Raw genomic sequence first — 144,179 nt, 5'->3', positions numbered from 1 at the left:
ATGTCTAATGATTATCTTCAGCTTTTGGACTGTTGTTCAAATACAGAAAAAATGCTAAAAATCACAAGTTCTGTTAATGTTTTAAAGAAATCAGTGGCGTTAAAACAAATTTGCATTAATGCATTATTATCGCGTTAACTTTGACAGCCCTAGATACAATATTATATTGATTCGTTGGACAAAGTCTGTCACGATAAGATATCGATTCAATTCAGGGGCCTGCGATCGACATGAGATGATATCATATGTCCATTTAACACAATCAGTTACGTTTATATCAACTAACAAAAAGCAAATATATGATTTGACAATTAAATTACCCGGCTCAGTAGGGAGGAGGTGCGCTTGGACGGAAATGGTGACACAGATGTGCCATGGGAATTTCTAAATAAAGGGGTATCTTGAAGATGACGATAAGTGTCAATGTTTTCACTCTGCATCGATGATATTGGATTGTTGATCATTGAATCGATATCTATACAAATTGATGAATCGTTAAACCCCTAGTAGGCACTTTGCGTCCGGGATAACACCCTGGTTGGGGACGGCTTCATCAGCTGTAACTCTCGTATGAAGGCAGTGCAGAGTGGCGGCCAAGAGCTAGCCAGTGGAGCACGCTCACATGCTCTAACATGCACTAAAAAGCATGTGCGGCCGGCCATGTAAACAAAGCACAGAGAAGCTCTGATTACAACACACACAGAGGGAGAGTGACTTCATTACTCCTCTATATCTTTACGTAGCAAATAGTTGTTTGCTGTGATATTAATGCTCTGGATATTGATTAGGGAACCTTTAAAGACCTCTCCTTAAGCTCTGGGAAATTGTGATGGGCATTTATCACTATTTTTGACATTGTATAGACTTAGCAATTAATCAACAAATTGAAAGTAACTTACTAATCAATAATGAAAATAATCGTTACATAATTGGCTACATATTTGACCAACAAATGATGTGTTATGACCTACACAATGACTATGGATAAATGAAGCAGCTTGTCATGAGAGAACCAATGCATAGATTCAATCTTTGGTCTGAAATTGTAGCAACGTGTACGCCTACTGATCTCATAAACAATGCTCGCTCTTATGTTTCCTGAGACAAACAGAAGCTCTTTGAACACGATGCTTCAGGAAGCGCGTGTGCCTTTGTGTGTGTCTCTTCCAAATATCAAGAAGTACCCTCGGGTTAATATGGAGATGAGATCAAAGCTGAACGAGAGCCATTCACACAGAGAGGCCACCGAGAATGGCCCTCCTTCAGCACCTGTCCTGAGGCTGGAGCTCAGCTGACATTTAAAAAGATGGACCTGGATTGCGGTTTCCTTTCTCCTCTCATAGCTCTGCAGAAACTCCACTTGACAGACACAACTCTCAGACTAGCTCTCACTTAGTTTCATGTCGGAGCACTTTATGTCGTTTTTTTTTGCTTCTGTGTAACATTGCTCACGGCCTTCTGCAGACTTGGATGACTTCACCGTGTGCTCGCTGTATGTGAAGGGAGAGGTTGCTAAAATATGTATGCATACAGACAGCCTATTCACGAGTCGCTCTAATACGGCGTATGTACACATGTCTGCATCAGGTCAAGCTGAATGACATTTCAGACGCCGAAAACACCCACCAGCCTCATTTGTGTCAAGAGAGGAATGTGGAAAAAGAGGGGGAGGGGGGTCAAGATGACTTCAGCCTCCTATTCAGAGCTGAGAACCATCGCGGCGAACGGAAAAGGGCTGAGGAAAAGGAGCGAAGAAGTGGGAGTGTGGAGAGAAAAGGGAGCGGGAGGTGAGGAGGGTGTTGGTGGGGCTGGTGTGAGGATGAAAATTGATTTATTGCACCGCTGATGAGGAGCGGCATGCCAGGAGACAGTGGGTGCTCTCCAAGCCCTTGCTGCGGCAACATAAAACGAAACAGGCCCTCCCTCCCGTTATAATTGCTGCAGAGATCTTAGCAAAGGCTCGAGGTCTCTGTGTAGAAATTTATGCAACCCTGACTGTTGGTACCCCGCCTGTTATTTCCAATCTCCATGTCTCGATGCCGCAAGTAGAGATAGGACATGCTTTTTGCTCTGCACTATTGGCAGCTTTAACTTACAGTGTAAACATTGACCTCACCCACACAGATCAAAGGCATACTGTAAACATAAACACACATTCATATAGGACACACATCGGTTGGTTTATCTCGCCACCCCTTGAGTAAAAGTGCTCTATATATCTAAAAGAAAAATAAACACCACTATGTGTGGTCAACAACCTAATCAGCAAAAAGGAAGTTTGATTTTTTAAACTCCAGCAGTGGGTTTGTCGGCACTGGTCAAGTGCAAAGCTTATACGCCAAAGGGGCATCAATCACAGCAATTTGAAATCAAATCAGTCACCGAGCCATGATTCATTCTACTTCAGAGTTTAGCTAACATGCCCATAAGAACAGACTCCTGGCAGCTATTGTTTAAGTGCAGACAGATCTTTTGAAAAAAGGGAAAAAGGCATAACATGACGTTCTGACCTTTTCACTGAACCATTTAGCACTCCCACTGCGTGGCATTTAATCAGAAAAAAAAGGAATTATTTCACAATTTTAAAGATATGTTTAAGTATTCACTTGTGGCTCATATGTATGAGGCACAGCAGTCGACTTCAGCTTAAAGGGGCTCTATGTAAGAATCAGCAATTGCTTGTAAAGAGTGACACCTGTGGCCATTAAGTCAACGATAGTCAGCGTTGCTCGCTCTTGAGGGAGTTAATTATGTTTGCCTCAGTAGTCGGTTTTACCGGCACACACCGATTACATTATTTGCCCACTGCCGTTTTGCTTTTTTTACAGAAATAAAACCCATTCAGTTCATTTTCACGTATCAGCGCTGTGTAATCAATACATAGTCGGACGACGGACACTACAAACTGAAAGTGAATGTGTCTACTCCATACGTAGTCTCAACTCAGAGTAGCAGGAGTCAGATTTCGCACACATGGGACGAGAGAGAGTTGACAGACAAGACGACGGCGGAGGATTTTGTGTCGAAGTGAAAAGCAAAAGCACCTATTTGGCTATATTTCAGATTTAAACCCAATGCTGTAAGGGAAACATAACTTTAATGGGACGGAGCGTTCACAGCCGGTGTGCACGGCAGGGACCGCCGGGTGGAAACCTGCGGCTCCGCAGCAAAAGCTCTACCGGAGAGGCCAGACACAACCATCCGACGGTAAAGATCAAAGTAAGCGGGCTACACATATTGACCGTTGTCTTTTCTTGTAAAATGTCCGGTGTAATCGGTAACCGGTGTTGTCACACGTTTATTAAGCGATGGGAACATTTTCTCACCGTCACATCCTAGAGTTAACATCTGTCACTTCACTCGGCCGCCGAGAAACAAGACACGGGAAACCTCCGTTGGTCTTGAGGAGCTGCAGCATTTATTTCTAAACAAACTGCAACTTCCACTGTACATTCACTTGATATTCTCAGAGTTAAACTAACCCTCTTCTGCTCCGCTGCTCGCTAGTTTTTTTCGCACACTCGCCGCCTCTCTCTCTCTCTTGCCTCACCACTCTCACATGCACACACACTCTTCGCACTGGGTCTGCTATTCTCCAAAATGACCTACGCCATTCCCACAACACTAACCGACGTCAGTCACATTCCTGTTTTGACAGGCTTCACTAGATATAACTTTGTTTGAACGTTAGCTATGGTTGCACACTGTTAGCCCTGTAGCAGAGCTGAAATTAAAGGCACTCACGAGCGCGCATAACGTCACATCTGTTGGATTTTCCCAGAAAAAACAGCCCACATTCTTCACATTAAAAGCAGTCTACAGGCTGATAGAGGAAACCCAGAAAGTCGCGGAAGGGCTCATTTTTTAGGTTAGGTTACAACCTGTTCACACATAAAAAAACATTTATATGTGTAAAAACTTACATACAGTCCCTTTAAATGTACAGGAGAGGTCATGCTTGGTAAATATGCCTGCTTAACACACAAATAACACAGAATGATCCAGCAGTGCTTGGCTATTGTCTCTCCACATGCTGAAGTACCATATAAACAATCCGTGGATTTACACTGGCCATTTTTATGGGTCCTGAAGCTTTGACGACGGAGGAAATTACTCGAGCACCCCAAAGAGCTTTGGAGCATGCTGCAGTGGTACAGACACAAGACACAGCATGAGGGCGGGGGGATGCGGTGAGGAGTTAGCCAATACTGCTGACAAAGGTGGTGGTAAGCTTGTTTGTCTGTGTGTAGACCTGTGTGTGTGTGTGTGTGTGTCTATGTGAGAACTGCCTACACATGTGGACGTGTTACTGAAACTGACTAACACAGGCTGTGAATTCAGCGGTGTGAGAGGCTGCTTTTCTTCCCTCGCATTCAAATGCCACTTTCTGTAATCATGGGTAATCTTCCATCAAAATGTCTCAAGCTAATCAAAGCAAACCAAGCAATAATCTATGCTCATGCTATCGCTGCGCCATCCCTAATGATACCTTGAATGACAATTACAAATAGCATACAGTGATGACTGGCGCAGAGAGGAAACTGACTGATGCAGCTGCACACAAAGTGCATCATCAGTACACGCTCAGGTCAGCAGAGGGTCGGCTGCAGGTCAGCAGCTGTTTTGTTAGTATGTCGTGCAAGAGGATGCACGCTAATCCACAGACAGTTGGTGGTAATGCACTAAGAAACGTAGTAATGTGCCAACTAAGGTGATGAAGAAAAAGACTGCAAGAAAATAAACATAGATGTATACAAGGAAGGTCAAATTATTAAAAAACTTGCAAATGTTTCATGAGGAACGGACATTTGTTAGCCCTTAAGAATCCACATGTGAAACTCCCCATGGCGCATTTACACTTTGGGTTTCACACATTGCCAGGAAAAGCAGAGCTAGACATCATGGCTAAAGCTGCATGCTAACTCTGTCATGGACAGGAAACGTTATCTAATTGCTGCAACGTGCGGTCAAGACAGCCGTCGCTCTCATCTCCATGGTCAAATCAGCCGACGCTACAACTGTAGAGCACCCATATACTGACATTTATGTTAAATGCATTCAAACTGCCCTGATGGAGCTGACCATGGATGTATAAAGAGAACGGAGCTGACGGGAGAGCTAGCGACGGACTTGGCAAAGTTAACGGAAGAATACATGTGTGACTATGTCCAGTTTTCAAAATAAGGTGTTAATAAAGATGCATATATGGAAATTAAAATTATTGGATTATATTCACCAGAAGTATAAATTAAATATAAAATATCACTAATTTGTGAAGGAAATATCGGCCCGATACTGACTCAAATAGCTGTATAGGGTATTGGTGACAATGGGGCCAATCTATTCAATACATTATATACTGGAATTTTAATTCCTGTTTAAGTTTTGACCAATTTGTTGCTGTATTAAATAGGTTTAAACCTGAATTGTAATTCCTGTTAATTTTGAAGATTTTTTTTGCAGTTGCTGGTGTACAATTTATTATTTCAATAACAAACAACAATTCAATAAATGTATATCTATGTATTTATTTGTTACATTTTGTTTAACAAAGTTAGGAAATCAATGTTTAAGTCAAGCCTGATTTTTCCTTACACATAAAAGAATGATCCCAGTCACTTCCACACAGTGAGGCATACATCTTATTAATTAAACACTAGTATCGGATCAGTGCTCGGTATCAGCCGATACTCACAGCCCAGGTATCGCTATCGGTATCGGGACTAAAAAAGGCAGGTCTGTGCATCCCTATAAATAATAACAAACTCAATATTGATCAAAAATAATCGGGAATAGAATTTTTACCATAATCATGCAGCCCTATCTCCCTTATCATCGAACCAGTTCACTTAGGCGTTTCTAAAAACAGCACAGATCTGTGTAACAAAACAAGTGCAATAAAAATCAGACTTCAGCCAGGGTGGCTAGCATGACATGCATTATGATAACTCGCACCAACCCCGTGCTCTAAATAATTGATGCTCCTTTTCCTGCTCATCGGCCAACTTCTGAAACCCAATTCCCACCAAGATGAAGGAAACAAAAAAAGAACGAAGAGGATGGATGGAGGGATGGTGAAATAAAAGAAAAAGGAACTGAGGCTGCACAGCTTTCTGCTGCAGAGGAATTCAAGAGCTTCCTGTGATGGCTGAGACTCAGAGGAACAGCAAACCCAGGAGGCCTGCAGCAGCACACAGTGATAGGAATGTAAAATGAGATGAGGAGCTACCTCAATGAGCCCTTATCAAAAGCAAACACAAGCTTCCAGGGAGGGTGGGGGGATGCAAGTTTCATCAGGGCAGATTTAACCTCCTCTTAACCTTTTTTAACAAATGCCACCAAACTGATGAGACGCACGGAAATTGTAGCCCAACAGCCCGCCATCTAACACAATAAACTGAGGTAGGCGGAAGTCATTTTGGTTGTAGCAGGCAAAGCAGGAGAGGCTCGTGCTGGTAATTAACCTCAAAGCTGAGGCAAAAAAGAGGACAAAAATCCTGCCAGGCTTTAATCTGCTCGTCCGTGGTCGGTCAATAAGAAGCCCTGGGTAGACTGCTTTATTGAAACACTCTCACAGGTTGGCCTGCCAGGTAGCCGGGCATTAATATTGGCTCCGGCGAGAAGCTGTCAGGATTTATTAGTCAGTATCACTGGTACTCAGCCAGCAGGTGTCAGCTCTGCAGAGAAGGAGAGGCAGGGATAGATTCATAGATACAGAGAGAGAGAGAGAGAGACGGAGCAGACAGTCAGACAGATATATAGGCAAAGAGACTGGAAAACATAAAAACAAGCTTTTCTCTGCCCCCTCTTTTATTGGTGGTCGACAACAAGCCTGTAATTATGTGTGTGGAAGTGAAAAAGTGTGTTCGTTGTATTAATAACACTTAGTCAACTCTCCATTGTAATATTGCTCCTCTCTTGTGATGAAAAGGAAGGGCAAGCAATTAGATGCTTGTGTTAAGAGATATTAATTTCCTGATTGCTGAGAGATGCTCTCTATCTAGGCTACCTGAGAGTGAAAACACCCGCAACCAACGTGTATCCATGCAGGCATGAATACAATATTCACTCTGCGTCCAACATGCGGTCTTTTTTCCTCTTTGATCTGTGTTTTGGCCTTCAAAAGTTAACTCAATTGTTTACCGTTTTGCTCCTCTTTGGACTACCTTAACATCTCCAAGCACTCCAGAAGGGGGGCATTTTCCTCTGTTGCCAAGCAACAGGCACAGCGTAACTACCCTGCCAAAGAATACACAGGCGAGCAGTTAATGAGGATACAAAAGAGTCAACTTCAAATGCCTGATGTTGCCATAGACCAAAATCTGTGCTCATGATTTGGGTTGGAGGGTGATGTAATTCCAAATGAGGTAGCGCTGGACAACACAGCTCATACGCTGTGATCCGGAGCAGAGAGACTCCATGTGTGTCTTTTAGATTAATGTCTCCATCTAGTGACAAGTCCCTGAGGCAATGCACACTGTATGACCAGGAGAGATAACAGCCAGAAGCATCAGGCCACAGATGATAAAGATTGCAATTGTGATAAACTACGGTGACATACAGTAGTTACATACTGGAACATGATACAGAGATACAACAAGTTTAAAGGACAGGTACAATCTCAAATAATTGATTCAGAGCTGAAACAGCTGTTAATTTAAATCAGTTATCATTTAGTCTATAAAATGTTATTTTTTTTTAAATGGTGACAAATCCAAGATCCAAGATGATGGTTTAATTTCATTTGTTCTATAAACACTACAAAGCCTACAGAAGCTAAATCCCTCTCCGGGAACCATCACCTTAACGTGACGGAGAGGTTTGTGTGTCCCTATGACCCTGAGGGCTGTGTTGTCTGGAGCCTGGTGCTCCTGGTAGGGTCTCCCATGGCAAATTTGTCTCAGGCGAGGGGCCGGACTAAGAATGGTTCATAAAACCCTGACAAAAAGAGGCAGAGGAGGAGTTACCTGGCCCGGAGGATCCCGTGGCACGTCAGCAAGCGCCTGGTGCCTGGCCAGGGACACCTCGAAGAAGCAACGTGGCACGCCTCTCCTCTCCATCCTGTGGGCTCACCACTTGCGGGAGGAACCGCTGGGGTGGGGTGCGCTGCCACACTGGTGGCAGTGAAGGCCAGGGACCTTGACGGGCAAGACCCGGGCGGCAGAGGCTGGCTCTGGGAACGTGGAACGTCACCTCTCTGTGGGGGAAGGAGCCGGAGCTTGTGGGGGAGGTGGAGCGCTATCAGTTGGATCTGGGGATACTCACAAATCCCCTGTTGAGTGCCGATACGTTTATTAATATTACTTTTAACGGTTTAACTGATGGCGTTAATCGGTTAAGATGCTTAGTGTCGGTTAATGGTTAATTATTAACATCCCTACTACTAACCCATCTTTTAAGTGGTTACGGGTTATGCCTCCAGTCTGATATGGAGCACACAGCTGATACGTACCTGGTTTGTTTACATGACGTAACAGAAGTGCAGATTTAACGTATTCAGTGTGGACAGAGAGCGTCTAATGCCATGCGATGCGGCGCGATAGTCGGACGCTCGCATCCAGTTAGCACACGGTGTTAAATGATAGTTTTCTCGACGGATCAATTATTTGACTAATCGTTTCTGCTATAACTGGCACTAAAATGAAGTACAAAATCATTGGGTTTTAAATGACCCAGCTAAAGCAGTTGTATTCTAATTAAAGAAGGGGAGGCTGGTGCCAAAGACACTGATTTATAATGAAAGATATCCTTGTTGTTGGGCACGTCTATCTGTGTGTAATCAGCCTGAAACTCATAGGAAAAGAAGTGCTTGAATATTTATTGTAGTAAGAGCGTTATTCCTGAGGCAATATGTATTGTTGCACAGTGAATTCTGCAGAGGTCCCCTGGTCTCTAATGAAATTTAAATAGCTGCATGTCCCAGAGTTAATCCCTCTTTGTTTTCCATTCTTGGCAGGTGTACTCATTAGTTATGTTATTTCATTGTACATTCATTCACGAAAAAACACTTGCATAGAGCCAGAAGTTTATTTAAGTTTGCCTACTCTGGAGAGTTGACCCTCCTCATACTATTCCTCTGACAAGACTTAGGTTTATTGCTCAAGGCGAAGCAGTATGATTTAACACTAATGCATGTGAGAATGTGTTGACAAAATGTCCTTGCAAACCAATTGTGCTGCAGGAATGTAATGAACTACGAGGACTTCAAGGAGAGGGAGAGGGAGAGGGAGTGAGATGTCGCCTGGACGCAGTCAAGACAGGACCAGATTATTATAGTTTATGAAAATGCAGCGCAGTGAGGACACAGACATTTCATACACCAGACGCAAGCTATAGAACGCAGACCTGCATCCAACCCACGCTGGACCCGTTCATATGAAACAGCCGTCTCTCTGTTTGTCACCGTTAGAGAATCCAGTCTACGGTGTAGTTCGTACACTTGGGCTTCATGATCAAGGTTATCGGTATCGGGCCTGAAACAAAACATTCGTCGACCACTAAACTGTACATCAGAAAAATAAATCCATCTGCCATAGGTTCAGCTTATCAACAATAGCCAGTGTATTTGTCATATCATCCAACTCTAATCTGAACAAATCATTAAAGCTGTAGTGGGTAGATTTGGAGCAAATATGATTTAAAAAAGATATTTTTCTAAAACTGTCTCTATATCCTGCCTAGTGCCACTTTAATGGCGTCACAAACTTTTTTTAATTTTATAGCTAAACCGTGCACTACAAGATGTTTCTGAAAACATTTGAGGCGAAAAATAGGCATTAACATAACATAATATTGATACGTATTTGATCAGCGCAGCCTAGTTTGAACATTTGGTCGGAGTTCGCGAGTGATTAACAGCCGGCTCTCATAGACGGCAGCTGGACAGCGGACCTCAAATCAGCTCTTACTGCTCGTTTTCCTCCGGTATATGAAATCGTGCAGATGCCGTTAGGAGCACCTGAGGACACCGGAAGACAACGGAGGACACCGGAGGACACAGATGCACATGATTTTTTTCAGGTTACCTGTTTCATGCACTACTACCGTTTTATAAAAATAACTTTTTTTAATCATATTTCCTCCAATCTCGCCTACTTCAGCTTTAATGGCGATTAAATATTTGAATCGATTGACAGCCCTAGTAGGAACCAAAAATAAACTAACAATGTGAGGCAGTTATAGGTCTGGTCATCCTTTAGGGCCCTTGATTTCAGAATCAGTTCAGAATTCAGTCGCAGAATTAGATAATAAAAATGAAATCAACTGTAAAATATCCACGTTTTATTGTGGATTTAGCCAAAATGTGGATGGAATTTACAAAAATCTGGGTTTTCACTAGCCATTTCTTTAACCAACATGACAAACATTACCTGCTCCTTGCAACTGCTACCACAGCTTCTGTGTCGACTTAAGATGATGGATATGATTGTTTAGGATGAAAGAGCCGCTCTCCTCAGAAATCAGCTAACATGAATAAAACTGAATACTGATGTCTGAAGAAAACTGTAATTCATTCTTACGAGACTGAAGGACTGCAACTGTAAAAATGTTGAAAATCATGTGCTATGCCTTCCTCGCCCTCTATTATGTGTCCACTGTCTTTATCAAGACCATCACTTTTTACTCAGCCTTGAAAGAAGGCCAGGAGTCTGTGACAATGAAGAGGAGAATCCTTCAATTGATCTCTCTCCTCGGAGCTGCCATTACTCTTCAAGGTTGCATGCCACCTCTTTGTGGTCTAACTATTGACTAAAAATCCACTTGAAGAAAAAGTAATACACATGAGTACTTGGCTTAACTTTGACTTTGTTGGATTAAAAATCTGAAAAAAAATATATACAAAGTCTGGTAAAATTGTAGTCGCAAATCATCCATCTTACAAATGTTACGTCCAAACAACAACAAACTCCAACCCAGCATTGATCGTAGATCAATAGAGGCAAGCGTGTGACTCACAAGTCAGCTACTTCAATACAGCACCATCAGCCAGCAGAAGAGTCGGGAAAGGCACAGTCTGTGTCATATTGACCTTGCGGTAACGCACTGTGACTGCAATCGTTAACAAGCTCTACAGAAAAGAAATTCAATGAAATCTCTAATTTCCAAAACAGGCAGTAACATGACAGTTGTGTGGGTGTGCACGAGTGCAAGAAGGGGGTGTGTAGAAGGGGTTACGTGTTTAACACATCTGCCCGCATCTATGCACAGTTTGTACCTGTGGGGCTAATTAAAGGAATGATTGGACTTTGATCAAGAGAGATAAGACCGTGTATCAGCTACAATGAACTATGAGAGATTGCGAAATGCCTAATTGCCATCATAATTTGGCTCTTGTCAAAGTCGCTCACATCCTTACACTCGCCTATTTTTTCTGCTTCAGACACAAAGTTCAAAGTTCAAAATGTTCACTTGCTGTCTGAAATATCCCGACCACTGCCTGGTGCCATTGTAACGAGATAATCAATGTTATTCACTTCACCTGCCAGTGGTCTTAATGTTATGGCTGATTGGTGTATGTATATAAATTATATAAAGCATTCCCTCTTAGTTTGAGAATGCATTCATTCTAAACTGCTTTGTATTATCTTTACATTGTATTTGCATGATAATAACTATAACATACATGATAATACTTACCACTTACTCAATAGAGAGGCGAAGTGTCGCCCCTTCCAGTGGACCTTATTTCGCAAAAAAAATGAATGGTAGTCAACGATTCATGCCAAAGTGGCATGTGCCTGACGATTTTATTCGCCACTGCCAGCAATTTACCCACATTTGGCGGGTGGTGGGTGCTAATTTCAGACCCTGGTTCAAAACAAATGAAAATAAACGTATCCTGATGCATTTGGGAGTCACTCTATGTTTACTGTAAAAAAAAGGCACAAAACTACTAAACTTTAAAATGTCATACTCTACATTAGCGTAATGAGCCACCATGTCGGCTGGCACTGTTTAATATAAACACATGCTTTAATGTCCCTAGTCCAGATGGTGCCTACAAATATCTGTTGCTACATTACAGCAAGAATCCATTGATATTGCAGGGTGTCTCAGCATTTAGTAATGAATGATTGCCACAAATCGGATATTCTTGATGTGATATTAGTTTAATCAGGATGGTGAGAGAGTGGATAAGAGATCACTTGGTCCACAACATATCAATCACTCAGCCTTGGGTACTTGGGTAACAAAGCAAAGTGCTATATTTTCTCTATTGTTTGATGACCCCAATTTACCCCGGTCACCTCTTGTCCCTGCTGACTCAAACAAGGCTAAAGAGAAAGCCATGTTTTCAGGTTTTCATTTTGTCCATCAGCACTATTCTATTGCTACGGGGGATGGAGGAGGGGCTCCTGTTTACGGCTACCTCTTCCATCTTGATGTTCTATCCAGCACAGCAGGTTTGGCAGCACTACAGTGAGCACATTAGCGCACGGTTGTGAAGAAAACCACATGTTATCTCCTCTTTGCTGACAAACGCAGAGAGAGAGAGAGCAGCGGAATACGTACTGGACCATTTTTACAGCACACCTATCATCAAGAAGCTTTTTGTTAGATTATAAAAAATGTACAATACATTGCACCATCTCTGAGTTGTAAAAGTTTAACAGCACTCATTCCTCCTACAAAAGACCACCGCAATGAGAGGGGCTGGTCTGGAGACAGCTATGTAGTTATACCTGCCCTTTTGACAAGGCTGCTGTCCAGCGGCGAATATCAATTTTCTTTTGTCCATTTATTTGCAGCAGTGTTGAGGTTCTGTATTTAAGATACAGCTAGTAGAAGAGCCAAAGGCGATATTGGTAAAAGCATTAAACAGAAGTGCATTACCCATTCTAGTCATACATGCTTAGATACTAAACATTATGAGCTTCTGTAGGAGCAGACAGGACAGTAAATAATTTAGATTAAAAGGCTTGCTTAATAAAATGCGGGTTGTTGAAAACCACTGCAATCGTAGAAAAGAGTACTGATCCTACAAAGAAGGCAGATGTTTGGGGGGTCCTTGAAGGCCCGAGATATGTTGGTGTGTATTTATCAGGTGAGGATGTGCCCAAAGAGGATCATCTCGGATCCTTTGCAAACACAGTACAGCGGTACATGCTGTTCAATGGGGCACTCAGTGGATTTCATTTTCCTCCAGGGTGCCCCAGCAGGCCCTGTTTGGCCCTGGATCAGGACTCTATGTTAATTTTTAATACTTGATGGTGACTTGCATTCCCTGTAATATGTTTTTTATCCTAGGGGGGTTTGACAGAAGAAAAAGAATTACTTGATTAATTAAAACACAAGGGATCTGCTGCTTTTTTGTGGACTTGGGAACCTCGCCTACGTCTGTGGAAAGGAATTAAAAGTAGGTAAAAGAAATCAGTGTCAAAACACAAAGTCAGTACATTTTTCACACTGTAACTTTTGATCACAGTTGCTGTTAATGTTCTTGCTTTTGATGATTTATCTATGTAATGGAAATTCAAGTGGATGTCTTGGTCATGTTTTGATTTTGGTTTTGCTACACAATACTTTTTTCAAAATGTTCATTGTCCCATTACAATTACTGAAAAAATACAATCCACATAAAGTAGGAAGAATCAAGTTGTCTCTGTCAATTTCTCTGATATAACTAGAATTTCCTCTTTAGACTTGTAATCATAATGAAATATTTAAAGTGGCAGAAGGCAGTATATTTTTGGCATCATTGGGCAAAAATCCCATAATAACCTTTCAGCATATTGTAATTCAAGTGTTGTGAGAGATAACTAGACTTCTGCACCTCCTCATGGCTCTGTTTTCAGGCTTAAGAAAATCTAGCCCGTGACGGGAGACTTTGACCAATCACAGGTCATTTCAGAAAGAGAGAGCGTTCCTATTGGCTGTGCTCGGTCATGTGACCGGTACTTGCCATTCCTTCAAGCCATCTCAACCTGATCTCAACATGGCTGCCGGGTCACAAACTTTCTAATTTTACAGCTAAACCGTGCACCACAAGATGATTCTGAAAACATTTGAGGCGAAAAATAGGCATTAACATAATGTAATATTGCTTCATATTTGATGAGGGCTGCCTAGTTTGACCGTTTGGTCGGAGTTCGCAAGTGATTTTTCTGAGTGTATGACCAAATAATACCATAATTGTTAACATCTTGCATGAAAAAAGTCAGACAACTGTATTACCATTGTATTTAAAGTAATAAATCTTGAATATTTTAATTTAGATAAATGTCTGTTAAGTCACTATCTATTGCCAAATGAGGGACACACAATGGTTATTGAGCCTATGGCCCACTGATGAAAGTATTGCAATATTCATATATTTGCAGTATTACGAACTGAGTGTCTGTGGCGGCATTCCTGGGAAAATGCTGTATGAAGTTACTGCTAATGCAAACCAAACATTTCCTACTGCTTCCCCTTAAAAGCATGCAAAATGTGAGTTGACTTTTCTTATGAAGTAGTCACAGGAAATGTGTTCGTCAGTGAGCTTGACACTGACGGCTATCGTTCATCAAAAATGTGTTACGTCATTTTCGTCATTTTTTGACAGCGGATCAGTTTGAAATAGTGCATGAGTAATGGAAGAAGAAGTAGCAGACACTGAGCTGTTAGATGAAGAGCTGCAGGCGACAAACCTCCAACTTCTCTGCAAGGTAACCAACTACTTTCACTTTCGCTGTTCGCAGCATAAAATCAGATCACAGTTGCTCACAGGCTGATGGAAAAAGGCCAATTATTTCCTGACTTCTTTATTAAAACGTCAATAGTTTGTTTTGCTGTCCCCAGTATTCTGGGACCTGTAATATTAAACCACATTTTCTATTACCACCAGTAAACAGGGTGTCACCAAATCAACCATAAGGATTGCCACTTTAACACGAGAGATGTTTCGTTAGGTTGTGGTTTCATGTTTCCCTTGACTTAGCTTTAAGCTGAGCTGCATTTTTGAGACTTATTTGTTATTGTAATGTATCGTTTTGTCCTCAGTTCAATGTTATAATATACAATACATCAATTTTTTTCTCTTTTTCTGTACCCATGTATCTGTAATGTCAAGTGGTTTTGTTTTATAGCAAAACAGTATTCATCTTAAAACAATATTGGTACTAGGGATGTTAATAATTAACCGTTTAACCGTTAACCGACATTAAGCATTTTAACCGATTAACGCTAACGGTTAAAAGAAATATTAAAAATGAATTCAAAAGCTGAGCGGCTCCTCACTTTAAGGAGAAAAGCTGGTCCACCTTAACAGCCCACCTTAAGAGGCAGAGCCGAAGTTGCAGGAAGAGCGCCGGTTGTCGATCCCAACTTTTGTAGTGGCCAAACTTATATTGGGAAAGAGACGTCTGTAACTCAGCGGATACTTTTTTTTTAGGTTAATCAACTTCCCAGTACGAACACCTAAATAGCCCTTATTTAAAAAAAAAATCTGTTTTTAAAGTTGTAACATTAACTAATAGCTGAATCCAGAGTTATTTCCCCTTGCTCCATTCAAAGTATCGTTACGCTGGGCAGACACACAGCTGACAACCTGCTAAACTAAACTAAATGTGCGGTGGAGACTTTTACTGGGAAAGTGACTGCATGTCCGCGACACTACACGCAACACCGTGGCTGCAAAGTTAACGCACCTGGACGGGTGAACTGGGGACTCAGTTGTCTGTTGTGCTCATACACTGCAGCTGGCGCACCGCTGCATGCGAGGCACAAATCTCGTCGGTTAATGGTTAATAATCAGTTAATGAGGGTCGGATATCGGATTAAGAAAAATTTTCAAAATTAGCCTCCCTAATTGGTACCAACCTTGTCATGTTAGCTTGTCGGGAAGAACACTCCAACACAAAATGTTGGCGAGGAAAAACTCCCATGGCTATTTTCAAAGGAGCCCCTTGACCTCTGAACTCATGATATGTGAATAAAAACTCTGAGATGAACAGAGCGAAAACTGTATATTATTAGATAAAACAGATGTTGTCAAACTGCATAATTTGCAGTTGAAAAAGGTAATAAATCACAATATATCTTATCACAATACTCAGCATATCGAAAAATGTTTAAAATCACAATAAAATTGTATCGTGACTTAAGTATTGTGATAATATTGTATGGTGGGCCTTCTGGTGATGCCCACTCCTAAAAAATAAACAAACCCAACAGTAGTACACAAAGAAAATTAGTGAGCTAAAAGAGAGGATTTAACAGATTTTACCTGCCAAAATCCCTCCCCGTATTTTACAAACAAGGACTGTAGGCTTTGCTTGGTTAACCTTAGTATCAAATGCTGATAATCTATGAAATGGATTCCAGGCTTAGAAATGGTTGTTCATGGCAGCTCTGTGATGCAGTGATATGGTTGTGTTTTAGGTGAGTGTGTTTCCAGTCTGCACTCTTATTTCCTCCCGTCTCTGTTCTGATTGTGTATACATTTCCCAAATCTCACCTAGCACAGCTTTTCACAGAGGGCACTCTACCATGCTGCACACTGTATTGGGCTTTAAATAAAATTATGGAGGGTATGTCACTGAAATGACTGAACTGATGGGTGGTTTGGAGGAGGATGGAGGAGGAGGAGGGCGTCTGAGGCTGGTGGCTGATGTGGTGTGCATTCATAAAATACACCTAATGGCTTGTTTTATGAACAGCAGTGATTCATTCTTTTCTTTTTTTCTGTTCTTTTCTTGAGACTGATTGGTTTTGAAAGATTGAGACGATAATGCTGTGAGATACAAATGAGGAAGCTGTGAAAAATCTCATTTGAAAAAGCAAGGGGAAGCGTAGCCTTGTAAACAAAATTCTATTTCACATTGTTAAAAGGTAATTTGTCTCCATCGTGCCTGGCAGAGCCTTCATAAATAAAACAGTTCACATTGCAGGTGAGCACTCCTTCTCCTTTCTTTTGTTTTTTCTCCACTATTTGTTTTGGTTGCTCTACCGCTTGCATGCAAATTAGACCCATATAGCAAAATGGAAGATAAGAATATTTTTTGCATACAGTAATAATAAGTGTGGTTCTCTATAAACTTGAGAATGTTGTAATTTTACTGTTCAATGACGGTGACAACATTTAATTTAACTTTTGTCTACCATAAAATTATGTAAAGCCCATATGATATAAGAAATGGCATGAAAGTTGAATTAAGCAATTTTGCAACCACTAGCAATACAAAAAAAGATGAATAACTCTGCAAATAGCATTTAACTAATAAAGTTATTCTAGGTAACGTGTGTATTTACACTTGTTGAGCACACAAAAAGCAACATGGGCATCCCATTGGACTTCTCTTTCTCGCCACTACAGCTGCAACAATTAATCGATTAGTCGTCAACTACTAAATTAATCGCCAACTATTATATATATATATATATATATATATATATATGACTGTACAAAATATTTTGTAAAAGCATCAATGGTCAACTATACAATATCGACATTAAGGTATTTGGTTAAAAAGATTGTCCATATCGCCCAGCCCTACTTTGTTCACAATTTGGACAGCTTCTCTTCTGAACAAAGTAAACATTAAAATAAGAGTTTGAATGTTTACCCAACAAAAGGATGCTGCTCCGCTTGCATTGCTCAATGATACACTGTCATTGTGGTTATCTCATAAAAACAGCTTTCTCCTTTTTTTTGGTGCTTCTTTCATGCACAAAAAAAAATTATTCTTGCGGCAAAAAATTATGTTATTGTTTTTTTCAATATATACAAAACAATAATAAAATACAAGAAAGTAATATTTGTCTATAAAATATATCTTACAGCTCCTGGTAGTTTTTGCACCTAATGGTTTCAACATAGATAATTCAGAGAGTTTTACATTCATTTATTTTGTAATGGATGTGTATGGTATTAAGTATGCCCGGTTTGCACTTCCAACCGCGGCCACTCTCCCAAAATCACCACACATCCCAACATTATTCCTAAAGCTTGTCTTTACCCAAACTCTCAGCTACTGGTTAGGTGTGAATCCGACCTCTCTATTATGTACAAGCTTTGACACATGCTGTCAGGCTGGAGAACAAGTCCTTCTCAGGAAAAAGAAATGCACTTAGAGATAACCAACTGGCTGCATAGCAACTGATATTGAGAGTAAATGGTCAGAAATAAACTTATTGTCGAAAGAGGATTAAGTCTGGAACTGTTGGAAAAAAAGATGAGGCAAAGCCATTTTGGATAGGACCAGCAAATGATAGTGGATTTAGGGGAAAGTGACTTGAAACCATGGGTGATTTATGCTTGAACACTGGATAAAATATTATTTTATCAAAGTTGAACCCTTCCCCACCATTTAATTAAGTACCTATGTTATCCTTTGCTATAAGGTAGTACAGGCCTCTGGTGCACACCTGCTCACAGACCAGCTACATGCAGCAACAACAGCAGCAGCAGGAGACACCACCCTAACCCTTCATTCAACAACACTCAACAAGTCATATCCAACAGCACCCAACACTCTAATTAAGCAATTAACTCCATAATATACAAGCAACAAAACAACAGTAGCAAAGTGAACGAAAATAAAAAAGTTCTTACCTTCTGAAGTTATTCCATCTTGTGCAGGAGATTGTTGTAATGTAGGCCTACATAAAGATCCTCTGGACTTGAAACATCTTGCCATCTTAACAAGTACCTCTGTCGTGGCGAGAGAACGTGCCCAAACTCTCGCGAGACTCGCTGCCCCCAACGACCTATCCCATAGATTCATGAACATCTCGCGAGCGTAGCTTGGGGGTTACCTTCTAGACACGACCTGCTGCAGGTGGAGGGTAGGGTGGAAGCCGGGGCGGGGCTACTTATGCAGTCGCACCCAATTAAGTTAATTAAGTTAGCTTTGCTGCCCCCTTCTGCTAAAACTGTAACATTACAGCTCCCAAAGACCTCTGGTCATTGTTTATGGACTAAATCTATTATAAATCGACATACATTATGGTATATTATAAATTGTATATTATAAATAATAATTTGCGCATATAAGAAAGGATAACAAATAGTCAATATTTATTAATAATGTAACTTAATCACAATACCAATTCATTACCGGTATCTTGTCAAATGAAACCCCTTAACACTAGCCTTTGTGTCTGACTGTATACTATATATACTACGACTCGGTTTTTGAACCTTATCCACTGCAGTGTTATCTTTTGACACTTGGAGTTAACAGCCAGCGGATGGCACTTTTACACTTCACCCTCCAAAAATGTCCGACTTGCTGACGTCACATTCCCTATATGGCAGAACAACAATATATACTGATATCTGAAACAATGCGCTCCAATACAATAACATCACAAACTACAGCCTTGTAAATTACAATGAAGTGATACAGTGTCAATAATACAAAATGTATGTATATATTTACGTTTCACAAATGTGGTATTTACTGTAGGAGTGTTGTACTGAACTGTATTGCATATAAAATAATAATAATAATAAATTCAACTTATATAGCGCTTTTAAAGAACTCAAAGACGCTTAAAAAGGGGGGTTTCTATTTTTCTAGTCACTATTGGTACAAACTAGTAATTTGCTGTTGTCACATGTTATACCAACATTCATTCATCTAGGCTACAGTAGCACATGTTCAATTGACTCAAACACTTCATCACAACAACAACAGGAACTCTAGTCGTAGCCTCCGCAATGGCAGCAGGACAGTCCATACACGATGAACAGCCATGAAAAGCAGGAGCATTTTCATTGTGTCACCTTTGTGACTGAGGATGGAGTCAGTGATTGAACTGATAACAGCACCACAACAAGATAAGGAACGGCTATCTGAACTCAAGTTATTGTTGGCTCCTGCCCTGATCAATTGTGATGCAGTTAGCCAGCTGGAGCTAGTCTGATGTTTCTCATGAGAGTGATGCAATGCCATCATAAAAGACTAATGTTTCTGTTGATCGTCTCAGATTTCATCTTTTTATCCACCGCGGAAGCAACACAACAGGAGAGGTCAGCAGGGAAACACTCAAAGATACTGTTTGAAGAAGGAGCTGCACCGCCTTCACAAGGGCTGTCTAGAGGAGATGCCATTCATTGATACATTTATTCATTCCAATTTCTCAACTCTTATTCAGTAATAATGTATTCAGCATTATTTGTGTCAACACTCAATGGTCAGCGCTGTCAGCTCACAGCAGGAAGCAGTGATGGAAAGTTAATCTCAAGTACTGTAGTAAAGTACTTCTACTTTACTTGAATATTTACATTTGATGCAACTTTATACTTCTACTCCACACTGCATTTCAGAGAGAAATATTGTACTTTTTACTTCACTACAGTTATCTGAGAGCTCTAGTTACGAGTTACTTTTCAGATTAAGATTTAATATAAAAAGCACATGATGAGGTCATAAGATACAACGCATTGTTAAAGGTAAAACCAGTGGTTTTGGTTTGACCCCTGTCTTGTTGGGGCCCTTTGTCATGTCAAGTGATGATTGAGAGGGATTATTTTTAAGTATGTTTTCATTGTTGTATTGGTACTTTAAAGCAGTCATTCCCAAAGACTGAGGAGATTATATTAAGGTCACCAAATAAATTTGCAGAATTTCTTCCATAGTCTTTTATTTAACATTTATATCTGCAGTACACCTTTGAGCCACACGAGGGAGCCTGAATGTTCGTAATGTTCTGATAATTGTAGACGACTGATAACGTTGAATCTAATATGAAAGACTAGCATACATTCTGTTTGTTTAACTGATGAGAAGAAAAATAAATGAGAGCCTGTTAACTCAACATAAATGCATTTGGTCTCATTTATAAAGTATTTAATATGTGTATATGTTTTCATTAACATATGTAAATAGCGTGCAAATTTCCCCACTGCGGGACTAATAAAGGAATATATTATCTTATCTTATCTTGTGTATAAAATGAGTGATTTATCCAACGTTTGTCTCTTTGAAGTGGCTGGTTTACCTATTCAAGATAATATAAGTCGATGCGGAAATGGCAGTAAAAATGGTCCGGGACGTTCATTTACATACAAATTTGCTCACAATTTATAGATAATGGTTATTGTGAAATGGGTCATGATGGTTTTTCATTTTTAAAAATTGGGTCCTCAGAAAAAAACGTTTGGGAAACAATGGTTTAACAACGCGTTCTCATCCCAACTGGTGCTTTGTCAGAGCCCTCAGCATCATTCTTCTTGGTCGCAGTAAACACATGTTGTGAAAAAACACGTGCTTAAGTTCAGGCAATAGATTTTTAAATTTAGATTTTATTTGTTTACACATGTAAAAAAGGTACAAGCTGATATTACATTAACAACAACAAATGTGATGGAGAGGTGCAAAAAACCCTCAGAGGGGTTTGATCAAGGCACTCTCCAGTGCATACCTTAAATCAATTATAAAAAGAGAATAAATTATTAAAAAGGATAGTAAAGAGAGAGAAGAAAAAAAAAGAGAAAGATAAGTTTACGCACACTAGCAGACATCCATATATGCAAATAGACAAAATGAAATAGAATTTTTCGGAGTCTCTATTTCCAACTATTTATTCCAACTTTTGTTTTTAGACATTTTTCAGTCTTTTTTTAAATTTTTTTTTACCTTTTTCAGACATTATTTCGACTTTTTCCAACATTTTTCAAACTATTTACCGACTTTTTTTTCCGACTTTATTTTTCCAAAATTTTTCTGACATTTTTCCGAGTCATTTTTTCCAGCATTTTTCAAACTTTTTTTTTTAGACTTTTTTTTCAGACATTTTTCAGACTTTTTTTTTATTTATTTTTTTTTACCTTTTTTAGACATTTAGACTTTTTTTTTTTCCAACATTTTTCAAACTATTTTTTCAGTCAGTTCTATCAGACATTTTTTGGGGGACATTTTTCCGACTTTTTTTTTTTTTTTTTTTTTTTTACCTGTTTCAGACATTATTTCGACTTTTTCCAACATTTTTCAAACTATTTACCGACTTTTTTTTTTCCAACTTTTTTCCGACTTTATTTTTCTGACATTTTTCCGACTCATTTTTTCCAGCATTTTTCAAACTTTTTTTTTTAGACTTTTTTTTCAGACATTTTTCAGACTTTTTTTTAATTTATTTTTTTTTACCTTTTTTAGATATTTAGACTTTTTTTTTTTCCAACATTTTTCAAACTATTTTTTACCGACTTTTTTTTTTTCGAAATTTTTCCGACTTTTTTTCCGACTCATTTTTCCGACTCATTTTTTCAAACTTTTTTTTTTTAGACTTTTTTTTCAGACTTTTTTTTATTTATTTTTTTTACCTTTTTTAGACATTTAGACTTTTTTTTTTTCCAAAATTTTTCAAACTATTTTTTTCAGACATTTTTCAGAGTCTTTTTTTCCAGCATTTTTCTAACTTTTTATTCAAACATTTTTCAGACTTTATTTTTCCAACATTTTTGAAAATTTTTTTTGCGACAGTCTTTATTTCCAACTATTTATTCCAACTTTTTTTTTAGACATTTTTCAGTCTTTTTTTCGACTTTTTCCAACATATTTCAAACTATTTACCGACTTTTTTTTTTTCCAACATTTTTCCGACTCATTTTTTCCAGCATTTTTCAAACTTTTTTTTTTTGACTTTTTTTTCAGACATTTTTCAGACTATTTTTTCAGTCAGTTTTATCAGACATTTTTTGGGGGACATTTTTCCGACTTTTTTTCTTTCTTTTTCTTTTTACCTGTTCCAGACATTATTTAGACTTTTTCCAACATTTTTCAAACTATTTTTTACCGACTTTTTTTTTTAGACTTTTTTTTCAGACTTTTTTTAATTTATTTATTTTTTTAACTTTTTTAGACTTTTTTTTTTTCCAAAATTTTTCAAACTATTTTTTTCAGACATTTTTCAGAATCTTTTTTTCCAACTATTTATTCCAACTTTTGTTTTTAGACATTTTTCAGTCTTTTTTTTTTTTTTTTTTTACCTTTTTCAGACATTATTTCGACTTTTTCCAACATTTTTCAAACTATTTACCGACTTTTTTTTTTTCCAACTTTTTTCCGACTTTATTTTTCCAGCATTTTTCAAACTTTTTTTTTTTTTTTTTTAGACATTTAGACTTTTTCCAACAACTTTTTTTTCAGTCAGTTTTAACAGACATTTTTTGGGGGACATTTTTCCGACTTTTTTTTTTTTTTTTACCTGTTCCAGACATTATTTAGACTTTTTCCAACATTTTTCAAACTATTTTTTACCGACTTTTTTTTTTAGACTTTTTTTTCAGACTTTTTTTAATTTTTTTCTTTTTTTAACTTTTTTAGACTTTTTTTTTTCCAAAATTTTTCAAACTATTTTTTTCCAGCATTTTTCTAACTTTTTTTTCAAACATTTTTCAGACTTTTTTTCAGACTTTATTTTTCCAACATTTTTGAAACTTTTGTTTTTAGACATTTTTCAGTCTTTTTTTTTTTTTTTTTTACCTTTTTCAGACATTATTTCGACTTTTTCCAACATTTTTCAAACTATTTACCGACTTTTTTTTCCAACTTTTTTCCGACTTTATTTTTCCAAAATTTTTCTGACATTTTTCCGACTCATTTTTTCCAGCATTTTTCAAACTTTTTTTTTTAGACTTTTTTTTCAGACATTTTTCAGACTTTTTTTTTATTTATTTTTTTTTACCTTTTTTAGACATTTAGACTCTTTTTTTTCTCCAACATTTTTCAAACTATTTTTTCATCAGACATTTTTTGGGGGACATTTTTTTTTTTTTTTTTTACCTGTTTCAGACATTGTTTCAACTTTTTTTTCCAACATCTTTCCAACTTTTGTTTTTAGACATTTTTCAGAGTCTTTTTTTCTGGGACATTTTTCAGACTTTTTTTTTTTTTTTTTACCTTTTTCAGACAATGTTTCAACTTTTTTTCCCAACATCTTTCAAACCATTTTTTTTAGACTTTTTTCACATTCTTTTTCAGATATTTTTCTTACTTTGTTGTTAGACATTTTTCAGTCTTTTTTTCCAGCATTTTTCAAACTTTTTTTTCAGACATTTTTCTCAGACATTTTTCAGACTTTTTTTGGGACATTTTTCAGAATCCTTTTTTTTTTTTACCTTTTTCAGACATTGTTTAGACTTTTTTTTCCAACATTCCAACAACGCTCCTGACGTTGGTAGTGTGTCCACCACTTTAAGGCACCTGTATCTAACGGGTTGGTATTTGACGCCCTGGGAATGAGAACAGGCTGGCTGTAAAGGAGGTGGATACATTCTCCTCCAATGGCAAGAAGGGAGGTCCAGGGTTGAATCAGCTGTCTGACTTCAGCCTTTTATATGTGGAGCATGTTCTCCACAGAGGTATTATCATGGTGTCCCCACAGAGGTATTATCATGGTGTCTGTGATGGACACGGCTGTTAAATACTCTTCATAGAGGTCTCTTAGAAAACACTCACCCCTCCACGGGAATCCAGAGATGCTGCAGATAATGTAATTGACTACCCACTTCAACAAATCATAAAAATAAATTATAATGAGGCAATGCGCTACTCATTTACTGTGGAGGAGATGAAGAAATGGGCAAAAGCAGCTTCTCTCACCATAACATTCAATCAAGACCACATGAGTCTTATGCACAGCTCATCTCACCTCCATTTTAACCATGTGGAATAAATCAGACATTAGTCCTCTTGGCATTCATTCATAAAAGGCAGCAAATATTGGGAGTAGGATAATGTTATTAAATCTGGAAGCATGGATGCTGTGTTGTTCTTGTTCTAGTCCCATATTTCCCTCTGCTACTATACAGTATTTTCTGTAGTAGTAAGACAGCAGTTGTATCTGGTAAAACAAGAAAGCAGGATTTTCAGATCCGTTGGGTCAGTCCTTGTGGGATCTGCTTGTCTCAAAGCAACAAGGTGCACCGGTCTTTGCTGCTCTGAGACAAGCAATAAAAAACTGCTTAATAAGGAAATGATACACAAACCACCACAATATGCTTTTTTTGTTTGTTTGTTTGTTTGTTTGTTTGAGAAAGCTCATCAATGTCAGAAGCCAGATATTGAACGATATGAATGTTAATGTGGCAACATTCCCTACTGCTCTCATTGTTATTAATATTCTTGGCTATGAATGCTGTCTTAAAAATATCATTAGAACGTTGAAATTATGCTTTATCTGATCTTTCTGTTTTCAAAGGTTTCTTGGGTCTAAAGTAAAACTCGTTAAACAAAACAACAAAGCTAGTTAGTTGAAGTGTGTCATTCTTCACATACTGGAGAGCTGCCGTAGGCTCACATTCAGAATATAAATGTTTGTGGGCTTTTAACAAGCCGTGGGAGGTGATTTAGCACTATATATATATGTACTCGTGGTTGGCAGCTATAATCAATATTTTTATAATTACAATGTATCAAATGAGAATGTGAAAACAATGTAAAAGGGGTCACTCTTAGTGATGAACCTGCAGATAATAACCACCAGTATCTCCCCTCAGCTTTATGGAGCTTTATCGCAAGTTTCAGCTCATTGTTTAGCCAGAAACAACTTTTCAATATAGTTTGGATTGAGATAGTAAAACTACTTCAGATTTTACATTGTCATAGTTAAGGCCATTGGCCATTACATTGAAAATTTCAGCAAACCTCCGAAGGAAAACATTTATTTATTTTATTTTATTTAAAAATGAGGACATTTTCAATGTGTTACAATATAATTTGAGCTGACTTTCCCTGTAGTGAAACTACTTCTGTGCTTTTGCGCTTCTCAGCAAACCTATTATGGAAACTGTTTCATCAAATTAGGACTTGATTGCTGATGATATTTGATATATAAAATTTGAGAAATTATTGCTGTAAGGCAAGTGTTTCTTCATCCTTTTTGGCTGCTCCAAGTATCACCATAAGAGCACGAATAGACGCTCAATATCCAAGCTGCGACTGGCTTGACCGCTTGTATAAGATACTTATATTAAACTCAGTGTATTAATTACAGAGGGTAACGTCATGGGAGCAAGCACCATACTGCTGTGGCCGGAAGGGTAAGAAAAGGGCTGTCTGATGGCAAGATATTGCGGTGTAAATATTCTTAATACAGCGTACACTTAAACTGATATGAATTTTTTTTAGGTGAGTCTTTCTTTTAGGTGGCTAAAATACATTTTGCTGCCAGCACCGTCCACAATACTGTATTGCTTTACTCCAGTGTCGGTGCTTCTGTACTTCATACAACCCCACTTCTAAACGCCCAGACTATCCCTTTAAGAAAGGTCATATTTATTCTGCAATATCATTTAAAACTTCACCAATGCAGTCTGCGGTAGCTGCTGCTGCAGTACTCTCTTACAAGTGCGAATACTTCAATCCTGCAGGCTCGGATTTTTTCGTTCTTGCAGTCATACAATATTGCAAAGCTTTTACGGTGCAGAAGAGAATTCAGTGTGATTCTTATGTCAGACTGGTTGACACAAGACCACCCACTGCAGCACAAGCAGCTCTCCAGCCAGGAGCACAGGAGTCATTAGAAATGCTGTGTATTATTTATGCACATACACTCGCAGCATCTGCCCAAATACACAATTTCCGGCGGGTGTGTGGAAAAAAAACTGTCCGGCCACTAGACGCCTGGCATGGAGCCTGATTTAAGATAGCATGGAGACTTCATTTAACATTCACACTGGGACACACAGCCTCATACAGAAACACTTACTGTAGGATTAAATCATCATTTGCAGGCTTTGTATGCACATTCACTTACAGGATTTACATTGATAATACAGCAGTAGAGGCCATAGATGACAAAGAATGTTTCTGTCCCAAGTCAAGCAAACCTTAAGTAAACGTGCCCCGAGACTGTAAACATTGCCCCGAGATCCCATTATGTCATGTTGATTCACATATAACTCCTAGCTAGAAAAAAAAGTATGCAGACACTGGTGGCCTATCTAACACATGTTGCATAATCAAAGATGTACTACAACGTCATTGTTGGAGTACTTTCAAATAAAACCACCAAATTAGCGAGAAAATTATCAGTAAGACTGAAAGATGCAACAAAAACCCAACAAAGGGAGAAAGCACTGGAATAAAAGTAGTGATTACTCCACATGTTCCTTGCCGTTCCTTAACAGCTGTGGGAGTCTTTACAGATGCTGTTTCTAGGCAACTCATCAAGTTGAGTGACAATGTACTGATGCCTTACCAGCTTTAGGGTACAGGAGGGAACAACTAGTGACTCACAATGGAAAAATGCATATTGTAGCTTTAAATGTTCAATCTGTAACTTGTTAAAGAAGACATCTGTTGGAGAGTTGAATACAGAAGTTGAACTTGTTTGCTACATACTATATTTGCTAAATCACATTTTATTTCCAAGTTATAAAAGCAATTGCAAGAGGCAAACAAGAAAAGGATGTTTACAGTGGAAATAAGGGAAGAAAGCATCAGAATGGAGCCAGTACTGACAGAAAAAAAACAAATCTCCGAAAAGTAAGTTTTGACTTCTGTGTGCAGATAGTCCAATAAAATCCTCTCGAGGCTGCTATTGTGGAGGTTCTTGTGAACCCTACCAGCACCTTTGGGCTGTTATCAGTGCAGCCACGTGTTTTTACTGCAGCCTCTCTCTGTTGTGTTCTCGCTCAGGCGGGCTGGAGGTACATTTTCTCCTGCCGTAGCAGCCACATACACATCCTCCTTTTAAATAAATAGGAAGTAGTTATGCACCAGTTAAACACATGTAAGTTGAGGGTGCGTTGTAGTTGTGTAATTAGTTTTTTTTTCTAGGATCATCATACATACAGAAACAAATTTCAATCACTAATTGAGACAAATTTCCCTATGAGGGATTAATAAAGTACTTCTTCGTCTTCTTCTAAATTTGGAGCACAACCACTATAAGATAAAATGAAAAGATTACAGTGAAGGTAACAGAAAAATGAATTCACAATATCATTTTATTGCAAAGTAATAATTAACAACAGTGTCCTATACGATAAAAGATGAAAAGGTGTCCCCTAGAGTGTCCTTCCAGTGGAGAAATCTAGATAAAGTGCCCTCAAGATGGATTTTCACGTGATCTTGTGACATTGCGAGAATCCAGCTGCCGTGCAAGGTAAACCATACACTGCAAAAGGAAATAAGCTGGGACACACTGGGAATGTTTACATTTACAACTGTGCAGATGGTATATAGACACAGTCACAGAAACATTCCAAATGTGTCACAGCATATTTCCTGTTGTAGTGGATCCTCATACAACGATGAATTAGTATACGAAAAAGTATTCCTCATTTTTCATGCAATTATTCTTCATTTTTTGTACGTTTTCCTATGAAAGTCCAGCGACACATGACGCATGTGGCAATTTCCGCTCCAGTCTTCAAAATAAAGTTTGTCTTTACAGGAAACAATTACATTAGGTTTAGGCAACAAAACTTCTTATTTAGGTTTAGGAAAAGATCGTAGTTTGGGTTAAAATAAACTGGGAAAAAAAAGTTTGGAAACTTGTGTTTGGTGGATTATTTCTCTGTTGTTACAATGCTAACTGGCATTGTATTTTACATCGTTGGAAAACCTGTTTATTTACCTTCACAATGATGTCCAACTTGTAAGGATCATGCATTTGTGGGATGAGCAGCACAGCTGATTATGCGGGTAGCCACCAAGAAAAATTTGCCAAAATGCTCTGCCAATGGTAAACAGTGTATTTTTAACTCCAGAAGTGGCGTTACTTAAAAACGGAAGTTACATGACAAATAAATCAATGTTGACTTCTGATTTCACACGGGGTACAAACACTGGTCTCCTGAGCAAATGTCCAGTGTTTTTTGGAACCACCCATCCACTACGTCCTCCTCCCTATGTGGCGTTGGTCGCTCTGTATACTTCCTGGTTCACGATTACGTGGATTACATACAAACTGATTTTGTTAAATATATACAAATTGCAGGGCATTACTTTTCGTAGGTATAGCTACGAACGGTGTATGAGAACAGCCTGACTGTTGCAGTGTATGTGAATGACATAAGCTGACAGGAAGTAAACATGGACCCAAGCTGTTGCCTAGCAATGCAATCCTGTTGAAATGGTCCATACCCGCTTATCCTTTAGAGCACTCACGGGTAATTAGCTGTAGAATATTGTATTTTTTGCAGATCAAGCGGCAAAACAAGAGATGTGTGTGAGACATGAATTTTATATGTGCTTTTCTTCTTGCCAGTATGAACAGAAACCTACAATTTGTGGTTTGCTGGATGCAACGACCATCTATCTGTGTTTCAAATCCCAGTAGGTTAGCTGTGCTTATAAAATGATACCTTCAGGCTACATGTCCCACTTTTAATGCCTTGTTTTTTTTTTCATCTTCATACAGCATGTCACAGTTCCACCCTTTTGGCCAATCAAAGCTGCTGCAAATACTGTGATTAAAAAAAGAAAACAGACGGTAAGAAGAGTACAAGATATAGCCCCTGATTTGCAAGCTGATTTCAAGAGCAATCAGGAAGCACTTGCTAGTTTTGCAGGCTTGACGTTGTGGCTCTAATCTCCAAGCAGGCGGTGAGCACAAAGTAAACTCCCCATGTGCTTTGTGCATCCACTAGTAGGAGCACACCTGTGCGGTGTCAATCACGCAAACATCGTGCATTAGATTAGATCTTGCCAGACATCAATCACAGGAGTGCAACTGGAAGCGGCAACAGTATTCTCTCCAGGATTAAGCTGCTTTTAAATTGGCTGCAGTGAACAAGATGAGCCGTGGAGCAGAAAAGTAAAGTAAGCCAGAGGAGGAGGTGGAGGAGGAGGAGGGAGCAGTGGATAATGAGCTTTGTTAGGGATAGAAAAAAACAACCTATGACGCTGTGTTTGAGAATTACGGCCCTGGTTGTGTGAAATGAGAAAAACTTGAGGAAATTATTCACTGAGTGGTAATTAAATTCACTATGAAACTTTAAATCGGCTAAATAAATTGCTTTTCTCAATTAGCTTCCCTTGATTCCTCCTTAGAGCAGCTTTTGGGATCTTATTATGTGTTTGCTTTACCTTAATTTAGCAAAATAGGATGTTTTAGACCACTTTTAGAAACATTGTTTTCTCAAGCCACTGATTCTTTTTTTTTTTTCCGGTGAAGAATTATCTGCCGCAAATAAGTGGATGTGATAAAACATAATCAGATCAAATGTTAGGTTAGTAATTCATGCTCACTTGTGTGTTATTATGCTTAATATACATAGACTACATTTATGTGATAAGCTTAAATATATAGCAATTATAATAATCACACTTTTAAACAAGGGAAATGTTGGAGCAGATATAGACGGTACAGATGAATATTCCAGATGAAAAGAGCATTTTCAAAGTTGTGCTTCTTTTTTTGTCTGTTGTATTAAAAATTCAATAATTAAATGAATGTATTTTATATTGTTCAATGTATCTGCTGTAATATTGGAAGTTTTAATCTCTGTGATTATGTTAACATGAACACTATTAATGTGCAGCAAAACACTGATTACTAAAACTGTATACAACTTCACCTAATTATCTTTATTAGAGTGCAGCCTTTATAATCAGAGTATAAGCATAATCAACATTTCTGCTCCACCTGTTGATTTACAATGACACGAGTGCATTAGGTACATTTCTTTCAGATTCACTAAGTGCACAGACAGTATTTCTCAACAATTTATGGGATTAAACTATCTTGTCATATGTTTTACATTCTGTGTATCTGAGTGTGTCTGTCAGGTCAACGCATTCTCACTCCAAACTTGTCAAATACCGCTGTTTGGTCATTGCCCCTCAGCATAGGAGACCATAGGACGTGTCAGAGACGGCGTGTCAATAAACGCTTGTTACATGCATAGTGTTGTTTCGAAAACTTCCGTTTTCACAGGAAGTTAGGTTTAGGCAACACAACCACTTAGGGTTAGGAAACGGTCGTGGTTGATGTTAACTTCACTGACGTATGACTCACGTGACTACCGAGTGGCTAACCGCTCACGTGATTAGTGATCACGTGACTCATGGGACTATGTGACAAAATAAGTCAACGTTACTTTTAGTTTCACACGGGACACAAACAGTGGTCTCCTGTTTGAAAGTCCTGTGTTTGTTTGACCCATCCACCACCCCTCTCACCTGCCCTGAGTGGACTCTCAAGCTATTAATATTAGGTCACGTGCTTTGACCATTGAGTAACGCTGCGGGTGGGTTTACATTGGCGTTAGTTGAAAGCCTGGTTCATCACTTACCAAATGGCGATATTTGACGAGTTGGGAGTGAGAACGGGTCAGTCACGTGGTTTGTTGTTTGTGCCACCACCGCTGCCTAGGGTAAAGCAACTTTGAGTACTTGAAAAAAAAATAAAAAATCTAGAACAAATAACATGGTGCAGAAGGACATTGATAAATTACTAATTTTTAAAAGGATCTGTATGATCGCATTATGTCAAAGTCACAATAATCGTCTTGACCTAAAGGTCCAGTGTGTAAGATCTAGCGGTCTCTAGCGGTGAGGTGAGGAGATTGCAAACAACTGAAGCCTCTCCCGTGTGCAAAGCATGTTGGAGAGCTACGGTGGTCGACGCAAAAAGCAAATGTCTCTCTCTAGAGCCATTTGGAGCAGAGCCAGTACTTGGGAAGTGAGTGGTGAAGCAGGAGAAAGAGAGCGGCGGCAACGAGAGCGAGTAACGTTATCGACTTCAGCCCAAACAGGAAAAGTTAACAGTGTTTGGATTGTCCGTTCCGGACTACTGTAGAAACATGGTGGTATGACATGGCAGACTCCGTGTAGAGGATCTGCTCCCTATGTAGATATAAACGTCTCATTCTAAGGTAACGAAAACACAACGATTCTTATTATCAGGTGATTATACACTAAAGAAAGTATATACTTATTAATATTATATTCCATTTCTGCCAATAGATCCCCCTAATTGTAACACACTGTTCCTTTAAAGAGTAACTTAAAGGTGCCCTGTGGAGTTTTCCTGTAAACAAACGTTTACATTCAGTGTATCTCCCCAAAATGCATTGTGTGTATTCTTGAGGTCTAACAAACAAAGAACATAAAGTCGATTTTTTAAAACGTTTTAAATCATTGTTTACTTCCATGTTCACTTGCTAGCTGTCTTCTTCCTCACTGCCTTTGTTCTAAGTTTCTTGGCACGTTAAGGTGACAGACTAGATATACATATGTAGATGCAGTACCCACTGTGCTCTGTATTAATAAGTACCTATCACTTCCAGCGCTGTCATCACAGCAGGCGCTTCCCACTGATCTTACATTTGTTTTATTTGAAAAATGACTGTGGGAATTTTTGAAAGTCAAGATACAAAATGTACTTTTAAAGCAGTGTGCTGAACAATAAAGGAAGAAGCATCGTTTGTCTCAAAGGGTGCAAACACAAAAAGATTGCAATCTTAATCTTGTTGGATTGAAAATATCGTTAAAAATCATTAAAGAGAGAGAGAGCACACCTCCAGTTAACGGGTGCATCAGGTTCACCCCGTACTGTCTTTGAGATACATGCTCTTCATTCATTCCTTTCTTTTCATAATTATTTTAAATGGCACCGATTACTTCAAAGGCCCCCGTTGTCGGAAGACGTCGTCTCTCCCTACTGTTGTGTCTCCAGTCTCCTGCCCGAACACGTCTTCAACACAAATGGAATCAGATTAATTGCTAAGGAGACTAGCAGCTGGCAGGAAGTGGCTCAGGCAAGAAACAACCCCCATTAATATGGAACAGACTATTTACACAAGAGAGTTCACTATAGAGTATACGTCAAGTTTAGATAGGAAGGCAATCCAGGCACTCCAAAATACTAAAACAAGTGGCAACGAGGAAGGAAACAATTAAAAAGCCTTTATTGTAGTGGCTAAGTCATTAAAAAGCCAACATGTTTCAACTACTCTAGGTCTCTGTTAGAGCTTAAAAAAAACAGACAAACCACCATTCACACTTGATCTCACTGGACAGTCATTCGCACCTGTAATCAAATGACTCTCACGACTCCATCGACCCATGTGGCAGTCGTTCACACTAGGCATCAGCTGACATTCCCCTGCCCTTTAGCCAGAACTGAAGAAGCTTCTTGGATGAGAAGTGAAGAACGTCTTCAAGAATTTAAACCTAAGTCCAGTTGCTGCTGATTTAACCCATCCTCAGACAAAGAGGATGTGGCCTCACCTATATGGTATCAACAACCAATGGGAGGCAATCACATGATCACCGTAGTATTACAAAATATTACAAAACGTCACAAAGAAAATCACAGAAACAAGTAATTCATATCCATCATCAATGAAACTATCCTACTTTTCAACGGAGGCTGCAAAACAAACATGGGAGCTTATACAGAGAGAAGAAAAATATATATAAATATTTCTTATTCAGTCTATGTCCTCATTGAGACCAGAATACTTTAAGGCATCCAATCGATGGATCCAAAAAGTAAAACGTCAAGTTTATTTTATGATGTAAACTTAAATATAGTTCAAGTATAATCCCAAGTATACTTTGTTTAATAAGTATGCTATCATCAATGTACTAGTAGTATACTTGTAAGTGCACTACTTCAATACATTGGCCCACTTTTTATATCAAACAAACCGCTGTATGAGGATATGTTCCACCCAAGCATGCAGACTTTCACGATTTAATCCAATATCTCTCATTCTACATGATTCCTATTCCTGTGATGCAAATATTGCAAAGTCGGAGGTCTTATTCATCTGTTGGACATCTCTTCAACTTTTCAAAATGTAACTTTATTCAAGAGGTGTGTCTGTTTTCAAGCATGCATATTATAGCAAAATACAATCTGACAGCTGGCAACGTGCATTTGGGATTCTGTTAGCATTGATTCACAAACCATATCAAACGCTCTGGCCTGGCCAGAATAAATCATAGAATGCATCTCTTATTTGTTAGAAGTATACTATTAAAGGTTTATTGCTAACATTTTTATAGTGATGAATAATTTTAGAAGGGTGCCAAATAAAAATATAATAATATAATATAACTATGGCTTTTCCTGAAAACAAAATATTGTGATTGTGAATCAATCATTTACATAATTCATAAACGCGAGTTTCCAACAGACCGTGTGTGTGTGCGGCGGTGGTGAATGTGGGTTTTGTTGGTGGTGTTATAGCTGTGAACGTAGGTGTAGCAAACAGTGTGTGTACAGTTTATTTGTCGGTGAATAAATGCTATATCTCCTCCGCTCACGTATCTTGAGGAAGTATCTCCTCCTGTATCTGTAACGCCGGCTCAGACTCTCTTAAGGTGGACCAGCTTTTCTCCTTAAATTGACGAGTTTTTCTCAGCTTTTTAATTAATTATTAACATTTCTTTTAACCGTTTTAACCGATAGCGCTAATCGGAGGTATTTCCTCAACTGATCTCAACATGCCTGCCCGGCTCACAAACTTTCTCATTTTACAGCACACAGTGCACTACAAGATGTTTCTGAAAACATTTGAGGCGAGAAATAGGCATTACAGTAACAGAATATTGATTCACATTTGATCGACGCTGCTTAGTTTGACCGTTTGATCGGAGTCTGCGAGTGATTGACAGCTGCTCAGAGACAGCAGACTCCAGATCAGCTCTGATTGGTTGTTTTCCTCCGGTCTTTGAAATCTTGCAGATGCCATTGGGAGCACCGGAGGACACAGCGGAACAGGATTTTTTTCAGATTACCTGTCTCATGCACCACTGTCAGGATATAGTGACCGTTTTATAAAAATAACTTTATGTAATCATATTTGCTCCATTTCTACCCACTGCAGCTTTAAGAGTGGCATCAGTTACATACATCAGGTAATTTATTTACAGAAAATACCATAAATAAACACTACTACTTCTAAATAAAAGTATTTTTAATCTTTTAAATGTACACCATTTCTTCAGGCGTCACAGACAGATTTTCTTTACTTTACGCTGCATAGTTTCTGCTTGATGCGAATACCATTAATGCACCGCACACACACACCGTAGAGAACTCCTCCTCTCTTTCTGTGTGCCTGGCGTCTTGAAGTTTAATGAGTAGGTAAAGTCTCTCACAGCGCTCTGTGCTGCACTGTTTGGCAACCACAACAAAATGATCGTCGAGCATGAGAGAATAAAAATAAATTGCTGGAGAGGAAGGAGAAATAACATTGCGGCGTGGTGGGAGATATTGCCACCTGCGCACTTTCCTATGCTGCAACTGTGATACTGTACAAGGACATGTATCTCTTATTATGTAATGTTGCATAACATCAAGTCATGCAGGCAATTTGAACAGAAAACAGGAATTTCAATGTCCTCTTTCATATCTCTCCGTCCTAGAAAAGTAAGACTGTAGGTCAGAGGTACTAAAGTATTTTTTTTCTTTTGTGAAAGTACACATAATCCTACAGTTGTACAAATGATTCATTATCTAAAGCTGTACTTATTTCGGCTTCATTATATTTGCTTCATTTCAGTTTATCACACTATCACATTTGCCACGGTGGTGCTATGAATTTGTGATTAATTATTTTTGCAAACTGTTCCCACCACTCTTTACTCATTTTACTGTCACAACACGTCATGCTGATAATCCTGATATCAGCTGTCCACCCACTGCCGCCACAGATAAATCCCTCCTTTCATTTCTGAACTGTTTATCTCTTATTCTCTGGTTTCGGCAAATGGGGAAGAACTAAGATGAATGTGCTCGTCAGCGGGGATCGATGCTCCACATATGCCTGAATTTTTAAGTCCTCACAAGTAAATATTTATAATTAACGTCTAATTAACTTAGCAGCCAAATAGCTAGCTGACGCCCAGCAATTTATTTGATGTGATTAACTCAACTCAGCGGTTCTGTTGTTAAATGTGTCAACACAAATTATTTGTTACACAGAAACAGCAGTTAGAGGAACTCTGGAGTAAATATAGTTTAAACTAAGTGTGCTCTCCTGTCGCTTATTAAATGAGACTTAAATGAAGGATAATGTGATGGAGCAGGTAAATAGTCTTCAGTTTAATTATGTTCTTAAAAGATAATTGTAGCATATTATATGATCATTTTGTTGTCAAAAAAATCCCCAAAAGATCAAAACTAACAATTAATTGATTCTACTATCAGGTATAGTCTGATATAACTTAATCTTCTGTCTCATAAACCTCAATTTTTATAAAAAAATGTCCAATAAGTTGTTGCTACAGGTGAATTTACTTTCATTACGACAAATTATGGTTTATTTTGAGCTAATACACTGTCCTGTGCACTAAATGTGTATTAATCTACAGCTGAAAATAGTCCCCAACAAATGCACTATTTCCTCCTGATTGAGTAATGTATGCCAAAAAATATAAGGCCCACTCTTTTAATTACTTCGCCTTTAAAAAAAACAAAGAAATTAAATTATGAAATGACATTCATGACCAGTATTTTTGACCAGTATTTTTTTTTACTATTATTATTTACTGGATGTCATCAGTAGGATTTAATGGACCAAAAGCACTGAGAGACACGCTGCGTTCTAATACCCATACTACCATACTATTTAGTATGCCAAAAATTGTTTTTGTATTTCCCAGTACATAGTATGTCAAAAGCAGTATGCCAAAAATACCAGGATATCCTAATACATCTGGTCACATTTTGCAGTGTTCAAGCCAGCATGATTTTCTGGCTATTCTGACCCATAATCCTCTGCTCAGCAGATATATGAGCAAGAGGGTCAAAGTTCAATGCACAATGTAGTAGTATGTCCCAACTGTATGCATACTGCATGCAACAGTACATATTTTATAAGGGCAGCTGCAGTACGTACTAAAAGTAAAAAGAAAAAATGATGCATTTTGAACGCAGCCACATTGTTTTTTGGGTCTTTTCAAAGGATTAGTTGTCAACTTGACAATAATTACCACCAGCCTTCATTAAAGGGGACATATCATGCTCATTTTCAGGTTCAAGCTTGTATTTTAGGTTTGTACTAGAACATATTTACATGCTGTAATGTTCAAAAAACACATTTTCTCATACTGAATATACCTATATTCACCCTCTGTCTGAAACGCTCCGTTTCAGCGCCTGTCTCTTTAAGACCCCCTCCAGAAAAAGCCCAGTCTGCTCTGATTGGCTCGTGAGAAAAATATGGTGCACCTTTACAAAGGTAGTTCTCAAGCTGTGGGTGATATATTCTAATGAGCCTGCATGTGACATAGGAAGGGGAGCCAAATCGGAAAGACTTGTTGAATAGCATGTCCTGATCTCTACAGCCAACGAAAACTGACTGGTCTTCTTTCACAGTTTGTGGGTTGGTAGACACTCCAGATACCCAAATGTATGAGCACAAGCACTGAACGAGTGAGTTTTCCATGATATGTCCCCTTTGTTGCATTGTTTGAGGTGAGGGCCACAGAAAGCGTAGTACCAGATAAGAGAAATTAAAGACTATTGTATTGACCATGTAAATTACAGGTGTATATGCAATATCAAAGAGTGGTAGTTTTCCAAAACACCTTGGAGAGGACACCCAACAGATTGTTTACCTTTTGTTGGCTGACCATTTCCAGCTTCACATCTGTGTCCCCCGTCACCTGCTCGGCCAAACAAAACAGCAACAGGAGAAGAGAGGATGCAGAAGGACCAACGTTATAGTCACCAGAGTCCAATTCATAAATAAATAAACAGTTCAGTTCGCAGCAATTCAGGTCAAATTAAATCAAGTATAATAATAACCCTTAATCACATCCTCAAAGGTCTTCACAATGCCAGTATTTTTGAATTGATGAAGACAACAAACCACTAATATTATAGAAGAAAAGATGAAGAGAAAAACTCATTAGGAAACAAACATGAAAGAAACTGCAGAGAGAGTCTGACAGAGAGGGAACCATCTTCTAGGCAGGCGTAGAGAGGGGGTAAATGGAGATTAAATGCTGGAATACATTAACAAAACGAATGGGAGAACAGTGGAGTGAACATGTTGATGATTTGGGGTAAATCACAGCGTCAACTCACAAACGGCATTGTTTTTGTCATCAAGGTCATCATACCACTGACAAACAGAAAGAAAGAGTGCATGAGTGGTCCGGTGAGTTTTACTTCATAATCAGGTGTTACGCTGTTGAATGGGATGGATGGTACATGCTTTTGATATTAAGCAAATGGAAGTACATTTCATTTAGATGACTTTTATATAATCGTTTCAGTGATTTACCGCTTTTACTGCAGCTGAAAAATATTTAGTTTGAGAGAATACTGATTTCGCATGAGCATAGTCTGGTTAGGACAGATGGGCAAAGGCAGGAGTTCAAGTCCAATCTTTTAATATTGCATAGTTCAAGTAGTTTATCCGACACCAGAAGAAAAATAAAGGATATTAATCTAGACATCATAATTAATAATCCAACAAAGGCAATTTAACTACAAACACAATTACTATGTAACTAACTTTACCACTAGTGAAATCAGTACAGCAAATTAATCAAAGCTGCTATAAATGCATTTAAATTAAAGTCAAACTTACATATCATCTACACAGATAAACTATTGGAGGGATGAGGCCTCCACATGAGGCCGGCCAGCTTCTTTGTTCTCAAAAGGGTTTTCCACAGGTGAGCTGGCTGCCTTTATTAACTCTGAGGCTCCGCCCATCCAGGAAGCAGAGAGGGGCAGGTTAGAGTGGGAGGGGATTTTCTACAACATCACTATGGTAACCATGGATGTATTAAGAGAACTGGATACAGCGTTGGAGGCGGGGACCCGTTCATTCCTATGAAAGTTGCTCATTGGCGCATGAAGCCAAAATGGCTCGATTTCCGTCTGGAAAAGTATCTTTTGGCAATCTTCCGCATCCATTGGGCCCACATAGCAGGCGCAGTAGCGTCCGCCCGATCACACGACTCGGTCACACGACTCGGTCCTACCTCTTTTCGGACGTAATATTTATTTATGTTGATTATTTGTTTGCTATATGTTTATTGTTCATTTTATTTGTTATTGTTTCGTTTTTTACTTATTTGTTCGAAATAGATAAATACAATAAAGTGAAACGAAATGGTTGTCACTTATCAACATGAATCCCATTAGTATATGACTGTCTGAAAATAATAAGCAAGATAAACATATTGTTTGTTTTCATGAACGGAAGAATGGTGCGTCGCTTTAAAGGTTGTGGCCGCGAGGAGTTGTGGGGCGGTATTATCTCCTTTCCTTCGATAAAGTACGGTCCAGTGTATCCTACGCTAAAGAGATAATAAGGGAAGCATTGAAGCACGTTTCCTTAGCATTTAGAGGATTCAAACAGCTCTTGTCATGGCTGCTACTGAGACACTTCCGGGTCATTTCACTCCGTTAGGAACCTTCCTAATCAAAAAGACTTTTCACCTGCAGCCTATGTCTTGGGTTTGGTGCAGAGCAGGTAGCATACAGTGGGTTTATCAGAGCTTTCTCACTGAAAACAGCTGCCTGCTGCTGCTGGAAACAAGGTTGATGAGAGCGCAGAGACTGAACCAAAAGCTCCGCAGAGATGAGGGGAACTGCAGAGTCAGGTGGTAATTCGCTTCACACTGCTTCCTTTTGCTATTAACTTAATTATAGTGACCTTATAAATCAGTCTTCCTCTGGGTTCCATCTCTCTCGCGGAGCTGAAAAATACCTCAAGGCCCTGAAAGAGAGGAGTGGTCTTTCACCCTTTCAACTTCAATCAAAGGTTGTCAAGCCAATGGAGCGTGAGAGGAACTTTTGAAGTATTTTTTTTCTAGAGAGTAGCAGCAAAGAATTGACCACAGAACACCTGTCATAGTAAATCACCAGGCGTGTAGATCACGTATTCTAGTCGGTGAAGTTTACCTTTCCCCAGAGGATGCTATAGTCTGATACGGTTAGTGTATCGTAAGATGACATCCTCCAGTCTAATCCCGAGGAATTGTTTTGTGGGCTCTGAATATGAAAGTCCCCCCGGTGTATAATGTCAGAACAATAGTGTTAGTGCAGTGAAAACACTGACTGACTGCATTAAGTAGTCCAAAAACTTTCTGCGGCTCAATATGCTCATTTTATTTGACTTTGCACATGCATCGGTGTCCAGCGTATTAGTGAAATGCTGAGCACATCACTCCCGTGCTCAGACATTTACATTGGCTACCTTTAAGCCTCCTGAATTTACTTTAAGATTGTACCTCTGGTTTATAAAGCACCAATTGACCCGGCTCCACAATACATTTCTCACTGGCTCGCTTGTTTATCAGCCGCAGACCTCTCTGATCATCTGGTAGGGGAGTTTTCGTTGTTCCAAGAATGGGATCAAAATCTGGCGAGGCTGCTTTTAGTCACTCGGCCCCGAAACTGCGGAACAGCCTGCCGGATGACCTGAGATGTGCCCCTAATCTTATCACTTTAAAGAGTAGGCTCAAAACATTTCTCTTCTGCCAGGCTTTTTATTAGTTTTTATCCAAAGCCTTTGTGTCAGTATGTGTGTGTGTGTGTGTGTGAGCGCATGCATGACTGTGCACTCTGTTGTTGTTGTTGTTGGTGTGTGTGTGTGTGTGTGTGTGTGTGTGTGTGTGTGTGTGTGTGTGTGTGTGTGTGTGTGTGTGTGTGTGTGTGTGTGTGTGTTTGGCGGCTGGGAGGAGGGTTGTTTAATCTTGTGTCACGCATTTTGGTCTCAGTATTTCACATTGGCAGTGTTGTTTCTCATGTGAATCCACCTTTGTATGAATGCACAAGGGGTGGACAAAATAACAGGGACAGCTAAGGAATAGCTTTACATTTATGGGAAACACGTTTATTTGCTTTCTTGCTGAGATTTAGATCTGAAGATATATCACTAACATATAACGCTGCAGTCAGCAGCCGGTTAGCTTAGCTTTGCATAATAAATGGAAAAGGAGGTAGCAGCTAGCCTGGATTTGTCTGAAGGTCTCTACTTGACACGTTATATCTCATTTGTGTACAAAAACCAAAGTGTAAAAACAACAAGTTGTCCAGAATATTTCTCTCTTTTTTATACTTTATTTGCAGTTGTTAATTTACAATGAAAAAATATTTCACTTTTTCATTGGCATTTTGTTGCTACGGCAACAGCTTTGGTTTAGAAGTTTACTTCCTGTCAGCTACTGAAACTTTTGGTAACACTTTACAATACTGTACACAAAAACAGTACAGAGTAGTTACCAGAGAACAAATGAGGAACCAACTGCTAGTGAACCATTAGTTAAAGGTCCAGTGTGTAGGATCTGGCGGTATCTAGCGGTGAGATGAGGAGATGGCAACCAACTGAAGCCTCTCCCGCGTGTGCCAAGCGTGTTGGAGAGCTACGGTGGCCGACGCGAAAATGCAAATGGTCCTCTCTAGAGCCATCTGGAGCACAGCCGGAGCGTAGAGTTTGTGTACGTGGGAAGTGAGTAGTGAAGCAAGAGAGAGAGAGAGCGGCGGCGACGGCCGCGAGTAACGTTATCAACTCTGGCTCAAGCAGGAAAAGGTAACGGAGTTTGGTTTGTCCATTCTGGGCTACTGTAGAAACAAGGCGGTGAAAACATTGGCGGACTCTAATCACATTGCATAGAGTAGATAATGATTAGTTAATTGAGAAACAACTTAGGAACAAACAAGGAACATCACCATTAACAAATATTTCTCTCATAATGCCTAATGGAGGACTGTATGGTAGATAATGATGCGTTACTAGAGAACAGACTGGGAGATCCTTTATTAATGAATCATTAAGTAATGATTAGTTCATGAATAACATGAAAGTGGTCAGTATGATCGATTTACATATATTCATTACTTAATGATTAATTAATACAGGATCTCTCAGTCTGTTCTCTAGTAACTCTTCATTATCTATTATACAGTCCTCCATTAGGAATTATTAGAGATAAATTTATTCATGATTCATCAATTATCAAGTTTTTTCTTATTTGTTCGTCACTCGTTTCTCATTTAACTAATGGAGTCAAGTCAATTTTATTTATATAGCCCAATATCACAAATCACAAAGTTGACTCAGGAGGCTTTTTTCTGTACAGGATACGACACGCTCTGTCCTTTACAGGACGACCCTCGCAAGGAAAAACTTAACCAAAAAAAACAAAACGGTTTAACAGGGGGAAAAAATGGAAGAAACCTCAGGAAGAGCAACGGAGGACGTATTAAATTACAACATAGACAATCCATATGACAAAAATGCATACATAATGTGAACATATGTACCCATAGCTACTCTATAAAATGTGATTAGGAGTTACTCATGGTTCACTAGCAGTTAGTTCCTCATTTAACTCCTGTAACTACTCACATTTTTGTGTACAGTATTGTAAAGTGTTACCCAGAATGTACAGTATATGTTGTCAAGTTTGAAAAGGTCCATATCCAAAGGATATACAAAACAATACAGAGAACATACAACACTAAATGGAGCATAAACAGACAAAATAAAAAAATGCTGCCAGACAGTTTATAAGATTACATAAATAGTCTTTCAAAAATGTCGTCACAATAGTAACATCTCATGCAAATCAAGTTAAACACCACACCCACTCATGTAGCCAGGCAGGTCAGGGGTCATGTGGATGTAACGTCACACTGAGCCAAGAAAGGTCCCCAAGTTCTCTCAAATGTATTCAGTGTATTGGGTTTGTGCAGATGCAGTCTTTCCATTTAATAGACTAATAATAATAATAAAATAAAAAATGTCCTTGAGCCAATGCACAAAGCAGGACGGAGTGGTAGACTTCCAGGTCAGGAGAATACGTTTCTTAGCAACCACCATTCCTACAGCAGCTCAAAAGTCTCTGTCGTGGTTGGGCTGAATGCCTCTGGAACAGGCTTCTGAAGGCCACTCAAAAATTGCAGTCCAAAAGTTGTATAATGTAGGTCAAAACCAGAAAAGATGTGCAAGTGATCCTTCAGCAGATGTCACATTTAGGAGACGCTGATGGGAAAATGCAGTTCAGTTTTTGAGTAATACAGTCTATGCATCACCTTGTACTGGATTAACCTGTAGCGTGAGTTGGCCAGGCTACTTCTTGACTGGGAGCGGTGACTTCCTGGAGCTGTTTGCCCCTTCTCCTGCCAAGCTAAGCTAATCTGCTGCTGGCTGTTGCCCAAAATGTCAAGTTATTGCCTCAAGGGTTCAGATTGCTTGAAACAAACAAACAAAAATTGCCACGTGAAAAAAAATTTGATATTCAATCTGGTTTGATCTGTTAAAATAAAAATTTCTCAATGTACAAGCGCAACAGTCTGTCTGACCGATCGCTTGCCCCCGAGGCTTTTGTTGTCCAACGTTCTCATCCCAACTCGTCACATACCACCGCTTTGTCACGCCCCTTGGCATCACGTTATTTTCGGCATCAAAACCACTGTAGTTACCGTTGGCGTCAATTTAGGTTTAGGCAACAAAACGACTATAGTTAGGTTTAGGAAAAAACTACATGGTTGGGCTTAAAACTACTATGTTTGTATAGTGAAAATGACACTGAGCGTTGTGAACACGGGACACAAACCAACAGCTGATTGTAACGGGACACACGGGACCCAAACAGCGGTCTCCTTAATGAAAGCCCTGTGTTTGTTGGACCGATCCACCTCCCCTTCCATGTGTCTTTTCGTTCTTTAAACTATGTCACCACACTCCAGGCCCACTTTCTCTGAGCTTTTACTGTTGCCACGGATGGGTTTACATTATATTCAATATTATATTTAATGGAACGCCACGGTGCGTTTCATACCGGCGCTAGAGGGTTGTCGTCTGCGGGGGTAAAGAACGCCGATGGCTGTGACAAATCCTCGGTATTAAACGCCCTGGGAATGAGAATGGGCTGTGATGTGAGAACAGTAGCGAGCTGTGGTGAACAGGTAATCATGACACCAAATCATCTGAAAGTAATGTGTGGAAAGCATTTTGAATTCAACACCACAGATAGAAAGATTGAGGATAAAGGTGAGGCTTTTTTGCTGACTTTGTAAAATGTAACAGTGCCTTTAGCTTGTCACTCAAGTGAGGCGGTGGAGGAACTACAAATGAGCATAACCTTAATTCTACAGTGTATTTTAGGAGAGGCTACGTGGGTTGCATTTGAATTGATTCAAACTAAAAACTTGTTAATTTGAGAGAGTGACTTGTGGTCTAACCATAGACTGTATATAAAGATGGACGACATGACAGCTCCCCAAAAGTGAAGCCAAAACACCTTGATGGCCCCCTGGTGGCTGGTTGCAGTACAGGTCATAAATCCCACCCCCTCCATGTTAGTGGATGGGATATGAGCCAAACTAAAAGGTCAAAGTACACGTAAAATACATTTGTCTCAAAGATGGTTTCTGTCATTTTAGGTAATTCTTATCACGCTGATGAATGTTCAAGAGTTAATTTTTCTGATAAGTTTGGTTTCATTTAGTTATTTGATGCTACAAAAAGGGGGTGAGACGCCACGGTGGACAGCTGTGATTCTCTTTCGATAACAAGCTGCAGCTGTTCTCGGCTCACGATTGGTTCAGATGGGTGTGTCGGTGGGCCCTTGATACCGCTGCTCCACTGCCCAATCACTACGGCGCAGACTCTGGCTCCAAATGACGTCAAAATCTCAAGATGGCAGCTCCTGTATCCAGGGTATTTTGGCTTCACTTCTGCACAATGGGAGGAAGTGGAGACGCATCGTCCATTGAGTTCATGGTTCTAACCTGTCATTTGACCACGTGGAAATGCAAAGGTATTTACACCTGTTCCTCTGGCCATCATAGAGAGGGATGATAAATCATACAGTAGAAATGGGGATTTTCAGACTGTCTCTCCTCAAAGGTGTTTCAGTTGATTGCACACACAAAAAGTCTTAGACAAAGTTGTGTGAAGAAAAAAGCGTGGTTAGATGATCCGAAAAGCACCTCATTTGAAGCATACAGATTATTTAGTTGTTTTTGAGATTGCATTGATTCAGCTCTGTAGACTCTATTTGTTGTTAAGGCCATTATTTTTTGCTTTTGTCGCTTTGGATTGAATTATATGGTGAGTTCTTTCTGTTATTTCCTCCTCCCCCGGTTTGTGGACAGACTCTGCTGCAGGTTTCAAACTGCACAGGAATTATAAAATTGTTATTCCTTACTTTTAGAAACACAGTCAGCCACAGGGGCTTTGTCGCCGTGAGCACACACACAGATCCATATGCATGGGTGTTCGTACCACACACACACATGCACACTCACGCACACTCACGCACACTCACACACACACATAACACACACACACACACACACACACCCACACACACACACACCATATGGCCATATACTGTCAACAGCAACATGGGCACTAAACTTTGTCGTGCCACGATACAACTAATTCAATTTTTTGGCTGCTCAAGTTATAAACAGTAAATGCTGTATATGTACTGTGAGTAAACTGAAGTGTAGGGTTCACAGGAGATCTAACAGAGAAGATGTTTAAGTATGTCATGATTCGCAAAAGGAACATATTTGAAATGTTGTTTGAAGACAAAGGAGCAGCTTTGCAGTCTTTTACTTTTGAGAAACGTTAATGCAGTTTCAAAGATCAAAGAAAAAATACAAAGAACAAGCGTTCAGCACTGCTACAGTTAAAGGTGCAGTGTGTAGGATCTGGTGGTATCTAGCAGTGAGGTTGCAGACTGCAACCGACTGAAACTTCTCTGGTGTGCCAAGCCTGTACGAGAACTACGGTGGCCGATGCGAAAACGTGAATGGCCTAGTGGGGGCAACCTCCAGAGTCTGAAAAGTGAAGCCAATGCTGCCTTAAACCTGCATTCTTTCTAATATCCAGCAGGGGGCGACTCCTCTGGTTGCAAAAAGAAGTCTGATTGCATAGAAGTCAGTAAACAATCGTCTCAATCGCTAGTTTCAAATCCTCTTTAATATATTACAACAGTGGTTCTCAACCAGGGGTCTGGGGGCCCCCTGGGGTCCTTGAGGGAGTTCCAGGGGGTCCCCAGAAAAAATGGGGACTATTTTATTTTCACTATTTAATTTACTATCGAAGTGAACCCAATGTGAGTAAGATTCATAAGATATATATAACTATTCTGATAATAAGTTTCACCTTCTCCACGTTTATCTCCTCAACTGTAATTGACAACTATACAATTCTGATCTTAATAATATCAACAACCAACATCTTTTCAGATGGAGGTCCCTGAAGCAAAATCCGTGACCTAATGTGTATGAATTTAGGGGTCCTTGACTCAAAAAAGATTGAGAACCACTGCTTTAGGGCGTGGCTACCTTGAGATTGACAGGTCGCTACCACGGCGTTGTCCGGTCTGGGAGTTGTCCGTGTTTCCTTCTTACAACTTTAACCCTTTCACAGTGTGTTTTCAGTTTATTAAAGCTAATTGTAACATTTTTTGTTGCCTAAAAATGTCATATTCAGCATTCGGTTGTACTTAGCTCCACCCTCTCGAGTCACTTCTGGTTGCAAATAACCAAGGTGGCAACGGTCAAAAACCAAGATGCCAAACTCGAGGCTTTAAAGCAGTAGTCCACGAACCAATGGGTGACGTCATGGTGACTACGTCCACTCCTTATATACATGGAATGGCCCAACGTTTGGTTTGTTCGTTCTGGGCTACTGTAGAAACATTGTGACCGACTCCGTGAAGAGGATCTGCTCCGCTTGTAGATATAAATGGATCATTCTAAGATAACAAAAACACAACAATTTTCAGATAATTGTACACTAAAGAAAAACTAACTTATATTCCATTTCTGCTAATAGATCCCCCTAAATGTTACACACTGCTCCTTTAAACAGAGTGATTCCTGATTATTCATGTTTTTAAGCTGATGTTGGAAAGCTGACAGACGATGAGGACAGCAGGGCCAAAATTAAGACGTAATTCCTTTTTGGGAAACATCTGCAGGATCGTGATTGATTCCCGGGATCAGCATAACCATAATAAGATCCCTTCCATCTCCCGTCTGATTGATTTAAAACAACACTGTCAAACGCTTCCTTCCTGGCCAGCGCTAATTTAAAACAGATGGCATCACCCCTTTTTGGCAGGCATCTTGGAGGAAGCCAAGCTATTAAACAAGTGGAAGTATGTATACATTATAATGGTCTGCTGGGGTTGTTTTTGTCCTCACAAGGACCCATTGATTACTTGTCAAATGACAGCAGAGGATATACAGTGGATGTCTAGAGGTCGTCTAATCGGAGAGGGCTCGCCAGGTGAAGCACGGATCTTTTCCGGAAACTTAAAGTACAGGATGATTACTTGGATTCGTTCCTTTCAAACGGCTTCAGACAAAACACTTGAAGGTGATTACATCATGTTCATATTTGGACTAATTGGCAGACAAGAACCACAGCACATGAGTGAACGACTGCCTGCTAATGACAGAGCGAAAAGATGCCAAAAGATTCAAATACAAATCTGTTTCACAGAACCCGAATCCGTGTTGTGAAGTTTTTCAGTCACGGCAAACCTAAAAGAATAACTGAAGAGTCAGGACAACATTCACTTCTGTGGCGTAATTATCACTAATTAAGTCATGAGGGAAAAAATATCACTTTGAACATTATCTCTTTTTTAACATAAAAGTCTGTGCGAGCACTGTGCCATTAGGAAATGCACAGATAAAGGCACTTGAGCAGTCAGCAAGACGCCTCACAGAGCCTGTATCTCCCTCTGGGTGCCAGCTATCTTGTAGCGCTGCAGCCAAAGCAGTGTGATTGAGCAGGGCAGCTCAATGAATGCAGATATATTTACTCAGTGAGTGTTGCTTTGGGAAACATCAATCCGATAGGCGTCGTCTCTCCAAAGTTGAGGGATCATTGATCCACGGAACGTGCTAAATGATTTAAGAGCACGCATCGCTCCAGTATGCGCCAGCCAAAGGGCGAAGCATGTGAAGGAGAAGAAGTTTATGTATATTTGCAAAGAAAAAAAAAGATGACACGCTCCACCAGAAGAGAAACAGAATAAACATTTATGCTAGATCATCAGACTGTATCACAGTGTCATTTAAAGCTCCATGCCCTTAAATAACCCCGCTGTAATCATGAATAATGTGCCAAGTTTTGCGTAACTGCCTCAGATAATCTAGCGTGACCCCCCCTAGTCAGAATTATTAGCTCAACATATAAATAAATATATTCTTATATGAAAAGAGGCCACTGCTTTAGGCTGAAGTATCTGTGTTATACTCACAAGCAGTGGATGGAAAATCAATACGACGTACATAATGAATGCTACTTTTTTATTCGCTGTGCTGTTGAAAGCACTTAAACTGATTACTGGCTACATGTGACAGGACAGGTGGACACATAAAGACATTTCAGCGGGTCGCCCTACATGCATGAGTTGCTGTCGATGCTGAATGTGTTTCAGGTGAGTAGTTTAGTGTCTGTGTGGCAGGTGTTGGGATTCAAATTGGCCCAGCAGGAAACATACACTTCCTGTGCTTTGTTGTTGAGCTGACATGTTGTGTGCGACATGTTTTAATTTACAAAACCATTGTTCTGTATAATTAAGGTATTTATAGAATAGAATAGATCTTTATTGTCATTGTGCTAAGAACAGTGAAAATCTGTTTCGCAGACAAGCGATAAAAACTAGATAAAGTGACCAGTGCAATGATGGTCAAGTAGCAGCATACAGTATATGGTGGTATAGCTGCAATATGTGCAATAATATATATGTACAAAATATAGTGTCAGCACAAAACTGACCATGTATTTAAGTGCTGTGATATGTCCATATCATATTAATGGAATACAGCTCATGTAATTCAGTTCATCTAATGTTACTTGGGTGAGGTTAGAGAGGTTATTTGCTTTTTTAACACTAATTGATTGACTGACGAGCAGCATGTCTTCTATCTTTGTTGGTTACTTTCCAACCAAAACACATCCTACGCTGTTTTTTTCTAAAAATGATTTATTGGTTGATCTTATCTACCATGATTATCTTCAATATGAAACATTTTGCGTGATCATGTGTTCTTCTGCAGTGCTCTGTAGTGTAACCGGTGTTGTTGCTATGAGGAGTACTGCTGCCCCCCACAGTCGATACCACACAGTATCTCTTGAATGGCATCACATCAAAACACACACACAACACACAAAATCCACCAAAACATTAACAGTTAATAAGACTAAGGTGAAAATAAGGGAGGGGGAGGGGGGGGGGCTATTTGCTTTTACTCGCAATTAAAGGGTGACTCTGCAGCTATCTAAAGTGTGATGTTATCAGTGTCGTCTTGGGCTTGGAGACTACAAATTCATAACAGAAAGCTGCTGGAAACTTGAAAGATGTGGGCATTTTTTCAGGCAGGGAGGGTCAAGTTGCATTATTGGAAGTATTAAGTATGATTCAGCATTTTTTTGGAGCTTCACCCATAAGACTAAAAGTCAATATATCTCTACCCCTGCTGCTTTGATTTTGATCATTCTTTATTAAAATATGTCTCTTATGAGTTCCCCAACTTTATGGAAGTGCATTACTAAATCACCGGAGCATCCATGTAATTAAAACAATTTCAGAAAATGTTTCAAATTTCCTTTCTGGCCGAACGATCATGAATCAAAATGGAGCACTCCACACCCACAGAGCTAAGATGTTGTGGACGTCGGCCTCTTAGACCAGACCAACTCGAAGGTACCACAGCTTTTGAGGACACAAAAACATCTTGTAGTGTACTGTTTAGCTGTCAAATGAAAAAGTTTGCCCAGGCCGGTGGGCGGTGCGCTCACAAACTTTCTCATTTCACACATCTAAACAGTACACTATAAGATGTTTCTGAAAACATTTGAGGAGAGAAATAGGCATTACAGTAACAGAATCTTGATTCATATTTGATCAGCGCTGCCTAGTTTGACCGTTTGATCAACCCGGTCTCACAAGAAGGCGTATAAATACCACGACATTACATGGACATTCTGCGTGTCGTGAGTACTTTTTAGCCTTTTCGCATGTCATTTGTACGCCGCTTTTCACGTGTCATTTGTACGTCACGCAAACGGCCGCTGTTAGGTTCCGGCAAGAAAACCCACTTAGGGTAAAGCTGGGCATGATCACTGTACGATTTTAGATATGTTGTTGTGTACTTCCTACTCCTACTATGTGAGTCGATCGTTTGCGATGTAAAGCCAAAGCTCGCGATTTATGTGCTCACATTGTACGGTCCGATCGTCAGCCACGACCTGAGTGCTCACACTGTACGTGTAAAATAGAAAAAAACACGGCCGTCAGCTGCTGTGGGCCGTTCTGGTTGTTGACAGTTGTCAATAAGGATTTGTTTGAAAGCTGCGAGGCAGGTAAAGTTTGTTTGCTAGCAAAGGTCTATACGGGTCACAATGCTAACAAGGCAGAAACGTGCTGCCTTGATCATCGGTGCTATTCATGTCTGCTGAAACGCCTAAAAAAAGAGGCGGCGGCGTATATGGACTCGCAGGTGGCTAGGAAGACGTGGAAAGCCACCAAAATTTCTGCCATGTCCTCGGTCTCCTCTGAACACTGCACGGCAAATGGCGAAGCTGAAATTCGGTCCGACTCTAAAATGAGTCATGCGGCTCAAAATTCGGGCCAGAAACGGGTTAAAATCATACAATTTATTTCTCTTATCGTCTCTAACGTAACTAAACACCGGTCAACTATAGTCTCGAAAACACAAGTCTCCTGGTCAGAAGTCCGGGTTTTTGTTGGACCCGTCCACCTCCCTACCCACCATAAATTGTCTTTCTCGCTTTTTATCTACGTCACTAACTCTTACTGTAGCATTTACAGTATATGTGGATGCGTTTACATTTCAGTCAGTACAGGATACATGGCGTACAAATAACACGCATAAATCAAGAAAGGCGTACTTCTTGCACGCTAAACACCTTGTGCATTATCGTGGCATTTATACGCCTTTCCGTGCCAACGGGCTGGTTTGATCGGAGTTTGCGAGTGACTAACAGCTGGCCAGAGACAGCTCAGCTCCAGCTCAGCTGTGATTGGTTGTTTCTGTTCGGGCGTGGTAGAAACCCATTAGCAGCACTAGGAGGAAGCACATGAGGAGCATGTTGGGGTTTTTTTCACAGATTATCTATCTCATGCACTACTGTCAGGATATAGTGACAGTTTTATAAAAATAACTTTTTATCATATTTGCTCAAAGTTATCGACTCCAGCTTTAATGATTTGACACATGCAGTCAGAATCTCCGGCTTTATTTCATCTGGTTCACCAAAGCGAAAAGAAGTCATCAGCTCCACTTGTTTTTAAATATACACTGACAGCTTGCAGAGACACACATGCACTACACTGCTGACGAGTCAAAGTATTGTACTTTTTTTCCTAACATGACTTCACAATACCACAATTACTGCAGTCGTATCAAAAGAACTTCTTTTTTTTTATCGTACCAGAATTGAAAATAAAGAGATTGCATTCCTGTCTTCAACTCTGCTTTTCTTTTACAACAAAAAATAAGGGTGCACAGTAATGGAAACAGCAACAATAGTTCCCCCTTTAATGGTTAATTAGCAGGATGATAAGACGATAAGATGTATGAAGAGACACTTCAGCACTTCACTCAGCAGTTCTGCTGCATCATTTCCCCAGGCTGCTGCTGAGAAACAGGTAATCTGCTAAATTAGTTCAGCTAATTAGCCTCATAAAGACCTGCAAACCTAGAAAAAAAAATAATAATATAGATATAAATATATATCAGAGATGTCAAATGCTCCAGTATGTTTAGAGGATGTACTCATAACAACATTCAATAATTCATGAATAACCTTAATGTGAAAACTGTAATCATGCCAAGAAGCTCTCATATGCTTTAATGTGAACAAGACGTCTTCAAAAAAAAAAAGAAAAACAGTGCATCCTCTAGCCGGATTTCTCTCTTCAGCTCAGACACTTTCTCATTCACAATTTATGCTCGTTGCTCGTACACCCACACACCAAAACCTCTCCACCGCCTCCCTGTTTTTGTCCGCCATGCTCCCCCCCAAACTGTAATTTTGAGTCCCACAACACAAAATATGTCTTCATCATTGCATTTCACACTCTGCTAATGGTTTGTGCCTCCTGGTATGTGTGAAGCTGCATGTCACTTCCAGGGCAGGATGTCGTTTATTCAGCAGACGACAATTTTGTACGGTCTTTGCAGCATTCTTCTTCTCGTCTCGTTATCCTCTCCACCGCGGGAATAAGAGGAAGCCAGCGTGCTGCTAGCTCTTCTAATACATATCATAGGAGGGTGAGTGGAATAAATGTTAGCACACCGTAAGAGTCCAGTGTTGCTCAGCCAATCTTGTATAATGGTAGTAGTTATCTAATCAGAGTGCTGCTCTCTAGTCACTTTCTGATTGCCTTCAAATTGCTGTAGTCTCCAACAGAGTGTTGTGTAGAACACAGTATGTACAATTTGAATGCCATTATTTAGATGTGGGCGTCCAGGGTAGCAGCAGTGATATCCTTATTAATGTCCCTCTCCGATGTCAGCATTTTAGTCTGTTCCCACACATTGGCAAGCATCAAACTGTAAAGTGAAACAGAACCTCCGCACTGTGAGAAGCAAATTAAAACGCAGTATGAGTGGTAGCCAGCCATCCTAATTAGCCCATTTCTGTTTAACACGCCTGAAAAAGATCCTCGCATTTTCTCTTTGTGGTGCAAATGCAACAATTCAGGGAAGGTGGTGGTGGTGGGGGGGCTTCCAGAAAAAAATTCAACACCTGGCGAGTCACGCTGGGTCAACACTGTTGTTACACAGGAGAGAAGTTTGTTGTCTCTCAGGAAACGGTGGGAAAACACACAGAAAAGAAGCCTCTGAGACCAAGAGATGTGCCTCTGGGGATAGGAGTCGTCTTTTGATGTCAGTGTTAAGAGGTGCAGAGATAATAATCCACTTTGGGACTTGGGAGCAGCTAAACATTTTTTTCAGACATCATTACGATACCAGGTGATGGGCAGAGAGGAGCTGAAGAGAGCAACAAATATGTAGTTTAGATCCCTGGCTTTGCAACAGAATATAAAAAAGACAACTATGATAATGATATATTTCACCATGAATGCAAAACAATATGTATAGGAGTCTGTTTCTGTCAATAGTAGCAGATGAAACTCTAGGTCCTTGATTTCAGACAGAGGTAGAAAAGGGACTGCTCATCATTTCTAGTTTTCAGTTTTCTTCTGGCTGAAATCACAACTGTAGCTAGCAGATTTTATCAGCTGTAGCTCGCTAGTTAATTAACGCTTGAAATCACCTTGTCCGACTGAATGAACCATGTAAAAGACTGAGGCTAAAGCTGCATGCCCCAGGCAAAATATGAGCCTCCTCACCTTTACATGGATCATCAACTGATCCATGTAAAAGACATGGGAATACAAATAAAGGAGCAGAATTGTTCATTTATTGCACGATAGAGCCGGTCCTAGTATTATAGTATGATAAGGAAAAATTCCACCTGATTTGACCGTTATCAGCTCATTAAATGTGTTATCATAAGCATAATAGATGTGGGTCAGTAGGGGCCTGCTATACCTACTACATTGTTAAAGTGAAAGCAAAACTTAAAAACAACACGTTGTAAAACTGCATGAAAAGTTTAATTTTTAACACAAACAAAATACTTCTTTAAGTTTAGGCAACAAAACCCTTTTGTTAAGTTTAGGGAAAAACATTGTGTTTAGGCTTAAAATAACTACGTTTGTAAAGTGAAAGTGAAACTTAAAGGCAGGGAGGGCAATCTGGAGACTAGACTAGATTTTTTAAAATGATCCAACTGAAAAACCGAGCACAATGTTGCCAACTCTTTTTCAAGGAAAGAAGCCAGCAGCACTAGCTCTAAAAGTCCCTAAATCTAGCGAGAAAGTCACCAAGTCGGCAACACTGACAGTCCATCCCTTCAGGCCTCCCTCCAAAGCCACTCCCCCAAAATTATCCATATGAACGTAAACTTATCGTAATGAATGTGAACGGCGAACATGGCTATTGTTAGTACTCACAGCTGTCAAGCTAACCGCTTGTGGAAGACTTGCAATGAGGGAACGGGCAGAGTGCACGCAGGTAGACAGGCAGGTAGCCCGTCCAATCATTTAATTCGGGCAAAATTAAATGATTGGACAGGTTTATTACAATCCTGCGACAGCAACAGAGAGCAATTTTTTTTCTTTTTTTTGTCAGAGCATTTTATTTATTGATTAATGTCGGGATGTAATGAGAATTTCAACTAATATAACAAAAAAATATTCTAAAATCTTTATCAGCCCTACTTTTAATGCTGGTGAACACAAAGACAACTACATGTCGTTGGTTTCACACAGGAAGCGAACCCTGGTCTCCTGTGTGAAAGCCCTGAGCCTCACTTCTGCTTCTGCTCCCGTCATAATTACTATGGTCGCTAGTGGTCGCTGTCGTCTTCTTTTATTCCTTCTTTGTTGCTCAACAATGTGAATAGTTGACAAAATCTACTATTGGGTGTAGCAGGGCCCTACTGACCCACATCTATGAGGCTTATAACCACCGATAATGCACATTTAATGACCTGATAACAGTCTCACTGGCTGAAAAATCCCCCAAATACTACACTATGTTAGCGTTACTACTGTAGATATTAAACTAGTTAGAAGCTTACGTTAGAGCAGATAAACATACTGTTTAATCCATTCCTTATAGTATTGCTTTTACTACAGCACCATGCACAGGGTTTCGACATTTGGAGAAATCCAAATAAAAGCTTGACAGACCTGCCATGCCTAGTTACAGGTGCTGAGATATGATTGGACAATCGCTGTTTAATTGTCAATTATGGATTACTAAATCAAAAATATGTCAGAAATTATGAGATACAAAGTCAAAATTATAACATACTGTTATTTTTCTGGCACTAATGGACTTCCATAGATTTGAAATAATAACACAGACAGTCAGACAGCATCTAACCTCAGCCACTTTAATACACAGACACATTGCAAGCACCTGGATGCTTCAAACTGCTCCGCTCCATCCTTACATTTTCATTTAATTTGTCCAGAGATGTCCCACAGCTTCTATGGCCCTATTGACTGATCCCCTGGCTGCGACCTTTAAGTCAGACCTGCAGCACTAATTAATCTGAGCCGAGTGATACATCCAGAGGTTGAACCAACACCGAACCTCCTCTCAGACGAATACATTTCACACCAGGAGAAAGCTCTGAAGCCCTATATGTACATATTCCTATACAGCAGACGTATGAATGCGATACTCCCTGAGCTGAGAGCTTTAAGGAGAGGTTGAACTGATAATAAAGATTTAAATAAATATCAAGGAGAACCTGTGCTCTATCTTGGGGATATAATATCTCTGGGAACAGTTGGCAGAGAAATTCATGAGACAAATATTTGCACCAAAAGATAAAAGTAAAGAGCCAGGGATTTGAGTCCCACACCTCGCTGAGCACTGCTGGTTTGGTATTCATTTCCCAGCTGGATGAGAGCAGAATTTAGTGGACACATAGATTATTCATCTGTGACTCCAGCACAACCACTTACAGCCCTATTTCTCAACAACACACCAGAATGTAAAACTGACTACAACTTGCTCGCTGATTGATGGTGAGTGCGTGAGATATTTATGAGGCAAATGCACTGTCCTAAAACATGACGGCACATCTACTTCAAACCAGAACATGTACTTTTCCTCTAACTGCTATTGATAAACACGGGCAGCACTGCACGGAGACGTTGTTGGAATAAATTAGTTTTGACAGCACAACTTGATTTTATATTTTTATTTATAGAGCAGGATTGGCAGGAAAAATAGCATTCACCCAATTCCATTTTTGATGCGATCTGGGGATTCTTAAGTGAGTGTGAGTGATGGACTTAAAACACGGATGAATAACTGATGGCTGGAAAACAGCGGAAAATGAAAAGAAAAGCTCCGAGCATGTCTCGCTCTCTCTCTCGCCCCCTCCTCCCGTTCCCGCTTGTTGTCCTCTCTGCTTCGAATGCAGCAACGCATTTTCAATGAGTTACCATAGAGATGATTATTGCAGTTGCTGTTGTGAAAAATGTGGCTCAAAACCTCAGGGACAGTACCAGCATGGCAGATATAAAGAGCAAAGGGGGAAAAAAAGATAAATAAACAGACATTGAGAGAGAGAGAGGAGGTTTTCTAGGGTCAAGAACATCAAGAACAGCCCTATACAAGAATTTAAAATCATATTAATATTAATTTTCCTGTTTTTGGGATGGAGAACTTTCCATCCCTCAAGTATTTATGTATATTTATTTTACAAGGAGCTACATCAAATGAAAGCACACAGGCGAGGGTCGTGTCAGGCCTTCGAGGGCTTGTCACCACTTTCGTCCAGGTGCCCTTGAGTAAGACACTTAACTCGGCTGCTCCACTGGAGCCGCTCAGCAGTCAGCAGTTGAAGACTGCGGCTGCACTGAGCTGCTCCCAGGCGTGAATGTGTGCAACTGTACCATGAATGTTAAGCAGGGCATAGCTGGTAAAGAGCAAGCATGCTTGACTGACTTTCCCCAAGATAAATAAAAGTACAAAATAAAAAAATAAATCCAAAAACTGCTGTATTTTAAAGGTGTGTCATTTTTCAGCACAGTGAGCAGACAGTCAAAGGTTAGGGCCGACAAAACCAGTATGAATATAGAGACAGAGCTGTCATATGTGAGGTGAAAACAAAAAAGAAATCAATCAGAATTTAAAAAAAAAATACAAAAAGCAATGTCACCATTGTCTGGTGTTTGATTCCAGTGTTGAGGCTCAAACAATGGCCCCATAATATAAAGAATAGTGTGGCTGTGGAGGAATTCAAAGAGGTTTAGATAGGTGGTCCATGGCCTTTATACCACCAGAATAAGGAGTCACTGTAACAGTTGTATTATAGTCATGGCTGCAATAATCCTGCTTCGGGGCCCCGGGGCAAAAATGAACTACTGGACTACAACTAATCCCACGTTTCCCCCTTTTCTATGCATGTTATACATTTCCTTACTGTGGAATATTCAACATATCCTCATACAACAGTTTGTATATCTAACGAAAAGTTATTCTTTATTTTTCGTGTGTTTTCCTACGAATGTCCAGCAACATGTGATGCACGTGTCAATTTCTGCTACATTCTTTTCAAAATAAACTTCCGTTTAGGCAACAGAACTACTTATTTAGGTTTCGGAAAAGATCGTGGTTTAAGTTACAATAACACCAGAAGTGGCGTAACTTAAATATGGAAGTTACGTGACAAATGAATCAACGTTGACTTCTGGTTTCACACAGGGTACGAACACCGGTATCTTGGGCAAAAGTTCAGACTCTTTTGACCAGCCCATCCACCTCGACCTCCGCCTTACACAGCGCTTTCTGCTCTTTATACTTCCTGGTTCACGAGTACGTGGTTTACCAACACAGTCTCACGGCAATTCGTGAAATAGTCACAAAATGTAATCTATTCTCCCTTTTTTTCGTGATGCACAGCACGACTTTCAACAATGCATTTTTTGTGCATTTTCCTATGAATGTCCAGCAACACGTGACGTGCGTGTCAATTTCCACTCCAGTCTTTTCAAAATAAACATACTTAGTTAGGTTTAGGAAAAGATCAACTTGTTTAGGTGTAGGCAACAAAACTACTTAGGTTTAGGAAAAAGTCACAGTTTGGGTTAAAATAACTCCGGAAGGGGTGTGACTTAAATACCGAAGTTATGTGACAGATAATTCAACGTTGACTTCTGTTTTCACGCGGGGTAAAAACACAAGTCTCCTGGACGAAAGTCCGGTGTTCTTCGACCCTCCGCGACCTCCCCCCTACGCGACGTTTGTCACTCTTTATACTTACTGGTTCACGATTACGTGGATTACATACGGATTGATTTCGTGGGATATATGAATTACAGTGCATTACCTTTCATAGGTATAGCTACGAACGGTGTATGAGAACAGCCTGGGAATATTACATAATCATAGGTTTGCTGTGCAGTAATTTGATTAAACACACATTCATTTGTGGACATTTACCATGTAAGATAAATATGAGCCGAAATACAGAAGGTCTAAAAGAAATTGTTTAACATTTTGGGAAATATACTCATTCAGTTTCTTTCCAAATAGTTAAATGAGAAGATTGATAGCACTTTTAGACGTGAGATTGGTATCAATCCTTTCATCTAACCGTCTGCCAGAAAGCAAATAAGCCTATTCTAAACTATTTCTTACAAACTAGATTTCGACATAAAGCTTCAAGACCAGGTTAAAAAAGCAGGACACTCCTTGAGGCCAGCTGTTATTGGGTTATAGTGGAGAGTATTCCCATACTCCCAAATAGAGTTACAGTTTATCAAATTACCACAAACCAATTGCCACACAGTGAATCTGGGTGTTTTGAGGGCCACTGGGGTCTCGGGCCAGCTTCGGTTATCGCAAAAGGTATAGTGAAAGACTGGAAAGAGGGGGGAACAACGCCGCTTTATTTCATTATTTGAGTTTTCGGAGCAAGAAACTGCCATATATACAGTATATTCCATTTCACCCTGAGACACACACACACGAGCAAACAGCATTTCACCAGACTGCTGCGTCAGTTATTACTCGGGTATATTTCACCAGGAAGCTCTGGTGTTATAAGACTCCCTGTAGGGTTTAAGACCAATGAAAGTGCTCCAATTTTCTTCCTTTTGTTGGCATCAAACCTGTGACCTTTAAATCACAGGAGACTCTCTCTCAGCCTGTTTTTTCCAAAGTGTTGTTATACAGGAGCTGTTTCCTCCTCGGATTTTTGTCTACCTATCAACGTGCCCATAGAGACTCCCTCACATTCCTACACTGACACTATATTTAATAAAGGCACAACATAGAGAAGAGCTTAAATTGTGTTAAGTCTAACATTACGGTGTTGTGTTCACTCGGGGTATGATGGATAGGAAGCAGTGAGGAGGTACTCCACAGAGTGAGCTGAAGGAGGAGATCACTGCCTTTCTGATGAGACTGTTAGGGTGTTAGGGATCCATTATGCGGCAAAATGCAACGTTCTTCGTCTGCTCTTATCAAAAGCACAGGTAAACTACCCTGTGTGCTGTGAGGAACTCCACGGCCGCGATCAATACATCAATCAAGAGACATTCACGGCTTGAGGCAGCTCTTACCAATAATCCTCCTCTTCAGTCATCCCTTTTTTGGGTGAAATAGAAGTTACAATATCGTTATCATCAGTGAGTTTATGACGGCCCAGAGGAGCAGGTGAAAAGGCCGAGCTCGGCTATAAATGTCCACATAACAGCAACAAGCGGATCAATAAAGCCATGACACAGTTAAAGAGCATTTCTACACAACTTACACGGATCCTTTAGAGGGTTTCGTTTATGTCTTTAAAGTCGAAAAATTGATGCCCTTTATAATGTGCCTCATGTTCTTCAGTATCTCAAGTCCTAAGGCATCGCCCAGAGCTGCTAATCATGACAGGTAAATATATAAATCCAACCTCTGACTGCAGACAAACAAACCAGCACTTAAACTGATATTTAAATAAACATTAAAGGATCAGAGAACTTCTGTTTATCATCATCATCCCTCTGTAACTTCAGCTAAATGCCAGCCGTTTAGACTGATATCAGGTCATTAAATAGGCGTTATCTGTTGCTATAAGCACCATAGATGTGGGTCAATAGGGGCCTACTACACCCACTAGTAGGTTTTTATCATCCATTCACATGGTGGATCATTGAAAGAAGGGATAAAAGGACACAACAGCAACTTTTAGTGGCCGCAGTAATTATTACAGGAGCAGAAGCGGAAGTCAGGCGCTGTAGTATAGACAAATTTGACGACCGCTTTGTGTGTTCCGCCATCTAGCACTGCCACCATTACTGCGGTGGCAAGTCGTACTGACTCTACTGGTGACTTTCAGCCCAATGCGTCCGCGGTTGCTTGTAGTAACTTACGTAGTTTAATAAACACAAATGAGTGAGTATTTAAAATTGATTAAAGCAAAATGTAAGGCTTTTACGAGGACACAGCTGCCGTCACTACGAGCAACCATGACGCATTCGGCTGAGACTCACCAGTTAAACACCGGCTCTGTTTGTGATGCCGACCGAATGATGTTTACTTTGTGGTCATTAGGTTGCCCTATAGAGCAACAAACGTTATATTTCACAATAACGCCACAGTTATTTGACTGAGTTAATTTATTCGTGGGACCACCGCAGAACCTAGAAAGTGTCTCAGCTTACTAACGCCATTAGCTAACGTTAGCTAAGCAGTGTTAACTTAGCTGACAGTACTTGTTTCACCATGCTAGGATAACGTTAGGCAGCTGAGAACTCCTAGACATCGTTGTCAAAAGTAACGTTACATAGAAAGTAAAGGTAAAAGTAGATAATTGTACACTTCTTAGGACAGCTTGCTTTCAAATGTGCATGTATTTTAGGGCAACACCACCGCAGCAATGGTGACTTGTTTACTTTTGATACCCGGGTTTGTGTATAGACAGCGTGAAACTCCATGTGAGGTGTAGGTCAGTAACGAACGTAAGTAAGTGTTTTTGTTGCCTAAACCTAAAGAAGCTGTTTTGTTTGTGTTCAAAACTTAACGTTTCATTCAGTCTTAGATGTTAGAAAGTGTTGCTTTTAAGTTTGGCTTTCACTTTTACAACGTAGTAGGTGTAGTAGGCCCCTAATGACCCACATCTATGGTGGCGAGGTAGGTAGGTAGGTACTTTATTAATCCCCAAGGGGAAATTTCTGAAATACAGGGATTTGCTGCAACAGGCTGCCGCTCTCACAGCGCCGTGACACTACACAGAGATCAGTAGTATGTCAGTCCAACAAAGAACTAGTGCTTATAGCGACAGATAATTTAATGGCCTGATGACATCGGGTGCATGTTAATGCATGTAAGCTTCTGCAGATTATCTCTACAACATGAACAGCATGAGTAGTCCTGTGTAACCACACTCATACTTTTGTGTTTTTGCACAATCGGAGGAAAAAAAAAAACCTGAATGAATGTTGGCATGAATAAAGATGATGGGGCGACGTAATGTTAGGGGCAGATTGCTCATGAAATGATATCGAGGCACACATGATTGGAATTGTAATGGTCCTGTCAAAGCCGAGCTCTGCTTTTTAGATCTCATATTCTTATCGGTCCTGTTCCTATTTTTGCAAACACCATTTGAGGCTGACAAGCGAACTAAAGGCCACCCATGTTCATATCACAAAACATACCCCTGCACATCAAAACCCATCTCTCCTCGGGATTAACCCACGCCACTGTCATTCCCACTGGGAGGAATCCTGATGAGGAGCTGCAGCATCGACTGGACGGACACGATAACCCAGCATGTGATCTCACCATTACAGCCATTATACGGCCTCCAGCAGAGACGTGTTCCTGAAACGTGTTCCTCCTGCACACCTTTTCTCTACTGTGAGGGAAAAACACACTTACACTTTCTAATAAGACACTCTGTATAATTTACTAATGCTTTATAGATGAGTTATAAGCCATTAGCGAGTTTATTTGCCAAGCACCTTCAACAACAAACAGACACAAGTCGATATAAATAGACTTATAAATAGGTTGTTAAAAAAATGCCTTTATCTGGTGTTCATCCTTCTGAGCTTTCTCACTTTCTCACCAATAAAGGGTCGCAGCTTTCACATGTTCAACCAGAGCTAATGTGCAATTATGAATGTTAATAACTCATTAATTGTTGTTAAAAGGGTTATCAATCAAGTCTGCAGTTGTAAATGTTAATAAGATGGTAATAAATGGATTTTGGTCTAGATGCTCGGCAGCCTTTTTCCAGACATTAAAGGCTCTGAAAACGTTCTTTATCAGCTCCTTACTATGAGCAATGGGGTCCTACAGGCACATACAATTTTCAGTTAAACAGTTTTGGTTATTTCATATAAGTGCTTTCTGTATTTCTTTCTCTGGGCTCATTTGTTTGAAATGTGATGTCATTTACTTCCTTGCACCAATCAGGATTTAGCAACATTTGAATCTGTCGGAGTTGGATAAGTAATAAATAAAGATGTTTCTTTTACTTTGAATGCTGCTTATTTAGTAGCCTAATGAATATTTGATTATGGAGAAGCCAAGTTTTCAGGGGCTTTAAGGGAAAGCTAAAGTCATCTACAACATAGGTTTTATATTTGTAGCTTTTGTATAATTTATAATAATAAAACAAGTCCAGTTACTAATAGAAATAATCAGATGTAGAGCTGCAAAACAACTAGTCAACTCATCGATTAGTTGATCGGCAGAAAAATAACTGCCTACTATTTTGATAATTGATTAAGCGTTTAAGTAATTTCCATGCAAAAAAATTGCAGAAAATGCTGTTTTCAGCCTCTCAAATAGGAGATTTCCTGCTTTTCTCTGTTTTATATCATATTAAACTGAATATCTTTGGGTTTTGGACTGACAAAACAAGATATTTAAAGACATCAACTTGGATTTTGAGAAACTGGGATGGATAATTTCAGCCCTAATCAGATGTTCATAAGGTTGTAAACAAGCAGATTAGCTAACACTTTATTTGGAGGTAAGATCGAAAGTGAGCACACCTGTAGCCTACCAACTAGTTTACAGACCTTGACCTACCGTACTTGATGTATTCATGGTTTTCCTGAGCAAACAGGGATTAGTAGCAACATTACATGTGCACTTACTTTCAGTTTTACTTCCAGATAAAATGGTAGCTAATCTGAGATAATTTGGGACTTGTTTACACTCTGTTCGCTTGTCTGATCACTCTTGTTGTTGTTTTTTGCTCCATTGTTCCTACTTTTAGTAATAATGCAGTGTTCCAAGATCTCAAAAATTGCTTTGATAAGTACAAAATTATCACAATCAATGCCATAACAATAGCATTTTCTCTCTGTGTTAGCGTGGGTTTTCTCCGGCTTCCTCCCACAGTCCAAAGACATGCCTGTTAGGTTAATTGTTGACTCTAAATTGCCCATAGGTGTGAATGTGAGCGTGAATGGTTGTCCAAGTTGTAATAAACCAAAGTTTCCTCTGAAGGACTGGTTCAACATGACTCATTCATTTGTATAGACGTAACAGGTTAATTATCTTCAGAGGTGGATTTCTTTTAACCTGAAGATAGAACCAGGCTAGCTGTGTCCCTCTGTTTCCAGTCTTTGTGCTAAGCTAAGCTAACCGGTGGGCTGGCTGTAGCCTTATACTTAATGGACCAACGCATCCTCATATAACGGTTTGTATGATATCTTACGAAAAGTTATTCCTCAATTTTCACGCGTTTTCCTACGAATGTCAAACAACATGTCAATAGGCAACTAGACTACTTAGTTAGGTTTAGGAAAAGAGCGTGGTTTGGGTTAAATTAACTCCAGAAGAGGCGTAAGTGAAGTTACGTGACAAATAACTTCTGGTTTCACATGGGGGTACGAACACCAGTCTCCTGGGCGAAAGTCTGGTGTTTTTCGACCCACCCATCCACCATGACCTCTCTATGCGGCGTTTGTCTCTCTTTATACTTCTTGGTTACACCAATTGATTTTGTGATATACAGTGCATTACTCTTCTCAGGTATAGCTACAAACGGTGTATAAGAACAGCCTGAATAGACAGATATGACAGTGGCATTGATCTTCTAACCAAATTTCCCGAAATGTCAAACTATTCCTTTAAGTATTGTTAATGGCTTATAACAGATTTATAAAGCGTTAGCTGCTGATCTATTAACCATTTATAAAGCATTGTTTACAACTGGATATCCAAGGGTGCCTTGTTAGAAAGTGGTACCAAAATAACTCAGGCAAAAGATTATTTTTTATGAATTGTTTTAGAAAACTCCACACAAGGCCATGGATGCCAATAATATGAACAAATTTGCCAAAACGTCAATTATGTAAATGGAGCAGCTCGCTCTCTGTATCAGGCATTGTCTTGCGTCTTTCTATCATCATAAGCCAGACAAATAAAAGCTTTCCTGTCTGAAGAAGAAACCAGCTGACTTGAAAACTTGAAAGAAGAACGGGGCTCCGCTCCAAGATCCCTATACATCCGCTCCTCTGTCCTCATTCTTGCCCTCAATTCCCAAAGCAATCTCAAGTCAGTGGTTCTATTAAAACAATACTGCCTCATGCAAATTGCTACTGTCAAGCCCCCTGGTTTTATTTCTCGTTCTTACTGCTGCTCTCCTTTGCTTTAATGGAGATTGTGCCAACCAGACTTCGCAGCATCAAACAGGATCAATGGTATCAATAGGACAATCTGACAATGATCGCCAGCACTTTCAGGCTAAAAAGAGCAATATGTGACACTGAATGGATGAGCACCGCTGCCAACAAACCAGGTAATTACATACAGGGGCAACAAATCTAACCTGCAGCTGTACCGCTTCCAGATCGCACAACTTTTTGGTACAGCAACATAATTATCCTAATTGGCAGGTGGCAGCCTGTGCTATTGTTACGTTTCAATGGCAATGTTAATGACTTGCCGTACACAGCATGTTAGCTCCTACTCATCCCTGAACGCAGTGTGGATATAAATAAAAAAAATAAAAAAAGCCCTTACCTCTTAACATAAGATTTATCTTGTCTGTGTCATTAACAACCATTTAATTAAATGACTGATTTACATGCTGGGCACTTTACTGCTCAACTTCTCCTCACATACATTAGTCATAAGGTGTTGCAGTGTGTGCAAGGGCACTTGCAGAGTACCCTGCTGAGTTCATTAGGACTGTCGTCTGCTCCGTGGAATATTCCTGTTTCTCCAACTCAGACGATTGACTCGGCCAAGGTCTGCACTCTTTTAGTAATGAGGCCGTTGCTGTAGGTCTGTGGGTGGGTCTCAGTCGGCCATTCGTGGGTTTATGAATAAAGTTAGCTCTTTGGTCTGAGAGAATAAATTGCCAGCCCAAGGTCTTCAGTTCTTTCGGCCAAAACAATGACATCAAAACTGAATACAGCTGTCATCAGTGCTGCTTTATTACAGGAGTCCAAGGTTGAAAATGATAATGTGATTTTTGTTGTAAAAAGGAACTTTCATTAACTCAACTTTTCAAGGCTGAAAGGTGCTCTATATGATATCATTAATATAGCTTCCCACAACTATTTGCTATAAAGATATAGAGGAGTCATGTCTACCTGAGCAGAGAATGAAGTCACTCTCCCTCTGTGTGTGTGTTGTAGTTGTACTGTTAGATACTTGTCCATATGTCCGGACCGTCAAGACTTTAGACCAATCAGAAGAAATGTTGTGGCATTTTTCCTTATCATGCTAAATGTAGTCTGCACAGCATCTGTTCATTCATCATATACTGTAGGATATTTCTCAACTTTAATACATCAAGTGCTGCATTTTAGAACATTTAGACATTTTGTCATTATTTGATTTAACTAGGTAAAGTATCACTTAGTGTGGGATGTAGCAGGCCATTTTTTAGAATAGTTTTTTTTAAAGTAATCAATAACAAGATGAGGTAACACTTCATTTTACAGGTCCGCAAATTTCATGTTAATTAGGTGATAATTAGCAAGTAACCTATTTGAAATTTCTTTGGAATTACTGCCAAATTACCCCAATATTTACCTAACAATGTATCTAAAATTACTTTATTTTAAACATTATTTTATAATTATATGCTGAAATAGCAAATAATGGTTAAAATAGGGCACTTAGGCTTGAGAAGCGGCTGTGCGCTGCTCTTCATCTAATAGAAAACTAATAGAAGACACTTTTGATCAGGCACAAATCTCACCATTATGTGACTTATTGTCTACACTAATGTAACCTGGTAGCTAATGTCATGATTCAGGGAGTTTTTTAAGGAATTTCAAATAAGTTATTTGCTAATTATTGTTATCTATTTATCAGTAGACATGGAAATAAAGGATATTAATTAACTTTGTATTTTTTCCTGGAAATGTATTAAATAAATTACCAGCTATTGGGAAATAGCTGAATATAATTATTAAATAATGTTTATAATAAAGTCATTTTAGATACATTTTGAGGTAAATATTGGGGTAATTTGGAAGTAATTCCCCAAAACATTCAAAAAGGTTACTTGCTAATTGAAGTGTTACCCAAGATGATTACACAAATTACTCAAAAATTAATCTTAAAATGTCTTGTTTTGAGTGGCTCGTAGATGAAAACCCTGAATTATTCAATTTTGTGGTGAGCTTCACATGATGCAGCTTCAAACCATTTCTGTGCAACCTGTACCATCACAACCAATGACAACTGTTTTTTATTTAACATTTTTCAGGATGAGTTTGGTGACACAGTTAAAGTTTCATTTGAACCTGCAGTTAATTGCACTAAAGTTGTATAAAGTAAAAAAAAAACAGCAGCTAAACACGACAAAACTTTGGCCTCCTTTACATCTTATATACGAGTCAAAGCAAAGCAGAATACAGCTTGGCAACTTCAGTACGAGAAAGAACTTCTGAGCCTCTAAACAAATAAGCTTTCTGTTCCACTGTCAGTCATTATGTTAATTCGCTAATGCAGATTAAAAAGTAATTGTTAACAATGTGTACACAGAATAATCTGCCTTGGCTGACTGCTGTGGTACAGATAAGAATAGGCTGTAGAGATGTCCAGTGTAGGGCATTATATGCTTCATTACACACTTTTGTTCCTGGTGTGTTAATTTAAAAAGATTCAGTAGGAGCAGAAGCAACTGTAACCTTATCTTCCCCTTTCATTTCCCTCCTCTCAGCCAAATTTCACCTTGTGTACAGTAATGAGGTGTTAATTTAACCTATGGCTTGTTCGTGGAACTGGGAAGATTTGTCTTAATTAGAGTCTAAGCTGAAATTTTGCTCTGAATATTCACACAGGCTGCATGTTTTCAACCTCAGTGGTCATTTTACACTTTAGTTTCCAATTTATTTTTCTCTCTACATGTGGAACTTAATATAAAGGTGTTAAGGACATATCTACTGTAACCTTCAAGGTGTTGTTGATAACATTTTTCTATAGACGAATATGAAAAAAAAAATAAACATCCACAGAGCTTTTAGAAAGGTGACAAAATGAAAACATATTTTTTGAAGGGGCAAAAATGAATGTTTTGTTTATCTCTACGGAAGATATCTGTCTCGATGGTACAACACACCTAATGAGCTCCAACAGCTTCCATTTTCAGATCAGCACTGACAAGACGGCTTGGTAACGGTTAACAGCATGAATTTACGTGACAAAAGGTCACTAAGTTGTCTTCAATTCAATGGAATCTCCACAAAATTGGAATGTTGGAAGTGAGTGGTGAAGCAAGAGAGAAGGAGCGGCGGCGACGGGAGCGAGTAACGTTATCGACTCAATCAGGAATAGTTAACAGTGTTTGGTTTGTCCGTTCTGGGCTACTGTAGAAACATGGCGGTGCAACATGGCAGACTCTGTGAAGAGGACCCGCTCCCTCTGTAGATATAAACGTCTCATTCTAAGGCAACGAAAAAAACACAATTATTATTTTCCGGTGATTATAAACTAAAGAAAACATACTTATTAATATTATATTCCATTTTTGCCAATAGATCGCCCTAATTGTTACACACTGGTCCTTTAATTGTGAATACTTTCTGGTTTCTTTACTCCTCTATGATAGTAACCTGAAAATCTTTGAGTTGTGGCCAAAACAAGACATTTGATGAGGTCATCTTGGGCTTTGGGAAACACTGATCGACATTTTTCACCATTTCCTGACATTTTATAGACCAAACAACTAATAGATTAAGCGAGAAAATAATTGACTGATTAAAGCTGAAGTAAGCGAGATTGGAGCAAATATGATTTAAAAAAAGTTATTTTTATAAAACGGTCGCTATATCCTGACAGAAGTGCATGAGACAGGTAATCTGAAAAAAACAATCATGTGCCTCCGTGTCCTTCGGTGCTCCTAATGGGATCTGCAAGATTTCCCAGACCGGAGGAAAACAACCAACCAGAGCTGACCTTGATTCTGCCGTCCAGCTGCTGTCTCTGAGCAGCTGTCAATCACTCGCGAACTCCGATCAAACGGTCAAACTAGGCAGCGCTGATCAAATATGAATCAATATTCTGTTACTGTAATGACTATATCTCGCATCACATATTTTTAGAAACAGCTTGTAGTTTACTCTTTAGCTGTAAAATGAGAAAGTTGCTGAAAGGTTATTATGGAATTTTTGCCCAATGATGCCAAAAAAATAGTTGCCTGAAGTTTTTAAATCAACAATGAAAATAATTGGTAGTATCAGCCCTTTTCACTCTTAACATTAAAATCATATGAAAGCACACTCCTCTTAACTCCAAACCTGATAACTGACTCTTTACATACCATATGTAACTGACAAGCTACCTTTTGTATCCCCGTCTGTTCTCTTATATATGTCAAGTTACTTCAAAAAAGGTAGAAAACTGGACAGATGAGCTCATTCAATAATTAGACTGCATCCGTTTCTCAAAATGTGCCATATGAAAGGAGAGAAACAACACAGCAGGTAAGATATGAGAAATATTTTTCTTATTCAGGTGGACAGCCAGAGAAATGAGTGATGGCATACAGCAGGAGTATAACAGAATGAAACAGATCACCAAGGTTACCATGGCATCCCTCCTCCGGCCGTCTACATTGTGAGGAGGAAGAAAAACATCTATAAAGCTTTTACAATGTGTACAATGAGTTATTTACGGTACCATTAGGACACTGTGTTTTATTTCTTTCGGTATGTGCAAGGTACAAGTTCATGGCAGAAATTACAATATAAACACTGAATGTGCGCATTTTAGTTGAAATAGTCAGGGTGTACAGATGCTGTCGGGCATATCCACCTCCAGAATCAGGCTGTTCATCTCAATTTTCAGGGCAGGGGGTAAAACGTCGGGCGCCTTCTCGCACAATTTACAACATCTTCCTCTTCTCAAATTCCTACAGGAGATGGACAGGAGAAAAGAAAGAGAGAAGAAGACATCAAGTGAAATGAAGTGAGGTAGAAGCGAATGATTTATTCATGCAAAATTCACAGTTTTGATCCCGTGTATCAGATCTGCTGTTGAGGCGGGGGAAACAGAGGCGGGCTGGAGCTCTGGAGAGTGCATATCATGTAGAGTTGTACGTGTCAGTAAGTTCCAGTTGTCAACATTAAAACAGCTCACTTCCTGTGATTGATAGAGGCCACACGTCTGCAAAAATCTGATTTGCGTGAGGTTACAATAGCTGTGTTTATCGGCACAGTCCGACCATGTGGCTGCAAATGAGAAGGCATTATGTTGGCCATTAAAAAGGATGTAGCTATTTACATATTCAATTTGGGGAATATCACACAAACCGTAGGATGATAGAATATGTCGTTCCCCAAGAATTTTCCATTCCACAGGGGGAAAGTAACTTAATGCAAATGTCATTTATCAGGTCTGCAGAACACACAAGCACTCATGCACATGTTGGCCCATTCCTCTGCGGCTGGTGGATACCTGAATGTCTACTGCCACCTTGAGGACGAAACATTTTCATGTTTCTGAAACGCTTGAGAGGCAACCTCGGCCTCTCTAACCTCGACTTTCTGAAAGGACGAAATGAACGAGGAGACATTTTGTGCGGAGGGGAGATTCTAACTTTACAGATGAGAGTGAGCAGAACAGGGTTCAGTAATTAGGGACAAAGCTGTAGAGGAAATGAAAGGACAAAAAAAAAGGAGTAATGGGATGGAAAGAGCCAAGACAAGAAGGAGGACGAGGACGACGAGGGCGTATTCGTGACATACTGTAAGCAGACAAATGCTTTGTGGTCTGAGGTAGCAGACAGAAACTCAAGGGTACAAGACAGGAATGATAGCAGCCAGGTAAAAGCAGAGTTGTTTGTGACAAGAGGGGAAAAAACAGACTTTTTGAGCGAGACACTTGACAAGTCAAGTCAAGAGGAATAGGGGGGGGAGTAAAATGAGGAAAGTAGAGGTTGCCACTCAAAAGGGACGGGTGAAAAAAAACATCAGGTTCGAAACTGAGGAGAGCGGTGACAAACATTATGTGAAAATAGTCAGACATTTACAAGCTAGCAGTGATGCTTTAACACACCTGGGGCCAGATGTGTGACTTTTGAATTTGTTACAAAAACAAAACCGTGACATTAAATGCTTCCGTTTGTCTGCACACATGTGAACACGTGTGCATGAAGATTCACTGTGAATACTGAGCAGGATACGATGATACCATCAATGATTACGAGTTCCAGATATTTTGTAAACAAGTAAAAGGTCATAATTATTCTACCTTGAATATGAATTAAGTCCTTCAGAGATAAACACACATTATCTGACATCTTGTTCTTGCACCACTGGCATTGATAATTCCTTTGGATATCACTCCAAGCGATGCTGCATATTTAAATATTTGATGTGCCATTTTCATTGTTAGAGACTTTGAAATGATATTTTCTAGATAGATATCTTGCGTGTCCTACATGAACACACATAATGTAAAAAGTTAGAACAGTTTTGGTTATTTCACTTGAGATTTCTGCATTTGTGTTGTTTTTGTCCTTGTTTTTCTCACTGTATTGTAGAGCTGCAACGATTAATCGATTAGTTGTCAACTGTTAAATTAATCGGCAACTATTCTGATCATCGATTAATCGGTTTGAGTAATCTTTTAAGAAAAAAAGTCAAACATTTTCTGATTCCAGCTTCTTAAATTTGAATATTTTCTGGTTTCTTTACTCCTCTATGACAGTAAACTGAATATCTTTGAGTTGTGGGCAAAATAAGACATTTGAGGACGTTATCTTGAGCTTTGGGGAAACACTGATCAACATTTTTCAACATTTTATCAAACAGCTAACCTATTAATCAAGAAAATAAGGGCTTAGTTGGACAACGTTAATGAAGCTAAAATAGATACAAAAATGTGGACAAAGAGAAAATGTGCAAAATAAGTATTTGAAATTTTGCACAATGTCGGCACCGAGCTTATTAAAAATACTATCCAGTTTTCAAGGTCTGCTACAACAGTGTCTCCCTTTAAAAGCAGACTCAAAACATTTTTATTTTCGCGAGCTTTTTGTTGTGTTTAGTGTGTGGTTAACGGGTAAAACTTGTATTTTAGAATCAGTATTATAATTGTTATTATTCAATTTATAATAATAATAATAATAATAATAATAATACCTTCTTATCTTACATGTTCTTATTTTGTTTTTTTGTCATATATGATCTTTGCCTGTTTTTATTTGAAGAACATTGATAAAATTTGATTGATACGTTTCAGCTCTGGACAACCAATCAAAACGTGAGCTAAATCACACCAATGACAATTACAGCATCAATAAGTAATAAAAGCAAACTTAGAATACTCCAAATGAGAAACAATACAGTATACATCAAGACACATAGAATATAGATGAAACTTAACCTTTAAACCCTTTAAGGTTATGAAGATGTTTCCGGTTTAGTTACGAGACATGAACTAGTTTGTTGACTTGTTTCTCCTCCTCATTTTTATTGTGCTACTTTTCTTGTTATAAAAATCACATATTTTGCACCTCCCTGTGCCCAGGGTCCAGGACGGATACGCTGTATTTCTAATAAACTCAGTGCAGACGTTGTGAATTCAACTATTTCTTTTTAATGTTTTCATGTTTCTATGTACCGGTCTACCAGGTGTACATTAACACGTTAAGAGAAAACAAAAAACAAGATCTCCGGCAAAAATATGATTTTGTCAAATGGCTAGACGGAGAAATCGTATTATTTCAACAGAGCAAGCTTGCTGCATCCTGTTTACACTAATGCAGAGCAGGCAATGTGTATCTGTAATTATTATGATTAATGGTGTGAGGGGGAGAGCTTACGCAACAACTCTGAGGACAAAGGCATCTTCAGCAGAGTTTTTCAATTTGATGACGTACCACTCGAAAGTTAAGAGCCCTGTTAGTGTCTGCCATTAGTCTTCTCACTTGCTGAAAACTCCTCGAAATACAGCATACGTCTTTTTGACTCTAAATATAGAGCTGATGATGCACTAACTTGCTGTTTTACAGTTATTATTAAGGATGCACACAACAAACTTTAAAAACGACCAAATGAATGAATGTACGGTCGAGACAAGGAGGTTATTTTGCTCTTCTTACAGAGTGGTGCAGGAATGAGTCCTAAAACCAGGAAACGAGTTAGCATTTTCGGGTTCCCTTGTCTGTAAGTTAATGGGTTTTTACAAAGTTAACGTGGTAATAACGCGTTAACGCAAATTAGTTTTAACGCCACTAATTTCTTTAATGCATTAATGCGACTTGTGATTTTCTAGGTTTTAGCGGGCTCAGTTTTAAAGCTAGAGTGAAGATACTGGTATCATATGAAACTAGAAAACCTAAGGAATTGATTGGTACCAACCATGCCATACTTGCTTTACGCTACATTTTGGCGAGGAAAAACTGGCCTGGCCATTTTCAAAGGGGTCCCTTGACCTCTGACCTCCAGATATGTGAATGAAAATGGGTTCTCTGGGTACCCATGAGTCTCCCCTTTACAGACATGCCCACTTTATGATAATCACATGCAGTTTGGGACAAGTCATAGTCAAGTCAGCACACTGACAGCTGCTGTTGCCTGATTGCATTTACACTTCAAAAATCACAAAAGTGGTGTTCATTTGTGAAGGTTATCCTGCTGAATAAAACGTGTAATTATCATAAACTTGTCTATGTTTGGCACAGACCTTATTTTCTGCAATAATCCAAAACCCAATGGAAAAATGTCATTGGCTTTTTGTCGGGGGAACCAGGGTGATGCTAAATTCTTGGTTGGCCTACACAAATAAGTCATCCCTGCACCACTGTATTATGTTTTTTCACCAAAAACAACCACTGCAGCTGTATGTATGATTGATAATCCTCCAATTAAATATGATAACACATGCATCCACTTCTGCAGATATACGTCTTCTCCACTCAAAGCTCATCACTACCACCTACACCCCCCCCCCCCCGGGGGTCATCCCTGTTTCTGCCCACACCCGAAGCATTATGCCGACTTGCTTCTATTACTTCGATTACGGCGGTCAATGAGATTAACAGAGATGTATGAACACAATGTGCAGCAAAATGAGCAACCACGTCGCACGTTTTTCATCATTACACACAATGATTATGAATTAAACTTTGAGAAAAAAAACACGTGTAAATCTATATCCGCGTGCAGTAGTGCCAGCAGTGGTAATGAAAGTATAAGATGATGAATGGGTGTAATACATGCTTTCACTTTTTATACATCTTGTATAAATGCTTCCCCAGAGACAAACTGAAATAAAGAGGCAGTGGCGCCAAGTCAGCCACAGTCAACACGCGTTTATTAATTTCTGCCCTTCTCTTCTGCCTCTCTTTACGGCATATTAAAAGTTCAATCTCAAACCTTGCTACTCCCAGAATTATTTTTTTTAATTCTTGTTCCCAGTAAACGCTCTCACATTTGTAACGGCACAGTGATGAAAGATGGTGGAAGTATTATGGAAATGTTACTAGGTTACTGTTCTTGGTAAACCCCCAAGTAAAAGATCTTTAAACTTGAATATGCTGACCAAAACAAAACAGTATATTATCATATTATCAGGATCAGTAGTGGAGGAAGTACTCACATCTTTAACATGAGTTAAAGTAGTAATACCACAATATAAAAATACTCTATTACAAATTAGTGTAGTCAAAAAATACTGAAGTATGGATACATATCAATACTGAATATTTGAAATGGTTTCAATACTCATTTTCTGCAGTATCGATAGACGGATACCAGCTGCCCTTTCTGCAGAGCTTGTATGTGTGTATGATTTATATATTGATCATAGATTTATGTCAAAATAACTACTACAACAGCACAGCTGTCAGATAATTAGAGTTGTTCCGATACCAGTATCGGAAATGCGTCTGATACTGCCCAAAATTCGTTATTGGCGAGTACGCCAGTCTAGGCACCGATCCGATACCATAACTCCCAGAAAAAAAATCAACTTGTTTAACCGAAAAATAAATTTTTCTTCGCTGCTCCAAAACAGCAGCGAAGGATGTATCATGGCTGCCGCTGGCAACTACTGTTTTAGAGCAACAAAGAAGAACTGATTGCAAGCAGTTTGTCATGTGATGATAGTAAACAACAGCGGTGTGGTGCTAGTGGAGAGTGTAACGGTAATCAGAGCGAGAAAGATGTCAGCCATTTGGCAATATTTCACATTGAAAAATCCTACAAGTAAAACTGTATGTATTTGTTCATGTTTTATCATTATTATGTCAAGTTCAGGTATTGGAATCGGTATCTGGAAGGAAAAAATGGTATCGGAACATCTCTACAGATAACTGTTGTGAAGTAAAAAGTACAATATTCCCCTCTAAAGTTTAGCGGAGTAGAAGTATAAAGTAGCACAAAATAAAAAATACTCAAGTCACAAACATGCATCTCAAAATTGTACTTAAGTAAAGGTCATATTCAACCATCACTGTTCATGATTACTATTCTTTAAGCCTCTGTACACAACAGTATCTTGCTGAAACAAAGGACTCACCTTGAAAATAGTGCTGCCCAGCTGGGCAGGGGACATGCTGACAACAACTCCAGCTGACTGGAGGGCTGCAATCTTCTCTTTGGCTCCCCCCTTTCCACCAGCGATGATGGCGCCGGCGTGGCCCATCCTACGGCCGGGAGGAGCAGTTAGCCCCGCGATGAAGGACACCACGGGCTTTGAATTAGCACCCTAGACACAGAAGAGGGAGAGAGAAAAAAAAAAAAAAGGAGGTGAAAATGGAGAAAAAAGGAGAATGCGCTGAAGGGAAAGTGTTGAGGATGTGACTGCAGGAAGGAAGGCAGGAAGGGAGTGAAAAGAAAGAGATAGCTGTATAGAAATAGAGAGAATTAGCTTTCTGCACCTGCATTTTATTCATTCATTAGAAATTAAACAGCCCATGTCCCCCCATTACAGATGATAACAGGCTTGTCTAAGCAGCCATCTCTGTCTCGGCCTGCATTATTAAAACAAAGGGTCAATCAAGCCATTTAATAGCATGGGTTGGTGTATGACCAGATAGGGGCTCGGGCTCCTGCCATTTCACATCATCTCATTTTCTGAGATGGTAATTAGTCATGCAGGCGCTGATTAGCTCGCTGCCTGTCTATGCTGCTTGCTCATTGATGGATGTTACGTTCAACAGTTAAGATCCTTTCCAAGGTGAAGAGAGCTAATATTTCATCTTCAGCAATAACATCATAAGCAAGAGAACGGGGTGTGTGTGTGTGTGTGTGTGTGTGCACGTAAAGCATAATATTTCATACTTAGGAATAACAACATAATTGTAGAGGACGGCTTTGTGCACACTCACACACACACACACACACACACAGTCTGGCAGGTTTCAGAGCGGGAATGTGGCACATTCAACAGCCAAAGCAATACAGCGAGGTCCTTCAAAAAGACACCCACCGCTATTTCAGCTCCAGATTCAGAACCTGACACTGGCAGCGACAAGATGGCAGTCGCTAATATAAACTGGAGATGACTTTTAATAATTAAGACTAGCGAGACGTATATCAGCCAGGGAAATGTTGAGGACCTTGGATAGAAAAACGCGCCGCTAATGAGACATTAACACTTGCACATTTAACAGGGAAATGACGAGAGAGGGGGAATATCACTTTAAAGTGCTCTAAATGTGTTACAAGCATCTGTTCTGTGCACTGAAAAAATGTAAGCACAAAACAAATTAGCAGCAAACCCCCCACTCGGTATTCAGAAGTCAAATCACGTTCTGAATAAACAAACCACCCTCATGTGAATCAAGCTTTAAATCTACCTCAAACGAAAGGGGTTTAATTACTCTATTAATCCCTGCCTCCCTTGATACTAAGTACTAACAATGCATACAGGGAGGGGAGTTATGCTATCGTTCACTTTACCCGTCTTTTGTCTTCCACTGTTAGCGGTTCGGATGTATTACCTTAATTATGAGACCAATAGGGTAGTTCCCCCACCTCTGTGCGGCCCTGGAGGAGGGCTTTGTTCTGTAAACACAAAACAGCACTGCGCCAAGGTGAGAAATTGGACTCGAGCTTAAAAAAGCCAAACGGAGACAATTATACGCCCCTATAAACATGACAGGTAGGCATGAATAAAACTGGCATGTCCACTAACACATGGAGCTCACCAACACTTTTTCTAACCTCGGACTTCCTCCTAGTTCTCAGCGTTGTTTCCACAAGAGGTTTAGCTAAGCTCAGTGGAGACAGGGTGGGCTAAAAATCAAGAGAAAACTTCAGTAGCTTAGGTGCCAAATACTCCGAGCTACTTGGTATGCATGAAGAAAATTGCAATGCGGTTATTCTGTGTAAAACCTATTTCTGACTTCGAAAAGCCTGTGAGACTCTGGCAATGATAGGCAGCCTTTGATACAGGTGACTTTTAAGACCATATTATGTTGGCAAGAGCCGCAGACGCTGATGAAGACTGAACCTTGAAATATGCCCTGCATCATAAAATCTGACAGCAGAGCCTAGCGGGAAGCAGAGGGTTGTTTTCTTGAATTTGAGAGAATTAAGGCGTCGGTAGATAAACAGTAACTTTACCGCTGACGGATACAATCAATACTTCTTCAACCTTTTGGTATAATGTGTCTTTCTCAAACAGGAGTTCGATATATTCAATGTTGCATGACACAAATCAATCATGACACTAAAACCTGGAATTTCGCTGAGCAGTTTGAACTTAATGTGTCCAGTCAAGAATTTTTCAAGTTAATGTGAAATGCAGCATCTTAAAAAAACTACTTTCTCAGTTAACTTCTCGCTATAAATAAAGCTTTACTTACTTACTATGAGTGATGGCATCCTACTGTACTAGGGCTGCACAATTTTGCAAAAAATATTTTTTCAAATATTGCAATTGCCATTTGATTTGCGTTATTAGAGGGAATGATAATTTTTACATCATTATTCTCATTTTCATTGAAAAACATATTTATAATGATTATAGTGGGAAGGTCGGTGGTTCGATCCCCAGCTGCTCCGGGTCACATGTCGATGTGTCCTTGAGCAAGACACTTAACCCCAAATTGCTCCCGAAGGCATAGCCATCGGTGTGTGAATGAGTTTTTAGATTAGATCCTGATGGTCAAAATTGGCACCTTAGCAGCCATCAGTGTATGAATGGGTGAATGCTGACATGTAGTGAAAAGCGCTTCGAGTGGTCAGAAGACTAGAAAAGCGCTACATAAAATGCAAGTCCATTTACCCTTCAATAGGGCAAGTCACTGTGATAATATTGACCAAAAAAAACTTTACTTTCCCCATTCGCCCTCTACAAGCAGAGTAAAGTGTTCCATTATGCATGAGTATGCAACATGTTGACAGATTTCTCTTGCAAGTTCAAGGCTATAAATATAAAATACACACAACAGATCAATGTGCTAAAGATCTCATAAAGAAGCTCCTGAATTGGATAAATCGGATAATCTGAAATCTTGATCATCAATGAGCAGAAAGAATCTATCATCAACTTTAGGTCTTCACTATTTTGTAGTATTTATTTACTTTGGCTGAGCTCACCCGCTACTTCTTTCCAGCAACACTGTGCTTCACATTAATAAAAAAAACATACACATCTGGGAGCTGCCCAAGGTTAGTGTGTGTGTCGGTGACGCAAATTCTAATCAAGTTAAGTTTGCGCCAAAGTAAAAACAATGTCTCCAGACCTCGCTCTGCTCTGCTCTGACTATTAAAAGGTCCAAGCACACAATTTTATGTACGATTTTCTACACAATTGACTTTCAACGGAGGATCTGCAGCTTACTCCCACGCTCTACTGGGCTTTTTTTTCATGCACATGTTTCATTTGAACTGTCCCTCGCTGTCAACACTCTGGGTGAGCAGGTGAGCGGGTGGTGGATGTTTGTACTTTATTTGTTGAGCGAGAGAAGTTATTCTCCTGAGACGCCAGCGGGAGATTTGCATGCATTAGAGCAGCCGAGGGCAAATCAAATCCTTTTCTCAGCTCAAGAGCACCATAAGAACGCGCACGTGCACGGAAACAAACACATACACCGACAAAATTAACAGATTAAAAGTCATCTGCAGGGAGCAAAATGCCAAGTACAGGCCTGGTGAAGTTAAAAATGTCAATTACGAGTTTGCAGCAACTTGGTTACATTAGCCAATCATCACCCTACTGCTCTTTATCACATGTGGGCATCGCAAAAGGTTCACTGCTCGTCAACACTGCGGATTTCTAGAACATGTGAATCATACCTTCATCCCATCTGTCACTCTTTATCACAGGGACACAGAAAGGTGAGAGAGACAGCCTGAGGCTGTGATCAAAAAGAAAGGACACTTTGTTCTGCACGGTTTCCAGTGTTCAGCTGATAGATTTGAAAGGGCATGACTAAGAGGTAATTTCAGAGAAGGATACATTTTTTATACAAACAGAAGTGCTTTAGCAGAGGATATTACAAGGAGAGTGAGGTAAAATAGAAGGTGTTCTTACAGAGTTGTGCTGTTTGAGGTACTCCGCTGCATTCTCCTCAGCATTGCCACCAATCTCTCCAATAAGGATGATGCCCTCTGTCTTGGGGTCCTGCAGGAACACCTCCAGACAATCTATGAAGTCTGTACCGTTGAATGGATCCCCGCCAATACCTGCAGACGACAAATCAAATACTTGCTGTATACTCAAGACTCTGAGAGGATAAATCCTGTGAATATTTGAGGATCACATAGCTTTTTCAGCCAGAGAGTGGGATAACACCTGAAGCAGGTGGAACCTACAGCTTCTCTGTCAATATGGTCTAATAATCAGCACTTAGATTGTAAAAGTGGCTTTGGGAAGTATTCAATTAAAGGAACAGTGTGTAACATTTTGGGGGATCTATTAACAGAAATATAACATTCATAACTATGTTTTCATTAGTGTATAATCACCTGAAACTAAGAATCGTTGTGTTTTTGTTAGCTTAGAATGAGCCTTTCGTATCTACATAGGGAGCGGGTCCTCTTCACAGAGTCCGCCATGTTTCTCAGTGGTGCAACAGTTCCACAAGCCCACGGTTTGGTTTGTATTGCGTTTTTTTGGGGTCACGGTTTCGGTTCGGTTTGTTTTGCACATGAGGGAAAAGGAAACCCTTTCCATTGTGTTTGAATATATAAATAGATTGGTTGATTGATAGTAATAGATTATATTTCTATATTATATAAACACTGATTTTATACATGAAATAAGGCAGGCTACTTCATGGTCATGTAGGCCTGTGTTCAGATAATTGCCTCTTTTATTTCTCTGCACATCGTCAAATAATTAGTAGGTCTGAATTGTTTGTACCGTCATTGAACGGTTCTTTTTTTTGTGATTCGGTTTTGCATCCCTAATGTTTCTACAGAAGCACAGAAGGGACAAAACAAACACTGACTGAAGGCCACCGTAGTTCTTCGACACGCCTGTGAAACCGTGGTACCACCAGCCGACGTCTGACTTCCGTTGCTCCTAAAGTGGTGTTGTTATGGTAAGGATGGGCTCTGAGCGAGGTGAACGTGGCGCTACCATGGTTTTGCACTCAGCAGCTCACGTTACCGCAGTTTTGGAAAGGGAGGAGTGAGCGGAGGGGTACTCGGTTGCAATCTGCAAGCACACCAATAGATGCCGCCAAATCCTACACACTGTAGCTTTAAATGTATTCTCTGTCTGTTTAACTGCTGAATGCTAATGCTCATTATGTTCATCAGCTAGCTGCTAATTTGTTCGTCTGGCGTTTGGTGCTGAGCAAGTGTAGAGTGGGATTTTAGAGCGTTTTCATTGCGTAATAACGTCAACAACGACTCTATGAAAGCGGTGAGAGTGAATCAAAACAGTCAAGTTGCGGGCCGGAAGACCTAATCAATGAACTGAAAGATGCTAAAATGCTTCATAGAGATGAGGGGAACTGCAGAGTCGGGTGTTAATTCTCTGTAGGTTGGTCACTACAAGCGACCCCTTTGTTAATATACAAATATTGATTATAGCTGTTTATAAATGAGTCTAACAACAACAGAATGGTCATTCCTGTTAAGCTGCAACATTTCAGCCTCATGACTTTAAAAAAAAAAAAAAAAAAGATGGATTTTTCACCTTTTTTGCATTATATAAGAATAGTGACACGTTTAACTGTCAGGAAAACATATTGGCCAATCTCAGGCACTCAAATAATAATCCCTGTGGGTAGACTGGTTTATATTGGTATATATTTAACAGGGTGGAACTTAAAGAGTGTGACAAACAGATTAACTTCATGAAAAAAGAAAAGTTTATGCTGAGTGAAAAAAAATAAAGTATTTTTAATGTGCATCATTCTTTGTTAATGGTATAATGAAAACCGTAATCTATAATTTAAGCCATCTGTTATAAATATTTGACACATTTGAAAGAAAATATGAGGAAGTAATTCATGGGGAAAGATATCTTGCTGCATAAAAAGGAAATGCCCCAGAAAGTGTAGATGCGCAACACGTTTTTCGGAAATAATGTTAAACTGGACTGAGGTTATCGGAGCAGCATATCTCAATTTTACTTCAAAGTCACGTTAAACGTTTGTTTAATCTTATAACTGTTTCAATCCAGCTTTATCTCTGCATGGGAGTTTAATGACACCTTTCCCTTCCAAGGATCGTGACTTATGATGCAAATCACAAGGGTCTAATAATCATCTTTCTTTTTTTAAATTTCCACAAAAAAGCATCTATAAAAGCACGGGCAAACCTTCCCGAGATAAATCTCCACAGACAAAACGTCACCTAGATTTATATTCTTACCATTAAAAAACCTGGCAATATCAAGAAAAAAAATTACATGAATAATAATCAAAGAGAAGCACATTACCAGCAACAAAGATGACAGTGATATTAAATATTGTATTAACTGTAATTTGCTGTAGCCCCTAGGTCATGCTCAGACTTAGGAAGTCACTAGCAGAACCACCAATAAACCTTTTTAATGAACTCTGCAATATTTAATACTGTTGCAGCACTGGCTTTATGAAGTCTGGCTAGAGGACACTCCATAATTAAAATGTCTAAATAATAATGAAGCCAAGTTGTTTTTCAGTTAATTTCGGCATCTAGCGAGGCCTTTAATATAGATTTTCTGGTGGTAGATAAGTTGGCTGAAGGAATTTGTTTTTGCAAAATAGTTAACCTTTATACTTGCTGTGTTGCCAGGAAGTAATAGAGCTGGGTATAATGGTATCATTACCGGAAAGTCTAGATGGTCTGATGGATTTAAAACAGATGGGCCGATATGTACAGCTGCATCAACAACAGACATGGTACGAGCTCTCAACTGAACAGTTCACTGAGAATGACAATAAGGAGCAACACGAGATTGATGAGAGAATAAATTAGGTTAGTGAGATTAATCTTTGACAGCAATAAACATTGTACCACATATAACGTCCCAGCTTCAGGTCGTGTTATAAAACTGCATGTGTCGCTAATCCACAGTAGAAAGAAATCAGAAAATTACAGAAACAAGGCTGTGGGGATGAAAAGTAAAAGCCAGTACACACCGGGGGCACGACGAATTAAAAGACATGAAAATACTTGCCTGCTAATATTATATGTCTAGGGGCTTTTATTGTGAAAGGTAAGAATGGATGGAGTGGATCTGGTCTGCGCTGCCTTTGTGTAGGATAAAAGGAGTAATAAAGTTTGACGTCCTGGTTTAGAGGCTCTGTGTTGTTGTTTCATAAATAGCCTATAGGCGCAACTCAACCCGCCCCGCACAACGTCACTGGTTGACGCCTTTATTTGTGGTGTGAAAACTCAGAAACATAATATATCATAGTTTTGAATATTCAATTACTTTTTTTATTTTGTTTTAGTTTTGACTTTTCAATTTAATTTTAGTTTAGTTTGTTAGAGTGTGTTTGCTAGTTTTAGTTTAGTTTCAGTCTTTCGGAAAGGTTTAGTTTTAGCTTTCATACATTTTGTTTTACAGTAGTTTGATTTTCTTAGGGCCAGATATATTACGTCTCAGAAGTATGTAGCTAGATGTACAAACAGAATACATGGTTGTAGAACTGTGTAGGAATAGCCAAAATGTTTATTCTTGTTAATACTTTAGTGTCAGATGTGAAGCAAATGTGGCACAGCACCGATCAATTTCTGTGGTTCAACGTCATGAGAGTTGACAGAAATTAAAGCCGTCTCCTTTTTCCGGTAGTGATATATTAGAGCTAAAAAACTAAATCTTAAATGAATTAACGTTCATTTTTATTTCATTCTTTTTTTTTTTAAACCATGAAATATAGTCTCAGTTTAGTTTTAGTTTTTCTTAACAGACTTAGTTTTTATTCAGTTTCAGTTTACTAAAAATATTTTTCACTGCTTATTTTCATTTTAGTTTTAGTGTCTGATCTGTACTTGCCGGGAATTGCCGTAATTACTGTATTACCTGCAAATCATACGTGACCTGGTTTGTATCTACCAGGTTTTAAAACATTTAGCTGCTGCAGGAAATAAAAGGAATCGAAAGACAAGAGGCAGCTAAAAAGCATTCATGAAATCAATGCTCTGTGAATGGTTTGGCTTCTTAAGGATATTCATGGACTCTTTTATGGCAAGGTCTTTCAGATTTAAATCCCTTTGTTTTATGTGATAATGTGATCAAGAACCACAGGAGATGAATTGCACTTTCAAGGTTTTCAGGACAAAGAAATTTGAAAGTAGACAGAAAGTTTCCACTTGAATCTGTGCCACTTGATCGGTCTGTTCGGTCTCAACGGTGCCCTTCAGAGATGCCAGACGACAGTATATAGAAACATGACAACAGCCCTCTTCTTCTGTCTTGTAACTCACGACTTCGGTCTCAACATTCACAAAGAGGCTCAAATCAAATGTAGACATGTGATGTTGAGTGACTGGTATGAAGTCACCATCCTGTCTTCAAGTCAAACGCAACACATACAAATAAAATCTCCTCCATTATTCTCTGTTCAATTTCCTCAGTGTCTTCTTCCAACAACCCATAAAGCAATACACGGTATCAGGATCAATTTGTTCTTTCAGTTCCAGCTAATTGCTTGTTTTTTATATCGTCTGGATGTAAAACTAAAAGCGGTGTTACTGGGTGCTAAATTTAAATTCAGTATGCCACAGGTCATTGGACAGTAACCTACCAATGCAGAGTGACTGGCCCAGGCCGACTTGTGTAGTTTGATGCACAGCTTCGTATGTCAGGGTACCCGATCTAGACACAATGCCTGAAAGAAAGATAAAAAAACATAATTTTATTATTCCATTTGTTATTGTCAAAGCAAAACTAAAACACTGCTCGAATCATAGGTCATAAAATGACATGTAATAAAGCTGTCATCTTTTGTCCAACAATGAATTAATCGTTTCATCATGACAGCAAAAGTAGAAGAGATCGCAGCTGTAACAGCTGTTCTGTCTCTGCTTTGGGAATGATGGCAGTTGATTTACTGTAAAAACAGACTTCCTGTAAAAGGTTCACTGGTCGACAGCAGCACACACTGCTCATCAAGCTGTCAACAGAAGCTCCAACTACGATTTAAGTACAGTGTTTAATTTGTGAAGAAAGGTATTGATATGAATAAAGTAGGGCTGTCAAAGTTAATACAATAACACAAATTAGTTTTAACGCCACTAATTTCTTCAACGAATTAACACAACTTGTGATTTTTAGGTTGTAGCGGGCTCAGTTTTAAAGCTAGAGGGTAGATACTGGTATCATATGAAACTAAAAAAACCTAATGAATCCATTAGTACCAACCATGTGATACTTGACGCCAAAGAGGTTTAATAACGCTCCAAACCTGCGATAGATTTTGGCAAGGAAAAATGGTCATGGCCATTTTCAAAGGGGTCCCTTGACCTTCTGACCTCAAGATATGTGAATGAAAATGGGTTCTCTGGGTACCCATGAGTCTCCTCTTTACAGACATGCCCACTTTATGATAATCACATGCAGTTTTAGTTTGCCATGTTATGATTTGAGCATTTTTTTTATGCTAAATGCAGTACCTGTGAGGGTTTCTTGACAATATTTGTCATTGTTTTGTGTTGTTAATTGATTTCCAATAATAAATATATACATACATTAGCATAAAGCAAGCATATTTGTTCACTCCCATGTTGATAAGAGTATTAAATACATGACAAATCTAGGCAAGGTACATTTTGAACAGATAAAAAAATTTGTGATTAATTTGCGATTAATCCCGATGAACTTTGGACAATCATGTGATTAATCGCGATAAAATATCTTAAACGATTGACAGCCCCTAGAATAAAGTTTTTTTTTCTTTTCTGTTCCACCACACTTTAAAAATTGTAGTTTGAGAACCCTCAGATATTTGTGTTTATAGACACAAACATGTAAGCTGTCATTCAGCAAATATGTAAGGGATAATGTACAGCGAGCCGGTCATTGTTGTGAAATGAACCCAGACAGGGCGATGCGACACCCTGACGCAGAGCGTACCCCTTCAGGGCGATATTTCACAACAATGACCCGCTAGCTGTACATTATCCCGCTTATTACACAGCTACTTACTTAAGAAATCAATAATTTGACACAAAAACTGTCCTCCAGAGTCCCATTGTAATAATCTTAAATAAAATAACCCTCAGCATTTGAGAGCCAGATTATATTTTCGGGTATAAATTAAATGCTCAAAGATCTAAAAAAAAGAATTTAAAGTGTCTGATTTCATGAATTTCATTGAAAAATTAGGACATCTCACCAATTCTTCCCTTCTTGTGAATGTGGCCTGGCATGATCCCAATCTTGCACTCTCCAGGCTGCAGAAAAGACACATTTTGGATTTTTAATTTAAATAAAGAACATTTACTATGACATACACGTATATGATTTTTTTTTAACAACTACTACTTCTGCTCGATATCACTGGTAATGTCGTATTACTCATTCCAACTTTAATCTTTAAAAAGCGGCACTATGGAACACAGTAATTTATTATTTAGCTTTTTTTCTACGCCATAAGCTCACTTTAAATAAACCCGAAGAAACTCAATGAATATTCACTGCACAGATTCCCTTAAGTGAGGATAACTACTTCAAGTTCTTTGTCAAAATGCAAAGTTTGCTATACTTTAAAATCCACAAAAACCTGAGCTATTCCACCCATATAACTGGCATTATTTATTACTACCGGATACACATACAAAAAAAACAAAGAACAGCAGCAGCAGCAGCAGTATACTGTAAGTAAATTGTGCTCCTTAAAGGGTTTACTTGCCTTGCATTCACTGTGGAAAAAGAATATTAATGCAGTAAATCTGAATTACTACTGGATCCTTGAGAGGAAGACTGTATGTTCAGCTCTCTCAGCCACAACCAAAAATACATATATAAATAGAATTACCACCTTGTGGTTGTATGGATCCACCAACCAGTTTACATTCATGTCTGTCCAAAATGCCATTACTTCATCATTTTATCCTGTTTGACATTTGTGAAATGTTCATAATTCGCATATGAATTATTTAGTTATGGCCAAAAACCTGTTTTGTGAGGTCACAGTGACCTTTGACCTCCAAATTCTTGGACTGTTCCTTGAGTCCAAGTGGATATTTGGAGTTCCTGAGATATCACGAGAATGGGAGGGACATGAGGTCACGGCGATCTTGACCTTTAACCTCTGACCAACAAAATCTTATCAGTTCATCCTCGAGTCCAAGTGGATGTTTGTGCAGAATTTTAAGAAATTCCCTCCAGGTGCTCCTGAGATATCGGGCTCACGAGAAAGTACGTACGTACGGACAATCCAAAAACATAATACCTCCATAATAATACCTATTGCCAGCACGTAGCCACAAAAAAGCACATGCAATAGTATACTGTATGTGTGTGTGTGTGTGTGTGTGACAGCTTACATTGATGACTCCTGGGCAGTTGGGGCCTATGAGGCGGGTGGTGCCCTGGCGCAGGAGCTTATGTTTGACTCGTACCATGTCCTGCTGGGGGATGCCCTCAGTGATGCACACCACCAAGGGGATCTCGGCATCAATGGCCTCGATGATGGCTGCTGCCGCGAACGGAGGAGGCACATAAATCACAGTGGCGTCTGCCCCTGTGCCCTCCTTTGCCTGAGGCGAGGAATAAAAGGTAGTGGTGGCGCATTAAAAATGGAAATTCTAAAGTTATGAAATAGTGCCACCTAATGTTTCTGTGAATCTGTAAAAAGCTGCACAGGATATTAGCAGCAATTTTGTTAGATCCATATCACACATTTCAGCTTCAATATAACAGATTATAAAAAGGACAACCACAGACGGATAAGGAGTCACACGTACCTCCTTGACCGAATTGAAGACTGGCAGGCCGAGATGCGTCTTACCACCCTTGCCGGGGGAAACACCTCCAACTAACTGGGATCCATAGTCAAGAGACTGCTGACTGTGAAACGTTCCCTACAAGGAAAGAGGAGTCAGTGTGTATATGAGTGTGTAATGAGGTGGGGTACAGACACTTTCTGTAGCGTCAACCTTGAGATATCATTACAGACAGGGAGGAAGGAGGAAATATGCTGCCATCCAGGATTAATCACCTGTGCTGCTGAGCAAAGGGATGGATACAGAAGCGAGGCTGGGTTGTTCCAGGGGATTCAGCTACTGGTAAATATATTCGATGAGAAGAAATCAAAAATGTTCCTGACAGATAAATAATGATTTAGGCTTAGTTTAATCTCCTTGCAGAATATTTGAAAAACAAATCAAAAGCGGCTTTGGATATTCTCCAACACCGACTGTAAAATATCTCCCAAGAGAGAAATATATTTCACATATACTGTCACTTCCATGTAGGCTACAGGGAGCCTGTCATGGCTGCGCTGCCACAGCTGAAAGATTTCATTCCTGACATTCATGAAGTCGTTTCAGTTGCTCCAACCCAAACAGAAACGCATCTAACTTTTTATTTAAGAAGTTTTCCTTAATTTGTCAAAACATAAGAATAAAGAAAGTGTACACATTTTATTGCCATCATTTAATTGAATAGTCATGACTAACACAAATTCTAACATACATCTGGTGTGTGTAAGCTGTACTTATGAGGAGGTAAAGACATTAGAAAAGTGGCGTGGCAGAAAGCACCGATGGAAGTAATCAACCACATAGATACTATGAATTAGAGCTGCAACAATTAGTTGACTAATCGATCGACAGAAAAATAATGGCCAACTATTTTGATAATCGTAATTTTTCATGCAAAAATGGCAGAAAATGCTTTTTTCTCTGTTTTATAATCATATTAAACTGAATATCTTTGGGTTTTGAACTGACAAAACAAGACATTTGAAGACATCAACTTGGACTAAGAAATTGGGATGGACACAAATAATCGGCAGATTAATCAATAATGAAAATAATTGTTGGTTGCAACACTACTATGAATGTGTCCATGCTTGTCACGGTGCAGGACAGATGTGGTGCCGTTTCACTTTTTTCCGATTTCTCTTTAATATATACCATTGTTGCATCAGTCAATAGTCATTTTTCTTTTTAAAGAATTGCGACCAAGATACTAAGTGTAAACACTTAACATTTGAAAAATAAATGTATTAACATATAAACATTTTGGCAACTCTGTCCTGCAATTTCTTGTAACTTCTAGCTCTATATTAAACTGTATAGTGGATTGTAGAGCAACAATTAATTGATAGTTTTCAATTATTAAATTAATCGCCAACTATTAATGATAATCAGTTTGAATTATTATTTTTTAATTTTCTGATTCCAGCTTCTTAAATGTGAATATTTTCTGGATTCTTTACTCTTCTATGACAGTAAACTGAATAGTTGTGGACAAAACAAGACATTTGAGGACATCATATCTTGGGCTTTGGGGAAACAATGATCAACATTGTTCACCATTTTCTGACATTTTATAGACCAATGTCAGAAAATGACCAATTGATTAATCAAGAAAATTATCAAAATATTAATCGACAATGAAAATAATCGTTAGTTGCAGCCCTAATGGATTGTAAAGTTAACCTCTTGTAACTCACCAGAGGGTAAATCAGTACAAACTCAGGCTGTGCAGCCAACATTTTGTTCAAACCCACATATCAAATATGTCAGACATATGGGGAAATAATGTATAAAAGAAAAGACATGATAATTAGAATATTTTAATTTGATGGAAAAGTGCAGCCATAAATAAAACGTACTGTAGATTGAGCTTAGAGTTTTGTTATTGACCTTAGAAAGGGCAAATTTGAAAAATGTAACCAAATAACCAAATAACCCTTGTCAAAATGCAGTTTAGGGTTTGAATATTTCACTCAGTGTAAACATGGTACAGCTTCAATGAGCTGTAACAAGCTGATACAGAATATATGAGGGGAAAAGGTGGAAACTGGATGTTAAGAGGTTAATATGTGCAGATAAAGAGAAGGACACTGATGCTGGTAATCTCAGCCAACTGTTATTACTTGCTGCTCATTGTGTTCTGTGTTTGGTACAAATATCACCATCAGGCCCCATTTGAAATGAAAATAAACAAGATGAAGCAGCAATAACACTAAAGGGAGTACAACATATTTTAGGAGGTAAAATATTGTGAGAGAATCTCTGTTGTACTTTCCCAGAAAATGAATGCATCGAGGCAGTGTAAATGTTCTGCTGAATAAATCCTAAAAGTCTGCAGTCAGTTAATTATTACTGAAGATGCTGAAACAATGTAGATAAAGTCGCCAAGGGTCATAACCACAATTGCAAATAAATGACCTTCATGTAAAAATTGTAACTAGCCTATTAAGAGGAATTAGAAGCTATGAATCAGCATCTTTTCCCCAAATTGTAATATACTCCTTCACCTTCTGCTAACTCTGCTGTTTTTGCCAGTCATTATTAGCGCAAACGTTGGGACAATAAATTTGCAAAATTGCTTGCTTATCAAGCCAGAAAGACACGACAATGTGCACTCAATAGCCCTTGCTTCATTTCTCATCCCTTTCTAATTACCCGGAGTGTTCACTGGAACTATATTTAACAACCTTTTATTATGTTGAAGAGAAAATGGGAGATGAAAAATGGGATGTGCGTAAGGACAGAGGGGGGATATAAATCTGTAAAGTCCATGTTTCTGGCTTGTTGAACACACTTGCCAAGGTTTTTATTCTCCTTGAGTGGACACGGTTCAAAGTGAAATCACCTGAGCTTTTTCACGCTTTTGAAGAATAACTGGAAGATATTATCATCGACTAAAACAATGATGAAGGGTAGTCACAGGGGGGGGGAACACTAAAGTCTAAGTAGAAATCAATTTCTTCAAAACTAGCTAAAATAAAAACAGGATCTAACCTGATTTATGGGCCTTAAAGGGAAAGAAATAACTATTACATCACAAGAACAGTGAGATACATTACAACAGAATCAACTGATCCAAGGACAAGTTTCAGCATTTACACAGATTATAAATATCTTCATGAATAATACTATAAAAATAAAAAAATATTTGCTCAGATCCAGTCTTGGCTTTTCTCCAAATATGTTTGCACTATGCTTGAAACTCTTTAAATCATACTTGATATTTATTTAACCCTTTGAACTCTGTAATAAAAAATGGTCCACCAGTGGTGCCTACATTGGTATCTTTGCATATTGTGATGTCATTTCTTGGAGTATCTTCAAATTCTTCATATCCCTAAAATCTGTACAACCTAGGCTAAAAGGTTATATAAATCAATAAACCATATTTGATAAAAGTATTGAAATTGTATCATAAATAAATCTTTTTTTTTTTTCTTTTTTTTTTAAAATCAAGACATGTTTTTCCTTAACAATCCTTAAGTTATTTGAACTATACACTTTTTTTAGGTTTTGAGATATGCTCATTTTCATGAGCAGAACAAGTGCAAAGATGTTTTGATAGTTTTGTTACGTTCTGCATGTAGCGTAACTTAATGAGGTCATCATTAGCATACAATGTGTTTCTGCTGAACAAATAATGAATGCTCTAACTATTATGCTTTTTTTTTATAAACAGGATCATGCAAACAGCGAGGTTAATAATTAAAAATGTTTTAACTTAAGTTGACCTATTACTGTAATTCTGTTTTACTCTACTGTAATCCTACTAATGCTACTACTGTCTACTCTGTATAGATGAAATCCATTATATGCATGTCTGCCCTGAGAGAGAGACCAAAAAGCCCCACAGCAATAGGTTTCAGTTGTAAAGGAGCCCTGTAGGAGTTCTGCAGGTATTGTGCAGGACATTTTTTTGCTCTGCCTGAGGCAGCAGATGAGTTTTTCCTTATCTTAACTGAGGGTCAAAGGATAGAGGGTGGCATCTATTGTACCGATTTTAAAAGACTCTGAGACAAACTTGTGATTTTGGGCTATATAAATAAAATAAACTTGACTTGAATTTACATAATTTAGTAAACTCCACAGGTACACCAAGTTGGAAATCAATTGTGAAAATATTAACAAGTGAAGGAAATATTGATAACTTATAGAATCTCTGGAGATGTTACAGTCAAACAGAAAGTCTTTTCACACAGAGAATGAGGAATTGTGTGCGTAGTAAGGAAAAACTGAGATTTCACAACAAGATTACAGTAACCCAGTCTGATGTGGAGCAATAATAAAAAAAACATGGGGATGTAACAAGTCGTCAGTACAAACCTGCTTCCCCGTGAAACCTTGGCAGATGACCTTCGTGGTCTTGGAGATGTAGAGGTTCTGTCTTGATGCTGTATAACAGTGCCTGACTCCACTCTGCTGCACTGAATGGAGAAAGAGAACCGGGTCAATACTCCTCTATCTTCCTAACCCCTTGTTCACTTTAAAGCGGGGCAATAACTCTACTGTTACATGCACGTGACATTTTTTTTGCATCAATTAAGGTGTGCAAATACATGAAGATAAGCTGTCATTCAAAAAATTAATTAAAAGGAAACTCAAAACACTTTTTTTCTCAACAGTAGCAAGCCTCTTTCTTGTCACAGTGAATAGTAAAACGTTAAAATATGAACCGTATATTCACTTGTCTTCCAAGACTTCAGACTCAGTGTTTTGGCAACAATCTCTTGGCTTCTGCAATCACCTTATCTTGTTGCTGACCTACAATTTCAGCTTTTCTTCAGACTTGACATCGGATTTTACTGCACCTTAGTTCTCTAAGATGTACTATTTTTTAATTAGCTTATGCTGTGGAGCTGTTATGGTGTCAACAACTGAAGAAAATGTATAATGATAAAGATATAACCAGCACATTCTGTATACTGTGAGCTAAAATGGGTAACTGCATGTATTTAAAAGCATATTTTGTGAAGTGGAATAACAGTGTTCACTACATTTTAGGGATGCACCGCTCCGACTTTTTCAATCCCGATACTGATAGCGATACCTGGGCTTTGGGTATCAGCCGATAACGAGAACAGATCCGATACCAGTGTTTAAATAATAAGCTGTATGCCTCACTGTGTGGAAGTGACTTGTGTAAACCAACATCAGGCTTGACTTAAAAATTGATTCCCTAACTTTATAAAACAAAATGTAAAAAATAAATACATAGATAACATAACAATTTAGATTTAATTAATAAATTTTTATCAGAAATACCTTTTGTGAATTGTAATTTATTATTAAAATAATAAATCATACACCAGCAACTTTGCAATAAAATCTTCAAAATTAACAGGAATTACAATTAAACCTTTTTAATGCAGCAACAAATCGGTCAAAACGTAAACAGGAATTCAAATTCCAGTATAAAATATGTAGTATCGCCCGATATGCGATCTAGTATCGTATCGGTGCATCCCTGCTACATTTAATACAATTGACATTACATTAAATGTCTACATGTAGTCATAGGGAGAAACTCAGAGAATCATCACCCAGTTCTGCAATATTTAGTTTATTTTGCTAAAGACAAAAGCCTTTCCAGCCCACACATAACTGTATGGTTCAGTTTAGTCCCACAGCTCTTATCAACTCTGTTTCCTGCAGCTGCAGACAGCTGTTTTCAGATCCCAGGCTTCTACATACTGCAGTAAGTAGCAATTCAGGTGAAAGTGCAAGTGAGGAGGCTCTGACAAGTTGTGTTCTACTGTGACAACTGATAAGAGAAAGTTGTTAAATAACAACCTTACCCTACAGGTAAAACTAGTAACATGCTGCACAACCTCCCTATGAGTTACTACGGACATAGTGACTGGTTGAACAGCTGTTTCAAGTTAGTGTTCAATATGGTTTTAATTAACAATATTAATAGCAGTTTCTCTTCACATCACTTTTCCAGCCAGAAATTCAGTGTATTTGCTTTTATTTGCATGAATGTTTTACAAGCATTACATAAATAATTTACATGTTGCATACTCCTTTATTTCTATTTTCTTACATTTCTTATGTTTATATGAGAGCAAGTGTAATGCCCCCATTTGCCCTCGGGGATCAATAAAGTATTCCTGATTCTGAAAGCATTGAGACGCCGTTCGTCACCGGATTTGGTGGAAATGCGTCCTAATATGCACTAAAATTCACGCGCGTCCGGCTCGGCTGCTTAAAGAAGGCATAGAGAGGCTCGGATTACAACACACACACAGAGGGAGAGTGACTTCATTCTCTGCTCAGGTAGACATTACTCCTCTATATCTTTACATAGCAAATAGTTATTTGCTGCTATATTAATGCTCTGAATATTGAATTTAGCACCTTTAAGTATAAGTAAAAGGCCAAACATTTGAACACAGCTTCACAAATGTCATCCAGGGTGCAGGGAACTTGTAGTGGCCTTTTTTTTTCTTCACTTTCTGACATTTTGCAAACCAGTTAATTAACAAAAAAATTGAAAAACAAATCGGTAAGTGCAGCCTTAGACTTATTAAACAAGACATCCATCAGATTTTGCTCCATAAACAGATGATATGACACTGTGACCTTCTGAAACCTTAAGCTAACTAATTTAATTCATGAGGTTAATAGGTTTTTCTCCATCAAATGTGAGGAGGTAAAACACTGCAATAAAAGGCATCAGAAAAGATGCCTTGTAACAAAATAAAAAGGTCAAATAAGGTAAAAAGAAGAGAACTGATGATTACCACAGATCCTCTATATGGTCTTGAAGCTTGTGACTAGACTTTATTAAAAGATTTGATAAAGCAATATATTTTGGTTTTGCATATGGACACATTTCTAGGCTAACATAAACAAGCAGTATTCACCCTCACTGACTGAACTTTGGTCTTCTTTCAGAGACAACATACAGGATAAGGACACTGTGCAAAGTCCAATGGTCCACTTTAGCTCAATGTGCTATCAAAGTGACAGCTACTAAATGATTATATCTGAATAATCCATAAAACTATAGATTGCCACTAAATACATCGTCTAAAGCAAATTTAGATGTCAGATATCTTTTAAAAAAAAAAGCATGCTCAGAGCTGTAAAGCTAAGCATGCTGCAGACTGACTGACTGAACAGCTAATGCAGCTGCTTCAAATCACTGCTGGGTGACAAATAACATGAGCTACATTTAGTGGAGAGGACATGCAAGGTCAAAGATCAGAACTTGCTCTGGCCTGGGAGCAAACAGGCAGGGAGTTAGAGTTGGACATTAGCTAGTTAGCTGGCTAGTTAGCTGGCATGCTAACTGTCAGTGAGTTATAATAACACAGACTGTTAGCATGCTAATGTGGCTAACTAGCCTGGAAGCTAACTGACAGACAACCAAAGGGAGCTTTAACTAAACACACAGCGAGCCTGTAAAGCTCAGCTTAAGTACAGCACATGAGCATATTTATGTTACAGACACTAAAGCTGTCAAACAGTTTAAGATAATTAGTAAATAGATACTTACAAAGCAGCCTGGCTAACAACCTGCTGTGAGACATCTTCGGTCATTCACCAATGACAACCCGAGGTTGAGGACCCGACAACCGGATCTTAGCTGACCACAAACATCCCCAACGAAATATAGATTTTTAAATGAGCTTGAAAATATTTTATTGATTTATAGTGAAGTCCGGGGTCTCCGTAGTCATTTATAATTATCTTTTGATGGTAATTTATTATTTTGTATTCATGAGCTGTGAGTTTAAAACATAAAGTAGATATTAGTATTCACATTTTACAGGCAAAATAGTGGGCTACTTTAAAATGCAATGCATTCTGGGTAACGTAGTTCTGTACTGAGTGCGTGAAAGAAACCTCTTGCCTACACGACACAAGAGGGCGCATCAACCACATGGTTAATTATAGTGAATGTCACCCTGATTGCCCCTCAGCTAAAAATAAACTTCAAAGCTTAAAGTTTATTTTTAACCTTGGAAACACTTTTTAAGTTATTAAAACTCTTAACCCAAGGCTTTTCCTGGAGCTTTCAATCACCTATGAATTAAATGTTTTTAGCCAGTTGTCCATTTCTGTTAATTTTAAGATATATATTTTTTGTTTTTTTGTTTTTTTAATATGCTGTTAGACTACTCACATCAAGCAACCTGTGATGGGCTCAAATAATAATTTAACTTAAATAACTAACTTTAACTTAAAGGTCACATATTATAAAAAGTGAGATTTTCACGTTTTTTTATTATAAAGCAGGCTTAAGTCAGAATCAGAATCAGAATCAGAAAGGTGTTTATTGCCAGGTGTAAGGGGTATACACGAGGAATTTTCTTTGGCTTTGTTGGTGCGAGACAAATAGTATAATAACAAGAATTAAATAAAACGTTAGAATAAAATAAGAATAAAAATGTACAATTTACAAATAAGCTATAAAAACAGACATGATATAAACAGATAGTGCAAATATTGCCGGTGTGCAAACAAATCAATCAGGTAACAGAGGGAGAGAGAGGGAGAGAGAGGGATACTGTAGGGGGTGGTATTGAGAGTGTATGAGAGAGGGGGAGAGTCAGTGTCGGGGTAGGGGGGTGGGGGGGGCAGTAGTGTGTGTGTGAGGGGGAGACAGTCACAGGGGGGCAGATGGGCTGTTGGAGAGCCCTACTGCCATGGGGAAAAAACTGTTTTTGTGGCGTGAGGTTTTGGTCCTGATGGACCTTAACCTCCTGCCAGATGGTAAAGTCTGAAAGAGATGGTGTCCAGGATGGGAGGGGTCGGCCACAATCTTCCCTGCCCTCCTTAAGGTCCTGGAGGTGTACAGCTCCTGGAGGGAGGGAAGGTTGCAGCCGATCGCCCTCTCTGCAGCACGGATGACCCGCTGCATAAGTCTTTTATAAATACTGTGAAAGTGTCGAAACACTCAATCGTCAGGGAAATACACACAGCCCGTATTCAGAAACTCTGCGTTTGAAACAAGTAATTTCTGCCCATTCGTGATGTCACGAATATACAATATTTAGACACTTTACACAATTTTAAACGTAAACATTCTACATGTGTCCCAGTTTATTCCTGGTTGCAGTGTATGTGAATGTCATCAGATGACAGGAAGTACACAATGGACCCAAGCTGTTGCCTAGCAACGCAATTCTGTTGCAATTCCGTCAAAATGCGCTAAAACGGAGCGTTTCAGACAGAGGGTAAATACAGGCATATTCAGGCCAACAGTATGAGGAAAACAAAGGTTTTTTTTAACATTACAGCATGTAAACATGTTCTAGTAGAAATACAAAATATAAGTATGAACCTGAAAATTAGTATAATATGGGACCTTTAAAACGTAAAAGTTTTGATAAACTATAATTTGTCTTGCTTAATTAAAATAATACTTGTAGTGTCTTTTTTTAATTAGTAGGCTCATGGTGATTTTGCTCAAAATTGCACTACCCCACTTTTACATTTCTGAACTTTTTAAAATCGACCTCAGTGATCAAGATTTCTTTTTCAAAAATGGTTGGGACAGTAACCACCAAATTTTCATAGGAAAAAATAAATTATATGCATTTTTTACCTCAGAAATACATTGAAATATTATATAAAGCTTATTTGGATACATTGAACTACATGAAAGATTGGCTGTTTGGTGTTTGAGCGTACATTATGTGGGTGGCATTAACTGAAGAGTCAGTCACTTTGTATGTTACCTCCTCTTGTGAGCAAGTTATGACATGTGATGATTGTGAGTTTTACAAGAGAACATTATTCTCTGGAGTTTGCCACAAATTTATTTGGCCATGAATGTTATATTTATAATTATTATTATGTAGGAGTCAGCTGGAGCTTTGCTGGAGCATTTTCATTTTGTGAGATTGTATTCTTCCAGTTTTTACTTCATTATATGGGTGGTGACTTTTTGATTGAACTTTTACCAATACTTCTGGACCACCTACAACATTATATGTTATATATGAGATGTTTATTAAAACCTTCAAGTCATTTACAGTGATTCCACATTGTTAAAAGGCACCGTGCTAAAGTTTGCTAATAAATATTTGTTAAGTGACTTGACAGTAGAAAAATGACATGTAACTTTTATTATAATTGGAGTATTTTTCTATTAAGATGTTGCAAATTTGTAGTATCTGAAAAGCCTGCTTCACTGCTAGTAAAATGAATGGTTCTCAATCTGTTGAAGTCAATTAAATTAATGGTGTCCCAGATCCTGGTGCTTGACCCTAGAGGTTGGTTGATTAAAACAATCAAATCAAATAAACTTAACTGATTACAATGTTTAATAAAAAGAAATAGTTGCAAAACATAAAGTCTCTCACAGATAAGCAAAGTAATAGGCTAACAAAATACATAATTATAATAATTATAATTATAATAAAAAAAAAAATTCCCCAAAAATGACTAAGACTAAATTCCAGTTCAAGGATTATGTTTTTGTTTTGTTTTTTAGCTGTTTTTTAAACACTGACAGGTACTGACCTATAGGACCTGATGAACATTGATCCACATTTTGGGTACTATATTTTACAGAAAATTGACTGAGATGGATTTTAACAAGGGGAATGTGAAGATGACTAGACAGACTGGTCTGTGTTGAACTGAAAATATTTCCAGAAAAGTTTTGGCAAGCGTTCAGTCGTAAACAAAACATATACATACACATAAACAAATTCACAAATTTGCATTCTGTTGATGTCAAATACGAATGCAGTGTTCAGTTTATGACACAATGGGGCAGCTGGCTGCTTGAAGCTAGAAAAAGTAGCAACTCCACAATATCTAGTTTTATCTAAAGCAAAGATACACCCACCGATAACCCGCTTGCATAATGACATACAATTAGTAGGCCCATATAAATGAAGCCATGCGTCTCAGAATGATATTTTACGAACAGGAATGTTGACTCTCAAACTATAATTGCAGGACATTTTTCTCTCATAAACTATTTGTCTGTGGGGCATCCAGATGGTGGATCAGTGCCTTAAAATGTTCACAGTATATTGTCACATTATGACCCCCAATATTTTGTGATTATGGCTTAGGTTGTAACCAGATGAAAAACCCTGTGAGGTGAAACTAAGGCTATTAATATGGAACAGTGATCAAAAGTTTGCAGAAAGGTAACTTTGAATAATGGAGAGCATGTAAGCCGATTCATCAGTTAATGGTTAAAGGACCAAAGTTTGATGGTTGAATGCACTTATTGTAATGTTAAAAATGTAATGATGTAGCCTAGAGATTATAACGTTTTGTTGTGGAAGAAGTACTCTCAATAAATACCACAGTGTAAAAATGCTCAGTTACAAGGATAAGTCCTACATTCAAAATCTTACTTAAGTAAAATTACAAAAGTATTAGAATCAAAATATACCTAAAGTATCAAAAGTAAAAGTACTCATTATGCAGAATAATCTATATTATATTATTGTAGTATAATTTTTGATGCATTACTGTGTACATCACATTAATATTGCAGCTGGTAAAGGTAGGGCTAATCTTAAATACGTTAGTGCTGGGCAGCTTAACCTACAATATCTACCTATAATATATTTATTAGTTGATTCTTTTTTTTTTTTTTTTTTTATAATTTGAATCTGTAAAGTAACTAAAGTTATTAAATAAATGTAGTGCAGTAAAAGTGCAATATTTCCCTCTGAGATGTAATGGAGTATAAGTAGAAAGTAGTAGAAAATGGAAATACTAAAATACAAATACCTCAAAATTGTACTTACGTACAGTACTTGAGTAAATGTAATATGTTTATTCAAGTGTGCTATTAGTATACTTTTATATATTTAATTCTTCTTAAAATAAGAGAATACTTTCAGTTAACTTTTTATGTACTTATCAGAGCTATACTTAACATAAGTACATTTATATATATATATATATATATAAAAATAAAGTAGGCTATCGGATGACATTGTATGTTACTAGAATTATATATATATATATATATATATATATATATATATATATATAAAATGTCACAACATGCTTTTGTCATCAGATAGCCTACTTTATTTATTATACAGTATATATAAATAAATAAAGTAGGCTATCGGATGACATTGTATGTTACTAGAATTATATATATATATATATATATATATATAAATATATATATATAAAATGTCACAACATGCTTTTGTCATCAGATAGCCTACTTTATTTATTATACAGTATATATAAATAAATAAAGTAGGCTATCGGATGACATTGTATGTTACTAGAATTATATATATATATATATATAAAATGTCACAACGTGCTTTTGTCATCAGATAGCCTACTTTATTTATTATACAGTATATATAAATAAATAAAGTAGGCTATCGGATGACATTGTATGTTACTAGAATTATATATATATATATAAATATATATATATATATATATATATATATATATATATATATATATAAAATGTCACAACGTGCTTTTGTCATCAGATAGCCTACTTTATTTATTATACAGTATATATAAATAAATAAAGTAGGCTATCGGATGACATTGTATGTTACTAGAATTATATATATATATATATATATATATATATATATATATATATAAAATGTCACAACGTGCTTTTGTCATCAGATAGCCTACTTTATTTATTATATATATAAATAAATAAAGTAGGCTATCTATTATATATATATATAATTCTAGTAACATACAATGTCACAACTTGCTTTTGTCATCAGATAGCCTACTTTATTTATTTATTGATCTGTTGATTTATTGATTTATTTGATTTAACCTTATTTATGTAATTAAAAAAGCAAAACTTACGAGGAGCACCTGAAGTAGACAGAAACCACCTCTCTCATGTTGAATTCAAGTTGTCCAATCAGGAGCCACCAACTCCTCCGACGCTGATTGGTCACGCACTCCAGCGTCACATGTCATCGTTACGTGTATTCACGAAAGCCTTTACGCATTTCTTCCCCGGTTGTTTCCACGGTACGGTAGGAGTTTACGTACCGACCGACAGGCTGCGCTCAGAAATGAACGCAGTGACATAAACGAGCCCCAGGAACTACTCAAGTCAAACTCAAGAAACCTGCCACATTAAGCAATTCAAGATGGTTTTAGAGTCTATATCCAGGATAATAAAAGTCCAGCTTCCAGCCTACCTCAAGAGGCTTCCGCTTCCGGAGACCATCGGCGGATTCGCGAGGTTGACAGGTAAATAACTTCTGACTGTCAAAGTGAAGATGACTTCTCAACTCACTTTACAGCCTCAGAGCTCTTTAACTTCAGCTAGCCTGCAAAGGAAAAGTCAGTCACAGTCGTGCTGTAGTTGTAATGACCTTTAGTTATAAAGCAAACGTGCACAGTTAAGTTGAATGTTGACACAAATTGTGACTTTAACCATTAAGTGTCTGCATCCTGCAACCTGTCCTCTGCTGTGCTGTGTTTGCCTCTAGCACAATATTTATTTATTTATTTCAAAATGACAGTATAAATAGTAACAGCAGAAAACATTAAACACATTTACATACAAAAGAAGCATAGTGAAAACATAAACAAAGAGCTGTGACAAACAGAAAAGGACAACAGAAATGAAACAAAACAAACATCAAATAAAAAAACACAATAAAAATAAATAAATAGATAATAATAAAAAAGACCACGCGAGAGTATAAAATAAATATACAAAATAATATAAAAATAATTTCACTTAAAAACATTAAGGATATTGCATATATTCATTGTTTTCATTGCTTTTTTGTTTTGTGAGGAATAAATTGTTGACAGATATAATTCCATTTCTTTCATAAATACAAAGATATCAGGCTTTTGTTTGGTAAATTAATAAGAAAAAAATGCATTACTGTCTTTGTCACTGTAACCATGAAGTGTCTGCATCTTATAAGGTGCAACCTGTCCTCTGCTGTGCTGTGTTTGCTTCTAGCACAATATGTAACCAGATCATACCATGCAAGTGATGCACAGGTAGGACAGTTAGTCCCAGAAGATGACTTCTCAACTCCTCGGGGACACTTTTCAGCCTCAGAGCTCTTTACTTTAGCTAGCCTAAAAAAGAAAAGTCAGTCAGTCGTGCTGTAGTTGTGTGTGTCATATAAAACAAGTGCTAATTGTGCATTAACTCAGATATGACCTTTAGTTATAAAGCAATACTTTAATGTACACAGTTATGTTTGATTTTGTGTTTGAATGTTGACACAATTTTGACTTTAACCATTAAGTTTCTGCACCTTATTATAATAATAATAATAATAATAATAATAATAATAATACATTTATTTATAAAGCACTTCTCAAAACAGATGTTACAAAGTGCCTCACAAGACAATAAAAGCAGATACATAAAGTAAAAGATATGGTAACTGTTAAAACAGAACATCACAGAACATACCAATAATAATAGAAGTGGTAAAATGGTAGGACAAGTTGATAAAACAAATATACAGTATATATACATAAATGTGTATAAATGTACAGATGTGTCCAGAAACGGATGTATACATACATATATTTATACCCTTCTACTCGGATTATAAAGTGCACCCTGTCCTCTGCTGTGCCATGTTTGACTCTAGCACAATATATGTAACCAGATCATACCATCCAAGTGATGCACAGGTGGGACAGTTAGTCCCAGACTATAGAGGGTATACATACATACTGTCTAAAAGACATAGACATACTTCAAGATCAGTGTTTTAACAACCCTCTTCAGGTCTGTGACCAGGGAATGAAATTAGCACCTGCCATCTGCCGGTAAATGTAAATGTTGGCTGTGGCAGGTAAAAAAATCAGGTCATCTTCCACCATGGCAGATAGGTTTTCCTTATATTAAGAAATATTATTTATAAAAAGCAATTCTAAAGCCTAAATTAAATATAGTCATGCATTAAGGTTACAAGATATATTCCAAATTTCTACGGTCTGGTACCACTGACTCAGTGTTTACAATTTTAAAGTGTTCTACCTAGATTTCAGAAGTGGCAGACAAAAACAATTGAGTGGCCGGTAGAAAGCAGTGGCTTGAAGCAGATCCTCAACTTATACTTGACCTTTCAGCTAACACAGATCTTTGGAAAGTATCAAATTTAGCCTAAAAATAGCCCCAAAAAGTGAAAAATGCTGAAGCAGCTCTACATTACGGAAATAACTCCTGGAACCATTTGAGCAGTACCTCTCTGAGAAAGGCCATAAACACGGATGAAACCCAACGGAAGGAAGATTTCAGTGATTAGTACTAGTTGATAAGGCTCGTGGCAGTCGTGCTATGATTAGCTCTCAAGTTAAGATGTTGCCTGATGTTAAAACCTGTTTTCTGTCATAAATTAGCAATTACTGTAAGTCAGTCGGTGCAGATTAGAAGACGAAAGATTTATTAAGCGCTTCTACATGTGAAATATAACTCCTTAAAAGAGAGTAAGGATTAGCAGTGTCCAACCAGCCACGGTAAATACTGGAAACATTGTTTTCCTAATTGGAAGTTGGCTTGCAAATTGAAGCAGAGCTGCAACTAATTGTTATGTTCATTATTGATTCATCTGTCAATTATCTGCTGGGTATATAGATGCCCATCTACTTCCTAAGTAAGTTCCTTTTTTTAGTTCAGTCCAAAACCTAATTTAATTTACTTTCATGAATGACAAAGAAAAGCAGCAAGTATCACATGTAGGGCTGCGACTGACGATTATTTTCATTGTAAATTAATCTGAAGATTATTTTCTCGATTAATCGAAAGGTTTGTTTTGGTCTATAAAATGTTACAAAAATGGTGAAAAATGTCCATCAGTGTTTCCCAAAGCCCAAGACGACGTCCTCAAATGTCTTGTTTTGTCCACAACTCAAAGATATTCAGTTTACTGTCATAGAAGAGTAAAGAAACCAGAAAATATTCACATTGAAGAAGCTGGAATCAGAGAATTTTGACTTTTTCTTTCTTAAAAAATTACTCAAATCGATTAATAGATTACCAAAATAAAATAATAAGACTCAAATAATTAAACGATAATCAAAATAGTTGGTGATTAATTGGTGAGGTGGGATTTTTAGAGTTTTTAAGTCCTGTCTCCTCATCAGGCCAATGACCACAAATACATTTCAACCTATGGTAGGGCTGTCGACGAATATTCTGAATTTGAATATATATTCGAATAGTAAAAAAAAACAAAAGACAGATATTTGAATATGAAAATGAATATTCAATTGTGAAAAAACAAAAAAAGCAGCACTACCGCGGCTGTCTGCCTCGCGTGCACTGAATGCACCACATGACGATCAGCTGCAGGCTAGATATTCAATAAGTTTGAACACATATTTAATTTAATTTTTGGCCACTTTTGACAGCCCTAACCTAAAGCAAGCGCTGGTTTCAGTTTACATTCTAGTTACACAAGGTATGCCAGTGTTCACACTGTAGTTCTTATTGTTTGTGTGTGTAATGTGTGTGTCTAGTATCTGAGTGGCTCCGGCTGCTGCCTCTCCTGGGGATCCTGGCTCTGCTGGGCTATCTGACCATTCGCCCATTCCTGCCTAAGAAGAAGAAGCAGAGAGACAGCCTAATCAACCTGAAGATCCAGAAAGAGAACCCCAAAGTGGTCAACGAGATCGACATCGAGGACCTGAACAGCGCAAACGTGTGTTACTGTCGCTGCTGGCGCTCCAAAACTGTAAGTTGGGCCTCTCTTTTGAAATTCAGGATAAGGAGGAGTTTATTGTTTCTGTATCTTGCTTGTCGGCTAACATTGAGTTGTTCCCTGTTCTAGTTTCCTGTTTGTGACAAGTCACACTTAAAGCACAACGAGCTGACCGGAGACAACGTGGGACCGCTCATACTCAAAAAGAAGATACTATAATTGTCCACTAATGGGAGTTTTCCCCCATCACCTCTCCAGTCTTTAGTTTTTGTTTGTTTGTATATTTCTTCTTTTTTACACAAGTCTTGCCTTGGTGTCACGTCTATGTTGTTTGAAATGTGGACGACCAGAGTCTTTATTTGAAGTGGTCCTAATACACCTACAAATACAAAGTTCTACAGTCTGATTATGTGAAAACTGTATTTTAGTTTCTTTAATGACATCATGCAGTTGGGAAACTTTTTCTTTTTCTTGTATGGGCCTTTGTTCGTTGCTTAATTGTATTGGTTAACAGAGCAGCCTTTTTATATGACTGTAAATTCAATTATAGTCACTCTTTTTTGGAATCAATAACAAATCATCGGGACCACTTTGAGAGGAAAACTTGAAATATAAATGCAGTTACTTTGACTTTCAATATGCTAAAACTCATCAGGGTTAACTTTTTTAATTTCCCAGTTAAATGGTTGTTTAAATGAAATACTAGTCCAACCCACAATCAACATTTTGGATGACTCTTTGGTATTATCTAACAGCCAGCCTTTTCTCTGTGTACCAAATATCAGCATACTGTTAACCCTTTCAGGATGTGATATATTCTAAGTTATTGTGTGTATGGGAGGCTACTTGTCATTCTTCAAATGTATTTTTTGTTCATAGCCTTTAAACATCTGAGTTTTACATTTTGTTATTCAACTCTGTTAACATTTCAGACCACTGCACCGTTGAGTCATATCCAGTTTTAACCTCACTACCGCCTCAAAAAGTAACTTCTGCAGCAGAAGAATTTTGCTCTGTACTGTTTTCTTTTTTAGCGTCTGTATTGTCATAACGGCTGTATTTATATATAGTTGACCTCCTGCTGGAATATTCCTTCTTGATTCATCAGCTATATTTTATACATATCGTCAGTAGCACGATGACGCCGATTAATGACTGCGTTTATGAACCTTTGTAGGACGATGGCTTGAATCGATTCATTCTGTGTTTAACTTGTAAAATGTAAAAAGGAATAGTCAGGATGTTAAACTAAAAAGTTTTTGGCAAACAGAACCGCAGCTTCATTTCTTTCTTTCACTATTACGACTGAGGAACACTTCAAGTCTGAGCTGAAATACTTTGAAATGAACGAAGAGGAAACTGAGTACATCACTTTCTAATTGTCTGCTACTCATTTGTTGAAGTAGGACTTGCATTCAGGGTCATAATCCTACAGGAGTGCATTATTTTTGGCACTTCTTTCAAGGAAATAATTATGACACAAATGGCACCAAATTTCCTCAAGCTCATGTAATAGAAACAAGACTTCGGTTGCTAGTGACTCTATGAGGCTTCAAAGTGATGCTTTGTGTTAAATGCTGACTTTAGCATTCCAACATGCTGATGTTTAGCAGGTAAAATGTTTACCATGTTCACCGTCTTACTTCAGCATGCTAACATTTGCTAATTACTGTATCATTAAACACAAAGTACAGCTGAGGCTGATGGGAATGGCATTAGTTTTCCTCAAATTAAAATGTTTAGCTCATGTCAGTGCTAGATTAAAGGTAAGTTATTACAATTTGTTCTGTAGGGAACATGAATATCTGCAATAAAGTTCATGGAAATCCATTCAACTGTTGTTGAGACATTTAAGCACAAATGTGAACTTCGTGGTGGCGCTAGAGGAAAAGTCTGGAGATCAGTGGGAATCATCCTCTGGATATCGTGGATATCCGTTGTTTAGATATTTCAGTCTGGACCAAAGTGGCAGACCAACACTTCCATCCCTGGAGCCACGCTGCTAGTATGGATGAAAGCAAACAGATGGAGAAGCCAAAACCTTAAGCAGTCACTCGAGTTAAAGGACATACTAGAGTGCTGCCGGACTGAGAAAACCCAGAAATGAGTTAGCATTTTAGCACTTCCTGTTCCCCCGTCTGCATCTGCGAGTCAAGAGGGTTTTAGTTCGATGCCTGAAATAAGGTCTGTGGTTGACACAAGTTAAAGAGATTTAAAGTAAAGTCAGTAAATATCTCAACTCGTGAATTTTGAAGCTTTTATGCATCTTAAAAAAGGCGGTTGCTAACAAGTGGCTACATGAGACGACTAAACGTCGTCACTTGACTGGACTTTTTTGCCACAGAGCTCATTTTCCGCAATAATCCAAAACCCAATGGCAAAAATCCATTGCCTTTAATCGAGGGAACCAGGGCGATGCTAACTTCCTGGTTGGCCTACAAAAAAAACACCATCCCTACAGCACTCTATAAGATACACAATAAATTGAATTGTACAAATATGTTGCATGGTAATAATTAAAGTTATTATTCTATCACTACACCAAAAAATGTACGAGAAGAACAATTCTTGGTATGGTTTATCATTTGTTTAAAGAATATTTGGTAAAAAACTAACGCTCAATTCTGTCATTTAATCCTAAATAGTTGCTAATAACACACAATGAGGCAATGTAAATACATTCAAAAACATTAAGTTACACTGCATACTTATGTAATAATAAAAAATCAAATAACAAATATGAAAAATCAACTTTCCCTTACAATCAAACGTTCAAAGGTTGGGTTTACGTGAATGTATTGCATATGAATATGGACACGATCATTGTCGAGCATTGAAAGCAGACATAGCGATTGTAGCAGCATTGTGAATATAAACCAGAGGAAAGTGTTTTGGATCATTTAGATGTTCTCCCGAGTATTAAATTACACAAACTCTTTTCATCGCCAAAGACACAGCTAATATACATTTAATTATAACGTACCCAAAAATACACAACACACATAGCTGCATAAATATTGCACAGAGTGCAGAACACCTAAAGACTTAAATGTGCGTCAACTGTTTGGTCTAATTCAAAACAACAACATATTGCTATCGTCAGTGCATTTATGCAGCCCTCCAAAGGAAATAGCCTCTAATAAAAAACAGCATTACCACCTGTTTAAGTCCAAATACAGTAAAGAGTTAAATGGTCATAAAAATGGGCAAATAGTAATATGATAGGAAGGAAAAAAAATTTCCACCTTCACAAAAATGTAAACCGTATTCATACCTCACACTAATAGAGGTTTAATTTGGGACCAGGGACAACTGCCTCTGGTATACTGTCATACAGTATGATGCTGGGATGTGGGTCATTTGTTTGGAGCCTGAGGCCTGGAAACCACCAGAGGCTATAAATACAGAGTGATTCACGTGTTCCTGCAGCACGGCAAACATCAGGAGCTGACCGACAGATTGAGAGACAAATAGAAGCCACTCGGTGGCTAAAGTAAAGCTCAAATATTCAAGATGTGAAAGCACACGGGAAGTCTTTTTGAATGTCCTCGCACACTGGATGAAGACAAGTGATGTCAGAGCGTGCTCTCGTAGGTCACAGGAGTTTCATTGTCATCGTCACCTCCTGCTGGAGTGCCTAGGAAAGATGGAGAGGAGAAGGAGGGAGGGAAAAAAAGTCATGAGAAAAGCTTCAGATTCTGTAGTAAACAAACAAAACTGTACAAATATGAGTTAGACTTTTGCATTATATAATAATTTGCAAACTATAATAGAAACAATGCCAGTGTTGTGTGGATGTAAACGACATGAGGGTGTGAAATGACAAGATAAACAGAAGCAACCTACAACTATGCAAATCTTGTCTGAGTGGACGCATCTATCACAAAGGAGAAGAAGGGAAAAAGTTGTACAGGGAAGTATACTCACTACTCAAACACACAACTGGGAAGCAGGGTTCAACGGGGATGTTGAGCTGTGTTGAATTGTTTTTTTACCTACCTAAAAGAAAGGCTGATAAACTGGGTTTGACTCTCTCACCACAGGCAGAGTTTTTTGGTTTCTGTAGCAGGTGAGGTCCGGTGAGCCCTATGAGAAGAGCTCCTACAGGGGCTGTGAGAAGGATGGCCAGCACAGCCACGGTCAGCACTTGCATGCCGTACTTCTGCAGCTCCGTGTCATTCCTTAACCTGGCCATGTCTAAAGCTGAGGAGCCTATAGCTGCCTGATGGGGAAAAGACATGAGTGTTTCCTCTATACTCACTCACAAATGATATTTACCATCATAATGCTTGAAGTTAGAAAAAAACATTTGGATGTCTGTATTTTGCAGATTTGTACAACAAAAATGATTCAGTGGAAAAATCCTAAACTGAGCAGAGAGTAAAACTCAAATATTTCAGCGCTGACATACCTGCACTGTGGCTTTGGGCATCCAAGCTAGGGCTATGAACACTTTCTCCTTCATGGTAAAGCCCGCACACAACACACAGACGAAGGTGAACAAGATTCGAATCAGCAGGGCAATGAGCAGAGTGGCTACCCCCAGACCTAAACAGACAGATAGACAAACAGAGGTGTTATATATACTATATTGGTTATACTGCTATAAAAAACAACAATTATTATATCAACAGTAGTATATTCCCCTTATCAGCTGTGGGCATGGAGGGGCACAGTAGTGGTAAAAAATAAGTGGTTTGCATGTACTAATACACCGATATCATACTTCCTCTTACACTGCCGAATATAAAATACAAGGAAATAAAACTTAGAGTATGGAGGAGCTTTATATGTGGGCTTTAGTTGTAAAAAAAGAGAAGAAAATCCAAACAACTAAAGGTTCTCCCGTGTGCCAAGCGTGAAGGAGAACTATGGTGGCCGACGTGAAAACGCGAATGGTCCTCTCTAGAGCAAGAGATTTGGTTTGTCCGTTCTGGGCTACTGTAGAAACACAGCAGACGGCTCCGTGAAAAGGACCTGCTCCCTATATAGATATAAATGACTCATTCTAAGGTGACGAAAACACAATAATTATTATTTTCAGGTGATTATACATTAAAAAAAAAAACATCCTTATTAATATCATATTCCATTTCTGCCAATAGATCCCTCGAAATGCTACACACTGTTCCTTTAAAAGAAGTAAAGTGAAGCCATATATTTCATGAAAGAGTACAGTAATAATAATGAAACAGCTTTTCAGTAAAGACCTTTATCATATTCCATGTGTCAGAATACCAAGTGAGTTATTGTCATAAACTGGACAGCTGAACAATTTGAAGTACAGGGTCAGTTTTCCTGTAATTTCTGCTCCATTTTTGACGAGCAGCACATGAGCCTTATCCGTGTGAACACATTTTTGAAAGGACATTCAGCCTACGATCTAAGCAGGTAAAGTTGAGGTTTTAATAATGCCCTCCACACCAGCTCATCTCTTTTAAAAGCACCACACTGTTTTTTTTATTGGGCCAAGGAGGTCAGGTGGATTTTTGACACACAGAGTCTCAAAGCATAAACATATTGCACACTATTGCAAATACATACTGTATATTCAACACTGCAAATGTATTCCTAAAGAAGATGATGCTCTGAATCATGTCACAGTGAAGACAGTGAAAGTCATGTTTTTGTTCATACTAAATCATTTTTGTTCTGACTCGAAAAAGATTGCTTTATTTTGGAAGAAATCTAGGATCTGTTTCCCAGGGATCTCTAATTTGGGAACTTCTATGGAAGTACAGTTTGTGAGAAACTGCTAACACAGACTCAGGTTTGAGTATTAACTGGACACAGGCTTCTTTTTGGTCTATGAAAATATATTTACATCCCTACAGCCACATTTGAATCTGTCACGGTGATAACAGCTCACTTTTCTATTTTGTGTGTGTGTACGTGTGTGATCGTCTCACCAACTGTGAGTCCCTCCAACTCAGAGATTCGAATTTCTGCTCCTATTAGTCCGAAGAGCAGAGGCTCAAACACGTCCCACGCCCACCCAACCACTTCCTCCACACGTGCCTCAAGACAAACAGAACACACAGAAAGGTTAAGGAAGGTTATCTTTGACATGCAGCGGTGTAGACCATGAAGAACTTACTGTACAACCCAGTAGGTTGGTAAATAGTATGATTGAATATAATGAAATATACAGTACTTCTCTGACAAAACTCAGCTCTAAAGATGGATAATTGCGAATGGAGAGCTGAAAAATATTCTGTATGTATTACAGATATGGCATGCATATGTTGTTACCTTTTCTGACCCCCAGCCGAGGCCAGCCAGGAATGCCAACACCAGGGTGCAGAGGCCTCCAGAGCCAGGAAACCCAGCCACATTGCTGCCGAACACGGCAAAGACAGACAGACCCAGCACCAAGAAGGATCGCTTCATTACTATGTGTTTCTAGGTAAAAAAAACACAGGGAATGATTAAATATATTGTAATAGAATTAAATCTACAACTACAAAATGCTCCATATAACACTTGTAACGCCCGGGCCACACTGCCTGTGAGAGCAGCGCATGGCGGTTACCTCGCTGAACTGCTGCAGCTCACACCGACATCGTTGCTGTTGCTGCGCTGCTACTGCCAGCTGTTTCTTTTTACATAGAGTTTGCCTTTTATAATAGCCATTTCATTTCATTATAAATATCGTTTATATTTATTTGAGACAGAAAAAGGTTAAGGAGCGTGTGCTTATTTGTAAATGACAATAATAATCCACAATTAAAAGCAGGTATTCTGTTAATTTATGGAGCTGTGCAAGTCTGCATTTTCCACAACACTGTCCTGCAAATATTTCAGAATAAAAGCCTTATGTTAACAAATGAAGGAATTCTGTCCCCCCAAAAATGCTAGAGGGCTTTTATTTTGATATGGAAACAGGAAGTGTTGAACTAAAAATAGAAATGTACTTTTTTTCAACTCTGTGACATATTCTACACATATGGACATTGAATCAGTAGTAATGTTGCTTCTATAAGGTTAATATACAGTCAAAAGATAATTTTCACTGTCACTATTTTTGCTGTGAACTGCACGTGGCACGCGGAAAAAATATGCGAGACCACGAATCTCTAGAAGAGACGCAGCTGACACGCAGCCGTCACACGGGCTGTGTGGTTACTCTAACCTGTTAACATGGGCGCCGAAAGAAAAAGCAAGAGGTTTCGTGACGCACACACGCTGCTCCCACAGGCAGTGTGGCCCGGACATAGACATAAGGTAGTTCATGATATTTTATATACAATGGTGGTTTATCTCAAAATGTAGTTTACTTGTATTTAACCTGAACCGATTCATACAGCAGGATTTCTTGACAATTCATGAGTTTGACAGGCTATTAAAATACGTTGATGGAGTTGAGATAGTACAGTCATATCTGTTATGTAAGGCCATTCCTGACCCGCAAAAAACTTCTCCTCCATTATATTCCTGTATACTTTGCCCACTTTGATGAATCCGAAGTGCTCTCATCAAAAGTCTTCAGCGTTTATCATTCAAATCAGAAGAAGAACACTTCACTGACTTCTTTCACAAGCCTTGGACGGCTCTCACACAGTTGTTTCACACACGTGCTGTGGTGTCAAGTGGTGTTAGGATGACTAAGCAATAGTAAAACTAGCTAATATCATAGTAATGCTGCAAGAGCAAGCCTACCTGGTCGACACTAGGAAAGTACTGGATGAGGAAGCCAAGAATAATCCCAGCAACCATCCCACCACCCACCTCCAGGACACCTCTCAGCAGGTTGAACCAAGTGGAGCCTAAAAGAATCAGAAGAGGAAAATATAAAATGAATAGAATAAACTGAACCAAATGTCTTAAAAATGTGTAGACAATGAAAATGTATGACAGTAGCTGGGTAATCATTGATGGTATTATTTAGTGTTTTAAATGCAGTTTAGTATTGCCCTACAGTATAGAGGCTCTACATTGTGGTATACTTGAATTATGAAACATAAAATGCACGGTGACTTGGCAAAAAAAACTTTTAATGAGAGTAAACAGCACACTCACACCCTCTGCTGAGCTCCTGACAAACCACAGAAGTTACTTATTTCATACGCTTCTCAGTGTTGACCGACACCGCAGTACACTGAACTTGCTGCCACTCCCCTGGAGATAAGGTGGTGTTGCATTTCAAGAAAACAACAATGAAGCCAGCACTTCTTATTTTTCCTTCCCCTCTCCACACACGCAAACGCATACATCCACAGGTTACCTGTGGCGAAGGCCATGCCCAAGCATGTGGTGAACCCTGTGATGGCGAGAATGTCGTCAAAGCTGCCTGCAGCCATCAGCAGGGTGGGGATGCCCTGCTCAACGCCGTAACCGTCCTTCGACAGCACCAGCATGGAGGGAACCACCACCGCTGGAGACACAGCGCCCAGCACAAAGCTACAATGTGGAGGAGATGGATAATTTAAAACAAAGAATTGCTTTTGGAAAACTTTGGAAAGCATCATCTCTAAGCATCGTCTTTAAATACACTTTGAGATATGCAAAAGGGAGGCATTCCCGCAGCATGAGTTGTATATTGTAGCTGAGATGTGATACCAGAATTTATTTGACACCAAATTTAATTGCATATATTACCCACATTGTAATGATACAAAGTTGGTTGAAAATCAGCAAAGTTTCCCTTTAAGTCTTGTTTATAGCCTCAAAAACTGACATTTTAGTTGGGTAGTACAAACATATTTGTATTGGCCCCCATCCACTGAGACTGTAAGCAGGCCAGCTGTGTGAATAGCCTGATATTGCAAGTTCCATTTCACCTACTGACGTCACACGAATGCTGACGAGGCAGAAATATAATGGCGCTTATTTTGGAGTGTTAAATTTGAGAAAAAAAAAGCCCATCATCCATAATATCATCTTGTTGTCAATAGTCAATGTATTTGCACTATCGACCAACGCTATTAAACATCAGACAACAAGTGATCAAGAGGTTGTGATGTGATCTAGTGACTGTCATGGAGCAGTGTGTTTTCTATTCCCTGCTTCGTGGGAACCTGTTCCTTATCGTTACAGTGTGTTGTCCAGTATTAGCCTAACTTATCTTTGCATCAAAGTTCAGCCTCACACGTCTCGACAGGCTTGACATTCTCATTCCTTTACAATCTGCCTCCAATCAGTGACTCTGTAAACTGCTCCTGGAGCACAGAGAGCTGAACGGTCTGCTCACACAGCAGATAACAGAAGTAGGTTGTGAATTAAAAATTGTCTAAAATATTAAAGTTTTTAATATATAACTCGTCTCCTTGCTCTAACAAAGACTGTCTTTTTGTTTCTGATCCGTTTTTTCATCTTTAAGAGCACTTAAAGAGGTTCCCTGGATTTACTACATGTGAAACTGATTGGCCTCTGCATTTGTTTTTAGAGGAAATGTAATTTGAAATTGAAATCTGTTTGGCCTTGTGTTTAAGGCTCATACGTCCCCGGTTTGATTCCTTCTGGGACCTTTGTTACATGTCACACCTCTCTCTTTCTCCCTACACGTCCTGTCTGTATCCTCACTGTCAATCCATCCATCCATTATCTGTAACCGCTTATCCCATTCAGGGTCGCGGGGGGGCTGGAGCCGATCCCAGGTGACATTGGGCGAAGGCGGGGTACACCCTGGACAGGTCGTCAGACTATCACAGGGCTGACACGTAGAGACATGATTCCCACCTACGGGCCATTTAGAGTCTCTACATATGTTGAGCGCCATCTTTTCTTATAAAATGTCCGGTGTAATCGCTAACACTTGTGTTGTCACAAGTTTACTAACTGGTGGGAAAAAATCCTCACTGTGACATCCACAATATGTTAAATATATTTGATTCTTACTGGTTCGTGAAAAAAAAAGATTCATCAAAAGGAACTGTGTCGGTCTGTCTGTCCTAGGCACACTGTAATGGTAATACACAGCTTGTTATTAAGTAGAAAATGAAGATGGAGTGGGAGAGTAAGCAGTGTTGTACTTACCCAAGGATGAAACCCCACACCCAGGGCAGACCCATGAGGAAGTGAGAGATCAGAGCTGTGACGCAGGCCTCTATAATGCAGGGCCCAGATGCCACACGGATACACACACCTTTCAGTTTCCTCAGAGCCTGATGACAACACAGACATCAATCGAGAGTTTGTTACAGTAATTAATGAACTTTTATGCAGAGATAAAGAAGGATTAACGGGTAGTGATGCTCAGTATTACTGAATGATTTGTTGATTAATTGACTGGAAAATTTGAAAATTGACAGAGGAAATGACTTGACAACACTGCTGCTAACCGATTAAACTATTAAGCATTACCTAGTAGTTACATCTTCTACAAGGCTCAGACGTGTTTGCTTTTCATCATATCATATGACTGGAAATGAAATACTTTGGATTGTGCACAGAGATGAGACTAGTACAAATTATTATATCTCTCTGAACATGTCTGTGTGCAGATACTAAGATTCAATAGTGGAGTATGTATCGTACCGTAGGATCCAACCCCAGACCGGCTCTGGCCAGAATGACAGCGAGAGCGATGTTCCTCAGTGACGCAGACCATTTGAAGTCTATGTACACCCCGTCTGTTATAACTGGGATGTTTCTCAGCAGGAAACCCATCAGCAGCATACCTGCAACACAGCAGAGGGTGTGAAAGAGGAAAGATGAGCCTTAAGGACAATCTCTCACACAGATACTGAGCCAGAACAAAGACCACCTGTTGCTTTTTGAACTTCACAGCGCTCATGTTGGATACCAGAGACACTGAGACTCACCGCAGGACTGTGATCACACTAATAACTCAAGCTTCAACCTTCTCCAAAACCTTCTGTTCAAAAACATGCATCATGACTGACAATATCACATTACAATGTTACACCACATTATTGAGAATAGTGAAAATTATGCTAAAATATGCTAAAGATCTTTCTGACTACTGTAATAAATGTGCTCTCAAATGACTTTTTATATAAAATCAAAGAAAGACCAGTGACGAACTGCGACACGGTAACTAATACATAAAGAAGAAATATTTAAAACTGTTAATCAATGGGGAAAACCACAGGAAAATGAAGTTTATAGAGAAACAAACACCATCTATCTAAGTTGTACTTCAATTTGATGTTATTTGTGAATAAGGAGTGGCTCCAGATTCCTTGATTTTTATCTTGTTAGGGGCGCAGCTGATGGCTTATAATTTCCATTTCAAAATTCATAAATGGTAAATGGACATTTATATAGTGCTTTTCTAGTCTTCCGACCACTCAAAGTGCTTTACACTACACTGCATTCACCCATTCACACACTCATTCACACACCGATGGCTATGCCTACGGGAGCAATTTGGGGTTAAGTGTCTTGCTCAAGGACACATCGACATGTGACCTCCAACCACCGACCTTCCGATTGGTGGACAACCTGCTCTACCCTCTGAGCCACAGCCGCCATAACACCGGGAATTCACCTTATATTACATTTAAACCTAAAAAAAGAGGACATTTACACTATACTCTGATCAATGCTGTGATTTCTTCCAAGCCAGCATTAATGATGTAAAATAAAACATTAGATGGCATTCCATCACCTCTGGTAAACAGGGCTTTACTTAACCAGAGCCTGACCAAGACTCACATCTCTCATATTTCATAATTACAGACAACATATGTATTTTATCTCCAACATCTTTTGATAAACAGCAGTATCGCTGACGTGCATTTTGCAAGGACAGAACAAGTGACTAACATGGTTGTTCAGTTAATCAGGTACTCCCGTTTGACCCCATGTTCTTTCTTTAATCAATGACAAAGGTGAAATGACTGAGTGAATGAATGAGTGAAATGAGTCAGTAGATTCCTTTATTGTAAGTCACCAAATTCATATGTCCGTGGCTACAAATGTGCAATACTCATTACATTACGCTTCTGGACAGGCACATCAACCGTAGATGATTCATAAGTGGAGAATATCTTGCAGTATTTATGTTACAAAATACTGTATATATTTGCGTGGCCAGCTCATGTAAATCAAATCCTTCTCAAAGACATTTGGGTTTACTTTTAGATTATTTAAATGCTTCCACTGCGATTCATAAAACTCAGTCAGATTTGAGTCCCATTTGAAAAGCAGTTATTAAAAAAAAACTCTCCCTAATACTGGTATTAATACAATTCTGTGAACTGTACAGAATACTCAGTGTAGGGCTGTTACCCATTTGTTGGTATCTGTAGTTAGCTGTACAGGATATTGTAATGTGCTTTATAAAAGGAGCAATAATCCGATGGGCATACAGTTGTTAGGCAACTGGAGCAAACTGGAGACAGTGCAAGTAGCCTGTTAGCTAATAATAGTCTCTCTGGCTTATGCTTGGGCGGAAGACTTACCAGAAAAAGAGAGAGATATGAATCCCTGAGGGTAATGTCATGACAACACTGTGCACCCATCACCCCCTCTGTGCTAACTTCTGAGAAATACTTCCTGATCAATCTGCTACAACTATAGTGGTAAATACCACTAATTCCAGATATAAAGGCCTTCACAACAAAGGTTAAGTGCTGGCTAAAAGCAAACCAGAGCTGTATCCATTTTTAGCTAATTTTACTGTAAATTACCAAGGTGTATTGGTGTATGTGTATTAGTGTATTGTGGTAGGCTATGTATGATGTGTATTTTATTGTATTTTCATATTTGCAGTGTATTGTGGTTTTGTCATATAGATAGTTGTATATTTTAATTATTCTGCACAAGTAAAAGCCCAACTAGGGACAAGGGTAGAAAATTAGCAATAACTATAGACTCTCTGTACAGCACATAAGTTTCATGCCCTGTATTGGAACTATGTTAAATTACATCGTCTCTATCAAATAAAAATCTAATCTTTATGTAATCTGGCTAATTGTTCTGAACAAATATAGGCAAACATTTTCTTTGTTAAATAACTTTTAACACTGACACTGGAAGATGACGTATTGTGTTACTAACTATCACCCTGGTGGAAGCATCTGTGTAACCAAATATGAAATGAAAGCTTGTATAAACACACCAGCGCATAAAGCATAACCACTAAATTCTCAGCCTTACCGAGGAGAGGTGGGAACGGTGGGAGTTTGGGCAGATGGATGAGAGCCACCACTTTGCCACCGAGGAGTGCGCAGATGAAGAGGATCGTGATGCCAAACAGGTTACCCCCTGGAAGACACTCATCTTCGGTGATGGACCACACCACTCCAAAGAGCACACCTGCCAGAAGGACTGGAGAGGACACAGGGGAGTGAAATTAGATTATAGTGTCATCATGTCATATATCACTATGATGTTGTTATGACAAGATTATTACATGTATTTTTGTCAAACTTCTTCAAAAGTAATTCAATAAATAGGACTACTAAGAGTTCATTGTTGACTGACTGCCTGCCTATCTGAAGAATGTGTTTTGTAATGTGAACATAAAATAAAGTATTAGTGTGTGTGTGTGTGTGTGTGTGTATACACACGTATGTACGTCTTGTTTGAAAGAAGGGATTGACATGCAATATATTTCCTGGGAAGGAACCCACTGAGCCAACTAGAGACCCTCACTTGCTTACGTTTAGTAATGAGAGAGGCCAGAAGGCCTCTTGGTGGACATGGGCAATATCTGTGGAGCAAAGGGCAGCAGACCACTGGCGGGTCCGTGTTAGTGCCAGCATCCACTACGGGGTTTCGAGGAATGAAATAGGTTGTCTCCTCTGTGACATTTGGACTGGAGCAGCGCCGCACCACCACCTGGATCTGGTTCACATTTAGGTGCTGGAGAGGGAAGATCAGAATATGCACAAGAACAGGTCACATTAGCCTGTTTTGTTAAGATGCCTTAACACAACATCTGCAAAGGCAATACATGATAAAATAAGTATTTTGCTTTACAAGCTTGATTTTAATTAAAAAATTTTATATGTTGTAACATCTTACTTTTGTAAACTGAACCAAACTCATCAGATCAGTGTAAAAAATCCAATAGTTTTTGATGCCTTCAAAATGACTGCTCTGCTACTTGTGTAAGGCCTGGATATTAATAAATATATGTGCACTGAACATTGCTGTCAATAGTCAACAAAATTGGACATCTTACATAAAGCACCAGATCAAAAGGTGTCTCATTGACACAAATATGAATGCATTTCTTACAGAAAAATTAGAAAACTGGTAGATGTCCCTGTAGCCTCTTTGGTTGCCAAACCCTTATTAAGTATCGTGCCCTATCTATCAGTATTGTTGACACAGAGGTACGTCATACTAGCAGATTGCAGACTACCGTTTCTTGGCAAACATTAGAATGAAGATATGAGCATGCTGATAACTGTGACTCCCAGAACACACTCTTTGTCATATTGCTCAGGCGGGTACATTAGCTCAAAGTTCTGACTTTTAGAATTACAGCAACAAAATGATGAACAAATCATCTGAGGTGAACAACTAACTTTACAAGGTTAGAGAACAGTATATTAAAACATAGAAGACGTAAAACACAGCAGACTAATGTGAGAGAGAAAGAAGCAGAGCCACATGACAGCAAGCAGCATTTTCTTATTTGGTGAATATAAAAAAGTAATTTTCCTATCAAGAACCAATACATACTGGCTTATAAACAAACTTTTCAGTTTTGTCAAGGCAGTAAAAACTGAATATAACAAAGTTACACCAGAGAACAGTTATTAGTAAAATACTATACCTCCACATGGTTGGCTGCAGGCAAAGGGATTATGTCCAGCAGCGGGCTGGGTAATGGGCTGGGTGCCAGACTGGGTGGTTGACTGTTTGCACGGCTGGGCTCCGGGGTAGCAGGTTTGGGCTTAGTGTCCTCCATGACGACCGGCTATAGTATTTCTGGTCCACTCCTCACTTCTCTCTCACAGTACATCAAGCCGAGGGATGGGGTTGGCCACTGATGGGGCTGTTCCTTCACTTCGCCTTCTCTGTGTCCAGCTCTGACTGCGGGCTCCTATTTATACAACACGGTTTGTATCAGTAGAGAAACAAATTACTGTTTACTTAATAAATGATGGATAACAATGGGTGTTGGTACAGGTGTGTAAATTGGGCATGACATGAAGTTAAATCTCACACACTGCTGGCCTGTTTTGCCAAACATACAGGCTTTTATTTTAAATGTGGTTTCAAGATTCAAGAGTTTTATTTGACATTTGCACCTATAAGTACATTGGAATTCTGAGTAGTTTACACCGAGTCAGCTTTAAGAAAAGAAAAAAGGCAGAACAGGCACAAGGTAAATACAGTACAGAATAAGTAGCACATTCAACTCAACACAATAAATAAATAAATAATAAATAAATTATTAAAACATAAAAAACCCTCAGTACAGTCAATAAATAAACTAAACTACCCTCTGCATAGGAACGATACCCCCAGAATACAAATATACAGTATATTTGTATTTGTTGTCATAACACATGCTGTACTGGGTCTGACCAGATGTTAATGAGGGAAAAGAAAACAAACCCAGCTGAGAGCCACATGATTCTTGTGTAAATGAGGCTAATATGTAGCTACATGCAGGTGATTAACCTGTAACTCATTACAATTGACAACTACTGAAATATGTGCTCCACTCTTTAATAGCTTTAGTTATGTTATATACAAACGTTTACAGGTGATAATAGCTAATTCACATTAAACTAAATGCTACTACAATGTTGTGACAGTTGCTTATGGCAACAGACGGCTGGTTAATCCACTTGTTAACTCCAAACAGTCCACACTAATCAATGCTTACAGATCGGCCATATGGCACATCCAGCCAGCGGAGGCTTCATGTAGGGCAATTAGAGTCAACAGGTGACTGTCAACAACATAGTTACCTGTCCAGCTGTCCAACTGGCACAAGCAGACATCTAATGTTAGCCAGCAAAGCAAAGCAAATGCTTGAGGTTGGGTTTTCCTGGCATTTGGTTCAGTTTAACGTTACTGCTGATAACGTTACTGCTGATAACGTTACTGCTGATAACGTTACTGCTGATAACGTTACACACGAGACCCACAGCTGAAGTCACGCTAATTAACGGTAGCTTAATGCCAACGTTAGCCTAATGCTAACGTTAGCTTAATGCTTAAAGCTCAATGCACTGTTAGCTTCATGCTAACGTTAGCTTCATGCTAACGTTAGCTTCATGCTAACGTTAGCTTCATGCTAACGTTAGCTTCATGCTAACGTTAGCTTCATGCTAACGTTAGCTTCATGCTAACGTTAGCATTAAGCTAACGTTAGCATTAAGCTAACGTTAACTTAGCATTAGCTACTTTACAATAATAGCCTCATTTAAACTGACAGCCGTTAAATTAGAATGCTTCACGATGCGTTTAATGTCATCAGGTTAATTTGAAGGTTACGCGACGTCAACGTTAAACGCGACCGGTATAAACTAACGTTAGTCTAATTCAACGTCTATTTTCGGTAACGTTTAATAAATCAAAGCATTTGACTTTCTACTCTGACACATATTGGTTTAATGGTCCATCTCAGAGAGAGGGAAGTCTTGTCAGATATTGGATTCCTCGCCGGTGCCTTGGCTGTCTGCTTCCAACCAACAGCGGTCAGTGAACTCCTCACACCATCTCCACAGGCACGGGAGCTACAGTAGCTCCAGAGAGAGCGCTCCTCAGCGGGGCTGCCTGACATATATAATGTAATTTAAGAGAAAAAACAGCTCACCTCATATCGTAAACCTCGTCATGGCGTGTGAACTTTAAGTGAGCAGCGTTTCTGCCAGTCTTGAGGCAGGTAGAGCAGCTGGGAGTTGGGAATGAGGCGGATTAGTGATGTCCAGGCATGTATATGTGCAGTAGCCTACTGCTCACCAGACAGGAGCGGTGCTCGGGCTGGCTGGTTGGGGGGAAGTTGGGTCAAATAGAAAAGCCACTCAAGGTTATTGGTGAAGACGTTTTTAATAGCTGTTTAAACATATTTCATTATTAATCATATTAACAGATTGTTTTGTATATTTAATAATATTTATAATAAGGTGATAACACCAGTGCACTGTAGCTATTTCACACATTTGCAGCATTGATTTAAGTTGAAAAATTGGAAGATAGAATAGATAGACTAAATGCATACCTGAAATATATGAGTTAATAAGGCATCTGTATGAACACTAGTCAGTTTAAAAATAAACAATAGCAGCTATAAAAAGCAGCGGTAACAATATCGCCTGCAGGTGGTTTAAAGCTGAGGTAGGCGAGATTGGATCAAATATGATTTAAAAAAGTTATTTTTATAAAACGGTTGCTATATCGTGACAGTGGTACATGAAACGGGTAACCTGAAAAAACTCATGTGCCTCTGTGTCCTCCAGTGCTCCTTACGACATCTGCAAGATTTCACAGACCGGAGGAAAACAAGCAGTAAGAGCTGATCTGAGGTCCGCTGTCCAGCTGCCGTCTAAACTAGGCAGCGCTGATCAAATATTAATCAATATTATGTTACGTTAATGCCTATTTCTCGCCTCAAAGGTTGTGAGAATCATCTTGTAGTGTATGGTTTAGCTGTAAAATTAGAAAGTTTGTGACGCCGCCGCTATTGTAAAATCTGTTGAAGGAACGCCAAGTTCCGGTCACATGACCGGAGCACAGCCAATAGGAACGCTCTCTCAATGAAATGACCTTTGATTGGTCAAAGTCTCCCATCATAGGCTAGATTTTTTTAAAGCCTGAAAACAGATTGTTTTGTATATTTAACAATATTTATAATAAGGTGATAACACCAGTGCACTGTAGCTATTTCACAAATTTGCAGCATTGATTTAAGTTGGAAAATTGGAAATGTCGTCACTCAGAATCAGTGAACAAAATATGCAAAATCAAAAACATGATCAAGTCAAATTTTGTGCACTTCCATTTGGCCTTCAAATAAGAATAGTAGTCTTCACTACTGTCAAAATCAGAGTCTCCATCCTCCATCGATGATGTGCTCCGTCCCAGTCACATAGGCAGACTGTGAAGGAGAAACATCAGATCACTGCAGTTGGACCAAAAAGGTGCCAGCACTCTATTTCAGCGGGATTATGACATGATCATGGCATGTCTTGGTCATATATCCCAACACAAATGTATTTTGCATTTCATTACATACAACATACATTTTTACAGTCTGTCCATGTCCATGAATGTATTTGGTTAATTAAAAAAACTATAGCTATCTATACAAATCAAATTGTACACAAATATAATATTGCATAAATGCTACAATAAAACCATCTGAAAGTATGATATCTGTTGGCCTTCAGATTAAATTGGAAAATGAGAAGGAATACCAAAGGCAAGTCCGTGATGTATGGGCAAGACCGCATTTAGTTTTTTAGCTCCAATGGTCGAATCAGATCAAATGTCACCTTGATGTACAGTGTGTCAAATCAACATAAATAAAACTTTTATTTTATTATTTATATATGGCAGTACGCAGTAAGAAGTAAAGGTACTCGTGGACAAAAATCAGAAGTGCCAGTACTCAGTACCGGTGAGAACCGGCCCATTTCAGGCACTGGATCACTGGGAAGTAATTTCACTGCTAACTACTCAACAACAGCTTCGTCTGCATTTTAAACAATGGAATATTAAAGCTTTATTTTGGGGTTAAGCATACATAGACTCTAGGATTTTTAGAAATACTAAGGTCATGAGTCAAAGTAACTATCCACTCAAAAGGTCTTATCAGATACCAAAAATAAAGTCTGCAAAATCTTATTATTAGTGAATCCTTTATTTATTTTATATTTTATGTGAACTCCCACTAGGTTATAAAGCCCCTGAGATGTCCAGAATAAATACAAAGTACCTGGACCTCCATGTAGCTGCGGCCCTGAAACTCTGCCTGACTGTCGATGTGCTGTACCACATATAGTACATGTATGACTTGGGTCCATTATCCGCAAGAACTCACCTCATCTGAGGCCAGGTATACACACAGGTATGCCACCTCTTCAGCTGTGCACATTCTGCCAGTTTTCTGTCTTGCCATGAAATCCTTATAAGCCTGAGGAGTTACAGAGAGAGAGAGAGAGTTACAGTTGTAACATTCATTATTTCCCAATACCCAGGATTTCTTCTTGTGGAAACCAAGATAAGACGTTCCTGTTAAGTGACTCATGCGGCCATTACTGTCAGATTAAGATTGGAGGAAATAACAGTAAATCAGAGCTGACCTGTTCTGGGTCAGGTTGGGCCTGGATCCTTCCCCTCAGTGACGGAGTATCAACAGTACCTGAGAATATATAAAAGAGCAGCTTTGTCTTTCTTATAAAACCTTCATTATAACAACAATATTCAGAAATATAGATACCCTTCTGACCAAATAGGTATGATATATTTTATATAATAAAAGCTTGATGAGTTTGCACAGCAGTTATTTAGACTGGTTATGAAGGGACAAACTCAAGGTTTGTATATCTTTGAAATACACAATGTCCACAATTAAATATCAGTTTAATTTGATTTAAGGACGCACAAAATAAAATTGTGCTGTATTTTAAAAAGTGCATAGCGTTATGCTTAAAGCATTATGTTACGATTATGAGGGGGTACTCGGAAAAGTTTCGCCCCTTTAAGGGTTCCCAGGCCCCAAAAAGTTTGAGAACCCCTGGTCTACACTACATTGTTATCTAATAAAACGCTAGTAACCTCGAGTAATACTTGAGGAAGAATTAAATGGTTTCATTTTGCAGGGCGCTCTACACTTACCAGGACAAACACAATTACAGCGAATGCCTTGCTCAATGAAATCAGCCGCTATAGATTTGGTGAGCCCGATCACTGCAGCCTTGGAGGTACTATAGACACACCGGTTCACAACACCTGTTTCGAGGAAACACATGTCACTCACACGCTCAGAGCTAAGAGGATTACAATGAACATGGTTATACTTCAACGACTTTACATCCCTTTAATTGGGCATAATATTTGTTCTTCCATCTACAGTATTTCCATCTACAGTGTGGATGTTCATTTACCTTTAATGCTTGATGCAACAGATGACATGTTAATAATGTTTCCTGACTTCTTTGCCAACATCTAGAATGACAAAATAAATTAGGAAGGTGGCATATAAAGAGAATATAATTGGCAAAATCAAGAGTAAAATTATGCAACAGTCTTAGGTCTTCATTTTTATGTAACAAATAAATGAGAATGTGCTCATGATCCAAGCTAATATTCCCCATTGAGGCAGTTTGGTTAGTTTGCAGCTAAAGCTGGATTAGTGATTGGGCACAGGCTCAGAGTAATACAGCTAATCCCAGCGGACAAAGGATGGGAACAAAAGAAAAGCATATGTCACTCAATTTACAGCAGCACCTATTTCATTCTCACAACAACAGCATGAACAGCGTTAAGCGTTTGGCAAAGTGGTCAAAGGTCACCTTAGGCAGGAAAGCTTTGCTCATGAGATACATGCTCCGGATGTTCACGTTCATCGTGAAGTCCCAGTCGGCCTCTTCGCAGTCCAGGATGGAGCCGTGGTGCACAAACCTGTAGATAGTAGATGACATGTAAACTCACGGTATTACAAAGGATAGTATTACATATAATCATCTATACATATGGCTTTAGCTCAGAGGTAAAACACTGTCAATCTAAACAGTAGAGCAGAAGAGATCCCAATGAGAAATAAATTATTAAACTGAAAATAAATGCTGGTCGAAATGCTGCGTTAACCCCCTCAACATTTTACTGAGCCTTAAAAGGTGTCAATTTAGAGACCTTTGTTAAGGAGATTGACCAAAGGTCAAGTAGAGGTTAAACCTTAAGGTATAGGGATTTTGGAAATGTAGTTAAGCAGGAGATGGATAAACGTGCTTAATGTGGAGACAGCAAAACAAGCAGAACTGCTATGCATCCTGTATGTATGTCAAAGGATGAGGCTGGTAATATTCTATAAAATTGTTATTGTCAAAAAATCACATGAAAAGACAAAATCAAAAATGTGTCCATTTCTCAATACTTTCAGACTTCTCCTACTGAAACTGGTGCAGAATATAAATGTGTCATTTCTAAAAATGGTTAGGTAATTATCTAAAACATATAGTTTTTAGCAGATATTACTCAAACAGGAGTAAATAGTGGATTTGTTATGAACTATTTTCAGCTGTGGATGTGGTGCACTCATGATTATTTACGGCACCACGATGGTGCATGTGGGACCAACTCAAAATAAACCACATTGCCCATTCTAATGGGTAATGAAGGAGCATGGCACTCAGTGCAACAGTGTGGCTCATTGATTCATGAGATTTTCTGACAATAAAAAATACAATCTCATCACACTTAAAGCTCTAAGTAGAGTTGATCAGTATTACTACTCTGGTAATTCAAGACAACATACAGGACAGAGAGAAAATGTACCCAGCAACGTTGAAGAGCACATCTACACGCTCATGTTCCTTGGCTAAGGCTTCCACTTGGTCCTTCTTAGTTACATCCACGACCTTAGTCTTGATCCCTGTTGGTGAAGAGAAAAAGAGAGCTTTAGTAGTAGAGAAAAAGTCTGTATTAAATAAAATCCAGATTGTCTTTATTACAACTTTAGTATTTAACTTTTAATTGCAGGAGTTTCAATGTCAGTCCCCAATAATAAGCAAGTGAGTTACTATAGGCACAATCGCCCTCTTTTCTGTCGACACTCTGCTTCACATCTGCACAATTACACACATTCACACCTGGCTGCTGCTTCCCTGTACAACCTTTATCTGTTCCTGCTGGCCAGTCAACAGCTCCACAAAAAGCAGTTAGAGGTGAAGTTCGTTTGCCTGTGAGCTACCAGAAAGGAGGTGGGAAGAGTGTTGATCACCTCCATAGACTGTATATAAGAAGTGGATGTAGTCACCATTACATCACCCATTCGTTTGTGGACTGCTGTTTTGAAGCCTCGAATTCGGCATTTTGGCCGTCGTAATTTTGTTTTTTTGCAACCAGAAGTGACACGAGTAGGTGGAGCAAAGTACGACCGAACGCTTGAATGTTTGGACGGAAGACATTTTTAGGTGACCAAAACGATTATAGCCATGGTAGCGGCATGTCGATCACAAGGTAGCCACGCTCTAAATCATCGTCTGCTTTATGGTCTATTTTTTTATCCAATGTTCAGATTCCTGTTCTAGAAATGTATGCACATTAGCACAAATTTGATAAGATAATGACTCATTTGCATATTTAAACATACATTTTCAGAAAACTTGTAATACAAAAAAATAATTGTCTTAATGTAAGTAATCAGCTGGGGAAGTTCGCTGTTCTCCTGGGGTGTCTCTTAATCAATTAAGTTACTTTATTAGCTGATTTTCTCAGTCTTCTATAATAGTTAACTGCATATCTTTGGTTTATAGATTCTTAGTTGGTCAAAGAATATGAAGACATCACCTTGCTGTCCGGGAAACTGTGATGGGAATTTTATAGACCAACTTATTAATTGATTAATAAAGAAAATATTAAGCTGATTAATTGACAATGAAAATAATCTTTGGTTGCAGCCCTAAATCTTTTTGAAAAACAAGATTTAAAATTATGTATTGCATTAAAACTAAGGAAATGTTTTAAATTCATCTTGTTAAAAGCTACCAAGTTGCAGAGGTTAGTGCATGATCAAGTTGTGAAAGAATTTGACAAAAGGGGAAAAACATGCCTCAGCCATCCTGACTGCATCATACTGGTTAGCCAGCAGATGGAAGCCTCAGACCAACAGAAGTAGATCTTACCTGGAACGCCGTCCAGCTCTTTCAGCTTCTCTCCATTGATGTCTGTTGCTGTGACTTGAGCTCCCTCCTTTGCAAATGCCTACACAGTTGAAAAACTCGAGTCAGTGCCAAGCGGTTACACAATGTCTGCACATGCCATGGTATAAAACTTGCAGCCCAGTATTCCATTATAGAAAAAGTTAAAATGTTTTGATATGATCCAGTGATTCAAACAAATATGTTTTAATTTTAAAATGGCTATTGCTAAGTTTTTCTACTTCTTATCAAATCTGAATTTCCACCTGAATGCACACAGTCACTTCCCCTGACAATCATTCAGGTCACAGTGCTGACACCAAGATCTCATTACCACATATCTATAGACATAGAATGATAGAATTTCTAACCTTAAAGGTCTTATTGATAAAAAATTTTATGTAGACTAATAATAATTAAAAAAAATAATACATCCACAGAGCTTTTAAAAAGGTGACAAATTAAAGTATGGCTTATCCTTAAAAAAAGTATGATTGTGAATTAATTTGTAAATTTTGGCAGGTCCAAAATGAATGTTTGTTTTCATCTATGGAAGACATCTGACGTTTGGTTCCCACTTGGCTTGTGAGCCAACAATATAACAATGTTGGTATCACGTGGTAACTCTGGGTCGCCAACGATCAAGTTGCCAGTTAGTGTGGAAAAAAACTGATAAATGGCTGAATTTGATGGTAAGCGCCCAGCTTCACTCCGGTTCCATCGATCCCAAGTGCTCATCGATAAAAAGAGGCTGCCTCTGCCATGCCTGGCTGCAGCGCATAAAATATGCAGGTTGGGATACGAACTGGCAACCACTTGTTGGGAAGTGAATGCAATGGAACGGAGGAGGGACAGTGTGACATCTAGTGGCTGAATGTTATCAATAGCACCTTTAACCCTTCAACCCTAAATCTATTCCACCTCTGGTCAGTGGATAGCTGATGGAGTGACTGCACCATTAACCACAGAGCAAACCACATCAGTGGTCTGAATGGAAAAAGCTCATTAGACCCCTCACACCATGTGCAACTTTGAATAGCCTACTATGTGATTTGAGCCTAATGATCTGAGAGGTTAATAGACCTCTCTGTATTTGAATTCCTCCACATTAAACAAAACACAAATCCCTGTAATACAAGGCACGGCTTTAAAGACATCACTTGAAGGGAATGGATGTGATGACCTAATCTTGATGATGATGTGTGTGTGTGATAGAATTTCAAGTGTTTTGCTATTTGGCAAGAATATTGTGAGATGTAGATCGCCCTGAATCTGTGTTTGCATCATCTCAAGGGCCACTATTACAGCTCATGAATGTGGAGCGATAGCATATTGTAAACATACACAACAGTCTATAATCTTGATGCGAGGTGAAAACAGTTGTAACAGCTTTTACGTATGTTTTTTAGTAGAATACAGCTATTTCTTTAGTATAAAAGAAAGAGTTAATAAACTAAATATATGCACATAGTGTGTGTTTCTGTACAGTAATGTTTTGGATCACCATTATTGTTGTAGTGCTACACTTGTACCCTTTCAAATGGTTGTTACAGAAGATTTAACATACGAAGGGATGTCAGCAACAATCATATCTTCCATTTGCATTTCAGAAAAACTGGTTGAAATATGCAATGAAGTCAAAATATGCACTGCTTTGACACCACAAACTATTCAATAAACAATGTTCCTCTGTGATTAGTAAGGAAATGTATCAGTGAGGAGTTCTTATTAGAGCTCATTACTATTGCTGCAGCACGTCCAATCCCCTGGGCGGCAGCTGACAACACGATCACTTTCCCATCGAGGCGGCCCATAGTGCACCTTTCACTGCTGCTGTGATCAGAACAAACAAACAATAAATACAGTATTGCATATCATCAACAGGTTCATTTTGATGATAAAGGCTCTCTTTCTTATAATACAAATCTCCTGCTGAGCATTCATTAGTCACTAATGAATGCTCAGCAGGAGATTTTACTAATGATTAGTGGTATTCAAATGTGTTTATAACAGATTATTTCAGCTTTGAGATTGAAGAAATGTTCACAAAACATTTATTGATCCAACTACAGCAAATTGTAGGTCAAACATATCTAGTTTAATGTTGTAATGTCTATCTAGTCTGCTTCATTTGACGACTTACAGCTTCAGAGAAAAATCCTACCACCCGTGCATTGCTACGCATTATGAAAGCTATAGCAGATGGTGAGGCATCAGATCTTATTAATGTGAATTCATTGGGCAGAAGTCCATAATTTAAGTGTAGTACACTGTAACAGCTAGTTATGAAGCCCTAGGCCATAAATGTGCATGTCAGTTTTATTACAATATCAAGATATGTAGCTGACAATCACAGACCGTATGAGGAAATGTGTCATTTCAAGGACAGTGTAATCACAGTATTAATATTTATCTATGATAAATAAATAGGCGCTCTTAAAATATGGTTGCTCCCTTATTCTAATTGTTATGGCTGAAAGGGGCTTCGGAAGAAGTAAGTGAGAGGCAGCTGGCTGTTTCACCAAGTTAGTCGGAGATTTCACCTATTTAGTGCAGGGTTTTTTTTTCAAGTCTGCCTTTACTTTTCTCCCTCAACAAGCAAAAGGTCGAAGGCTGACAACACCATAAATCACTGGTGCAAAGTACAGCGAAGTAAACTAAAAGCAAACTTTTCAGTGGCCCTTGCCTTTTTTTCTTCAGACATATTCTCAATTTGTATTCCTGGGCTGGCATTGATTGTTTAACCTTACACACAATGGTGTGACATGTTTATCCATGTATATCCATTCAGTATTTATTTATTTGCACTATTTGTATTGTTTACAACTTACAGAACACCTGACTTGTATATAGATGTTTTATTTTTTATTGTTGGTCATTGGTGCTTCTTATATAGATTTATATAATATTTGTATATACACATATTTTTCACTACTTGTGTAACATAACAATCCTGTCTATTCTTTACCTTTATCTGTCTTACTGTGTAAGTACACTGAGAGAGATGCAATCAACAACAACAAAAACGGAGTCAAACTCCCTATATGTGCACATACTTTGCCAATAAAGGTGATTCTGATGTTTTGACATATTTTGTTCAGTTCCTCTGAAATGTTCTATTGAATCAAAATACAGACTGTATTATAGTTATTATAGCCGTTCATGCAGGTGCAGACACAAGCAGTGTGTTCAAATGCAGCTAAGAAGAGGCGATGTGGAGCAATGCAGCTGTCCGCTTTTAACAACTTTATATTTTTTTTTAAGTTGAATCGGTGTGTCTAAACCCTTTATTTGTTTTTGCTTTTAAAGGTGCAGTGTGTAGGATTTGGCAGCATCTAGTGGTGAGGTTGCAGATTGCAACCAACTGAAACTTCGCCCGTGTGCCAAGCGTGTAGGAGAACTACGGTGGCCGACGCGAAAATGTGAAAACGTGAATGGCCCTCTCTAGAGCCAGTGTTTGGTTTGTCCGTTCTGGGCTATTGAAGAAACATGGCTCCATGAAGAGGACCCGCTCCCAATGTAGATATAAACGGTATAAGGTAACGAAAACACAGCGACTCTTATTTTCAGGTGATTATACACTAAAGAAAACATACTTATAAATTATATATTCCAAAATCTGCCAACAGATATCCCTACATTTTACACACTGTTCCTTTAAATCATGTGTAGGTCATTAATACTAACAAGTACCTATATAACTCCATAACTGCCCCCCCCCAGTTATGGATCTATTGAAGGCCCCCGCTTCCATAACTACATGGACCAGATGCACTTTATTTGTTGTATTTTACCATGCACTTTAACCTGACTGCAATTGCACTTTGAACTGCATTTGTTTATGATATTGCACATGCCGACTGATTTTACTATTTATTATGTATTCAATTATTTATGATAATCATTGTCTTTTATATTGTTTTAGATTGTCTACTTACTTTTACTGCCCTTTATGACAGTTTGCACATACGACACTGGTCACTAACCTCATTGCTGTCTTTATACAGTACCCTGTATTTATAGACTGTCTTTTAATGCATTGTGTATGTGATGGGGAGTTGCAAACTCAATTTCGTTGTACCTGTATAATGAAAATAAAGGAAATCTAATCTAAATTATGTCATACTGGAGTATGAACTAAATGAATGAACACATGCTAGTTTGAGGCATTATGGTGCAGATATGAATGACAGCTGCAGTATAATATTACTAATATTCATAGCTTCAGTGACACTTAGCACATAATGTGGTTCAAAAGCAAATATTATGAGAAATTAAATGACTTACTCTTCTGTACTTATGTCTGCTGTAGCCTTCTTCACTAAGGCTGTTTGAAATAGTGTAAATGTAACTGGTTTAGTGACTCTGGGGTCACATGGGGTTTCACCACTGAGGGCACCAAACATCACGGAAACAACTCATTTTGGCAAATTGGCACAATTAAAAGTAAGCCGAATTAGCTATAAGTAGTTCCTATTTGCAATGCACTAATGCATGTACAGGCAATTATCACTTAATAACTTTAATACTGAAGAAAAGTAAAAAAAAAAAAAAAAATGGCCACACTTTATGATACTGTTTCAGATTGTTGCATAACACGTTTCTTTTAACTCTACACGTATTTACTGCAGCACAGAAAAAGCCAAGTTGTAGCTAAATAAAGTGTAAAAACCTCCAGATTCAGCCTGCTATTTATAGGTTGCAAAGTAAAGTACAAGCCGAGTAAAAGCTGAAGTTGTAAACTCACCCTCTGCTCAGGTCCGACACACTGAACGTCAAAGAGCAGAAAGAGCACCACACGTGACCTTCTGCTTGTATCGCTATTGGTTACAAACCCAGAAGTGATAGTTGTTTGTCATGATAAAGATGAAATTGAGGTCAAGAGAGTGCTCTGTCGATAATTTATACTTGTTAACACTTTCTCAGATTTTGCACTGCACTATAGAAATATTATATTTGGCTGCTATCATTACAGTGAAAAAGACAGTAATGCATTTTTTCTTGTTAATTTAATTTTAATTAAATTTCCACATTCACAAGTGTAAATTTACCAAATAAAAGCCTAATATCTTCGTATTTATGAAAGAAATGGAATTATATCTGTCTACAATTTATTTCTCACAAAACAAAAAAGCAATGAAAACAATGAATGTATGCAATATCTTTAATGTTTTTAAGTGAAACAATTTTTCATACTCTCGCGTGGTCTTTTTTTAAATTATTATCTACTTATTTATTTATTTTTATTGTGTTTTTTATTTTTATTTTATGTTGGTTTTGTTTCATTTCTGTTGTCCTTTTATGTTTGTCACAGCTCTTTGTTTATGTTTTCGCTATGCTTCTTTTGTATGTAAATGTTTTTAATGTTTTCTACTGTTACTATGTATACTGTAATTTTGAAATTAAAAAAAAACTCCTATTAAAAAAAGAAAAAGAGAGAGCACTGTCTTCTTTGCCTCCTAGGCGACACGTTTAGTTATATATTTTTTTCCTGCAAGATAACAGTTTTAAGCTATCTCTTCAAATTAATGAAAACCTGTTTTTAGAGGCTCCTGTTTGATGCACACATAGGCAACTATTATTATAACTTGGGTGCAAACAGCTGTTAAAAACATCCAGTTTTCTCTTCTTCTCTTTGAGGGTGTGAACTGTCTTGATAATAAGCTTTGGAAAGACTTGGAAATTGACCTTTGATATCTGCACAAAGTTCTTCATAGGCCCGACTTTATTATGACTAAGGGTTAATGGTTTGTAAAAAAATATGTCAAAGTTGAGGTTAATAATTGGCTGCTGAAAAATGATCCTTCAGTTGTGATTTGAGAATGTCAGCTTTGTTTAAATAATAATAGTTTAATATTTGTTATGGGAATTTCAATCATATCATATCTATATGCAAGACGGAACCTGTCAAAATAAAAAATCAATCAATCAATCAATCAATCAATCAATAAATGACTTGATAAATATATAAATATATCAATAAATGTAGCAAAGATAATATTAAAAATAAATATAGCCATTATTTAATTGATTAAATGTGACATAAATTGATATTTCTGTTTTAATTTGCTTCTTTATTGATTTATCTTTATATTAATTCCCTCATTTATTTACTCTTCTGTTTAATTTTCCCTTTTATTTATGTATTTTTTTTTTAATTTTTAACTTAATTTATTATTTTTTTGCTTTTTTTTTTTATTTATTCTATATTTATTTTTAAATGTATGTATACAATTATGTATTTATGTACTTATATGTCATATATATACTTATACTTATATGTCACACATATTTATTTATGTTTGCACGATTTCCCCTTTGCATTTCAACCCTTATTTATTTCCACATATGTCCACATTTTTGGACTCAAACTTGTGATCAGATCACTCAGGTCGCATGTTAATGCCAGGCCTGAACTGATCCAAAGGCATTCATGGTGTTTGACTCACTTTTACTGTTCACTGTCTACACTTTTTCACCACAGCTTGTTGAACCACTTGTTTAATTGCTGTGTAAAGAGGGCGTGACTGTCAGATTGCTGGGTTTGGAAATAAAAAAAAAAATTGTAAGATATCATCAAGGTTATTTCAGCTTAAGATAGAGAAGACAAGAGAAACCCTTCGTTACAAACTGAGAAGTTCAAAGTTCACTTACTATTTTTTTCCGGAGCTTACAACTTTCTCTTGCGTCTTCAAACTCTATAATGAATACCATGAGAAAAGCCAGCAAGTGGACCTTCACTTAAGAGTCTTTTGTCAGACTGGAGCTCGATCCATACAAAGTCAGGATATCTCGGCCTTTGTTGCGTTGATTCTTCGTGTCTCTAATGGAGTGCCAAACTGAATCACTGCAGCGCCCCTTTAACAATCAATGCATTTATACAGAACCTGCATCAGAAGAAGTGAATTGTAGCAAACCTTTAATGACTTATTGATTGAGCTGGAGGAGAAAATTAAAGCGTTTCCCCCCCACAAGGCTTGTCAAGACGTTTATTATCATTTATTAACAATTTACATTATTTGTTTTAAACCAAATGAGTCAATACATGTAAAGCCATTATAAAACATAAACCGTTTAACTACAGTCTCTGTCTCAAGAGAGACCTTCAGTTTATACATCTAAACAATGGATTGAAGGTTATTTGGTATCCACTTGTTCATGAGAATAGAAAATGAGGAAGAAGGTCTGTATAGAGTATACATGAGAAGATAGAATAGATAGACTAAATATGCACATACTATATAAGCATTATGCATACGTGAAATATATGAGTTGTAAGGCATCTGTATGAACACTAGTCAGTTTAAAAATAACAAACAATAGCAGATATAAAAAGCAGCAGTAACGATATTGCCTGCAGATGGTTTAAAGCTTAAGTAGGCGAGATTGGAGCAAATATGATTAAAAAAATATTTTTTATAAAACGGTCACTATATCGTGACAGTAGTACATGAAACAGGTAGCCTTAAATGTGCCTCTGTGTCCTCTGGTGCTTCTTACGGCTTCTGCAAGATTTCACTGACCGGAGGAAAACAAGCAGTAAGAGCTGATCTGAGATCTGTTGTCTATGAGAGCCGGCTGTCAATCACTCGCAAACTCCGACCAAGCGGTCAAACTAGGCCGCGCTGATCAAACATGAATCAATATTATGTTACATTAATGCCTATTTCCCGCCTCAAATGTTTTCCAAATCATCTTATAGAGCACGGTTTAGCTGTAAACTGAGAAAGTTTGTGACGCCGCCGCTCACATGACCGGAGCACAGCCAATAGGAACGCTCTCTCAATGAAATAACCTGTGATTGGTCAAAGTCTCCCGTCATAGGTTAGATTTTTGAAAGCCTGAAAACAGATTGTTTTGTATATTTAACAATATTTATAATAAGGTGATAACACCAGTGCACTGTAGCTTTTTCACACATTTGCAGCATTGATTTAAGTTGGAAAATTGGAAATGTCTCTCACTGAATCAGTAAACATGATATGCAAAATCAAAAACATGATCAAGTCAAATATGTGCTCTTCCATTTGGCCTTCAAATAAGAATAGAAGTCTTCACTACTGTCATAATCAGAGTGTCCATCCTCCATCGATGATGTGCTCCGTCCCAGTCACATAGGCAGACTGTGAAGGAGAAACATCAGATCACTGCAGTTGGACCAAAAAGGTGCCTTGCATATATATATATATATATATTCACGCATATCTTGGTCATATATCCCACTACAAATGTATTTTTTATGCATTTCATTACATACAACATACATTTTTACAGTCTGTCCATGTCCGTGAATGTATTTGGTTACTAAAAAAACTTTTATGTAGCTATTTATACAAATCAAATTGTACACAAATATATGTCGATGTGCTGTACCACATACAGTACATGTATGACTTGTGTCCATTATCTGTTAGAACTCACCTCATCTGAGGCCAGGTATACACACAGGTACGCCACCTCTTCAGCTGTGCACATTCTGCCAGTTTTCTGTCTTGCCATGAAATCCTTATAAGCCTGAGGAGTTACAGAGAGAGAGAGTTACAGTTGTAACATTCATTATGTCCAATACCCAGGATTTCTTCTTGTGGAAACCAAGATAGGACGTTCCTGTTGTTACATAAAGATGGCTGGTTCGTTGACTCTATGCACTTTGAAATTTGGAGCTAGAAATACTCCATCACACAGAGACTCTCTGTGTTTTACCCTCACCTAGTTCAGCCCATGAGCCAACATGGTGTCCGAGGTGTGGTCATTGCCGTGCACTGGCAACTTCATGGAGCCATAGATGAGAGTTGGGCAAGTAGTGTGAACCAGTGCGAGTAGTCCATCCTGGAGGATGTGGCTGACTTCTGAAACAAAGGTGCTACCTCTACCACTAAGCCCCTACACCTATGGCAACAGCAGCTATTGATATCTACAATAGTAGGCCTACAAGCCAATTGAGCCTTGCAAACACCACAAAGCAAAGACTCACCGGACAGCCAAAAGTAAAAAAAAAAAAACGTATTGGAGGATGTTAAAGCTGTAAAAATTGTTAGATTAGATAGCATACCAGAAAACATATAATTCTACATCACAATCATTCAAGTTCATCAAAATACAAATGATAGTAAGCGTTATGCTTGAAGCATTATGTTACGATTATGAGGGGGTCCTTTTGCCCCTTTAAGGGTTCCCTGGCCCTAAAAAGTTTGAGAACCCCTGGTCTACACTACATTGTTATCTATTAAAACGCTAGTAACCTCGAGTAATACTTGAGGAAGAATTAAATGGTTTTATTTTGCAGGGCACTCTACACTTACCAGGACAAACACAATTACAGCGAATGCCTTGCTCAATGAAATCAACCGCTATAGATTTGGTGAGCCCGATCACTGCAGCCTTGGAGGTAATATAGACACACCGGTTCACAAAACCTGTTTCGAGGAAACACATATGTCACTCACACGCTCAGAGCTAAGAGGATTACAATGAACATGGACATACTTCAACGACTTTACGTCCCTTCAATTGGCCATATTTGTTCTACCATCTGCAGTGTGGACGTTTATTTACCTTTTATGCTTGATGCAATAGATGACATGTTAATAATGTTTCCTGACTTCTTTGCCAACATCTAGAATGACAAAATAAATTAGGAAGGTGGCATATAAAGAGAATATAATTGGCAAAATCAAGAGTAAAATTATGCAACAGTCTTAGGTCTTCATTTTTATGTAACAAATAAATGAGAATGTGCTCATGATCCAAGCTAATATTCCCCATTGAGGCAGTTTGGTTAGTTTGCAGCTAAAGCTGGATTAGTGATTGGGCACAGGGTCAAAGTAATACAGCTAATCCCAGCGGACAAAGGATGGGAACAAAAGAAAAGCATATGTCACTCAATTTACAGCAGCACCTATTTCATTCTCTCAGCAACAGCATGAACAGCGTTAAGCGTTTGGCAAAGTGGTCAAAGGTCACCTTAGGCAGGAAAGCTTTGCTCATGAGGTACATGCTCCGGACGTTCACGTTCATCGTGAAGTCCCAGTCTGTCTCTTCGCAGTCCAGGATGGAGCCGTGGTGCACAACCCTGTAGATAGTAGATGACAAGTAAACTCATGGTATTACAAAGGATGGTATTACATATAATCATCTATACATATGGCTTTAGCTCATAGGTAAAACACTGACTATCTAAACAGAAGAGCGGAAGAGATCCCAATGAGAAATACATTATTAAACTGAAAATAAATGCTAGTCGAAATGCTGCGTTAACCCCCTCAACATTTTACTGAGCCTTAAAAGGTGTCAATTTAGAGACCTTTGTTAAGGAGATTAACCAAAGGTCAAGTAGAGGTTAAACCTTAAGGTATAGGGATTTTGGAAATGTAGTTAAGCAGGAGATGGATAAATGTGCTTAATGTGGAGACAGCAAAAGAAGTAGAATCACTATGCATCCCGTATGTATGTCAAAGCATATATAAATAGCAGAATATAAATGTGTCATTTCTAAAAATGGTTAGGTAATTATCTAAAATATATGGTTTTTAGCAGATATTACTCAAACAGGAGTAAATAGTGGATTTGTTATGAACTATTTTCAGCTGTGGATGTGGTGCGCTTACGAATATTTATGGCACCACGATGGTGCATGTGGGACGAACTCAAAATAAACCACAACCCCCCTTTTAATGGGTAATGAAGGAACATGGCACCCAGGGCAACAGTGTGGCTCATTGATTCATGAGATTTTCTAACATTGAAAAATAGAATCTCATCACACTTAAAGCTCTAAGTAGAGATGATCAGTATAACTACTCTGGTAATTCAGGACAACATACAGGACAGAGGGAAAACGTACCCAGCAACGTTGAGCAGCACATCTACACGCTCATGTTCCTTGGCTAAGGCTTCCACTTGGTCCTTCTTAGTTACATCCACGACCTAAGTCTTGATCCCTGTTGGTGAAGAGAAAAAAAGAGCTTTAGTAGTAGAGAAAAAGTCCATATTTAATGACACTTGCACTGATTTAGAAAACAATAAAATCCAGATTGTTTTTATTACGTCTTTAGTATTTTAACATTTAATTGCAGGAGATACTAGTTTAATGGTGGTATCTTTTAATTAAATTGTTTCGCTGTTTACCTGGGGTGTCTCTCTGCAGCCCTAAAAATCTTTGATTTAAAATTATGGATTGCATTAAAACTAAGGAAATGTTTTAAATTCATCTTGTTAAAAGCTACCAAGTTGCAGAGGTTAGTGCATGATCAAGTTGTGAAAGAATTTGACAAAAGGGGAAAAACATGCCTCAGCCATCCTGACTGCATCACACTGGTCAGCCAGCAGATGGAAGCCTCAGACCAACAGAAGTGGATCTTACCTGGAACGCCGTCCAGCTCTTTCAGCTTCTCTCCATTGATGTCTGTTGCTGTGACTTGAGCTCCCTCCTTTGCAAATGCCTACACAGTTGAAAAACTTGAGTCAGTGCCAAGCGGTTACACAATGTCTGCACATGCCATGGTATAAAACTTGCAGCCCAGTATTCCCTTGTAGAAAAAGGCTGTTTTGTTAAATAAACTTTGAAAAAAAAAATCAATGTGAAGTTTTTCTACTTCTTATCAAATCTGAATTTCCACCTGAATGCACACACTTCCTCTGACTTCAGGCAATAATTCAGGTCACAGTGCGGATGCCAAGATCTCATTACCACATATCTATAGACACAGAATGATAGAATTTATAACCTTAAAGATCTTATTGATAAAATTTTTACGTACACAAATCATTTTTATAAAATAATATATCCACAGTGCTTTTAGAAAGGTGCTTTTATTAGCCTTTTTTAAGCCTTTCTAGCCTTTTTTGTGCAAGCACACACCTAATGTTAGCCTATAGCTACATGTTGAAAAATGACTTCATTACTCTACCACGAAAGACAAATCACTTGACTGTCTCTCTGAGCCTCACTCCACTCAACCATAAAATATGCAGGTTGTGATACGAACTGGCAACCACTTGTTGTGAAGTGAATGCAATGGAACGGAGGAGGGACAGTGTGACATCTAGTGGCTGAATGTTATCAATAGCACCTTTAACCCTTCAACCCTCAATCCATTCCACCTCTGGTCAGTGGATAGCTGATGGAGTGACTGCACCATTAACCACAGAGCAAACCACATCAGTGGTCTGAATGGAAAAAGCTCATTAGACCCCTCACACCATGTGCAACTTTGAATAGCCTACTATGTGATTCGAGCCTAATGATCTGAGAGGTTAATAGACCTCTCTGTATTTGAATTCCTCCACATTACACAAAACACAAATCCCTGTAATACAAGGCACGGTTTTAAAGACATCACTTGAAGGGAATGGATGTGATGATGACCTAATCTTGACAATGATGTGTGTGTGTGAGAGAATTTCAAGTGTTTTGCTATTTTGCAAGAATATTGTGAGATGTGGATCGCCCTGAATCTGTGTTTGCATCATCTCAAGAGCCACTACAGCACATGCATATGGAGTGATAGCATATTGTAGACATACACAACAGTCTATAATCTTCATGCAAGGCGAAAACAGAAATTATTTATAACAACAGCTTTTATATATATTTTTTAGTAGAATTCAGCTATTTCTTTAGTATAAAAGAGTTAATAAACTAAATATATGCACATAGTGTGTGTTTCTGTTCAGTAATGTTTTGGATCACCATTATTGTTGTAATGCTACACTTGTACCCTTTCAAATGGTTGTTACAGATGATTTAACATACAAAGGGATGTCAGCAATAATCATATCTTCCATTTGCATTTCAGAAAAACTGGTTGAAATATGCAATGAAGTCAAAATATGCACTGCTTTGACACCACAAACTATTCAATAAACAATGTTCCTCTGTGATTAGTAAGGAAATGTATCAGTGAGGAGTTCTTATTAGAGCTCATTACTATTGCGGCAGCACGTCCAATCCCCTGGGCGGCAGCTGACAACACGATCACTTTCCCATCGAGGCGGCCCATAGTGCACCTTTCACTGCTGCTGTGATCAAAACAAACAAACAATAAATACGGTATTGCATATCATCAACAGGTTCATTTTGATGATAAAGGCTCTCTTTCTTATAATACAAATCTCCTGCTGAGCATTCATTAGTGGTATACAAATGTGTTTATAAAAGATTATTTCAGCTGTGAGATTGAGGGAAATGTTCACAAAACATTTATTAATCCAAATACAGCACATTTTAGGCATAACACATATCTAGTTTAATGTTGTAATGTCTATCTAGTCTGCTGCGTTTGACGACTTACAGCTTCAGAGTGATAATGTGAATTCATTGGGCAGAAGTCCATAATCAAAGTGTAGTACACTATAACACATAGTTATAAAGCCTTAGGCCATAAATATGCAAGTCAGTTTTATTACAATATCAAGATATGTAGCTGACAGTCACAGGCCGTATGAGGACATGTGTCATTTCAAAGACAGTGTAATCAAAATGATAAACCTTACAGAAGACAGTACAAACCTCCTTGCAAATATGCACTCTTGAAATATGATTGCTCCCTTATTCTAATTTTTATGGCTGAAAGGGGCTTCGGAGGAGTAAGTGAGAGGCAGCTGGCACAATCTTACACACAATGGTGTGACATGTTTATCCATGTATATCCATTCAGTATTTATTTCTTTGCACTATTTGTATTGTTTGCAGCTTACAGAACACTTAACTTGTATATAGACGTTTTTTTTTCTTATTGTTGGTCATTGGTGCTTTTTATATATTTATATAATATTTGTATATACACACATATTTTTTACTATTTGAGTACATACTAATCCTGTCTATTTTTTACCTTTATTTGTCTAGCTGTGTAAGTACACTGAGAGAGATGCAAACAACAAAAAGTTCAAAATTCCTTGTATGTGCACATACTTGGCCAATAAAGAAGATTCTGATTCAGATTTCTTTGCCATATTTTGTTCAGCTCCCCTGCAATGTTCTACTGAATAGAAATACAGACTGTATTATAGTTATTATAGCCACTCATGCAGGTTCAGAATAAACTGTGAAAACCTCCACATTCAGACTGCTATTCATAAGTTGCAAAGTCAATTACAAACCAAGAAAAACTGAAGTTGGAAACTCACACTTTGCTCAGGTCTTCTTCTTCTTCTTCTTCTTTTTCTTCTTTTGTAATGTGCGGCAGACTAGACGCAACTCTGCTCAGCTCCGACACATTGAAAGTCAAAGATCAAAAGAAGCACCTCATTTGACCTGTTGCTTGTATCAATATTGGTTCCAGACCCGGATGTGATAGTTGTTTGTCATTTGAGAAAATGAAATTGAGGGCAAGAGAGTGAACTGTCTTCTTTGCCTCCTAGGCGACACGTTTAGTTATAGATTTATTTCCTGCAAGATAATACATTTATTTTATATAAGAGTTTTAAGCTACCTCTTCAAATGTATTAAAACCTGTATTTAGACGCTCCTGTTTGATGCACGCATAGGCTACTATTGCAGCAACTGTTAATTCTAACTTGGGGTTTTCATTATAAAGAACTGTCTTGATAATGAAGCTTTGGAAAGACTTGGAAATTGACCTTTGATATCTGCACAAAGTTATTCATAGGCCCGACTTTATTATGACTAAGGGTTAATGGTTTGTAAAAAAACAAAACATCATAGTTGAGTTTAATGATTGGCTGTTGAAAAATGATCCTTTAGTTGTGATCTGAGAATGTCAGCTTTTTAAATAATAATAGTTTAATAGTTTTTCTGGGAATTTCGATAATATCGCATCGGTATGGAGGACAGAAACTGTTAAAATAAAAAAATCAATCAATCAATAAATGACTTGATAAATAAATAAATAGTAAATAAATAAATATATCATTAAATGTAGCAAAATAATAATATATTATATTAGATGAAGCACATACACAATATACCTGTATGTGCTTCATCTAATATGCTGTATATCATGGGTTAATAAGGCAGGTGTGATTTTATCATACACCTTTTTTTTTATTAGATTCAAAAAGTCTGAACCCAAGAGACAATGCAATGAACCTCCCTTTAAATGTCTCTATTAATATGTTAAAATCAGAGGAATTCTTTTTAGAAACTGATAAATAAAGCCATATTTTCTATAAAGCGTTTGTGTCTCCTGGCTGATTTGTAGCCCCAAGGAGGGCCAGCCTATTTAGTTTCCCCATTCAAAGCACTTTTCCATCATCAGCGATGCACATTGTTTCGGAGTCTGTGGAGCTATCCAACAAGGTCTCCAAAGCCTACTGAAAATCTCATGCATTTCCTCAAAACAAATTATACAGACTGGCCTCAAATGACTGCTGCCATAGTTCAGATAACTGTTTTCAATATGTATATTGTATCTGTCCCTATCAAATAAACCATACATGAATAAATAGTTATGAAAACAGCCCACTGAGGAGACTGGGAGGTAGTTTAGGGACCTATACTAACCATCGTCTATGGTGCAGATAACAACTGATCTGTGCGCTATCTGACACTTGATCTGCTGACTTACAATGAAAATGTGGTGTTTGTTTATACTGTAGTCTGTATTTGTATGATGAATGCAGCTGTTTTTGTCCTTTCTATAATTCTGGAGAAGATATCAGATTTTCACTACGGTTATCATGGCGAAAAGAATTCATGATTAAATTAAATTTATCTTTGTTTATTGGGCGTTTTGTCTCTTTTTTCTGCAAATGAGCCAAACTCAAAATACAAGTGTATTGAGATGGAGAGAGAGTCTGTGACCATAATACATAACATGATTTAAGAGGTGCTGGATTATTCACAAGATATTATCATATGTTTATTACTAACATTATATCAATATTTCATTTTTAAATATCACGATTACCGTCAATACCGGTATATCATGACACCCCTATTAGTGGCCTACCACTCAGCCTGTGAAAACGAGATGGATGAGATGCATATAAATGGGGATAATGGCACACATTTTTGGAGCTTGATCCATACAAAGTCAGGATATCTCCGCCTTTGTTGCGTTGATTCTTTGTGTCTCTAATGGAGTGCCAAACTGAATCACTGCAGCGCCCCTTTAACAATCAATGCATTTATACAGAACCTTAATCAGAAGAAGTGAATTGTAGCAAACCTTTAATGACTTATTGATTGAGCTGGAGGAGAAAATTAAAGCGTTTCCCCCCCACAAGGCTTGTCAAGACTTTTATTATCATTTATTAACAATTTACATTATTTGTTTTAAACCAAATGAGTCAATACATGTAAAGCCATTACAAAACATAAACCGTTTAAACTACAGTCTCTGTCTCAAGAGAGACCTTCAGTTTATACATCTAAACAATGTATCGAAGGTTATTTGGTATCCACTTGTTTATGAGAATAGAAAATGAGGACAAAGGTCTGTATACAGTATACATAGGAAGATAGAATAATAAAAGATAGAATAAATATACATATACTGTATATACAAGCATTATGCATATATATGAGCAGTGGTAACAATTTCGCCTACAGATGGTTCAAGGGTTAAAATTCCAGCCAGGATTTCTTTCCCTGTGAAAGGCAAGTGTACAATTATTCATAAACTGCAGTGGATAAGAGGATATGATATGTATCCTTAATCAACTTACCTTAGAGTGGATGTCGATAAACTAACACTATAGATATGGCAAAGACTGAATTGAGGCCCTCAAATGTGATTTTTATTTATATTTTTTACAGTTTTATCACAATGCTCTTTTTTTGAGGGTTTGGCAGCAAGAATATATTATTACTGGGTCTGATAGGAGCTTCATTTTCTAACCATTCAATCTCCAATCTCCACCATGGCACAGTGACAGCTTTTAAATAAGGAAAGAGTCCAGACTGGCTTCTGCTGTACAGTAAACATACACCACTGTAAACATGCTCAGATTTTTAAATTCATGTTTCTGGAGATACTAAATAATAGCTTTCTTGGATTCGAAGAAGAAGAAGAAGAAGAAGAAGAAGAAGAAGAAGAAGAAGAAGAAGGAGACAAAGAAGACGACAAAGATGAAGAAGAACAACAATAACAAGAAGAAGAAAAAGAAGATGAAGAACATGAAGAACAAGAAGAAATAGAAGATGAAGATGACGAAGAAGATGATGAAGATGACAAAGAAGAACAAGAAAAAGAAAAAAGAGAAGAAGAAGATGAAGAAGAACAAGAAGAACAACAAGAAGAAGAACAACAAGAAGAAGAAGATGAACAAGAAGAAAAAAAGAAGACCACAAAGAAGATGATGAAGAAGAAGAAGAAGAAGAAGAAGAAGAAGAAGAAGAAGAAGAAGAAGAAGAAGAAGAAGAAGAAGAAGAAGAACAATAACAAGAAGAAAAAGAAGAAGAAGAACATGAAGAACAAGAAGAAGAAAAAGAAGACGAAGAACAACAAAAACAAGAAGAAAAAGAAGATGATGAAGATGACGAAGAACAACAAGAAAAAGAAAAAGGAGAAGAAGAAGATGAAGAAGAACAAGAAGAACAAGAAGAAGAAAAACAGAAGACCACAAAGAAGATGGTGAAGAAGAAGAAGAAGAAGAAGAACAACAACAACAAGAACAAGAAGAACCTTATTAAACCCTCTTGGGGAAATTCAACTGAAAACTTCAGTTACCGTTCCAATCCCCAAAACGAATTAAATACTTATTTTATTAGTTGTCTATAAATGGTTTCACTTAACCAACACGGTGCTTAGCAGGGAATGAATATTCAATTATCATGGTTGGGTATAAAAGCTTTATAGATCATGTCTATCAATATTTGAGACTCATTGTTTACAAGCAAATTCAGCCCAAATACATAAACATGGATGAAACAGATTTTATGAGCAAACCTCCAGGGATTCAGAAATTGTTTTGACTGAATGTAAAAAGAATGAATGAATATTTCAGGGTTTTTTATTGCAAAATACGCTCCATGTAAAAAGAAGAGACTTCACATAATATCTATCTCTCATGCTGCCTCTTATGCTGCGTCCTTGTGATTAGTTTTCCTGTGAGAACACATCTTGATCCAGTCACGCCAGTGAAGGACATCATTGTCTGTCAGTATAAGACAGAAAAAGCTTATTAAGTCTAAAATAAGATACCTTTTATAAGTGCATTTAATAATTGTCCTTAGCAGTGTACCTTTCTGATGTTATAAATTAGGAAATAGGCCTTTTTCCGCCCCTTATATCTGATTGTAAGAAGGCTGTTTTTTAATCCTCAAAATAGATTTGTCCTAAAGAATAATAGGAAGAACAATTTAGCACAGTCTCTTATCTTTAATAGCGCAGTATATACTGTATGATCACCACACCACTGCATTATTTAATCATAAATTAGATTTTATCACTCATGAGGAGGCTATTACCAGCACTGACATAAAGTACATAAATAGCTTCCAGCAGGGTTTAATAAGAACACAGACAATTCTCCTCGTAATGAATTACAATAACATTTGAACTGACACATTGATTACAAAGTCCCACTGAGGCCAACTTTGCTTCTTTCTTTAGCCAAGTGTAATTAGTCTTTTGGCAATATGACATTCAGCAAGGCTAATTTGAAATGTCTTTTCATTTACCTTCTTGAAAAAAGAACTGTAG

General features: G+C 38.3%; 4 protein-coding genes, 1 long non-coding RNA gene and 1 pseudogene across 10 annotated transcripts; 1 reads left to right on the top strand and 5 right to left on the bottom strand.

The window, feature by feature from the left end:
- Nucleotides 1-26,461: 26,461 nt before the first annotated feature.
- LOC141764652 (uncharacterized) lies at nt 26,462-38,548 on the bottom strand. The gene is made up of 3 exons (XR_012593291.1): nt 38,438-38,548; nt 37,458-37,505; nt 26,462-27,818 (listed from the first exon to the last, which is right to left on the bottom strand). It is a non-coding gene; the product is annotated as an uncharacterized LOC141764652 (long non-coding RNA).
- A 29,813-nt stretch (nt 38,549-68,361) lies between these two features.
- suclg1 (succinate-CoA ligase GDP/ADP-forming subunit alph) lies at nt 68,362-93,864 on the bottom strand. 2 transcript variants are annotated; one of them, XR_012593286.1, is made up of 10 exons: nt 93,709-93,864; nt 90,531-90,631; nt 86,190-86,306; nt 85,770-85,982; nt 84,617-84,674; nt 83,027-83,110; nt 78,370-78,521; nt 74,404-74,592; nt 68,692-68,788; nt 68,362-68,486 (listed from the first exon to the last, which is right to left on the bottom strand). XR_012593286.1 is itself a non-coding variant. In XM_074629995.1 (9 exons), exons 1-9 carry the CDS (start codon nt 93,740-93,742, stop codon nt 68,762-68,764), a joined length of 975 nt encoding a protein of 324 aa, XP_074486096.1. In that variant the 5' UTR covers nt 93,743-93,864; the 3' UTR covers nt 68,362-68,761. The 2 variants fall into 2 exon arrangements, 1 of the variants encoding a protein (XP_074486096.1); XM_074629995.1 differs by having other exon boundaries at nt 68,362-68,788.
- Nucleotides 93,865-99,152: 5,288 nt separating this feature from the next.
- cisd2 (CDGSH iron sulfur domain 2) lies at nt 99,153-104,101 on the top strand. The gene is made up of 3 exons (XM_074629994.1): nt 99,153-99,395; nt 102,648-102,862; nt 102,959-104,101. Exons 1-3 carry the CDS (start codon nt 99,293-99,295, stop codon nt 103,046-103,048), a joined length of 408 nt encoding a protein of 135 aa, XP_074486095.1. The 5' UTR covers nt 99,153-99,292; the 3' UTR covers nt 103,049-104,101.
- Nucleotides 104,102-105,396: 1,295 nt separating this feature from the next.
- On the bottom strand, nt 105,397-119,682 carry LOC141764644 (sodium/hydrogen exchanger 9B2). Of its 4 annotated transcripts, none has more exons than XM_074629989.1 (14): nt 119,523-119,682; nt 117,525-117,794; nt 116,401-116,602; nt 115,895-116,065; nt 113,306-113,448; nt 112,805-112,932; nt 111,054-111,229; nt 110,489-110,595; nt 109,082-109,231; nt 108,739-108,847; nt 107,241-107,377; nt 106,829-107,051; nt 106,676-106,706; nt 105,397-106,466 (listed from the first exon to the last, which is right to left on the bottom strand). In XM_074629989.1, the coding sequence occupies exons 2-13, from the start codon at nt 117,657-117,659 to the stop codon at nt 106,678-106,680; spliced, it is 1,710 nt and encodes a 569-aa protein (XP_074486090.1). In that variant the 5' UTR covers nt 117,660-117,794; nt 119,523-119,682; the 3' UTR covers nt 105,397-106,466; nt 106,676-106,677. The 4 variants fall into 4 exon arrangements, with proteins under 4 accessions (XP_074486090.1, XP_074486092.1, XP_074486088.1 ...); XM_074629991.1 differs by having other exon boundaries at nt 106,868-107,051; XM_074629987.1 differs by lacking the exon at nt 106,676-106,706.
- Nucleotides 119,683-119,736: 54 nt separating this feature from the next.
- bdh2 (3-hydroxybutyrate dehydrogenase, type 2) lies at nt 119,737-130,404 on the bottom strand. 2 transcript variants are annotated; one of them, XM_074629992.1, is made up of 10 exons: nt 130,316-130,404; nt 127,311-127,401; nt 125,554-125,632; nt 124,205-124,301; nt 123,223-123,331; nt 122,815-122,875; nt 122,546-122,659; nt 122,011-122,069; nt 121,749-121,841; nt 119,737-120,803 (listed from the first exon to the last, which is right to left on the bottom strand). In XM_074629992.1, the coding sequence occupies exons 2-10, from the start codon at nt 127,380-127,382 to the stop codon at nt 120,750-120,752; spliced, it is 738 nt and encodes a 245-aa protein (XP_074486093.1). In that variant the 5' UTR covers nt 127,383-127,401; nt 130,316-130,404; the 3' UTR covers nt 119,737-120,749. The 2 variants fall into 2 exon arrangements, with proteins under 2 accessions (XP_074486093.1, XP_074486094.1); XM_074629993.1 differs by having other exon boundaries at nt 127,311-127,398; nt 130,316-130,360.
- Nucleotides 130,405-132,543: 2,139 nt separating this feature from the next.
- Nucleotides 132,544-139,741, bottom strand: LOC141764642 (dehydrogenase/reductase SDR family member 6-like; annotated as a pseudogene).
- Between the last annotated feature and the right edge of the window lie 4,438 nt (nt 139,742-144,179).

This window comes from Sebastes fasciatus, chromosome 3 (genome assembly GCF_043250625.1).
Source record: "Sebastes fasciatus isolate fSebFas1 chromosome 3, fSebFas1.pri, whole genome shotgun sequence".
In the NCBI taxonomy this organism is placed as follows: domain Eukaryota; kingdom Metazoa; phylum Chordata; class Actinopteri; order Perciformes; family Sebastidae; genus Sebastes; species Sebastes fasciatus.
The sequence above is the reverse complement of the archived record's forward strand: the minus strand, read 5'-3'. Positions and strand labels throughout refer to the sequence as shown.

Bases quoted from the DNA above. Each gene is read 5' to 3' on its own strand.
- bdh2 (XM_074629992.1), bottom strand. From the start codon at position 127,382: ATGGGCCGCCTCGATGGGAAAGTGATCGTGTTGTCAGCTGCCGCCCAG. The intron at 125,633-127,310 runs GTAATGAGCTCT...TCAACTGTGTAG, and splicing joins TTGGACGTGCTGCAGCAATA to GCATTTGCAAAGGAGGGAGC. The intron at 124,302-125,553 runs GTAAGATCTACT...CTTCACCAACAG, and splicing joins AGAGCTGGACGGCGTTCCAG to GGATCAAGACTAAGGTCGTG.
- cisd2 (XM_074629994.1), top strand. From the start codon at position 99,293: ATGGTTTTAGAGTCTATATCCAGGATAATAAAAGTCCAGCTTCCAGCC. The intron at 99,396-102,647 runs GTAAATAACTTC...GTGTGTGTCTAG, and splicing joins CGGATTCGCGAGGTTGACAG to TATCTGAGTGGCTCCGGCTG. The intron at 102,863-102,958 runs GTAAGTTGGGCC...TCCCTGTTCTAG, and splicing joins GCTGCTGGCGCTCCAAAACT to TTTCCTGTTTGTGACAAGTC.
- suclg1 (XM_074629995.1), bottom strand. From the start codon at position 93,742: ATGTCTCACAGCAGGTTGTTAGCCAGGCTGCTTT. The intron at 78,522-83,026 runs GTAGGTTACTGT...TGTCGTCTGCAG, and splicing joins GGGCCAGTCACTCTGCATTG to GTATTGGCGGGGATCCATTC. The intron at 74,593-78,369 runs GTAAGAACACCT...TTCTGTGTCTAG, and splicing joins ACCTCAAACAGCACAACTCT to GGTGCTAATTCAAAGCCCGT.
- LOC141764644 (XM_074629987.1), bottom strand. From the start codon at position 117,659: ATGGAGGACACTAAGCCCAAACCTGCTACCCCGGAGCCCAGCCGTGCA. The intron at 116,603-117,524 runs GTATAGTATTTT...TTCCCTCTCCAG, and splicing joins CTGCAGCCAACCATGTGGAG to CACCTAAATGTGAACCAGAT. The intron at 108,848-109,081 runs GTAACAACATAT...GTTTGTCTTGAG, and splicing joins TCGGCTGGGGGTCAGAAAAG to GCACGTGTGGAGGAAGTGGT.